Genomic DNA, 144,179 nt, shown 5'->3' with positions numbered 1-144,179 from the left:
TGTGTTGGACACACCAACCACTTGGATCGCTTCGTCCGAGAGAGGAAGATTCTTTATATCAGCTGACCTGACAGTTGATCTCGTAGCCCCAGTATCAACTAGGAAAGTGATGCTTTCACCATTCATTTTCCCGTCTACAAAAGGTCCTGCCTGGTCTATTTCCAGAGTAGCGCCAAGTACGCACTCCTCCTCCTCTCTTCGGCACCGTCAGAAGTCTCCCTCAGAGTCACTTCCCTCATTTTTCAGCCAGTACTGAGATACAGCGCTTGCGCGTTTTGGTTTGATTACCTGCTCTTCATAGTAGAACCCCGATTCTTGGCTGTACTTCTGGGATCCTTTTCTCTGTGGCAAGGGTGGTTTTGGCACCTGATTCTTCTGCTTATCAGCCTTCTGCTGTTGCCGATGCTGACCACACCCCTCGCTCTGCACCTGCGAATTCAATGATGAATTATCATCGTTAGTGGACGGTGGATTCTTACACTCGGATTTCCAGTGCCCCAATTTTCCACAGTTGTGACACGGGAATTTCTTTTTGGCCTCTACTATGTTCCCTTTCCCTTTTCCTGGACCATACTTGGGTTTATTTCCTGGGTTATTTGCCTGTTCAACCAGCTGAGCTTCCTGTCTTTCTGCAACTTTCACCTGTGCCCACATTGCCTTTTCTTTCAGCTTTCTCTGTTTTGCCTCAATCTCATCACTGAAGTATTTTGCATGTCTCAAAATCTCATCAATCTTCTCACTCTGCCAGTCCACGGTATGCTGCCGTATCATTTCACTGATTTCAGGCCGCAAACCATACACAAATTGACTCAGATCCTTGTCACCCAGGTGTTCATCTCCACTGAACTGCTTAAAAGCTAGTATCAGTCTTTCATAGTAAGCATGGACTGATTCTTTCAATTCCTGAGGTGTTCGATCTATTTTAACCCAGTCTGTCTCCTTGGGGGGTACTTTATTTTTTAAGAAGGCCATAACCTGTTCATACTTTTTCATTACCTCCGGTTCTGGAGCTCCTGTCTTCTGATCTCTCGGGTATTCCTTAGAGGGCCAGTCTATGACTATTTTACATTCTGCCCACAGGTCTGCTGGTACAATTATATCAAACAGACTATTCAGGTCAATCCACAGTACTTTTGACAGCTTTACAAATCTGTCGACTTGTCTGTACCACTCCACTGGCTTTTCCCTTAATCGAGGGAAATCATTCATAAATGATAAAATATCCTGTCTGGTCCATGGGACATGTACGTACCCTCCTCCTGGAATCTCTCTCATGGGGTAAGCTGTCACTGCCTTCTCTTTTTCTGTCAGGGGAAACGCTGAGTAAGTTCTATCCACTCCATCCTCTCGCTTTCGATACCATCTGTCTTTCCATCTTTCTACATCTCCCCATTTCCTTAACAAGGTAATCATTTCCTTAATCTGTCCTGTTCGGCCTGCATTGTTCAGATTCTCAATATCTTTGTCTGAAAAATCCACTCGGTATGTTTTCTGTAAAGCTTTCACCTTATCCATGTCAATTCCCACTTCACTGGCTATTCCTTTCAACCTGTCGTGTATGTTCTTTGCTCTCCATGTGATCCTTTTACATAAAAAAAGAATCTCCCCTTCCTGGTAATTTTTCAGTGTATCTGTAGGTATGGTTCCTACTATCAATTCTTCCATCTCCATACGTAGCCTAGCTACATCCATTCCCTGTGACTCTTTCTCCTTTTTCTGTAATGTTTTCAGCCAGTCATTCAAATCTTCAGCAGTTATCACAGATTTTTCCACACCCCCTGGTTCTGCCACCCTCTGCGGTTCCAGCATTGATCCTCTGTTCCCTTCCATACATCCAGAATTCAAACTTGAGTTAGTCTGCACACTCATTTCCCCTCCACATACAGTATGGTGCCGATCACGATCCGGTAAAAAATTACCCCGTGCGACTCGTATCCGGTCTTTTTACTGTACAAATCGTACAAGTGCCGTACGAACTGGCAATCACGATTCGCATGGGAAAAAGTCCATACGAACCGCATTGGGAATCATTCCCCACACGTCCTCGGGTCGGAAAATGTGTCCGACACGTCCTCGGACGATTTACCGTACAAACGTGAAAAGTCAAGTCCGACCGAGGAATCACGATCCATCCCGTGCGTCCGAGGTCACAACCGTATGGAAAAAACACCGTCCGCACCGAACTCCTATAGCAACCATGGAGACATGTGCCCGCATACGCGCCCAACACTCCCCCCAGCCCCCGTACGTCCGACACGTACCCCCGTGTATGTACACCCCCACCCGTCTAGGTACACCCCAGTACGTTCGAGTCCCACCCCCACCCCTGTACGTGTCATACCACCGTCCATGTACACCCCAGTACGTTCGAGTCCTACCCCCACCCCTGTACGTGTCCTACCCCCGTGTACCCCCACCCCAGTACGTTCCAGTCGTACCCCCACCCCTGTACGTGTCGTCCCACCGTGTACCCCCACCCCAGTACGTTTGAGTCCTACCCCCACCCCTGTATGTGTCGTACCACCGTGTACCCACACCCCAGTACGTTCCAGTCGTACCCCCACCCCTGTACGTGTCCTACCCCCATGTACCCCCACCCCAGTACGTTCGAGTCCTACCCCCACCCCTGTACGTGTCATACCACCGTCCATGTACACCCCAGTACGTTCGAGTCCTACCCCCACCCCTGTACGTGTCCTACCCCCGTGTACCCCCACCCCAGTACGTTCCAGTCGTACCCCCACCCCTGTACGTGTCGTCCCACCGTGTACCCCCACCCCAGTACGTTCGAGTCCTACCCCCACCCCTGTATGTGTCGTACCACCGTGTACCCACACCCCAGTACGTTCCAGTCGTACCCCCACCCCTGTACGTGTCGTCCCACCGTGTACCCCCACCCCAGTACGTTCGAGTCCTACCCCCACCCCTGTACGTGTCGTCCCACCGTGTACCCCCACCCCAGTACGTTCGAGTCCTACCCCCACCCCTGTACGTGTCGTACTACCATGTACCCACATCCCAGTACGTTCCAGTCGTACCCCCACCCCTGTACGTGTCCTACCCCCGTGTACCCCCACCCCAGTACGTTCGAGTCCTACCCCCACCCCTGTACGTGTCATGCCACCGTCCATGTACACCCCAGTACGTTCGAGTCCTACCCCCACCCCTGTACGTGTCCTACCCCTGTGTACCCCCACCCCAGTACGTTCCAGTCGTACCCCCACCCCTGTACGTGTCGTCCCACCGTGTACCCCCACCCCAGTACGTTCCAGTCGTACCCCCACCCCTGTACGTGTCGTACCACCGTGTAACCCCACCCCAGTACGTTCCAGTCGTACCCCCACCCCTGTACGTGTCGTCCCACCGTGTACCCCCACCCCAGTACGTTCGAGTCCTACCCCCACCCCTGTACGTGTCGTACCACCGTGTACCCACACCCCAGTACGTTCCAGTCGTACCCCCACCCCTGTACGTGTCCTACCCCCGTGTACCCCCACCCCAGTATGTTCGAGTCCTACCCCCACCCCTGTACGTGTCATACCACCGTCCATGTACACCCCAGTACGTTCGAGTCCTACCCCCACCCCTGTACGTGTCCTACCCCCGTGTACCCCCACCCCAGTACGTTCCAGTCGTACCCCCACCCCTGTACGTGTCGTCCCACCGTGTACCCCCACCCCAGTATGTTCGAGTCCTACCCCCACCCCTGTACGTGTCGTCCCACCGTGTACCCCCACCCCAGTACGTTCGAGTCCTACCCCCACCCCTGAACGTGTCGTCCCACCGTGTACCCCCACCCCAGTACGTTCGAGTCCTACCCCCACCCCTGTACGTGTCGTACCACCGTGTACCCACACCCCAGTACGTTCCAGTCGTACCCCCACCCCTGTACGTGTCCTATCCCCGTGTACCCCCACCCCAGTACGTTCGAGTCCTACCCCCACCCCTGTACGTGTCATACCACCGTCCATGTACACCCCAGTACGTTCGAGTCCTACCCCCACCCCTGTACGTGTCCTACCCCCGTGTACCCCCACCCCAGTACGTTCCAGTCGTACCCCCACCCCTGTACGTGTCGTCCCACCGTGTACCCCCACCCCAGTACGTTCGAGTCCTACCCCCACCCCTGTACGTGTCGTACCACCGTGTACCCACACCCCAGTACGTTCCAGTCGTACCCCCACCCCTGTACGTGTCCTACCCCCATGTACCCCCACCCCAGTACGTTCGAGTCCTACCCCCACCCCTGTACGTGTCATACCACCGTCCATGTACACCCCAGTACGTTCGAGTCCTACCCCCACCCCTGTACGTGTCCTACCCCCGTGTACCCCCACCCCAGTACGTTCCAGTCGTACCCCCACCCCTGTACGTGTCGTCCCACCGTGTACCCCCACCCCAGTACGTTCGAGTCCTACCCCCACCCCTGTATGTGTCGTACCACCGTGTACCCACACCCCAGTACGTTCCAGTCGTACCCCCACCCCTGTACGTGTCGTCCCACCGTGTACCCCCACCCCAGTACGTTCGAGTCCTACCCCCACCCCTGTACGTGTCGTCCCACCGTGTACCCCCACCCCAGTACGTTCGAGTCCTACCCCCACCCCTGTACGTGTCGTACTACCATGTACCCACACCCCAGTACGTTCCAGTCGTACCCCCACCCCTGTACGTGTCCTACCCCCGTGTACCCCCACCCCAGTACGTTCGAGTCCTGCCCCCACCCCTGTACGTGTCATACCACCGTCCATGTACACCCCAGTACGTTCGAGTCCTACCCCCACCCCTGTACGTGTCCTACCCCTGTGTACCCCCACCCCAGTACGTTCCAGTCGTACCCCCACCCCTGTACGTGTCGTCCCACTGTGTACCCCCACCCCAGTACGTTCCAGTCGTACCCCCACCCCTGTACGTGTCGTACCACCGTGTACCCCCACCCCAGTACGTTCCAGTCGTACCCCCACCCCTGTACGTGTCGTCCCACCGTGTACCCCCACCCCAGTACGTTCGAGTCCTACCCCCACCCCTGTACGTGTCGTACCACCGTGTACCCACACCCCAGTACGTTCCAGTCGTACCCCCACCCCTGTACGTGTCCTACCCCCGTGTACCGCCACCCCAGTACGTTCGAGTCCTACCCCCACCCCTGTACGTGTCATACCACCGTCCATGTACACCCCAGTACGTTCGAGTCCTACCCCCACCCCTGTACGTGTCCTACCCCCGTGTACCCCCACCCCAGTACGTTCCAGTCGTACCCCCACCCCTGTACGTGTCGTCCCACCGTGTACCCCCACCCCAGTACGTTCGAGTCCTACCCCCACCCCTGTACGTGTCGTCCCACCGTGTACCCCCACCCCAGTACGTTCGAGTCCTACCCCCACCCCTGAACGTGTCGTCCCACCGTGTACCCCCACCCCAGTATGTTCGAGTCCTACCCCCACCCCTGTACGTGTCGTACCACCGTGTACCCACACCCCAGTACGTTCCAGTTGTACCCCCACCCCTGTACGTGTCCTACCCCCATGTACCCCCACCCCAGTACGTTCGAGTCCTACCCCCACCCCTGTACGTGTCATACCACCGTCCATGTACACCCCAGTACGTTCGAGTCCTACCCCCACCCCTGTACGTGTCCTACACCCGTGTACCCCCACCCCAGTACGTTCCAGTCGTACCCCCACCCCTGTACGTGTCGTCCCACCGTGTACCCCCACCCCAGTACGTTCCAGTCGTACCCCCACCCCTGTACGTTTCGTACCACCGTGTACCCCCACCCCAGTACGTTACAGTCGTACCCCCACCCCTGTACGTGTCGTCCCACCGTGTACCCCCACCCCAGTACGTTCGAGTCCTACCCCCACCCCTGTACGTGTTGTACCACCGTGTACCCACACCCCAGTACGTTCCAGTCGTACCCCCACCCCTGTACGTGTCCTACCCCCGTGTACCCCCACCCCAGTACGTTCGAGTCCTACCCCCACCCCTGTACGTGTCATACAACCGTCCATGTACACCCCAGTACGTTCGAGTCCTACCCCCACCCCTGTACGTGTCCTACCCCCGTGTACCCCCACCCCAGTACGTTCCAGTCGTACCCCCACCCCTGTACGTGTCATCCCACCGTGTACCCCCACCCCAGTACGTTCGAGTCCTACCCCCACCCCTGTACGTGTCGTACCACCGTGTACCCACACCCCAGTACGTTCCAGTCGTACCCCCACCCCTGTACGTGTCCTACCCCCTTGTACCCCCACCCCAGTACGTTCGAGTCCTACCCCCACCCCTGTACGTGTCATACCACCGTCCATGTACACCCCAGTACGTTTTTACGTCCTACCCCCACCCCTGTACGTGTCCTACCCCCGTGTACCCCCACCCCAGTACGTTCCAGTCGTACCCCCACCCCTGTACGTGTCGGCCCACCGTGTACCCCCACCCCAGTACGTTCGAGTCCTACCCCCACCCCTGTACGTGTCGAACCACCGTGTATGTACATCCCAGTACGTTCGAGTCCTACCCCCAACACAACCTCCTAACTACGGAGCGCACCCCAGGCCCCAACATCACAACCGCATGTACGAGTCGTACCAAGCCACACACAAGGACAGCACCGTACAACCAAATGGCCCATGTACACACCGTACACACGCTCAAAACGCACGGACACAACCAGGACAAAACAAAACAACACAACAATACACCATTCGAATGGCACAAAGCCACTAAACATGGCCAAAAAACACTAAAACAACACCTTCACTGACCTGCAACTGCCAAAAACAAACAGAGGCCCAATACACCACCACTCCTTATAACCAACCCACCCACAATTCAAACACAGCCACACCCACCAATGGATCAATAAAAAGGGCCCACACACACAAACCATGAGCCTTTGCAACAGACCCACTGCTGCCAGACCCCACAGACAACCCACAGCACCAGACCTCAACCTTTACTACACCTTACACTTGCACACCTTCACACAACCACCTTCACAAACACACCCTCATCACATTCACACACACACGCACCTGCACAACCACACCCACACACCCACAACCATCCACACACCACCCCCACCATCCACACCCCCCCCCACCATCCACACCCCTCATCATGCCCACTACCAAGAATCCAAAGTTCAGTAACCGAGAGTTGGAGGTTCTTGTTGATCAAATCCTCAGAGTCGAGCCACAGATCTTTGGAACATTGGTCAGAAACACCAGCCAGGCAGCAAAAACAGCCATGTGGCAGACCATCGTCGATGCTGTGAATGCTGTTGCGGACACCAGACGGACCAGGCAGGAATGCCAGAACAGGTGGTACGATCTGCGGAGGAGGGTACGATGCAAAGAGGCAGGATGAACACGACCAGGCCAACGCCACCGGAGGAGGGCCCTCCCGCAGACCCGTACACTACCATCCCTGGGAGGAGAGGGTGATGGCCATACTGCCGGTGGAGGCAGTCGAAGGATTAGAAGGACTCCGAGACCCGGGTGAGTACACAAACAATGCACCTCACATGGGGGGAACGGCATCCACAACCAACATCACTAACAGGCACGCAACCACCACAAGCCATCGCATGACTCAACCACACTCCATGAGCACGCACATGCCACTGCTGCCACCATGCCCCATGCACCCAGCTGGACAATGTCAAGTCACAGGCCACAGAAGACAACAACACATGACACGGTAACCCGGATGGCGGGAGGCTGGGCCCAAAAAAGCACATAGTGCAACTCAGAAGCAGACAACAATTCACTCTACCCATATGGCCTAGGTCACAGCCAGACAAACAGTGTGTCCCAACACAGGAATGACTTGCCAGCAAATGGCGGACGCCTTGCATCAACACATGGGGGTGAAGGCACTGTTTTGCACATGACAGCAGCTAATGAACAGCCAACATTGTGAAAGAGTGGCAGCACACACCACCACAGCAGCAGCGCACAGACACACATCACACCCAATGGGTGCCTGGAGATCAGAAACAAACTCACATCAACAAGCCAAGGGCCATTTAAAGATCTGCTAACAGTGTGTGCCCAGGAAGCTGGGCCGAGGTGACAGAGGGTGACACACGGAGGGAGGGAGAGGGGGACACAGAGGGAGGGAGAGGGGGACAGAGAGGGAGGTAGAGGGGGACAGAGATGGAGGGAGAGGGGGACAGAGAGGGAGGGAGAGGGGGACAGAGAGGGAGGGAGAGGGGGACAGAGAGGGAGGGAGACGGACAGAGGGAGGAGGCTGACACACGGAGGGAGGGAGAGGGGGACACAGAGGGAGGGAGAGGGGGACAGAGAGGGAGGTAGAGGGGGACAGAGATGGAGGGAGAGGGGGACAGAGAGGGAGGGAGAGGGGGACAGAGAGGGAGGGAGAGGGGGACAGAGAGGGAGGGAGACGGACAGAGGGAGGAGGCTGACACACGGAGGGAGGGAGAGGGGGACACAGAGGGAGGGAGAAGGCGACAGAGAGGGAGGGAGAGGGGGACAGAGATGGAGGGAGAGGGGGACAGAGAGGGAGGGAGACGGACAGAGGGAGGAGGCTGACACACGGAGGGAGGGAGAGGGGGACACAGAGGGAGGGAGAAGGCGACAGAGAGGGAGGGAGAGGGGGACAGAGATGGAGGGAGAGGGGGACAGAGAGGGAGGGAGACGGACAGAGGGAGGAGGCTGACACACGGAGGGAGAGAGAGGGGGACACAGAGGGAGCGAGACACAGGGAGAGCTAATCAGCCGTGTTGCGTGTGTGAATGTCTGCTCGTCAGCAGGTAGACTGCGTGCATGTAGACAAGGGTGGCCAGTGCCAGAACCCCCCCTCTTCACCATGGCAAAACACAGGGCCATGTCACAACCTGTACACGAGCACAAGGACAGCTACCTGGATCATATAAGTGTGTGGATCCACTCCATGTGCGCATGTACAGTGCTACACGGAAGGCGCCAATGCATGGCTCGCCACACCTGCCCACTCCACTGCTGACTGCAGTCACACTTGACGCAGCAAGTAAGACTGTGCCACACATAGTTAAAGGGGCCAAAGTGGTGGCCAAGGGACACACCCATGCACAAGTGCACTGTGAGTGGAATGCAAGACAGATCCTAATCCCAAGAGGAAATGTGCCAACTTTGAAATGGATGAAACATGGATGTTGCATGGACCAAAATTAACATTGTCTCTCTCACACACAGGTCAACGTCGTGGTGCACCCCCCAACACTGGGGGGGAACACTCACAGGACCCGGATCTGCAGGAGCCCGATCCCACCGGCAGCGACCACTCTCACCACTCTGCGGACGACCCCGACCGACCTGGCCCCTCTGGTGTCCAACCACCTGCAGCACCTGCGTCAGGTACAACTGTGCCAACCACCACCCCCACTCCTGGCACATCCCAGGAGACACCCAGGATCCCTGCCCCAACACCACAATGCAGCCAGGCTCGCCAGGAGGGACAACGCCAATGCCACCCCTCAGGGGTCCCGGAGACCCCATGTGCCCACAAGTGCAGGCCAGGCGCAAGTGGGCAGGGGTGGTGGGAGTGGAGGACGGCGGAGGCGCGAGCCTGACCAGTTGGCTGGGGATCCGGTATTTTCCCATGTCCGTAACATCCTGGACTCATACCGGCAGGACACCACGGGCATGGCCCAGGTTGTGTCCGTCCTCGAGGGGATCAAGGCCCAGCAGGCCCAGCAACATGCAGAGCTAATTGCCTGTCTACTGGTACACCAACGGAGGATGGAGGAAAGACAGGCTGAGCAAGTGACGGCATTCCAGGGGATTCACGCTACACTCCGTCGGATGGCCGACACCATGGCCGACCCTCCCTGTGCCAGAAGGCGGAGAACATCACCACCCACAGGGAGGGATCAGGAGGAGGAGGAGGAAACATCCGACGGAGCATCCCAGACGTCGTCACGGCCTGCTGGTGAGGTTCCCCGCAGGAGGCCGGGTCGTCCACGGAAAGGACCGTGAGGGTGGCTGCTACATCACCATCTCCCAGGACACCTGGCCTGGCACCTGGCCCACTGGAGCAACAGCATCACAGCATCAAGAGACATTCTCTGCCACATGGCCCTGCTGGTCACTGGCTGACCAATGTTGACAAAGACTGTGGCATGGACTCTGAGGATTTCCAATGGCAAGGACACCAACTCCCCTACTGAACTTTGGATTCCCTAATCCCGGAAAGCCCCTCACTTTGTCCCCCCCCCCCAATAATAAATCACACTATGAAGAGTAGATGCCTGCTGGTAGCATTATTACCTAACATGTGTCTTGTAAAGTCTAAACATGCCTGAGTCATCTTTTCTCTTCAACCATCCACACCCTGGGGCCTGAGTCTGGCACAGGACACATGGGTCACAGTTTATTAGGCAAGACAGACATGGAGCACCATACACACCCGTGATGGGCACAACCAGCTGAGGGGGTGGCCGAACAACCGTGCTGACACACACATTGAGTACACCAACAGTCATGCGCAGAGGTCAGGGATCCAGTCCAGTGTCCTGGGTGGCACCCAGGTATGTGTAGACAGGTGGCAGAACCATGTCCTGCAAGCTTGAGTCCGGTGGATGCAGAGAATGGGGGCCTGGCCAACGTTGGATGCATGGGGATGGCACATGTCACAATACCCACGCAGTCATGGACATCATGCCCAATACACAGTCTCAGCCCACACACACAGCTTGCATCTTGCGACTCAACACATTGACACATAGCCACAATCAGGGAATACCATGCCAGACATGCAGGATGCACCGTGCCAACACACCAGCATTGACTGAGAAGAGGCACCTTGGAGGCATAGGGACACCTTTATTAGTCATGTATTTGGGTTTGCAGAGGCAACTCGAAGTACAGATGAACACATCATGTGGAGTGACATGTGGGTCCAACACTGGCACCCCCCTTCTGCAGCACAAATGCGTGATAGCCATGGTACTGGCACACAAGCGTCGGCTAACAGCTAAATACCCACAGCTGCACACGGAGAGCCTGCCATACACCATAGATCCGCTGATGTGGAAGTCCCACACCATGTCAAGCCAATGCTAACCGTATGTGTCCGAGGGCAGTGTCACACACATTGATGCCATCATCACAATCCACTATCCCATCACTGATGACTGTCAACCAGGCAGACCATCTATTCAGGTGTACACAGCTGCATGTCGTGTCCCATGGGGATGCGACATGGCTGCAGAGGAACCAAACCCCGACAGGGGCAGTGTGCACACATCGTGAACAACTGCCACACCCAATACACCCCAGATGCATCCCTTACCCCATGGAGACTTCCAAACGTGTCCGTGCCTGTAACGCTGAGTCAGCCCACGATGTCATGTCCATGAGGAATAGCAGTGCCACAACAATGCAACCAGCAAACGGCATGCGCAGGTACCTGGGGAAGAGAGACACACAAGAAGTCAGCCACAAAAAGCACAGCCACTTGCATGTGCATTTACTCGACACATGTATGGATGACAACATGCTAGGTCACAATTATGACTGGGAAATACTACCATCACTGCCACCATCACTCCAGTGACACACCCACACACACCTCTGACTCACGTGCCATACATGCAGGTGGAGACACACATCACAACGCATGCCACACAGGGACCAATGCGTGCACACTCAGACACTGGTACTCACCACTAAGCAAAGAAGTCGCGTATGAGCCGAGTCCGGATGTCCTCTTGCGGCTCCACATCCTCCACATCACTAGCCCCATTGCCAAGCCCTTCGTCCTCCACGGGTGGATGGTCCTCGTCATGTTGATTCAGGATGAGTGGCACAGCTCTTTCAACTGCCATGTTGTGCAGCATGCAGCAGACCATGAACATCTTGCAGACCTTCGCCGGGGCATAAGGGAGTGCACCGCCGGTCTTGTGGAGGCACCGGAATCGGCTCTTCAGCATGCCAAACGTCCTCTCTATCACTCGCCTTGTCTGGCCATGGGCGGTGTTATAGCGGAGCTGGGCCGGCGTGATGGGGTTGCGGAGAGGTGTCAGCAGCCAAGGCATGTTGGGATAGCCAGCGTCCCCTACATGGGAAGCACATGGACATCGTTAGAACTGGTGAAGCGGTCGTACTGGTCGGCTATACAGAATACAGGACAGACAGACTGTACCCACCAACAACACATGCCCGTTCGTTGCGCAGCTGCATCATCATATCAGGCATCCCGCTACGCCTCATGATGTAGGCATCGTGTGCTGATCCTGGGAAATGAGCACAGACATGTGAAATCACCATATTGGACAGACACACCACAAGGGCATTGATGGAGTGGTAGTGCTTCCAATTGCGGTATGCCACCTCCCGTGCGTGTGGTGGTACCAAAGCTACATGTGTCCCATCTATGGACCCAATGACATGGGGCATCCCTCCCAGGGCATAGAATCCACGCTTGACCTCAGTCATCTGTTCAGGGGTTGGGAACTTGATGAAGTCATCCAGGTGAATCAACATGGCCTCCAAGAAATCATGCAGCACACCGCTGAACATGCTCTGGGACATGCCACCAACATGAGCTATGGTATTTTGGAAGGTACCCGTGGCAAGAAAATGTAGGGCAGCCATTACCTTCAGCTGGGGTGTCAGTGCCGTAGGATACCTGTGCTGCGGTTGCAGGTGTGGTGCCAGTCTCGCCGTCAGCTCCAGGATCAACGGTTGGGTGAAGCGGTAGAGCATGGCAGCCAAGTCTGGAATTCTTCGGGCAAGAGGCGGCGCTCTGCAGTAATTTGGAAGTGACAAGGAAGAGTGAGTGCACTACGACAACAACTCATGTCTACTGAGCACATGTAAATCTGGCAATACACACATGCTACATAGGGAGTCAGGTATGTGCTACATGCCCAGGACACGTATGGATGCAAGGTGACACTCCTTCCAAGACCCAGCTACACACGGAGATTGAGAACCTCCCCATGCCACGCCATGGGAATAGCTGTGTCCCAGTGCAAGTGAACAGCCCGACGCAAGACAGGAGTGACATACACCCACACATCAGCAGAAGTGGGATGCCGATTGCAGAGACTGGTAGCGGAACACCGGAGCCACAGGTCACATGACATTACACTAGGCCTACCCACACACCTTGCCATGAAGGTGCACATGTCATGACTCACCACACATTCCTTGTGAGGATGCTGACATGGCCTTGTCACGCTACTCCATGTCCCATGCATACATGTGCACCTCACATCCGATAACACATGTGGCATGGTGTGCGGAACAGTGTGCAATGACAATCTACACACAGACACATGTTGGTTGCTGCAACGGCTGCAGCTTTTGAGGGTGCTACAACATCAACCTGATGAAAATCCCGGACACATAAATGACATAGTCACATTGTGCACTGTGGGTAGTGACAAGTCATGTGTCATGACCCCTGTACCGGGCATCATGGGACACTTCTGTGTGTTGGTGTCCGTGCCATGCCAGTGACGCTCACCCCAAGTGCGCAGTACGACATGCACACATGTCAAAGGAGTCAAGGGCATGCCTGGCACACATTGCACCGTCACACAGTACACCTATACACATCTCATCATACATCTGGTGCCTTCTCCACTCAGGAGACATGTTCCACATCACAGCCTGTCACACCTGTGCCCCACACATGTAGTAATGCACAGACGAAGCCTTGATGTCCATTCCTGGACAAGTATGTCCATCCATGGACAAGTATGTCCATCCATGGACAAGTATGTCCATCCATGGACAAGTATGTCCGCCCTATTCCTACCTGTGTGTCGCCTATCACCACTGTGATGTGTAAAAACCGCCGTACTGCTGCTAAGAGGGCCTGTGTATGTTCCCAAATCACTGTGGGAGTGCTGCCGTATGTGTACCCATCGTGATGGCGAGCGTACAGGCATTTGTACGGTCCGTACCACTACGGGTACGCATACGCGTGCAGACCCATAGTGATAGTGAGCGTAGATGCGTGTGTACGGTCCGTACCACTACGGGTACGCATACGCGTGCAGACCCATAGTGATAGTGAGCGTAGATGCGTGTGTACGGTCCGTACCACTACGGGTACACATACGCGTGCAGACCCATAGTGATAGTGAGCGTAGATGCGTGTGTACGGTCCGTACCACTACGAGTACGCATACGCGTGCAGACCCATAGTGATAGTGTGCGTAGATGCTCAGCTCTCCTGGCCACATCTCCCCCAAGGACTCCTTCATGGCCGCTCTGTCCCTGAGCCCCACAGTTACACCACCACGCAAGCGGTCAAGGAGGTCCCCGGTCAGGGTGGTTGAGTCTCCCCCCCTGTCTCCACCCTCCCTCTGACCCCCCCCCCCCCTCCTTGGGGCCTGAGGTCCCTTCGGGTGCAGGGGACTCCCTGGAGGACCTTGCAAAGGTGTGTAGTGCCATCCTGGCCTCCGCCTTTGGCACTGACCCACCTCCTGTGGTGGAGTCCTCCATCCCTGCACCCACAACGCCGCCCTTTGCCCTGATGTCCCTGCGGTGCCTGTTGCTTCCCCCCCCCCCTGATGCCCTCACCAGTGTGGAAGACGATGCCATTTGACTGTGCAGGCAAGGTAGGGGACACGCATCCCACTGTGTCCCCCATCCAGCTGAGAATCATTGACTGCCCTATGGGCTTTGTGAATATTGAACTGCCTGCGATCCACGGACATTGTGCTCATGCTGAATAAAGCTTAATTTTGTTTTCATTATCACACTACTGCTATGCTGGTATTGGTGTTGGTGGGGCTGCTACATGGTTTTGGGTGGTGTTTAAGGGTTTGGGTGTGTGGGATATGTAGTAGTGTTCTGCTCATTGGGGGGACCCTGGGATCTGTGTGCCATCACAAGGTGTTGGCTAACTTCCTTTGGTCATGTAAGCAGTTACTGCATGGTGCAATTGTCCCAGGGTGTATTCCTTCCTCTGTGTACCTAGATTTCTTCCCTGCAGGGTGTTCCCAATGTTTAGCGCAGAGCAGTGTCTACATGAGCTGTGTGTGTGACGGAGCCCTTCTACTTTGGCCATGCATGCATGGCCATGTCTCCACCTGCAACAATCGTGGCATCCTTGGTGATCACTGTACTTGTGTGTGGAGTCTGTTGACATGAGTTCATGGGGACATGTTCCCTTGTAGGCAGTATGGATGTGGGTAATTCCGGCCTCACACACATGTGTTACACTCCTCCTGTCTCTGGGCACTGCTGGGAGGACTCCACACCCACCCCTCCTGTGTCTGGGCACTGCTGGGAGGACTCTGCACCCACCCCTCCTACCTCTGGGCACTGCTGGGTGGACTCTGCACACACACCTCCTGTCTCTGGGCACTGCTGGGAGTGATAGGCACACACCCTCCTGCCTCTGGGCACTGCTGGGTGGACTCTGCACACACACCTCCTGTCTCTGGGCACTGCTGGGAGTGATAGGCACACACCCCTCCTGTCTCTGGGCACTGCTGGGAGGACTCTGCACACACCCCTCCTGTCTCTGGGCACTGCTGGGAGGACTCTGCACCCACCCCTCCTGTCTCTGGGCACTGCTGGGAGGACTCTGCACCCACCCCTCCTGTCTCTGGGCACTGCTGGGAGGACTCTGCACCCACCCCTCCTGTGTCTGGGCACTGCTGGGAGGACTCCACACCCACCACTCCTGTCTCAGGGCACTGCTGGGAGTGATAGCCACCCACCCCTCCTGTCTCAGGGCACTGCTGGGAGTGATAGGCACCCAGCCCTCCTGTCTCAGGGCACTGCTGGGAGGACTCTGCACCCACCCCTCCTGTCTCAGGGCACTGCTGGGAGGACTCTGCACCCACCCCTCCTGTCTCAGGGCACTGCTGGGAGGACTCTGCACCCACCCCTCCTGTCTCAGGGCACTGCTGGGAGGACTCTGCACCCACCCCTCCTGTCTCTGGGCACTGCTGGGAGGACTCTGCACACACCCCTCCTGTGTCTGGGCACTGCTGGGAGGACTCTGCACACACACCTCCTGTCTCTGGGCACTGCTGGGAGTGATAGGCACACACCCCTCCTGTCTCTGGGCACTGCTGGGAGTGATAGGCACACACCCCTCCTGCCTCTGGGCACTGCTGGGTGGACTCTGCACACACACCTCCTGTCTCTGGGCACTGCTGGGAGTGATAGGCACACACCCCTCCTGTCTCTGGGCACTGCTGGGAGGACTCTGCACACACCCCTCCTATTTCTGGATATGTACGCTTGGAACATACACGGTGGGGGTGCGCTCCATGCATTCGAGGTGAGGGTACGAGTCTAGTTACACTGGTGTGGTGGGGGTACGGTCCGTGAGTCCGCGGGTGGGGGTACGGGTCGTACTTACACTGTTGGGGTGGGGGGTACGCTCCTTGCATACGCGGGTGAGGGTTCGAGTCGTACTTACACTGTTGGCATGGGGGTACTCTCCATGCATACGCGGGTGGGGGTACGGGTCGTACTTACACTGATGGGGTGGGGGGTACGCTCCTTGCATACGCGGGTGAGGGTTCGAGTCGTACTTACACTGTTGGCATGGGGGGTACGGTCCGTGAGTCCGCGGGTGGGGGTACGGGTCGTACTTACACTGTTGGGGTGTGGGGTACGCTCCTTGCATACGCGGGTGAGGGTTCGAGTCGTACTTACACTGTTGGCATGTGGGGTACGCTCCATGCATACGCGGGTGGGGGTACGGGTCGTACTTACACTGATGGGGTGGGGGGTACGCTCCTTGCATACGCGGGTGAGGGTTCGAGTCGTACTTACACTGTTGGCATGGGGGGTACGGTCCGTGAGTCCGCGGGTGGGGGTACGGGTCGTACTTACACTGTTGGGGTGGGGGGTACGCTCCTTGCATACGCGGGTGAGGGTTCGAGTCGTACTTACACTGTTGGCATGGGGGGTACGCTCCATGCATACGCGGGTGGTGGTACGGGTCGTACTTACACTGATGGGGTGGGGGGTACGCTCCTTGCATACACGGGTGAGGGTTCGAGTCGTACTTACACTGTTGGCATGGGGGGTACGGTCCGTGAGTCCGCGGGTGGGGGTACGGGTCGTACTTACACTGTTGGGGTGGGGGGTACGCTCCTTGCATACGCGGGTGAGGGTTTGAGTCGTACTTACACTGTTGGCATGGGGGGTACGCTCCATGCATACGCGGGTGGGGGTACGGGTCGTACTTACACTGATGGGGTGGGGGGTACGCTCCTTGCATACACGGGTGAAGGTTCGAGTCGTACTTACACTGTTGGCATGGGGGGTACGCTCCATGCATACGCGGGTGGGGGTATGGTTCGTACTTACACTGTTGGGGTGGGGGTACGCTCCATGCATACGGGGTGGGGGTAGGGTCCGTACATATCCGTCCCCACGCTATGTGATGCTTGTGCGGGCCGTACCCAGGCCTTTGCCACGTGGGTATGATCCGTCCCGCCTTTGTTGGGGTGACGTGTGTGTGGGCGTGGTACGACTCGTACCCACGCTCTTCAGGCGTGGGTACAGGACGTACCTGTCTGGTTGTGTTGCCGGTTCGCGTGGTGACGGACTTCCGTTGTGGCGGTCGCTGGCTTATCAGGACACGCCCCCACCCCCTCGTGGTGACCAGGGCATGGGAGTCAGGTATGTCTAGGCCACGTGTGGTGTGTGACTTATGTGGTTGTTTTGTGGCCTGCCCTGGTCGTGCCACCCCCACCCCACCCCACTTTCCCCCCTCCCTTAGTTATTCTGACCTTCTGCGGCGTCTGCGTCATAACCTGTAGAGGAGGTGGACTGCTATGAGGGCAGGGATGACTCGTAGGTTCGGGTCCATGTCTGTCCGTCGCGTACTGGTACTCCTTGATCGCGTTGTCCTGTCGCGTACGGGTCCTCCTTGATCGCGTCGTCCTGTCGCGTACGGGTCCTCCTTGGTCGCGTGGTCCTGTGTGTCCGTCGCGTACTGGTCCTCCTTGTTCGCGTCGTCGTCTGTCCGTCGCGTACTGGTGGTCCTTGTTCGCGTCGTCCTGATTTCCCGGCAGTTTTTGGCTGCCACAAAATATTCACCGTGCGGGGTGACGTCAGTGCGAATCGTGATTCCTGGGTCGTGAATGGCTGGCTGCGAGCGTCCCGACGTCAGGTCGGCGCTTTTCCGGATCGCATTGGTAGGTTTTTTTTGGTCGGTCGGGCTTTTTTTACGATTCGTACGGTACTGGTGTACCCGTGCGAATCGTAATTCCTTGTTTGTAAAAATTGACGACCGGGTACGCGTCGGACGGAGATTATGCTCCGTCCGACGGTTCGTACCCGGTTTTTACCGGATCGTGATCGGCACCTATGTCTCCACTGATTTTCTCCTGTTCTCCACTGTGTTTCTCCCGCTCTCATTTCTGCCTGTTCCGGAGGTACAATCAACCTATTGCCCACATATGGCGCCGTCAAACCATTTTCACCCGTCCTCTGCTTATCAAAAATCGGCATAACCGGGCCTATTGTCACAGGCACTGTAACAGCCTCAAGATTCTTAGTCAGCTCCCTGATTTTCTCTGTTAGTTCAGATGTAGTTCTTGCTAGTTCTCTGGTCTTTTCATTTTCAAGTTCATTCTCTCTCTCTATCTCTCTTTCTTTCTCTCTCTCTCTCTAACTCTCTTTCTCTCTCTCTCTCTTTCTCTTTCTCTCTCTCTCTCTCTCTCTCTCTTTTCCTATCTCTCTCTCTCTCTCTCTCTTTCTCTCTTTCTCTCTCTATCTCTCTTTCTCTTTCTCTCTCTTTCTATGTCTGCCAGAGAACAACCGCTTTTCAGCTCAGGGGCTGTAGCCTCCATCTTTATAATCCGCAGGGTGTTTCTCATTGGGCTAACTGCTGTTCCTACCTCTGGTTCTCTTCTATACGGGGGTGGTCTTTTGTAGAGCATGTCCTCTAAGATATCATCATCAGACTCATTTGCCCCATACCTTCTGGTCTCTACATTATGTGCTTTCTCTGTACATTTTCTCCCTCCTGATTCCTCTGCTGTTCTTACAGGATATAATCCCTCGGTCATACTGGCATCTCGCCACCTTCTCATTCTGTCATGATGGGTTTCGCGATCATATTTTCTACCGAACATATATCGGTAGTTACCTCCACTCCTCTGCTTTTCTCGCTCATGTACTTCATCTTCCCATTCCACCAATGCCTCGAATTGCGTCGGCCTAGGCCGAGGCTCTAGATTCATCATTTTTTCTCATAAATTTCTTAACACGGCCAAATTAAATGAACCATGTTCCGGGAAAGCCAAAACCCCATCCTCTCTAGTATACTTCGCCCAGTTGTCTAACCAAATACAGGTATGATACCCATATTTTGCAACCATAAAGGATGCGGGGGTTCTGGTCGGAAGAAGTAACTCTCCTTCCCTAGTTATGATATCCTTATCCTTGTCGAACCAGGTCTTAACCTTACTTAACAAGGATTTCTTTTTCTTTTCCTCAGCATGGTAATACATTTTCTTATTTTCCCCAAGCTGTTTACTCTTCCTACAACTGTACAATCTTTTGTCCAATTGCAGCGCGACTCACACCAACGCACCAATCCTGGAGCGTCTACGTCACTGACTCAGTCCGCGAATCCTAGCGTGACTCACACCAACACACCAATCCTGGAGTGTCTACGTCACCCTGTATGTCTCCCAATCCTAGCGCGGCGTACACTAGCACACCAATCTCTGCGCTTCCTCCGTTCTAACCCACTGTCCAATCACAGCGCGGTCTTCCTGACGTCAGCAGCCGCTGCAGTCGCTTATGCTCCTGTCTCTTCCTCTTCCGTCTACCCCTCCTTTAAGAGACTACTTGATAGACTTTGTTTCAACTTCTACGAGTCTGTTAGTTACAACATACAAACATCTCCATTGTCTGCTTCGCTAGCTACAGAACAGCAAAAGACCTTTCCCACGAGAATTCTGCCTTTCCCGAGAACAGCGCTTACGTCTGCCCTACTACAGAATCGTTACTTCCGTTGATAAAGTAGCACATCCCTCTACTGTACCCTTCTAACATGCATCAATTAACCGTTTCCCTCCGGAATGCTCCTAAGAGTGTCACAATTAACCAGAATGCCTTCTCATTCACGCACTTACACACCAGAAAATGTAGTACATTCACACAGAATCCTGTCTTTCACGAGAACAGTGAACAGTCTGTCCTACCACAGAATTATATTATACGTTAACAAAGCAGCGCTTACCTCTGCCCTGTCCTTCTAACAAGCTCCGCGAATACCTATTACTTCTCCAGCGGTAAGCTTTAACGGCAAACCTTACGGATCCCTGGGACTTAAGACCAGAGTTTCACAGATAACCTTTGCTATCATATACACTTCTCTCACACAGAAAATGTTTCTAATGGCAACACACGGCGATGCTACCTTGTCGAACCCAGACAATGCGACGCGCAACTTCAATTGTCACACGTTTTCCCCTGTCTGCATACAGGGCCAACAATCCCGCCTTTTCCGAGAGCAACACTCCCTCTGCTCTACTACGGAACTGTCACCGACTTCCTACATCCCAGAAGCCGTTCACAATACATAGAACTCAACACGACTTCAACATATAGTGTTAGTACAAATATCAATCAATAATAAACAAGCCTATATACATCCATTTCCGCTAGATCAAGACAATAGCTAACCATCAATCTGCTACCAAGAAACTGGTGCAGATCAGAGCTTCCGAATCCCCTCTACTTCCACGGACGGAATGATTTCACAGTCACACACGCATACACACATCATACGCTGGTGGGGCCCATTACACCAACATTCACTCTAAACCACACTATCCGTGCCCTGTAAAGGAGAAAACACCTTCCACATATGCTCTGTCTAATCTGCCTATACTTTGAGGTCAATGCGACCAGCTAGTTGCTGAAGATCTAGAGAAATACATTTCCAAGAATACACAATAAAATCAAATAAACATGACCAGAAATAACCACCCGAGACAGGAATTCAAACAGATAGTTCATTTATCTAATATTTCAAGAAAAGCCAATTAAATGCAAATTCAATTTTCTCATATTTACCTATTATGTCTAAATGTCAGATCCTAAGTCAGAACCGGTCCTCTGGAGAAACATTAGAGTCTTCTGTTGTCATGTAGAGTCATCGTCCTCTCCGTCAGCATAGGGACCTCGCATCATCAGCTCGGGAAGAAGTGGCGCTAGACCTCTCTAGTCTATTTACTTTTATACTAAAATTCTACATTCAAAAGTTACAAAAAGATTATTAAAACATCCGTTGAACAGGAAAAGCTGTCATCTTGTAACATTCAGGAATTTTCCCATTATTGATAATTCTAAGTTTCTGAATAAAAAGTCAAATGTCCATAATTTTGTTACTTCTACGGTAGTTCTTTTCGGATTAAAAATGTATCATTTTATGAGACCACCGAAAGTTCATGTAGTCAGATTATTCAGTTGCTACAATTTTCTCATCCAGGGGTGTTTGGCTGCCAGCCTGGATTTGTCGTCATGTTCATGGCTTTTCGGTTCAACCAGAAGTCAGGGTCGCAGTCCGTGCAAAGCCTTTTTCATTATTGCATCTACTCGGCTGCAGGCTGCAGATGGTGGCCATCTTTCAGTAGGCCACAATTGTCAACTTAAGAGCAAAGAAACACAAAACATAATTACTGCATAGAAATGATTAAACAGTGTTATTCCCCTGCTAATACCCTTATGTGTGTGTATTTATCTAGCCATTTGCGACATCAGAAGCCATTAATGCATATTAATTAGAAGCGCAAAACACCATAACATCACATAAGCAACATCGTTTTCTGTCAGTTTGCTCACCAACTTAGTTCACTTGTTATTTAGCCATGCAATAGCATTCCCACGTGTAATTCTCTTGTTAATAAGATTGATTAGTTATCATTCGACAAACTTTTAATCATTAATAATTAATCAGTAATACTTTTAGTTATAACATGCGAAAATGAAACAGATATTCGGTTTTAGAGTAAAAACCCTGCTCCATCATTATCACTATGACTGAAAAGAAGTTTGAGCACTTTCTTTTCTGTAAGACAAAATCCAGCCTTCCAGCTACCCTCTCCTGAGTGACCAGTGTCTGCCAGGCTGAGTCTTAATGAGGTGGGAAGTAGCCGCAATCAAGAGAAAGGATTTCCCATGGGTGGGGAACTGCAGCTGATGGAGCAGACGGCAGGAAGGGGGGTAGTGTAGCCAAACTGGTATTCAAAATGACAATGACAGTTTGGGATAGCACAGACACCCCCCACATCCTGCTCACACAGCCACACATGAGCCCCAGTAATTAGATTAGTGAGGGGGCTGGAAGGGGAGTGTTAGAGAAAACTAGCCAGGCCAGTGGGTTGGGGTAGCCAGACCCTAACCTCCAGGGGTAGAATTCTTCATTTTGGATTTTGAGCTACAGTGCCTTCTGAATCAAGATTTTGCCAAACTCTGGAGGAAGTGGTCAAACTTCTGGGTGTCACCCTGTACACCATTGTTCAGGATGCCCCCTGCTTGTCACCCAAAGACTGTGGATAAGTATGGGAGAGCTGCAAAGCACTTCAGTTCCCTGCTTGAAATTACAAGGAGAAGAAGGACTGCCCTGCTGGAACTCTGGCCTGCCCCAAGAGGACTGCATTCATAAGAACAGCACCTGCGGCACACTTTGGGAACTACAGCCTTAAGGACTTTTGCCTTGCTCCACAAAGTGAAGGAATGGACTCCCTGAAATCAACAGGATAAAATAGCTCCACTTTCATCATCTCCACCAAGAAGAAACCAGCTGGCCACCTTCAGTTTGACTTTTAAGGATTTGGTCAGGTGCATTGTGAGAAATGTAGTCCTAACATCCCAAATAGCAAATCAGAGACCCTTGGATGTGTATTGTGGACACATTGGTATGCCAAAAGGACCTTCTGGAGCCATTTCCAGTAGTTTGGAGATGTTTTTGAATTGTTTTATAAAAAGTTCCATAAGGTGACTGACCCGTTGACGAAAGCCAAGCTGCTGACCTCGAGCCACAACCCGGCCTGAAATCCAGGTTTGCCGCGCTGTTGCTCTTGAGCTCATCTTCGTCAATGAGACTTCCAGGAAGTGACCGAAGGCTCCCACAGAACCAAGCTGATGACGAAGATGCAAATCCAGATTTAAAAAGTGCCTCAGCTGACGATGTGAGAAAAAGCTCTGGAAAAGTTTCTATGTCTGAAGGTAACATTTTGACAAAGGTCTCCTGCTTAGGCGCCGATCACGATCCTGTAAAAACCGGGTACGAACCGTCGGACGGAGCATATTCTCCGTCCGACGCGTACCCGGTCATCAAAATATACCAACATGGAATTACGATTCGCACGGAAACACCATTTCCGTACGAATCGTACGAAACCCCGACCGAACAAAATAAACATACAAATGCGATCGGGGAAAGCGCCGACCTGACGTCGGGACGCACGCAGCCTGCCATTCACGAACCAGGAATTACGATTCGCACCGACGTCATCCCGCACGGTGAATATTTTCCGGCAGCCAAAAACTGCCAGGAAATCAGGACGACGCGAACAAGGAGTACCAGTACGCGACGGACAGACAGGACGACGCGAACAAGGAGTACCCGTACGTGACGGACAGACATGGACCCGAACCTACGTGTCATCCCGGCCCTCATAGCAGTCCACCTCCTCTACAGGTTACGACGCAGAAGCCGTAGAAGGTCAGAACAAGAAAGAGAGGGGGGAAAGGGGGGGGGGCAGGACCAGGGGCCGGCCACAAAACCCCCACCATAGTCACACAGCACACATGCCCTGGACATACCTGACCCTCAGGCCCTGGTCACTACGAGGGGGTGGGGGCGTGGCCAGCTAAGCCAGCGACCGCCACAACGGAAGTTCTTGACGACGCGAACCTGCAACACAACCAGACAGGTACGTCCCGTACCCACGCCTTAAGAGCGTGGGTACGAGTCGTACCACGCCCACACCTATGTCACCCCAACAATGGCGGGACGGCTCGTACCCATGTGGCAAATGCCTGGGTACGGGCCGCACAAGCATCACATAGCGTGGGGACGGATATGTACGGACCGTACCCCCACCCCGTATGCATGGAGCGTACCCCCAACCCCAACAGTGTAAGTACGACACGTACCCCCACCCGCGTATGCAAGGAGCGTACCCCCCATGCCAACAGCGTAAGTACGACACGTACCCCCACCCGCGAATGCAAGGAGCGTACCCCCCATGCCAACAGTGTAAGTACGACACGTACCCCCACCCGCGAATGCAAGGAGCGTACCCCCATGCCAACAGTGTAAGTACGACACGTACCCCCACCCGTGAATGCATGGAGCGTACCCCCCATGCCAACAGTGTAAGTACGACACGTACCCCCACCCGCGTATGCAAGGAGCGTACCCCCCACCCCAACAGTGTAAGTACGACCCGTACCCCCACCCGCGTACGTATGGAGCGTACCCCCACCCCAACAGTGTAAGTACGACCCGTACCCTCACCTCGAATGCATGGAGCATACCCCCCAACAGTGTAAGTACGACCCGTACCCTCACCCGCGGACGTATGGAGCGTACCCCCACCCCAACAGTGTAAGAACGACCCGTACCCTCACCCGCGTACGTATGGAGCGTACCCCCCACCCCAACAGTGTAAGTACGACACGTACCCCCACCCGCGTATGCAAGGAGCGTACCCCCCATGCCAACATTGTACGTACGACACGTACCCCCACCCGCGAATGCAAGGAGCGTACCCCCCATGCCAACAGTGTAAGTACGACACGTCCCCCCACCCGCGTATGCATTGAGCGTACCCCCCACCCCAACAGTGTAAGTACGATCCGTACCCTCACCCGTGTACGTATGGAGCGTACCCCCACCCCAACAGTGTAAGTATGACCCGTACCCTCACCCGCGTACGTATGGAGCGTACCCCCCACCCCAACAGTGTAAGTACGACACGTACCCTCACCTCGAATGCATGGAGCGTACCCCCCACCCCAACAGTGTAAGCACAACACGTACCCTTACCTCGAATGCATGGAGCGTACCCCCCACCCCAACAGTGTAAGCACGACACGTACCCTCACCCGTGTATGCATGGAGAGTACCCCCCATGCCAACAGTGTAAGTATGACACGTACCCCCACCCGCGTACGTATGGAGCGTACCCCCATGCCAACAGTGTAAGTACGACACGTACCCCCACCCGCGTACGTATGGAGCGTACCCCCATGCCAACAGTGTAAGTACGACACGTACCCCCACCCGCATATGCATGGAGCGTACCCCCATGCCAACAGAGCAAGTACGACACGTACCCCCACCCGCATACGTATGGAGCGTACCCCCCACCCCAACAGTGTAAGTACGACACGTACCCTCACCTCGAATGCATGGAGCGTACCCCCCACCCCAACAGTGCAAGCATGACACGTACCCTCACCCGCGTATGCATGGAGCGTACCCCCATGCCAACAGTGTAAGTACGACACGTACCCCCACCCGCGTACGTATGGAGCGTACCCCCCACCCCAACAGTGTAAGTACGACACATACCCTCACCTCGAATGCATGGAGCGTACCCCCCCAACAGTGTAAGTACGACACGTACCCCCACCTCGAATGCATGGAGCGTACACACATCCGTGTATGTTATGAGCGTACATATTGTGAAATAGGAGAGGTGGGTGCAGAGTCCTCCCAGCAGTGCCCAGAGACAGGAGGGGTGGGTGCAGAGTCCTCCCAGCAGTGCCCAGACACAGGAGGGGTGGGTGCCTAACACTCCCAGCAGTGCCCAGAGACCGGAGGGGTGGGTGCAGAGTCCTCCCAGCAGTGCCCAGACACAGGAGGGGTGGGTGCAGAGTCCTCCCAGCAGTGCCCAGTCACAGGAGGGGTGGGTGCCTAACACTCCCAGCAGTGCTCAGAGACAGGAGGGGTGGGTGCCTATCACTCCCAGCAGTGCCCGGACACAGGAGGGGTGTGAGCAGAGTCCTCCCAGCAGTGCCCAGACATGAGAGGGGTGGGTGCCTATCACTCCCAGCAGTGCCCAGACACAGGAGGGGTGTGTGCAGAGTCCTCCCAGCAGTGCCCAGACACAGGAGGGGTGGGTGCCTAACACTCCCAGCAGTGCCCAGAGACAGGAGGGGTGGGTGCCTATTACTCCCATCAGTGCCGAGACACAGGAGGGGTGGGTGCAGAGTCCTCCCAGCAGTGCCCAGACATGAGAGGGGTGGGTGCAGAGTCCTCCCAGCAGTGCCCAGAGACTGGAGGGGTGGGTGCCTATCACTCCCAGCAGTGCCCAGACACAGGAGGGGTGAGCGCAGAGTCCTCCCAGCAGTGCCCAGACACAGGAGGGGTGGGTGCCTAACACTCCCAGCAGTGCCCAGAGACAGGAGGGGTGGGTGCCTATCACTCCCAGCAGTGCCCAGACACAGGAGGGGTGTGTGCAGAGTCCTCCCAGCAGTGCCCAGAGACAGGAGGGGTGGGTGCAGAGTCCTCCCAGCAGTGCCCAGAGACAGGAGGGGTGGGTGCAGAGTCCTCCCAGCAGTGCCCAGACATGAGAGGGGTGGGTGCAGAGTCCTCCCAGCAGTGCCCAGAGACAGGAGGGGTGGGTGCCTATCACTCCCAGCAGTGCCCAGAGACAGGAGGGGTGGGTGCAGAGTCCTCCCAGCAGTGCCCAGAGACAGGAGGGGTGGGTGCAGAGTCCTCCCAGCAGTGCCCAGAGACAGGAGGGGTGGGTGCAGAGTCCTCCCAGCAGTGCCCAGACATGAGAGGGGTGGGTGCAGAGTCCTCCCAGCAGTGCCCAGAGACAGGAGGGGTGGGTGCAGAGTCCTCCCAGCAGTGCCCAGAGACAGGAGGGGTGGGTGCCTATCACTCCCAGCAGTGCCCAGAGACAGGAGGGGTGGGTGCCTATCACTCCCAGCAGTGCCCAGACACAGGAGGGGTGGGTGCCTAACACTCCCAGCTGTGCCCAGACACAGGAGGGGTGTGTGCAGAGTCCTCCCAGCAGTGCCCAGACACAGGAGGGGTGGGTGCAGAGTCCTCCCAGCTGTGCCCAGACATGAGAGGGGTGGGTGCAGAGTCCTCCCAGCAGTGCCCAGAGACAGGAGAGGTGGATGCCTAACATTCCCAGCAGTGCCCATGGAACGCAAAGGGTGGAGAAGCCACAGATACCATGCCCACAAATGTCAGTCAGGTGCACAAAGACCCTGCAGTACATGTACCACATGTGTGCGAGGCTGGGAGTATACGCATGCATAGGGCCAAAAAGAAAACATATCCACATGAAGTCATGTCAATAGTCCACATACACAAGTACAATGACTACCAAGGATGCCACGAATGATGCAGGTGGAGAATGGCTCAGCATGCATGTGCAAAGTTGAAGGACTCCGTCACACACCCAGCTAATGTACACACAGCTCTGCGCTAAAGTCAGGGGACACCCTGCAGGGAAGAAGTCAGGGTACACAGAGGAAGGAATACACCTTGGGACAATTGCAACATGCAGCAACTGCTTACATGAATGGAGAAAGCTAGCTAACACCGTGTGATGGCACACAGATCCCAGGGTCCCCCCTATGAGCAGCACACTACTACATTTCCCACACACCCAACACATGAACACCACCCACAACCATGTAGCAGCCCCACCAACAGCAATGCCAGCAAAGCAGGAGTGTTCCAAGGGCAAAAAATAAATAGCTTTATTCAGCATGATCCAAAAACTGGTATGTAGTAAGTTCAATATTTACAAAGCCCATAGGGCAGTCCAGGAGTCACAGCTGGATGGGGGACACAGTGGGATGCGTGTCCCCTAGCTTGCCTGCACAGTTACAAGCCGTTGTCTTCCACAGGGGTGAGGGCATCATGTGGGGGGGAAGGAACAGGCACCGCAGGGACAGGAGGGCGAAGGGTAGGCGACGTGGGTGCAGGGATGGAGGACTCCACCACAGGGGGTGGGGCAGGGCCAAAGGTGGATTCTAGGAGCGCGCTGCACACCTCGGCAAGGTCCTCCAGGGACTCCCCTGCACCCGAAGGAACCACAGGCCCCAAGGAGGGGGGGGGGGTCAGAGGGATCGGTCGCAGCGCCACTGCGGGAGGGTGTGGACAGGGGGGGGGACTCAAGCACCCTGACCGTGGACTTCCTTGACCGCTTGCGGGATGGTGTCACTGTGGGGCTCAGGGACAGAGCGGCCATGAAGGAGTCTTTTGGGGGAGATGTGGCCAGGATAGCTGAGGGGAGGGGATTTGGAGGGAGTGGATTGGGTGGAATGCGGACTCCCACTCTGGCTGCGTGTCACACGTTTGCCCCCCGACCCAGTGGGTGTGCCTACTTCACCCTGTGTGTGCGTGTCAGGAGGTGTGCGGCGGACCTTCCCTGCTGGTGTGGTGCCTGTGTCTGTTGTGGTGGGTGCATGCTTACGTCTGGGTGTATGTGGGACAGGCATGGGAGTGGGAAGTGTGGAAGAGGCAGGGGCAGGGGTAGGGGGTGGGACGTAGCGCTGCAGGAGACCCACTGCTGCAGTCAGTGTGGAGTCTATGGACCTCAGCAAGTTGCGTTGGTCAGCCTGCGATGAATGAATGCCCTCCAAGTATGCCTCCATGTTGTTGAGGACCTGGCTGTGGGCATGGAGGACATTAAGGATCGCAGTCTGACCAATCTGCAACTGCCGCTGGATGTCCACAGACTCAGCATTGGCGGCAGCAGTGGAGACAGGGGCAGGGGGTGCGGTGCCTGGCAGGAAGGAGACATGTGGTGACCGGGCACTTTGGGAAGGGACACGAGCACGTGGGAGGTGGCTGATGCCAATGGAGGGGGCGGTGCGAGATGTAGGGCTGCTGTCAGATGGTGGTGCAGCCACCGCCCACTCGGAGAGATCATCCTCGGACCCGTCAGCTTCATACTCTGTTGTGCCAGTCGACAGGTCCCCGGGTTCACTCTCCTCCGCCTCAGTCCCACTCGAAGTGCCAGGCACGATGTCACCGCTGGCACTGGTGCTCGGTCCCTCCGCGCCGTCTGTGTCCATGTCTTCCTCCGTGTCCCCCGACGATGCTGTGGGCAGGGTGAAGAGACAGAAATTAATCATACACCTGTATACATATGTCACATGAGTCAAATCTACTTAGGTTATAGTGCATAGCCTGAAACAAAGGAAGAGTTACAACTACAAAACAAGGTACATATGTAGGCCCTGCAAGACACAATTGTGTGACCCACCATGCCATGGAAAAACTATGGAGAGCATGACACAATAGCAAATGAGATGACATGGAATTTTGACTGAGGAGCAAGGCCCTGGGGACAATCCAGCACTGCATCTGCACCACACAGCGTGGCAGGCAATAGGGATGAGCAGGGACCACATCCAGGAACTAGAGGCACATGCAGCATCGGTAATACTGATAACATGCCCACCCTGACTGGCACACAGCACCTTGAGTGTATGTCCAGACAAACATCACACACTGGCCAGTCCTAGCAAGAAGATTACAGGTCTTGACATGTAGGCCATGCCCGCACCACCCACCCCCTACATGAGACAAATCTGTGGAGACACAGGAAGCACTTACATCTCTTAGTCTGGGTGAAATACACATGGGATGCAATAATTCAATATTGCACACAAAATACCCAAGGTGCGCCTGTCCAAATAATCATGTACAAATGGGCATCATCAGATGATAGCAACAAGACACACAGGCAATGGCCACCGTGAGTATGTACTTGGAAAATCAGGTCAGGCTGGACAGTGGACACTTGTAATACATCTCACGTCAATATACATGGTGCCAGGGGACAATGGCACAGAGCACAACCTATGCTGTAGACACAGAGATTGTCGACATTCTCGGATTACACACATGATACCTAGGAAAAGATGCCCCTGGGGACAGTAGTGGCCACACAACTCCATGCTCCTGAATGGGAATGACTGCAACACACGCTAACATCCCTGCACTATGCGTAACGCACACTCATGCACATCATGTCACAGGCCACCACATGGGACATGCCTGCTGGAAGGCCTCGCACTCAAGAGATTAACTCCCATGTCTGGAATCAGCATTATTGCCAACTGACATGGAACCCACAAGTCCAGAACTGGACAGGGCACAGGCAAGGTCACAAAACCTGTTACACACCACCCCCACACATGATGCTGCAGGCATTGCACACTTGGAGAAGGTGTCAGGCTACATAACCTTGTGATGGAGTGACTACACACAGACCAGGGAACACATTGCAAGGAGGGGAAGGGAGGCAGGAGAGCACTGCAATACTGTGGGTAACAGGATCTGCACAGCACCATAAACCCTGGAAGTGTATCCATGGAACAGTGCACTTACAAATGCTGGTGAAACACAACAAACACACACATGTACCTACCCCCTTCCGGCTGCTGCATCTCCTGTAGGCGCCTGTCCAAGTATGGAAAGACCACCGCCAGCACACGTTTCTGGATGTGGGAGAGACGGCGGCGCCCGCGGTTCTTATGGCTCTCAGGTGAGTCCCCCAGCAGGACCCGTGCGATCCTCCGCGTCCAGCACCGGATATCCTGCCAGCGTTTCCTCACCTGGGACAGGCGCCGCTTCCGACCATCCGCACTCCTCACGGCGCTGACGGCGTCCAGCCATATCTGCTCCTTGGCAGAGGCGTCTACCTGTGAGGATGAACAAGTGACACTACATCAATACACCTGGCACATGTCACAGGGACACAGATTAGAACACATTTGCTGTTTACAACAAGGCATAGTATGCATCCAACGCATTGCACCTTTGTCATAGGGACATGATCCTCTGGGGGAAGGCCAAAAGCAGTACGTGCCATTGAAAGGACACAGGTGGAATGAGGGCAACTACACAATCAATGATCCAGGCTCACACTGTGCATCACACCCACCCCTCCTGTCGCTGGGCACTGCTGGGAGTGATAGGCACCCACCCCTCCTGTCTCAGGGCACTGCTGGGAGTGATAGGCACCCACCACTCCTGTGACTGGGCACTGCTGGGAGGACTCTGCACCCACCCCTCCTGTCTCTGGGCACTGCTGGGAGTGATAGGCACCCACCCCTCCTGTCTCAGGGCACTGCTGGGAGGACTCTGCACCCACCCCTCCTGTGTCTGGGCACTGCTGGGAGTGATAGGCACCCACCCCTCCTGTGTCTCGGCACTGCTGGGAGTGATAGGCACCCACCCCTCCTGTCTCAGGGCACTGCTGGGAGGACTCTGCACCCACCCCTCCTGTGTATGGGCACTGCTGGGAGTGATAGGCACCCACCCCTCCTGTGTCTGGGCACTGCTGGGAGTGATAGGCACCCACCACTCCTGTGACTGGGCACTGCTGGGAGGACTCTGCACCCACCCCTCCTGTCTCTGGGCATTGCTGGGAGTGATAGGCACCCACCCCTCCTGTCTCAGGGCACTGCTGGGAGGACTCTGCACCCACCCCTCCTGTGTCTGGGCACTGCTGGGAGTGATAGGCACCCACCCCTCCTGTGTCTGGGCACTGCTGGGAGTGATCGGAACCCACCCCTCCTGTCTCAGGGCACTGCTGCGAGGACTCTGCACCCACCCCTCCTGTCTCTGGGCACTGCTGGGAGTGATAGGCACCCACCCCTCCTGTCTCAGGGCACTGCTGGAAGGACTCTGCACCCACCCCTCCTGTCTCTGGGCACTGCTGGGAGTGATAGGCACCCTTCCCTCCTGTCTCAGGGCACTGCTGGGAGTGATAGGCACCCACCCCTCCTGTCTCAGGGCACTGCTGGGAGTGATAGGCACCCACCCCTCCTGTCTCAGGGCACTGCTGGGAGTGATAGGCACCCACCCCTCCTGTCTCTGGGCACTGCTGGGAGACATCAGGCATTCCCCCCCTGGGACCCCCCCTACAGTACATAGCATGTGTGTCACACCTGGACACAATGGCAGAAGTCACAGTCACAAAAAAGGGACACAGTCTGTGCCAGTGGACACTGCACTCACCTGATAACCTGGTCGCCCATACAGCATGGGGTACCGTGGGAGGATCACATCCACCAAAGCCATGTTCTCCTCCAGGGTGAATGGCTGTGACCTCTCCACAGCCCTTGATATGGTTCCAGGGAATCAGTAGCAGCAGCTGGGTCGTGGAATACAGAGATGTGCAGGCAAGTGCTCCCTCATGGGACCTGGCTGCCTTATATCTGCCTTGCTGGCCCATCTCATGCACAGGAGTACAGAGTGATTGGTCACTCACATTTGCATCCTATGTTTCCTCCAATCCCTTCAAACCTAGCAGTCTGTGGGTTCTCAATATGTTTTTTCTCCTGCATGATGTCAGCCCCACAAACACATTGCAACAAAGTAGATTCATTCCAACTGAATTCTGCTGTGCACCTTCCTGAACAAATTCAAAATTTGAACTTGGTCTCCATGACAACCAGCATGCATGTAGGCCTTAATACTTGTCCCTCATGTGTCCCCTATGTAATTTGGAGCTTCACACACAGGTACGGTGCGTTCCGGGGCCCTAGGGCACCCCAAATGCATAGCAACGGCCCGTACACGTGTGCCTACGTTCACTATCACTATGGGTGTCCTCGCGTATGCGTACTCGTAGTGGTACGGGCCGTACAAACGCCTGTACGCTCCCTATCACTATGGGTGTCCTCGCGTATGCGTACTCATAGTGGTACGGGCCGTACACACGCCTGTACGCTCCCTATCACTATGGGTGTCCTCGCGTATGCGTACTCGTAGTGGTACGGGCCGTACACGCGCCTGTACGCTCCCTATCACTATGGGTGTTCTCGCGTCTGCGTACACGTAGTGATAGGGAGCGTACAGGCGCATGTACGGCCCGTACCACTACGTGTACGCATACGCGAGGACACCCATAGTGATAGGCAGCGTAGAGGCGCGTGTACGGCCCGTACCACTACGTGTACGCATACGCGAGGACACCCATAGTGATAGGGAGCGTACAGGCGCGTGTACGGCCCGTACCACTACGTGTACGCATACGCGAGGACACCCATAGTGATAGGGAGCGTACAGGCGTGTGTACGGCCCATACCACTACGTGTACGCATACGCGAGGACACCCATAGTGATAGGGAGCGTACAATAATAATAATAATAATAATATGAAATTTATAATGCGCTCAGCTTACCCAGGGGCATCCCGGCGCAAAAGACCTGAAGGAGAGACACAGCTAATCACTGCTATGGAAACAGGTGGGTCTTAAGAAGTTTCCTAAATGGAAGGATCTTGGGCTCTGAGCGAATCTTGAGGGGCAGAGAGTTCTAAAGAGAGGCCACTTGCACAGAGAAGCGCCTGCCCCCAGAACGAGCTCTTCTTACTCTTGCTAACTGCAGAAGGTGTTTTTGGTCCGAGCGCAGCAGACGTGGGGGTTTGTAAGGACGGGCCATATTAGCAAGGATGGGGGGGCCTTTGCCATGTAAAATTTTATGGGCTGTACATAGCGCTTTAAATTTCACCCGCTCCTTCACGGGGAGCCAGTGAAGCGCTTTGAGGGCCGGGGCAGCAGACTGCCTTCTGGGAACATCCATAAGGACTCTCGCAGCTGCGTTTTGCACCTGTTGGAGGGTTTTGAAGGTCGCTTCAGGAGCACCGAGAAACAGCGCATTCCCATAATCGAGCCTCGATAGAATCAGGCCACGTATCAACAGCTTCCTTGCTGAATCAGGAAGCAGAGGTAGCACCTTTCGGGCTGATCTCAGTAAACCAAAGCAAACCCCTGCGGTCTTCCTGGCATGAGTCCTGAAGGACAGGTCTTCTTCCAACCATACTCCCAAGGACTTGATCTCCTTCTTGGGGGATGGTGGGTCACCAAGAGACCGGCGCGTGTACGGCCCTACCACTATGGGTGTTCTTGCGTATGCGTACTCGTAGTGGTACGGACCGTACACATGCCTGTACGCTCACCATCACGATGGGTACACATACGGCAGCACTCCCATAGTGATATGGGAACGTACACAGGCCCTCTTAGCAGCAGTACGGCGGTTTTCACACATCACAGTGGTGACAGGCAGCACACAGGAAGGAATAGGGCGGACATACTTGTCCATGGATGGACATCAAGGCATTGTCTGTGCATTACTACATGTGTGGGGCACAGGTGTGACAGGCTGTGATGTGGAACATTACTCCTGAGTGGAGAAGGCACCAGATGTATGATGAGATGTGTACAGATGTAATGTGTGACGGTGCAATGTGTGCCAGGCATGCCCTTGACTCCTTGGACATGTGTTCATGTCGTACTGCACACTTGGGATGAGCGACACTGGCATGGCACGGACACCAACACACAGAAGTGTCCCCTGATGCCCGGTACAGGGGTTACCACACCTGACTTGTCACTACCCACGGTGCACGATGTGACTATGTCATGTATGTGTGGGGGCTTCCCATTAGGTTGATGTTGGAGCACCCTCAAAAGCTGCAGCTGTTGCAGCAACCAACATGTGTCTGTGTGTAGATTGACATTGCACACTGTTCCGCACACCATGCCACATGTGGTATCGGATGTGAGGTGCGTATGTATGCATGGGACACGGAGTAGCGTAACAAGGACATGTCTGCATCCTCTCAATGAATGTGTGGTGAGTCATGACATGTGCACCTTCATGGCAAGGTGTGTGGGCTGTCCTAGTGTAATGTCATGTGACCTGTGGCTCTAGTGTTCCGCTACCAGTCTCTGCAATCGGCATCCTACTTCTGCTGATGTGTGGGTGTATGTCACTCCTGTCTTGCGTTTGGCTGTTCACTTGCACTGGGACACAGCTAATCCCATGGCATGGCATGTGGAGGTTCTCAATCTCCGTGTGTAGCTGGGTCTTGGTAGGAGTGTCACCTGGCAGCCATACGTGTCCAGGGCATGTGGCACATACCTGACTCCGTATAAAGCATATGGGTATAGACAGATTAACATGTGCTCAGTACAAATTATTTGTTGTTGTGGTGCACTCACTCTTCCTTGTCACTTCCAAATTACTGCAGAGCGCCGCCTCTTCCCCGAGCAATTCCGGACTTGGCTGCCATGCGGGAGAATGATCGTATCCGGTGCTACCGCTTCCCACAACGGTTGATTCTGGAGTTGACGGCGAGACTGGCACCACACCTGCAACCGCTGCACAGGTATCCTACGGCACTGACACCCAAGCTGAAGGTAATGGCAGCCCTACATTTTCTAGCCACGGGTACCTTTCAAAATACCATAGCTCATGTTGGTGGCATGTCCCAGAGCATGTTCTGCCGTGTGCTGCATGATTTCTTAGAGGCCATGTTGATTCACCTGGAAGACTTCATCAAGTTCCCAACCCCTGAAATGTTGACTGGGGTCAAGCGTGGATTCTATGCCCTGGGAGGGATACCCCATGTCATTGGGTCCATAGATGGGACACCACCACACGCACAGGAGGTAGCGTACCGCAATCGGAAGCACTATGTCAGGAATCACGGGAGGTTTCCTCCCTCAATTTCCACTGTGGCTACTATTTTTGCTTTACAAACCCATTCAAGTACAAACGACCTCTTTAGCTGGAGCAATTGCTGGCATCGCAGAAATTCCAACATGGCTGCCAATAATCCAATACTGCAACAGCATACCGCTGTTTAGCAGTCTAGTGTTTTTTGTATCAACTGCCTGAGGAATGTTCTTCAACATTCCTCAGTGCACTTCACTGAGGAAATCACGAGAGGAACACCTGTTTACAAGCGTCGTGGAAGATAGTTAGGGTAGAAGCGTTAACTCGGGGTTAGTAAGCGCCGGTCTACATACACTTCAGGAAACAGGTCAGCCTAAACTCATTATTGTTTAATAATACTTGTCTGAGAGAAAAAATGTCGACTTCATTAAAAAAAAACTAAATAGCTGTTAGTGAATTCAAAACTACTAATAATAGAAGAGGTTTATAGGTAATGAACCATATTGGCAAGCACTATAATATCTGATCCGACTTGTGAATTCAAGTGCGAGCGTTTTATCTGTTCAGACGCTGCACTTGACTGAGAAATTCCCTTGAAGCACTGTTAGACTCGGGGGTCTCTGGTTGGCGCAAGGTTGCCCTTGTGTCAAGCAGGAACCCTCTCCTCTACGTCAGGGCGCAGGATAACCCCTCGTGAATGACCCTTGCTCACCCTCTAGGTGCGTGGCGTGAGCAGCCAAGGCGATTCCTCAGGCGTTGTTGGTTAAGCACTTACAATCACACACACAGTAAATACATCAATACCCCCAGAAACGGACACCAGCCTTGGATATGTAGAAAAATACGCTTCTTTATGTAAAAATAGGTATATATATCTCAGCAGACTTATCACAAGACCAATAACGTTTTCGCTATGCCACCAGGTTGTAAAGCAGGCAAATGTTCGTTGTTCGTAGCTTCAAATGGAGACCTTGTAGTCTCTTGCAAATGTTACTTGGGGTTCCAGTACTCACAGAGATCGGCTCCTGCGAACGGGGAAATAAGGCGTTGCGGGCCCCGAGCCCGATACTGGAACTTCTTTCGTGATGTGGAGAGTCGGCACAGGTCGGTGCGGCTCTCAGCTTGGGAAGTGTTCTTGGGTCCTTAATCAGCAGGTGTGGGCAAGTAGGCAGGCGCGGCCAGCGACCCTTTAGCACGGCGGTGCCGGAGGGTCTCCACAGCGGGGGCGGCGCGGCCTGAGATGTCCGGGGAGAGCGAAGCGGGGTCGCAGGGCACGGTCAGTGCAGCTGGATGACCCGGCGTAGATCACAGTCGTCGGACGGTTTCCGGCGGGAGGGGTGATAGCGCGGTCAGCGCGCTCCAGTAGCAGGCGGTGACAGGGATGCAGGCGACCTGGCCCGGGGACAGAGAGCGGCTCTGGACGGAGCGGGGCTCTCACGGGTTTGAGGCAGGCAAGCTTCTGAGTGTCACGGCCCTAGGAGGGGCGATGAGGGGCGCAGTCTCTTTCCAGCGGGATGCACGCACGGCTCGAATTGGAGGACGAGCAAAAGCACAGAGAACCCACTGGTCCTGGGGTTCAGTTCAGGGGGCAAGCTCAGATCAAGCCCTTGGAGAATGTTCAAGCACAAAGTAGCAAAGTCTTTTCAGTAGTCTCTTCCTCTCCTTTCTCAGCAAGGCAAGCAGCAGGCCAGCTCCTCCAGCGTCTTCTTCTCCTTCTAGTCGGGCAGAGGTTCTTTGTGGTAAACAGGATTCTGATTTCTTAGGAGCCAGGCTCCTACTTTTATACCATGATTCTTTTGTTCTTTTAGCGCCAGGGGGCCTGGGCCTGGCTCAGTCCAGTTCTGGAGCACTTTGTTATGGTGACTCTGCTCTTTCCTTTCAGCAGCAGGGCAGAGACATCAGCCGCTCCACAGGGGGCGGCGCCGGCTTTGTGGTGGCAGAGCACAGGTCTATTCAAGAGTCAAGGTGTACTCCTCCCACCCATCCAGGTGTCACCTCTCTACCCACCACCTGGCAGCCAACCTGTCTCTGGGGATTCCCCAACCCTGCTCCTCACTTTTGCCAGGCAGAACACATACACACAGCAGAGGCGGACTGAATGGCCAGGTCAGTAAATACTAACTTTCTAAAAGTAGTATTTACAAACCCAGGATATTAAAATAAACTTGACTACAAGAAGTATTTTATTATTCTGAGTTCAGGCATACTAAACTTGACATTCTACCATGCTCTCTGACTCCACTGGGGTCACAGCGTTGGCGTGATCCCAGCAGCCCATTCTGGCCTATGGAGAGCAGGTAGCCTTCAATGGTGAAAAACGAAAAGGGCTGTAATTCACTACTAAGACATGCCACACACATCAGGGCATGTCCTACCTTATGCCTACAATGCACCCTGCCCTTGGGCCTACCAGAGGGGTGGCTAATATGTAGGTAAGGGAAGGTTTAGGGACTGGCAAGTGGGGGCACTTGCGCAGTCAGCGCGACAGTCCCAGACTGCACGCAGGGTCTGCGGTGGCAGACCCTAGACACATTTTACAAAGCCGCTTTCCGTGGGTGGCGCAACCAGCGCTGCAAGCCCACCAGCAACATTGGCATTCACAAGCCCTGGCACCCCTGGTGCACTTTACTGGGGACTGACAGTGAGTCCAATAAACCAATCAGGAACATCAATTACAGGTACACTTTACCTAGGGAGCACTTGCACTGCGGCACGGATTAGCCGTGGCGCAGTGCCCTGAGCGGACAACACCAGCAAAACAATCGAGGCACACCATCAAAAGTGGAAGGGAAACTCACGCCAAGGTGCCAGGTCTAACACGTGTCCCCTCCAGCTGAAATGTGGGGAGAACTACCCTTGCCCAGGGGGTTCCTCGTCACTAAGGCGGAAATACCTGGACAGACCGTCAGCGTTGGCGTGATCTGTACCAGGACGGTGTTCCACCGTAAAGTCCATACCCTGTAGGGAGATGGACCACCTCAACAGCTTCGGGTTCTCACCCCTCATTTGCATCAACCATCTGAGGGGCCTGTGGTCCGTCTGAACCCGGAAGTGAGACCCAAACAAGTAGGGTCTTATCTTCTTCAGCGCCCAGACCACAGCAAATGCTTCTCGCTCAATTGCACTCCACCTACTTTCCCGTGGAAGTAACCTCCTACTGATGAAGGCTACGGGTTGGTCCCAGCCCTCCTCAGTCATCTGTGAGAGTACAGCCCCTACACCATGCTCTGAAGCGTCTGTCTGCACTAGGAATTCCTTGGAGAAGTCAGGGGCCAAGAGCACGGGCGCCGTGCACATGGCAGTCTTCAGGGTGTCGAAAGCTTTCTGACAGGTGTCAGTCCAGATCACGTTCCTGGGCTGCTTCTTGGAAGTCAGCTCTGTCAAGGGGGCAACAATCGTTCCATAGCCCTTGACAAACCTCCTGTAGTACCCAGTGAGCCCCAGGAAGGCCCTCACTGCGGTCTGCGTCTTGGGGGGTTCCCAAGCCAGGATGGTCTCAATTTTGGGTTGCAAGGGTGCCACCTTGCCACTCCCCACTTGGTGTCCCAAGTACACCACGGAACCCTGCCCGATCTGGCACTTGCTTGCCTTGATCGTGAGGCCTGCTCGGCGCAGAGCCATCAACACTTCCCAGAGGTGGCGCAGGTGTTCGGGCCAGGTGGCACTGAACACTGCGATGTCATCCAGGTAGGCGGCACTGAACGCATCCAGCCCAACCAGTACCTTGTTGACCAACCTCTGAAAGGTGGCAGGGGCATTCTTCATCCCAAATGGCATGACTCGGAACTGGAAGTGCCCATCTGGTGTAGAGAATGCTGACCTCTCTTTGGCCCCTTCGGTCAAGGCGATCTGCCAGTACCCAGACGTTAAATCAAACGTGCTGAGGAACCGGGCAGCCCCCAGCCGATCAATGAGCTCATCAGCTCTGGGGATGGGGTGCGCGTCAGTCTTCGTTACTGAATTGAGTCCTCTGTAGTCCACACAGAACCGGAGTTCAGGTGTGGCTCCCGGCGCAGCAGCCTTTGGGACCAAGACCACGGGGCTGGACCAAGGACTGCTGGAGGACTCAACCACCCCTAGCGCAAGCATCTTGGAGACCTCCTCCTTGATGCAAGCTCTGACCCTGTCAGTTACCCTGTAAGCCTTGTGCTTCACAGGTGAGCTGTCTCCTGTGTCCACATCATGGACGCACCAATCTGTGACACCAGGAACCAGGGAGAACCTATCGGGAAACTGCCCCAGCAAGTGGCGGCAATCTTCCTGTTGTTCGGGCGTCAGGGTGGGTGAGAGGTTAACTCCATCCACTGACCCATCTTTCTCAGAGGCTACTAAGAGGTCAGGAAGAGGCTCGGTCTCCTCTTCCATTCCATCATCAGTGGCCAGCAGCATGCCCACTTCGGTCCTCTCTAAGTGGGGCTTAAGGCGGTTAACATGTAGGACCCTCAAAGGGTTCCTGGGAGACTGCATGTCCACCAAGTAGGTGATAGGACTTTTGCGCTCCACAACCTCAAATGGACCTGTCCACTTATCCTGAAGTGCACAAGGCTCCACTGGGGCCAAGACCCACACCTTTTGTCCAGGTTGAAGCTCTACCAGAGTGGCATTCCGGTCGTACCACCGCTTCATCTCCTCCTGGCTGGCTTCCAGATTTGCCTCAGCAAGTTGCCTGAAACGCCGAGTCTGGTTTCGGAAGGCCAGCATGTAACTGTATACATTCTGGGGAGGTTTCCTGGGAGATTGCTCCCATCCTTCCTTTACCAAACTCAGAGGTCCTCTTACCGGGTGACCATACAGAAGCTCAAAGGGGCTGAACCCTAGAGACTTCTGTGGCACCTCTCGGTAAGCGAAGAGCAGGCATGGCAAGAGGACGTCCCACTTACGCCTCATTGGACCGTCCAGGCCCGTGATCATGCCTTTGAGGGTTCGGTTGAATCTCTCAACCAACCCATTTCCTTGGGGGTGGTAAGGAGTGGTGAACTTGTAAGTTACCCCACACTCCTTCCACAGGGATTTCATATATGTGGATATGAAATTGGTCCCCCTGTCGCTCACCACCTCTAGAGGGAATCCCACTCGGGAGAAAATTCCCATCAGTGCTCGTCCCACCACGGGGGCCGTCACTGTCCTCAGAGGGATGGCTTCAGGGTACCGGGTGGCATGGTCCACCAAGACCAGGATGAACCTGTTGCCCAGGGCTGTCTTGGGGTCCAGAGGCCCCACAATGTCAATACCCACTCGCTGGAATGGCGTACCGACCACGGGGAAGGGCTGCAGAGGAGCCTTGTGCTTCCCTCCGCTCTTACCACTTGCCTGGCAAGTCTGACAGGTTCTGCAGTAGGAATCTGAATTCTTGTGCATTTGGGGCCAGTAAAAGTAGGTGACAAGCCTGTCATAGGTCTTGTCCATCCCCAAATGTCCTGCTAAAGGCACATCATGAGCCAGCCCCAGTAGGAAGGTTCTGAACTTCTGGGGTACCACCAGCACACGGGCTGACCCAGGTTCAGCAGCCTTAGGCTCGGAATACAGGAGGTCACTCTCCCAGTACACGTAGTGTGTCTTGGCCTGAACACCATTGGCCTGGTGTGCAGCCGGTTGCCGCATACCCACGAGAGAAGGGCATTCTTTCTGCTCCCTGCAGAATTCCTCCCTGGAGGGACCTCCTTCTTGCTGCCAATGGGTCAGCTCAGGCAAGTCTCCCAGTTCGGCAATCTGTTCCCCGGTAGGCTCCAGAGCATCCCCCTCAGGATCTGCTTCCTCCTGGGCCGTGGGAACTTCGGGGGCCGGTTTCCCGCGCCTCCTGCGCCTTCTCCATAAGGCCGGTTCCTGGACCTCTCCCTCAGGCTCCAGGACCCTCTCAACACCCCTACTGGCTGCCATGGACCGGGTGGTCACGCACGCCCAGTCGGGTAGACCCACCATCCTCAGATGCGTGGTCTTCTCCACCTTTTCCCAAGGGGAGCTCTCCAGGTCGTTCCCTAGCAGACAGTCTACAGGCATGTCAGTTCTCACAGCGACTTGTAGAGTACCAGAGACCTCCCCCCACTCAAAGGGAACTTGAGCCATTGGACAACGGCTCTCTATGTTGTCAGCATTGACAACCCTACAGTAGGCACTGGGTACAATCTGCTCTTGAGACACCAGGTGTTGCCTCACCGAGGTCACGCTGGCTCCTGTATCTCTAAGAGCCTCAACCTTCTTTCCATTGATGGTCACTACTTGCCCATATTTCTTAGTGTTAGAGGGCAGGTAGGTTACAGGGACCATCTCACTGTCTCCTAGCGAGACTAGGGTCATCTGCCCGGGACCCCCACCCTCCTGGACTGCTACCTCCTCCCCAAAATTAACATTAGCTACTTGCCGGGGTGGAGCACCAGTGGGTGCGGTCTTACCAAACAGGCGACACTTAGGATCAGAGGCAATGTGACCCGGGTCACCACACCTATAACAATTGAAGGGCCCCTTTGGAACAGGTCTACCTGTCGGGGCCCCGTTCTGCTGCGGGGGTGGGGGAGGCTGAGAACCCTTCTGCTGGTTCCCTTGGGAATTACTTTGGGGGCCTTTTTGGAACCCCTTCTGTTTACCCTTGTCCCCCCCACTCTTCTGCTGGGGACCCTGCCCACCTTTGGCGGAGTCTCCCACTGGACCCTTGTGGACCCTGGTGCTGAGCCAGCGGTCCGCCTCCTCAGCAAGCTTCCTCGGGTTGGACAGCTTGCTATCAATCAGGTGCTGGCGTAGCTCAGGAAAACATTGACTGGACAAGTGCTCCCATGCAATTAAATCAAGCAGCCCTTGATAATCATTCACTTTGCTACCCTTCACCCAACCATCCAGTGCTCTGCAGAAAAAGGTTACATACTCCACATACGTACTCTCAGGGATCTTCTTAGTCTCCCTGAACCTCTGTCTATATAGCTCAGGAGTTAACCCATACCTGGTCATTAAAGCTTCCTTCATATGGGGGTATGAGGTCTGGACTTCTAAGGGCAAATCTAACAGTGTGTCCCGCCCTTCAGCAAGGAACCTTCCCCACAACCCCGCTCCCCAGTCTTTCTCAGGGACCCGGTGTGAAGACATGGCCACCTCGTAGGCTCTAAACCACTGCCCTATGTCATCCTTTCTAAAATACTCCTTCACTACATCTTTGGGGATGTACACCTTGGACTCTACCTGCACCGGTGGAGTGCTGCCACCAGAAGGAGCGGTGTCCAAACTTTTCGCCTTCAGCTCCAACTCCTTCAATCTTATATCATGATCCATTTGGCGTTGTTGTGCCTCCAGGGCCAACTTCTGCTTTTCCATTTCCATTTGTCCTGCCAACTTTGCCATCTCCATTGCATGCGCCCTGTCTGCTGCCCTGTCTGCCAGCTCCTCTGGCGACCGGACTCTGCTGGGCTCCTCAAGGTTGTCGGGTGGAACGATGTCCCCCGCATTCCGTGGGTCTCGTGACTCCTTCCAGGCTCTCAACGCCTTGGTGTACTGGTTCTTCCTCTTGAATCCAGCATGGGGAACTCGTAATTTTACACTGTAGCCTTTCAATTGCTCCATCGTGTAGCCTTCCAGTCTCTCCCAATCCACCTCATCTATTCCAGAAATCACAGAGAGCGCTCTTCCAGCAGAGAGTGAGCCAGGCATGGTTGCAGTAATGGCAGATATTTCAACAAAGTTCAAAAATGAAAACCTGTGGCTGCGTTACTTGGTCTGCTCTCACTATCTGGTGATTAATAATTCACTGTATGCAAATTACAAGTGCAAATCCGAAATCCCACCGCTGGCACCAATGTTAGACTCGGGGGTCTCTGGTTGGCGCAAGGTTGCCCTTGTGTCAAGCAGGAACCCTCTCCTCTACGTCAGGGCGCAGGATAACCCCTCGTGAATGACCCTTGCTCACCCTCTAGGTGGGTGGCGTGAGCAGCCAAGGCGATTCCTCAGGCGTTGTTGGTTAAGCACTTACAATCACACACACAGTAAATACATCAATCCCCCCAGAAACGGACACCAGCCTTGGATATGTAGAAAAATACGCTTCTTTATGTAAAAATAGGTATATATATCTCAGCAGACTTATCACAAGACCAATAACGTTTTCGCTATGCCACCAGGTTGTAAAGCAGGCAAATGTTCGTTGTTCGTAGCTTCAAATGGAGACCTTGTAGTCTCTTGCAAATGTTACTTGGGGTTCCAGTACTCACAGAGATCGGCTCCTGCGAACGGGGAAATAAGGCGTTGCGGGCCCCGAGCCCGATACTGGAACTTCTTTCGTGATGTGGAGAGTCGGCACAGGTCGGTGCGGCTCTCAGCTTGGGAAGTGTTCTTGGGTCCTCAATCAGCAGGTGTGGGCAAGTAGGCAGGCGCGGCCAGCGACCCTTTAGCACGGCGGTGCCGGAGGGTCTCCACAGCGGGGGCGGCGCGGCCTGAGATGTCCGGGGAGAGCGAAGCGGGGTCGCAGGGCACGGTCAGTGCAGCTGGATGACCCGGCGTAGATCACAGTCGTCGGACGGTTTCCGGCGGGAGGGGTGATAGCGCGGTCAGCGCGCTCCAGTAGCAGGCGGTGACAGGGATGCAGGCGACCTGGCCCGGGGACAGAGAGCGGCTCTGGACAGAGCGGGGCTCTCATGGGTTTGAGGCAGGCAAGCTTCTGAGTGTCACGGCCCTAGGAGGGGCGATGAGGGGCGCAGTCTCTTTCCAGCGGGATGCACACACGGCTCGAATTGGAGGACGAGCAAAAGCACAGAGAACCCACTGGTCCTGGGGTTCAGTTCAGGGGGCAAGCTCAGATCAAGCCCTTGGAGAATGTTCAAGCACAAAGTAGCAAAGTCTTTTCAGTAGTCTCTTCCTCTCCTTTCTCAGCAAGGCAAGCAGCAGGCCAGCTCCGCCAGCGTCTTCTTCTCCTTCTAGTCGGGCAGAGGTTATTTGTGGTAAACAGGATTCTGATTTCTTAGGAGCCAGGCTCCTACTTTTATACCATGATTCTTTTGTTCTTTTAGCGCCAGGGGGCCTGGGCCTGGCTCAGTCCAGTTCTGGAGCACTTTGTTATGCTGACTCTGCTCTTTCCTTTCAGCAGCAGGGCAGAGACATCAGCCGCTCCACAGGGGGCGGCGCCGGCTTTGTGGTGGCAGAGCACAGGTCTATTCAAGAGTCAAGGTGTACTCCTCCCACCCATCCAGGTGTCACCTCTCTACCCACCACCTGGCAGCCAACCTGTCTCTGGGGATTCCCCAACCCTGCTCCTCACTGTTGCCAGGCAGAACACATACACACAGCAGAGGCGGACTGAATGGCCAGGTCAGTAAATACTAACTTTCTAAAAGTAGTATTTACAAACCCAGGATATTAAAATAAACTTGACTACAAGAAGTATTTTATTATTCTGAGTTCAGGCATACTAAACTTGACATTCTACCATGCTCTCTGAGTCCACTGGGGTCACAGCGTTGGCGTGATCCCAGCAGCCCATTGTGGCCTATGGAGAGCAGGTAGCCTTCAATAGTGAAAAACGAAAAGGGCTGTAATTCACTACTAAGACATGCCACACACATCAGGGCATGTCCTACCTTATGCCTACAATGCACCCTGCCCTTGGGCCTACCAGAGGGGTGGCTAATATGTAGGTAAGGGAAGGTTTAGGGTGTCGTACTTTAATATTCGGGACCGCGTAGGGGACAGGGCCCTACCCCTGTCTATCTTGGTATTAGCAAACCGCAAATGGTAAATGCGGCATGTACAAGTGCTTTATATATCGTTCTAGCTATGAATGCACTGTGTACACGTTATTCTGCTTCACTACGCGGGTTCCATTTTGGAAGCAGTGGCCATCTTGTCATTGCCCTCACATAGGCTATAATGGAGTAAATACGGGCCTCACAGTACATGGGCTTCTCCTTTGACTTCTCTGTGACCTGGGCAGCTGGCTCTGCTGCCCCAGGTCAAACCGGTCTCACGAGCTTCCCTTCCTCCGTCCACCTGTGATTAGCATCAGGGCTTGACCCGTCATAAAACCCTTTCATTCTACACAATCCTCCGGCTAATCTCTTTCACACCTGCTTGTTCCTGCTTTATGACTTGTTTCCCAAAACAGGAGATGCTCGTGTTTATTGGGGGGTCTATTGACATCAAATGTGGGATCTGAACCTTACTGTGTAAATCATTGTGGGCTGGCCGAACTGGAATGTGGGATGGTCATCATGACTCTGCTTTTTCGTTTGTAATGTATACTTGTAATGGCCATATCGTAAACCAAGGAATGTGTGCCTGAAGCATGATATTTTGTATTTAAGGAGAAGCCCGTTCCTATGATTTTCAGCAGTCTCCTGAGAACATACACGCTGTTGTACTTCTAGGATACCTGTAATTGGTCTGCAGCCAATAAATGAATCTTTGACTTCACCCAGAAGACTCTGTGTTTCTGTAGGTCTGGAACAGGGTGAACCCAGAAGTCATAGGGTGTGTGCCCCTGCACCGCTGGGACTAAAATACCCAGTACTTCAGTTTGGCGCCCAACTCGGGACGATTTCAGCGGTACCAGTCCAAGCCAGAGGTTCGTGAGGAGCTTCGTGTGGAAATTCCGGAGGAAGGCCGCCACTTCATCGACCCCTGCATGTCGACGTGGTCCAAAAGTCTTTTCTGCGAGGTTCTCCGCGTCCCGACGGCTACGAAGGACTGCTGCCCTGATTAATCGACCTGTTTTGGACCCTTGACGAGTTTTGAGAGAGCGAAACAATCGAGAGAGTCTTCTGGTGACGCCATCGATCAGCAATATTCAGTTAAGTATAAGTGGAGCGTCTCCCATTTGTTTTTGGTATCCTTCGGGATCGTTTGATTTGGTAATTTGGTACTTTGGAGTTTGCAAACGCCAAAGCCAGAGGACTCGTGTATTCACGAGAATATCGTCATCGATAATCCTTTGACGTTTGGATCTAGACTAGTGAGCAAAGATGCCTGGTTCTGGACTATTTGGTAGCTTATTCTGTTTGGGTTGTGGAAAGGATTTCCAGCTAGAGGAATCATGTCCGGTTCCTCCGGTTGGAACTCCAACTTATGAGCTCTTTGTAAAACATGGCGTAGGCCCCATTGCATATAACGAAGTGTGGATCCACTACACCAGGAAAGACGGTGTTTTAAAATGGCCCCAAAATGGTAGTTTCGATACCGATATTTTAGATAATCTGGAAATTAAATTGTTTAAGAAGAAAGCCCGGCCGGCGATGTTTGACTCTTTCCGCTTATGGCGAAAGGAAGCCAAACAAAAGGAAATTAAGTTAGCGAAAAAGAATAAGAGAGAGAAAGGTATGACAGTAATGCAAGCAGCGGTACAATTTAAAGACAATGAAGAGGAGCAGATGAGTGAGCAATTGCATAGGCAGCGCAAGTTAGGGATTGACAAATGTTACCCAGCTTTACCACATTCTAAGCAGAATGAGTTAGAAGAAAAGGAGAAAGATCCCCTGATGTCACATTTGTTGAGTTCGCCACCCCCGTATGCTCAGAATGCCACGGCGCCTCCCCAGCTTGTAAATATGCCACCTCCAGTGAATATACTGCAAGCCTTGCCGCTACCGCCAGTTGCTTTGCAGCCGGCTCTTATCCATGTAGCGCAGCCCTCTCAAGGACCGCCAGTTGTGCTTCCAACTGCCCCCGCACTTCCTGCGACTTTGCCTAATACAGCAGCTGCCTCCGCTGACACTCTTCCTTCCACCACTCCAGTACCTGTCTCTACATCCTCTTTTCTTCCCTCTTTTTTTCCCCCTGTTCTCGCCTCAGCTTCTCCTTCAGCGCGACAGCGCTTAGCTAATGTGGTTACTACATTAATGTCGCCCCTCTTTGAGTCATCTGGTGCGACTCCTGGTTTACAGCGTAAGCAGTTGCGCAGCCAATTGCCTAACCCTGACGAGAAAAAGGTAATAGATAACATGGCGCGTAGATGGATTGTTTTCCCTTCACTGTATGATGTGGAATCAGTTGTCAACGTTTTCCATCAGTGGGATGCCCCAAAACAGAGATATGTGTTCGAGAAAATGTGCGAAATTCTCTGTGAAGAATTGGAGGATAGTGGTAAAAATCCGAACCCGCAGGAGTTGTGTAGAGTGAGGTTCGATTTTGGAACTGGTATAATTGTGGATCGCGGAGTAGATAAAGCAGTTGCGGTTGTATTGTCCTTTAGGAATGATGATTGCCAACAGTCATTGTTTGAACAAGATGTCCTTGTGGGGAAAAAGGTAAAAGCGCGACAATACCCTATGAGAGAAGTTCCCCCGGTATGGAAGGAAGCGGTTGCAGCTGCCGGTGGTAACCCCGCTGTGGCAGCGCATTTCCAGCGTGTTTGGGTAAATGTTCCATGGAAGCGCTCAGAGGTGTTAGCGCTTAAGCAGTCCTTACCTGATCCCCGTAAGAACCCAGCAGGTTATTATAAAGAGTTGTCGCAGACGGCAGGGTCATGCGTTATGAATCTGGCCGACATAGACATGTTGTTTGGTAATGTTGTTCCACAGCCTCTATGGGGGTCAATTCGTAATGTAGATCACGATGCAGAACTAGGGGATACATGGGCTAACATCGTTGCTGCTGATGCTAGACAAACTGGTGGTGCGAAACCAGAACCTTTAGTAGCTGAACTGCCTGGTAGAATCATTACGTATATGAAGACAATAATGCCTGCGATGCACGTAAATTGGGACAAGATATCTGCATGCAAGCAGAAGAAAGATGAGACAGTGTCAGACTTCTTTACTAGGTTTGAAGAAACGTTTATTGATCACAGTGGGCAGGATATGAGTACTGAGGGTGGCCAACGGTTATTTGTGGATAAGTTTGTGCAGAATTTACTTCCTGACCTGTGTAAAAAGTTAAAAGATTCAGAAAGTTCTTGGGCTGTTTCTTCTTCAGCGCAAATACTGGCTACTGCACAGTATTATGAAAATAGAGATAAAGACGAGAAAGATAGAACAGAAAAGAAAACGAAGGAACTAAAGACAAAGGTCCTTTTACAGCAGGCCTATCCGCCACGTGGAGGTCAGAATAATTATAGGCAACCCCAAGGTGTCTATCACCAACCCCAACAGTTTCAGAACAATCAGCAAATGAACGGGTATTATCAACCACGTGTTCCTGTAGGTCCCAACCAATGTTCATACTGCAAAGAGGAAGGTCATTATAAATATAGTTGCCCTAAATTAATGCAGCGGAACGGTAATGCGTATGGCGCAAGAGGTAGGGGTGGTCAGCAAGTTCCTAGAGGCAGAGGGCGTGGAAATGCTCCCCAGAATGCGCGTCCTCTGCCGCCTCAAAATACCATCAATAGCTTTGATCAGCAAGCTAACGCGATTAGTAATACGGCCCAGTATTATAATAATGATTATTATGCAGAGGACGGTGATGCAGAAAGTAATGATTACTAGGACAGCCATAGACAGAGAGAGGGAGTTGTTTCAGTGCCAGTGGATCAGAGCGGACCATATGTTGAGGTAACTACAGCAAATGTAACGGAGCCTTTTCTGCTAGACACTGGTGCTGCAAAGAGTTCAATCATGCATTCAAAACTCCCTGGCGCACCTTTGTCTGGCGATATAAATGTTTCAGTAGGTTTTTCTGGCGCCCCAGTTAGGAACCCGATTTCTAGTCCCATGTCACTTTCTGTTGGACCTTGCGAACAGAAAGCACCCCTGATTCTGACAACAGGTTGTGGTGAGAATTTGCTGGGATTAGATTTGTTGAAAAGATTGCACGCTACACTGTATTGTTCTCCTTCAGGAGTACAACTTACATTAGGCAAGAAAGTGATTTCTCCAATGTACTTGTCTAAAAACACAATGCCACCTGAATTGTCATCCCTTCCGGATGCCCTTTGGGCTACTGGTCCCAATGATGTGGGCCTCTTGGAGATACCGCCATATGTGGTGACTTTAAAGGCTAATGTCAGACTGCCACGTATTCCCCAGTACAAGATCTCTAATGAAGGGCAGAAAGCATTGTTAGACATTGTCAGCGACTTGATTAATAAGGGTGTGATTGAAGAGACAAGAGGCAACGTTTGCAATAGTCCGATTTTACCTGTCTTAAAACGAACGGATCCTTCACAGCCACCTGTTTACAGATTTGTAATCGATCTCAGAGAGGTTAATAAGATTGTTGTGCCACAGTTTCCGGTTGTCCCTGATATAACTGCCTTGTTAACGATGATTCCAGCCTCTGCTGCATGGTTTTCAGTGATTGATTTAAAGAATGCTTTCTTTAGCATCCCAATTGCAGAAGAGAGCAGAGATATTTTTGGTTTTAGTCTGGGAGGCCGAAGCTTCCGCTTCAAACGCGCTCCCCAGGGCTACTGTGAAAGTCCATCAATATATAGTCAAGCTTTGAAAGCGCAGCTTGATGCACTTGTTTTACCTAGTGGCGCTATCCTGATTCAGTACGTGGACGATTTACTGATTGCCGCGGATACTGAGAAGATTTGTAAAGAAGCCACATTGTCACTGTTGCGCCATTTATCTGCTTTCCATCACAAAGTGTCTCTCTCTAAGCTGCAATATTGTCGACAAGAAGTGACCTACTTAGGTCATCTCTTATCGAAGGAGGGAAGGAAACTGACCCCAGAAAGAATTCAAGCCATTGCACAGTTGAGTGTGCCAAAAACACAGAGAGAAGTGCGTGCTTTCTTGGGCATCACTTCATACTGTAGGCATTGGATCCCTAGTTTTTCTTTGTTGGCAAAACCTTTGTTAGCCTTAACATGCAAAGACACACCGAATCCTATCCCATGGTCTGAAGAGTGCCAGAGAAGTTTTGTGGAATTGCGTAATGCATTATGTTCAGCACCTGTGTTGGGCACTCCTGACTACAGCAAACCTTTTACATTGTATGTTCACGAGAAAGATGGATGTGCGTTGTCAGTGTTAACACAGCCTTTTGGCGACAGACCGCGCCCATGCGCATATTTTTCATCAACCTTGGACCCTGTAGCGAGGGCATTGCCAAGCTGTCTGAGAGCGACAGCTGCTGCAGCAATGTCTATCCGACAATCTGCTGGTTTGGTAATGGACAATACATTGATTGTTATGGTTCCACACGCAGTAGACACATTATTAAATAGGACCAAGACACAACACTTGACTAGTGCGCGATTATCAGGTTATGAGCTTACACTGTTAGCAAATCACATACACATAAAGAGATGCAATACGCTGAATCCAGCCACATTGTTGCCAATTCCAGCAGACTCAGATGAGATTGAGCAACATGATTGTCTGTTCAGAACAGAAGAAGAGACGAAAGGGAGAGTAGATCTAAAAGATACTCCCCTGACTGAGTGTGATGGCACTTTATGGGTGGATGGTTCATGTTTCAAACTCCCTAATGGTGACACGACTGCTGCATATGCTATCACGACTTTACACACGGTCGTGGAAACTGCACGAGTGCCACATAATTCGGCCCAAGCAGCAGAATTAATCGCCCTCACGAGAGCATGCGTGTTATCTGAAGGAATGAGAGTAAATATATACACAGATAGCCAGTACGCCTTTGGCGTGGCTCATAATTTTGTGCGACTGTGGAAAGAGCGTGGGTTCCTGACATCGCATGGAGCTAAAATTCAGAATGGCAAGCTGGTGAATGATCTCCTTGAGTCACTGACCCTACCGTTGCAAGTTGTGATCATGAAATGCAGTGCGCACAGGAAAGTCACAGATGATGTTGGACGTGGGAATGCGTTTGCTGATGAGACCGCGAAAGAAACAGCACAGAATGTGAAGACTAGAATGTATGTTGCAGGCCCCGCAAGATGGGTTAATGATGTGGGAATGTGTGAGAACACAATAGAGAGTGTGAAGTCGCTTCAAGCTGAAGCCACAGAGGAAGAGTTAAGCAAGTGGAGAGAAAGTATGGGTAAGTTGGATGAGAATGGTTGTTGGATTGATCTGACAGAACATAGGCGATGGTTATTGCCTGATGCATATGTGCTTCCAGTGGTTACAATGGCACATGGAATGGCACATATCAGTACGAAAGGTATATGCAAGTTGTTGGCTCCAGTATGGCAGAATGCTGGGATTCCCAAGTGTGCAGAGAATGTGGTCAAGAATTGCATAGTATGTTTGAAGTACAACCCTGGTAGGGGAACCCCAACTCCAGCTGGTCACTTTGCACCCCCATCATGTCCATTTGAAGTTTTGCAGCTGGACTTTATTCACATGGAAAGATGCAACAACCTGAAATATGTACTGGTGGTTGTTTGTGCTTTCTCAAAATGGATAGAGGCTTATCCTCTGAAAGATAACACTGCCCTATCCACAGCCAAAGCCCTTGTGAAGGAATTTTTCCCTAGGTTTGGGATGCCAAAAATGGTGTGGTGTGATAATGGAAGTGATTTCGTGGGTAAAGTGATGAAGAACGTATGTGAAGGGCTAGGGATAAAGCAGAAGTTCCACGCTGCAAATCACCCCCAATCAGCTGGATTAGTAGAACGCTACAATAGAGCCTTAAAGCTCAAGCTGGCCAAAATCCAGGCGAGCACCGGTCTTAAATGGCCTGACGCTCTGCCTTTAGCACTCCTGTCCACCAGAATGACCGTACACTCACGAGTGGGACTTAGTCCTTACGAGGTTGTTTTTGGCCGTCCGGCCAACGTATGGGGTGTACCGAGGCCTACGAAGTTCAGTGAGATAGAGCATCCAGTACTGCTCGATTACCTGTATGATTTGACTGTTAAACTGCGTGTTTTGCACCAACAGGTACATGATACTCTCCCTCAAGCCTCTGAAACTCCTGGACACCCTATCAACCCTGGTACGTGGGTGCTAGTCCGAAATTTCCAGCGAAAGAGCAACGACGAGCCTCGCTGGATCGGCCCTCATCTTGTTCTTCTTTCGACAAGATCAGCAGTGCGAGTGAAAGGGAAGAAGCACTGGATCCATGGTACCCACTGCAAAGTAGTCCCCTTGCCTCTGCCATATGACCAGTGGGTCAAGGAGGGTATCGCCGACTCTGAGACGGACACTGTACCTCGTTTTGTACCATTCAGTGACGCACGCATAAAAGACACAGTTTCAGACCAAGAGAGTGACAATATTCTGCAGGAAGCTGTGCCACCATCAAATCGACTGGACACCACTGAGCCTGAACTTTTGTTTCAAGACCAAACAGCACCTGGCCGTCTCCGCTATAATTTGAGACCTAGGCCCATGGACAAATAAAGATTTCCTCACTATTTCCTTTTTAACATTTTTGCTCTCCCATCTGAAGGACTTTCTTGATTTTTGTTTTTTGAACCACCATCCGGGTTCTGCCGCAGGGTCGCGGTGCCAAGACTTTGGGGTACAGGCCGAAGACGCTAGGTCGACGGTTCTGGTTGGTCTAGGGCATTTCCCTGGACTGACAGGCGTACTCCTTAGCAGAAGACACTCATCCACCGCGAGCGGCCCGAGTAGAGGATGGAGTTTTTTAAGATGGAGAGACCCATTGAGGAAATGAACTTTAAAGCAAGGATATGTAAAATTATGAAAAGTAAATGTTTTGTCCTTTTGTGCCTTTTTACACTGTGTAGCATAATAATGTTTATTGTAGGATTTGTGTTTTTCTCCGCTCAAAAGCCCATTGCACCCACTCAACAGCCTATATCTCCTTCTACCGCCTCCTCTCACTCTTTTCACCCTTTGCCTGAGCACAAGCAGACCAGACGATCGGAGTTTGTAAATAACTCGTTTATCCAACTCTTGCACCAGCACCAACTGGTAATGAATACGACCAATTGCTGGGTGTGTGGGTTAATGCCACATACCATTAACAAGGGTATTCCCTACCTGGTGCTGCCGTATAGTTACAATGGATCGTCATGGGCATTCCAGACCATGTTTCTCTATGCTCTAGATAAATATTCCCCTCGCCAACCGCGTTCCATCAGACCTATCACCAATAATAAGGCTTTGATAAAAGGAGTTGCCGATATGAGTAGGGATATCGATGCATACTCATCCATTCCCAAAGAAGAGTTGAGACCTTATGTAGGATGGAACGCGACGGGGTATAGTATTAGTCTGGGTGAAAGACAGCGAAAAATCTCATCTCCAATCTGGGTCGTACCCCACATGGGTCGGTTCTGCTTACAGGGTAATGGTCAGAATCCTAGAGCTCAACTGGGAAGGAGTGACTGTACTGAAACGTACACCTTCCCGTCGCAGTTTTCCCCTGCGTTTTTGGCTGCCAAGGGCACATATTTCATCTGTAATGACCGAGCATATACATGGCTGCCCCCTGATTTCTCGGGCACATGTTATATTGCGAACTTGCTACCGCCGACATTTACTGCTGCCTCTGACTATCACAAGACCAGAGTTGTGAGAGGTGTGATTAGTAAGGAGGATACTGCCGGTCAGGAAGCGGGAGACTTCTTCTTGGGTTTCCTGCCGTTTTGGGGACCTATGGTCAATAGTAGGAACCTGAGACAGCTGACTCGTGTGGTGGAACCAATGTCAATGTAACGGCTGGTGCCCTTGGTAATCTGACGGCTGAGCTCCAAGCGGATCGCCTTATGACTTTGCAGAACCGCATGGTTCTAGACGTTATTCTTGCAGACCGCGGTGGGGTATGCAAGGTCATCCAATCCAGTTGCTGCATTTTCATACCAGATAATGCTCCAACAGTGTATCAAACTCCATAAAATATCTGAATCCATACACGTGGATAAGGGAGACTGGTCACTGGTGGGGTGGTTCTGGGAATTGATATCCGCCTGGGGTTGGAAAGGTCTAATGGTCATTGGAATGATCTTAGCCATTCTTTTCCTGTTCTGTCTGTGCATACAGTGTGCTCCTGCGGTATGTGGCCTCTGTGCTACCTTATGTGTAAGGAAACCTGTATCGAGGGACGAGCTAAGTAATAGGATGATGCTACAGCAACATCTCCATGAGTTTGTGAATATTGACCTAGACTCGGATTAAGATGAGTATAGTGATTGCCTATGTAAGGGCAAAAGGAGGGTCTGTCGTACTTTAATATTCGGGACCGCGTAGGGGACAGGGCCCTACCCCTGTCTATCTTGGTATTAGCAAACCGCAAATGGTAAATGCGGCATGTACAAGTGCTTTATATATCGTTCTAGCTATGAATGCACTGTGTACACGTTATTCTGCTTCACTACTCGGGTTCCATTTTGGAAGCAGTGGCCATCTTGTCATTGCCCTCACATAGGCTATAATGGAGTAAATACGGGCCTCACAGTACATGGGCTTCTCCTTTGACTTCTCTGTGACCTGGGCAGCTGGCTCTGCTGCCCCAGGTCAAACCGGTCTCACGAGCTTCCCTTCCTCCGTCCACCTGTGATTAGCATCAGGGCTTGACCCGTCATAAAACCCTTTCATTCTACACAATCCTCCGGCTAATCTCTTTCACACCTGCTTGTTCCTGCTTTATGACTTGTTTCCCAAAACAGGAGATGCTCGTGTTTATTGGGGGGTCTATTGACATCAAATGTGGGATCTGAACCTTACTGTGTAAATCATTGTGGGCTGGCCGAACTGGAATGTGGGATGGTCATCATGACTCTGCTTTTTCGTTTGTAATGTATACTTGTAATGGCCATATCGTAAACCAAGGAATGTGAAGCATGATATTTTGTATTTAAGGAGAAGCCCGTTCCTATGATTTTCAGCAGTCTCCTGAGAACATACACGCTGTTGTACTTCTAGGATACCTGTAATTGGTCTGCAGCCAATAAATGAATCTTTGACTTCACCCAGAAGACTCTGTGTTTCTGTAGGTCTGGAACAGGGTGAACCCAGAAGTCATAGGGTGTGTGCCCCTGCACCGCTGGGACTAAAATACCCAGTACTTCAAGGGACTGGCAAGTGGGGGCACTTGCGCAGTCAGCGCGACAGTCCCAGACTGCACGCAGGGTCTGCGGTGGCAGACCCTAGACACATTTTACAAAGCCGCTTTCCGTGGGTGGCGCAACCAGCGCTGCAAGCCCACCAGCAACATTGGCATTCACAAGCCCTGGCACCCCTGGTGCACTTTACTGGGGACTGACAGTGAGTCCAATAAACCAATCAGGAACATCAATTACAGGTACACTTTACCTAGGGAGCACTTGCACTGCGGCACGGATTAGCCGTGGCGCAGTGCCCTGAGCGGACAACACCAGCAAAACAATCGAGGCACACCATCAAAAGTGGAAGGGAAACTCACGCCAAGGTGCCAGGTCTAACAAGCACACAACGTAAATCCCTGGCAATTAGACTGCAGGTTAAAGCTCTTGTCAAGAGTGTTTAAGAGCGCGAAACCGGCATCCCTTGAAACCGCCAGTCGGAGGCTTCCGCTGACGTATTCTTAAACCGAGCCTGCCAAGAATTCAATTAGCTCGATGCTGGCTTTCCTCATGCAGCGTGACACAGTCAATTAGACATTCACGCTAACGGAGGAAATACGGTCACGAGCAAGTTAAAAGAAGAGGAAAACAAACACGAGGCTAATCTCGTCAGCACTCCGTTTTCGATTCTTGGAGAAAGAATCATTATTTCAACGCGGAATTTGTAAAATAAGCGCGTGCAATTAAATACATATTTTCGAGTAGCAGGAAGATCAAAGGATTAGCGCTACATGTATTTGTAGGATTCTGTAATCGGGGTGACAGGTTAAAAGCCCCCAGTTAAGGAAAATAACTATAAAAGACAGCTGGCATCGCGGAGAAGCCTTCTCCCAGATTCAATAATAACAGACAGCCAAGAATCAATCATCCAGAGACAATAATACCAGGCTTCACCAGTTTCTAACCTCGTGAGTGGAGAAAGAGAAAGAGAAAGACATATAGCATCACAATCATACTTACGTTTAGAAACATACTCACCCTAATTTTCTCACTCCCTCTTTAGTGCAGAATCAAGCAGGGAGACAGCCTGTAAAAGAAACAGAGTGAAGACTTCACTTGGTGTAGTACATTGCACAAGAGAAGTAAGAAGAGTAGCAAGCTCCAAAAGCCTTCCTGGTAAGATAAGTTATCTATAGACTAAAATACAGTAAGTTGAACAGAAGTACAGATTATAAATTGCATAAAAAATGTTTTAGCCAGAAGACCAGGAAGAAGACCGATAGAAGACGTAGCAGACTTGGCAGAGTTTTTTGGAGCTGTCTCTTCTCGTCCCATTCCCCTTTTCCCCCCTTTGGAACTTACCTGCAAGGAGTCCTAATACCCGGCGGGAAGTTCCGAGAGGGGCATAGGGGCTTAGCATCATTCTGCTCCCGTGCATCCTTATGCAAGTTAGTTGCAGCTCTGACACACTACCACTCATCAATGCCCTTGTGGTGTGTCTGTCCAACATAATGATTTCACATGTCTGTGCTCGTTTTCCAGGATCAGCACACGATGCCTACATCATGAGGCGTAGCAGGGTGCCTGAAATGATGACGCAGCTGCGCAACGAACGAGCATGTGTTGTTGGTGGGTACAGTCTGTCTGTCCTGTATTTTGCATAGCCTACCGGCACGACCGCTTCACCAGTTCTAACGATGTCCATGTGCTTCCCATGTAGGGGACGCTGGCTATCCCAACATGCCATGGCTGATCACACCTCTCCGCAATCCCATCACGCCGGCCCAGCTCCGCTACAACACCGCCCATGGCCGGACAAGGCGAGTGATAGAGAGGACGTTTGGCCTGCTGAAGAGCCGATTCAGGTGCCTACACAAGACCGGCGGCGCGCTCCCATATGCCCCTGCGAAGGTCTGCAAAATATTCATGGTCTGCTGCATGCTGCACAACATGGCAGTTGAGAAAGCTGTGCCACTCATCCTGGATCAAGATAACCAGGACCATCCACCCGTGGAGGACGAAGGGCTTGGCAATGGGGCTAGTGATGTGGAGGATGTGGAGCCGCAAGAGGACATCCGGACTCGGCTCATACGCAACTTCTTTGCTTAGTGGTGAGTACCAGTGTCTGAGTGTGCACACATTGCTCCACGTGTGGCATGTGTTGTGATGTGTGTCTCCACCTGCATGTATGGCACGTGAGTCAGAGGTGTGTGTGGGTGTGCCACTGGAGTGATGGTGGCAGTGATGGTTGTATTTCCCCAGTCATAATTGTAACCTAGCATGTTGTCATCCATACATGTGTCGAGTACATGCACATGCAAGTGGCTGTGCTTTTTGTGGCTGACTTCTTGTGTGTCTCTCATCCCCAGGTACTTGCGCATGCCGTCTGCTGGTTGCATTGTTGTGGCACTGCTATTCCTCATGGACACGTCATCGTGTGCTGACTCAGCGTTACACGCACGGACAAGTTTGGAAGTCTCCTTAGGGTAAGGGATGCATCAGGGGTGTATTGGGTGTGGCAGTTGTTCACGATGTATGCACACTGCCCCTGTCGATGTTTGGTTCCTCTGCAGCCATGTAGCATCACCATGGGACACGACATGCAGCTGTGTACACCTGAATAGATGGTCTGACTGGTTGACAGTCATCAGTGATGGGATAGTGGATTGTGATGATGGCATCAATGTGTGTAACACTGCCCTCGGACACATACAGTTTGCATTGGCTTGACATGGTGTGGGACTTCTACATCAGCGGATCAATGGTGTATGGCAGTCTGTCCGTGAGCAGCTGTGGGTGTTTAGCTGTTAGCCGACAATTGTGTGCCAGTTCCATGGCTATCACGCATTTGTGCTGCAGAAGGGGGGTGCCAGTGTTGGACCCACATGTTACTCCACATGAAGTGTTCATGTGTACTTCAAGTTGCCTCTGTAATCCCTAAAACATGACTAATAAAGGTGTCCCTATGCCTCCAAGGTGCCTCTTCTCAGTCAATGCTGGTGTGTTGCCACGGTGCATCCAGCATGTCTGGCATGGTTTTCCCTGATAGTGGCTATGTGTCTATGTGTCGAGTAGCAAGATGCAAGCTGTGTGTGTGGGCTGAGACTGTGTATTGTGCATGATGTCCATGACTGTGTGGGTATTGTGACATGTGCCATCCCCATGCATCCAACGTTGGCCAGGCCCCCATTCTCTGCATCCACCGGACTCAAGCTTGCAGGACATGGTTCTGCCACCTGTCTACACATACCTGGGTGCCCCCCAGGACACTGGACTGGATCCCTGACCTCTGCGCATGACTGTTGCTATACTCAATGTGTCTGTCAGCACGGTTGTGCAGCCACCCCCTCAGCTGGTTGGGCACATCACGGGTGTGTGTGGTGCTCCATGTCTGTCTTGCCTAATACACTGTGACCAGTGTGTCCTGTGCCAGACTCAGGCCCCAGGGTGTGGATGGTTGAAGTCAAAAGAGAAGTCAGGCATGTTTAGACTTTACAAGACACATGTAAGTTAATAATGCAACCAGCAGGCATCTTCTCTTCATGTGGGGGGGTGGGGGGGTATGACATGAGGGGCTTTCCGGGAGTTTGGAATCCAAAGTTCAGTAGGGGAGTTGGTGTCCTTGCCATTGGGAATCCTCAGAGTCCATGCCACAGTCTTTGTCAACATTGGTCAGACAGTGACCAGCAAGGCCATGTGGCAGAGAATGTCTCTTGATGCTGTGATGCTGTTGCTCCAGTGGGCCAGGTGCCAGGCCAGGTGTCCTGGGAGATGGTGATGTAGTGCCGACCCTCACGGTCTTTTCCGTGGACGACCCGCCCTCCTGCGGGGACCCTCAGAAGCAGGCCGTGACGACGTCTGGGATGCTCCATCGGATGTTTCCTCCTCCTCCTCCTGATCCCTCCCTGTGGGTGGTGATGTTCTACGCCTTCTGGCACAGGGAGGGTTGGCCATGTTGTCGGCCATCCGACGGAGTGTATCGTGAATTCCCGTGTACGCCGTCACGAGCTCAGCCTGTCCGTCCTCCATCCTCCGTTGGTGTTGCAGTAGACAGGCATGTAGCTCCGCATGTTGCTGGGCCTGCTGGGTCTTGATCCCCTCGAGGACGGACACAACCTGGGCCAGGCCCGTGGTGTCCTGCCGGTATGTGTCCAGGATGTTTCAGACATGGGAATATACCGGGTCCCCAGCCAACTGGTCAGGCTGGCGCCTCCGCCGTCCTCCACTCCCACCACCCCTGCCCACTTGCACCTGGCCTGCCCTTGTGGGCACATCGGGTCTCCGGGACCCCTGAGGAGTGGCATTGGCGTTGTCGCCTGCCTCCTCCTGGGTGCCCGGGAAACCGTGTCCCTCCTGGCCAGCCTGGCTGCTTTGTGGTGGTGGGGCAGGGATCCTGGGTGTCTCCTGGGATGTTGCAGGAGTGGGGGTGGTGGTTGGCCCCGTTGTACCTGACGCAGGTGCTGCAGGTCGTTGGACACCAGAGGGGCCAGGTTGGTCGGGGTCGTCCACAGAGTGGTGAGAGTCGTCGCTGCCGGTGGGATCGGCCTCCCGCAGAGCCGGGTCCTGTGAGTCTTCCCCCCAGTGTTGGGGGTGAAGCACGAGGTTGACCTGTGTGTGAGAGAGACAATGTTAATTTTGGTCCATGCAACATCCATGTTTCATCAGTTTCAAAGTTGGTACTTTTCCTCTTGGAATTAGGATCTGTCTTACATTCCACTCACAGTGCACTTGTGCATGGGTTTGTCCCTTGGGCACCACTTTGGCGCCTTTAACTATGTGTGGCACAGTCTTACTTGCTGCGTCAAGTGTGACTGCAGTCAGCAGTGGAGTGGGCAGGTGTGGCGAGCCATGCATTGGCGCCTTCCGTGTAGCACTGTACATGTGCACATGGAGTGGATCCACACACTTATATAATGCAGGTAGCTGTCGTTGTGCTCGTGCACAGGTTGTGACATGGCCCTGTGTTTTGCCATGGAGAAGAGAGGGGGTTCTGGCACTGGCCACCCTTGGCTACATGCACGCAGTCCACCTGCTGATGAGAAGACATTCCCACACACCACATGGCTGATTTGCTCTCCCTGTGTCTCCCTCCCTCTCTGTCCCCCTCTCCCTCCCTCTCTGTCCCCCTGTCCCTCCCTCTGTGTGTCAGCCTCCTCCCTCTGTCCGTCTCCCCGTGTCTCCCTCCCTCTGTGTCCCCCTGTCCCTCCCTCTGTGTGTCAGCCTCCTCCCTCTGTTCGTCTCCCCGTGTCTCCCTCCCTCTCTGTCCCCCTCTCCCTCCCTCTGTGTGTCAGCCTCCTCCCTCTGTCCGTCTCCCTGTGTCTCCCTCCCTCTGTGTCCCTCTGTCCCTCCCTCTGTGTGTCAGCCTCCTCCCTCTGTCCGTCTCCCCGTGTCTCCCTCTCTCTCTGTCCCCCTGTCCCTCCCTCTGTGTGTCAGCCTCCTCCCTCTGTCTGTCTCCCCGTGTCTCCCTCCCTCTCTGTCCCCCTCTCCCTCCCTCTCTGTCCCCCTTTCCCTCCCTCTGTGTGTCAGCATCCTCCATCTGTCCGTCTCCCCGTGTCTCCCTCCCTCTCTGTCCCCCTGTCCCTCCCTCTGTGTGTCAGCCTCCTCCCTCTGTCCGTCTCCCCGTGTCTCCCTCCCTCTCTGTCCCCCTCTCCCTCCCTCTGTGTGTCAGCCTCCTCCCTCTGTCCGTCTCCCTGTGTCTCCCTCCCTCTGTGTCCCCCTGTCCCTCCCTCTGTGTGTCAGCCTCCTCCCTCTGTCCGTCTCCCCGTGTCTCCCTCCCTCTCTGTCCCCCTGTCCCTCCCTCTGTGTGTCAGTCTCCTCCCTCTGTCCGTCTCCCCGTGTCTCCCTCCCTCTCTGTCCCCCTGTCCCTCCCTCGTACACGGGTGGGGGTACGACTCGAACGTACAGGGGTGTACATACAGGGGGGTACGACACGTACAGGGGTGTACATACACGGGGTAGGACACGTACACGGGTGGGGGTACGACTCGAACGTACAGGGGTGTACATACAGGGGGGTACGACACGTACAGGGGTGTACATACACGGGGGTACGACACGTATACGGGTGGGGGTAGGACTCGAACGTACAGGGGTGTACATACACAGTGGTACGACATGTACACGGCTGGGGGTAGGACTCGAACATACAGGGGTGTACATACACGGGGGTACGACACGTACACGGGTGGGGGTAGGACTCGAACGTACAGGGGTGTACATACACGGTGGTACGACACGTACACGGCTGGGGGTACGACTCGAACATACAGGGGTGTACATACACGGGGGTAGGACACGTACACGGGTGGGGGTACGACTCGAACGTACAGGGGTGTACATACACGGGGGTACGACACGTACACGGGTGTACATACACGGGGGTAGGACACGTACACAGGTGGGGGTACGACTCGAACGTACAGGGGAGTACATACACGGTGGTACGACACGTACACGGCTGGGGGTACGACTCGAACGTACAGGGGTGTACATACACGGGGGTAGGACACGTACACGGGTGGGGGTACGACTCGAACGTACAGGGGTGTACATACACGGGGGTACGACACGTACACGGGTGTACATACACAGGGGTAGGACACGTACACGGGTGGGGGTACGACTCGAACGTACAGGGGTGTACATACAGGGGGGTACGACACGTACAGGGGTGTACATACACGGGGGTAGGACACGTACACGGGTGGGGGTACGACTCGAACGTACAGGGGTGTACATACACGGTGGTATGACACGTACACAGCTGGGGGTACGACTCTAACGTACAGGGGTGTACATACACTGGGGTACGACACGTACAGGGGTGTACATACACGGGGGTACGACACGTACAGGGGTGTACATACACGGGGGTAGGACACGTACACGGGTGGGGGTACGACTCGAACTTACAGGGGTGTACATACACGGGGGTACGACACGTACGCGGGTGTACATACACGGGGGTAGGACACGTACACGGGTGGGGATACGACTCGAACGTACAGGGGTGTACATACAGGGGGGTACGACACGTACAGGGGTGTACATACACGGGGGTAGGACACGTACACGGGTGGGGGTACGACTCGAACGTACAGGGGTGTACATACAGGGGGGTATGACACGTACAGGGGTGTACATACACGGGGGTACGACACGTACACGGGTGGGGGTAGGACTCGAACGTACAGGGGTGTACATACACGGTGGTACGACACGTACACGGCTGGGGGTAGGACTCGAACGTACAGGGGTGTACATACACGGAGGTACGACACATACGGGGGTGTACATACACGGGGGTACGACACGTACAGGGGTGTACATACACGGGGGTACGACACGTACACGGGTGGGGGTAGGACTCAAACGTACAGGGGTGTACACACACGGTGGTACGACACGTACACGGCTGGGGGTACGACTCTAACGTACAGGGGTGTACATACACGGGGGTACGACACGTACAGGGGTGTACATACACGGGGGTACGACACATACAGGGATGTACATACACAGGGGTAGGACACGTACACGGGTGGGGGTACGACTCGAACGTACAGGGGTGTACATACACGGGGGTACGACACGTACACGGGTGTACATACACGGGGGTAGGACACGTACACGGGTGGGGGTACGACTCGAACGTACAGGGGTGTACATACACGGGGGTATGACACGTACACGGCTGGGGGTACGACTCGAACGTACAGGGGTGTACATACATGGGGGTACGACACGTACAGGGGTGTACATACACGGGTGGGGGTGTACATACACGGGGGGTACGTCTCGGACATACGGGGGCTGGGGGGAGTGTTGGGCGCATATGCGGGCACATGTCTCCATGGTTGCTATGGGAGTTCGGTGCGGACGGTGTTTTTTCCATACGGTTGTGACATCGGACGCACGGGATGGATCGTGATTCCTCGGTCGGACTTGACTTTTCACATTTGTACGGTAAATCATCCGAGGACGTGTCAGACACATTTTCCGACCCGAGGACGTGTGGGGAATAATTCCCAAGGCGGTTTGTGTGGACTTTTTACCATGCGAATCGTAATTGGCAGTTTGTACGGCACTTGTACGATTCGTACGGTAAAAAGACCAGATACGAGTCGTACGGGGAATTTTTTTACCGGATCGTAATTGGCACCATAGTGTTTATGCTTTAAAAACTCATACATCAGTTTCCTACATTGGAATTTTGTTGTTTTTGTGTCTATTTGTTAACAAAAATATAAGCTACGTTTATAAACTGGTGTTGGATTTCTATTGTATATTGTGACGTACTTATTTCATGTATTGGTGTTTTTAAATGCTTTTCACACCTGTCTCCTCAGTTAAGCGTGCCTGCTTGCAGCCAGCTACCAAGCGCTAAGCAAGGGAATAATTTATTGAGACTTTTAACTGACACTTTTATTGTGTATTTGGTCTTATTACTAGTGATAGGTCCCTATTTATCCCTACTAATAAACCACTTTTTAACAATCCAATATTCCCATAAACATTATAGTTCAATGTTTTGCAGAAGAATGCCCCTCATACAGCTCTCATATCTGAAGCAAGGCTTCATTGCTTGAACAAGTTGTATCTTGTTATGCTATGTCACGTCATGTTATTTTGATATATCATACTGTCCTATGTCATATGTTATGTTATATGGTATTTTGTCTTATGTTATACACATCACGTTATTGCCAGGCTGTTCATGGGTTATAAAGCATTCTTTCGAGAAACTTCCTGTAAGAAATTGGGTAGTTGGTTGCCTGTGGTGTGAGCCCTGGTCAAGCAGCAAGCAAAATCCTTGTCAAGGTGAAGTATAAGTCAACCATAAATTAACCTGTACTCAGCCCTCTGCTAGTTTGGCAAGGAGCAATGTGTAAAGTATTTGTGCAACACTTCAAACAATAAATAAGTGTAAAACACCACACAAAATGGATTCCACACCAAGTTAGAAAAACTGAGCATTCTGTAATAAATAAAACAAGACAAAAATGACGAAAAATCATTCAGTCGGACAGGAGATGTGCAATTTTAATGATTTGCTGGAAATTAGCACCGAAAAGCACAACGTCAAAATTCCAGGCTGACGGCAACGGAACACAAGCCAACTAAAGGAACCCAGCTAGGCCTACTGAACAAGGTACCTTGAATTCTGATTTGCAGAGCATTATGGGGATCCACCCCAAAGATTTAGTGCAACCTAAGCGATGCATTATCTTCGAGGATACCATTGACGAGGGCTTGCAATGCGAATTCCGGCATTGGGGATGTCTTGTGCAGTCAGGGCAATGTGTCTGTTCTGAGGATCTGTGAGGCTGCAACGTGGAGCCTGGCATCATCATGGACGAGGGATGTGAGAGCCTGCGCCAAGAATGTGTCAGGCAGCAGCAGTTCCGAAGAGGCTGCTGAAGCAATGCAGGTCTTTGCGAGGGTTCCAATCCACACAGCAGTGGCGATGTATCAGTTATACTCTGGATTGCACTGTGCAATAGAGGATATGCATTAGTTGTGCTTGGTCCACAAGGCTGGCAAAGCACCGTAGGCCCACTTCCGAAGGTCCAGGACTGGGTTGGCACTACTTGGCAGGGTAGACTCACAGATGGCAGAGTCCAGATGCAGGTGCAGGGTTGTTGGAAGTCTGTTATGTCTCTGAGGCTTCAGATCAGAAGTGCAGCCAAGTAGCCCTTAATGGCACTCTGGGGTTCTTGGTTCAAGAGGTGCAGGTCCAGCCCTTCTCATCCAGGCAAGATGCCAGCAGACAGCAGACCAACATATCATGGCAGCAGTTTCTTCAAGTCAGCAGTCCAGCAGTGTGGCAGTCCGTTCAGCAGCACAGCAGTCCTTCTTCCTGGTGGAGTATCCACCGGTCCATAAGTGTAATGAAGATTTTGTGTATCAAGGTCAATATTTATACCCAGTTTTGTGATTGAAGAGGTAAGAAGCTTCTAGCAACATGCCTTTGAAGTGCACGGGTGTCCTCCCTTCCTTACCCTGGCTCCGTACTAACTACAGGGTGTATTCTGCCCTTTGTGAGGAGGCAGGGTACAGCCTATTCAAGTGTAAGTATGGTTGGGCCCAGCTCCTCCCTCCCATCCTGCCAGTGATGGCTCATCCAGCCACACTTAAGCTTCCTATTGTGTGTGGCTATCTAGGGGGAATGCACAAAACCCAGCTGCCAACTACACCCAGTCATGTGGCCCAGAGACAGGTTGCATTTACCAAATGGCTAAGGAAAGAGAATCTAACTTCACCATACATTAGGATTTTTCATGGCGATACAAATGATAAACCGGTTACATGTTCCCATTTGGAAAATACAGCTTAATAAAGAAAATAATTTAAACTCAAATGTTAACCCATGGGGGAGGTATGCCTTGCTCCACTATGACTTGTAAAACCTAAAAGTACATGTCCTACTTTTTAAATACTATGGGCCCGATTCACAGAACTAACTTAAGACAAAATCCTAAACTTACTACCATTTTGGTATTCACAGAAGGCACTTACTCATTTTGGTATTCACAGAAGGCACTTACTCATTTCGGTATTCGCAGAAGTTAGGAGTCCTAACTTTAGGACTCCTAAATGCCTTCTGTGAATACCGAAAGTCTTAAAATTAGGATTTTTCTCAGTTTAGTAGTAGTATAGTTAGGACTCCTAACTTTAGGACTCCTAAATGCCTTCTGTGAATACCGAAAGTCTTAAAATTAGGATTTTTCTCAATTTAGTAGTCCTAAATTTAGACTTAGGACTACTAAATTGAGAAAAATCCTAATTTTAAGACTTTTGGTATTCACAGAAGGCATTTAGGAGTCCTAAAGTTAGGAGTCCTAACAATACTACTACTAAACTGAGAAAAATCCTAATTTTAAGACTTTCGGTATTCACAGAAGGCATTTAGGAGTCCTAAAGTTAGGACTCCTAACTTCTGTGAATACCGAAATGAGTAAGTGCCTTCTGTGAATACCAAAATGAGTAAGTGCCTTCTGTGAATACCAAAATGGTAGTAAGTTTAGGATTTTGTCTTAAGTTAGTTCTGTGAATCGGGCCCATTACACTTTAGCCTCTGGGCTGTCCAGAGCTTATACTAGGAGGGTGACTTATATATACTACAAAGGAAGCTTTGGTCATTCAAAAGGTTTATTTTGACAGCTCAAAATGGCTAAAACTGCACACACAGGCTGCAATGGAAGGCCTGAGACATGTTTTAGGTGCAAATTAAGTAGGTGGCACAATCAGTGCTGCAGGTCCACTAGTAGAATTTAAAGGCCCTTGGCACAGGTTGGGCTACCTCATTAGGGACTTACAGGTAAATTAAATATGCCAATTAGTTATAAGCCGAGATTACCTTGTTTTACGGAGCGAGCACAAGCATGTTAGCATCAGTTTGCAGTGGTGAAGTGTGCAGAGCACTAAAACCAGAAAAAACAATGTTAGCAAGCAGGTGGCCAGAAGGCAAAATGTTAGAGGAAAAACACATCAAGAATGCCAGGCCTGACACATCCTTTGAACATTTTGCTTTTGGCACACAATAACTTCCTTGTCCTGCAGGAGTTTCATTGCAAGGCAATTCTACAGACAAAGGTGCCGATTACGATCCGGTAAAAAAATTCCCCGTACGACTCGTATCCGGTCTTTTTACCGTACGAATCGTACAAGTGCCGTACAAACTGCCAATTACGATTCCCATGGGAAAAAGACCATACGAATCGCATTGGGAATAATTCCCCACACGTCCTCGGGTCGGAAAATGTGTCCGACACGTCCCCGGACGATTTACCGTACAAATGTGAAAAGTGAAGTCCGACCGCGGAATCACGATCCATCCCGTGCGTCCGATGTTACAACCGTATGGAAAAAACACCGTCCGCACCGAACTCCCATAGCAACCATGGAGACATGTGCCCGCATACGCGCCGACCCCCCCCCAGCCCCCGTACGTTCGAGTCGTACCCCCCCGTGTATGTACACCCCCACCCGTGTATGTACACCCATGTACGTACGAGTTGTACCCCCACCCGTGTATGTACACCCGTGTACGTGTCGTACCCCCGTGTATGTAAACCCACGTTCGAGTCGTACCCCCACCCGTGTATGTACACCCGTGTACGTGTTGTACCCCCTGTGTATGTACACCCGTGTACATTCGAGTCGTGCCCCCACCCGTGTATGTCCACCCGTGTACGTGTCGTACCCCCGTGTATGTACACCCATGTACGTTTGAGTCGTACCCCCGTATATGTACACCCGTGTACGTTCGAGTCGTACCCCCACCCGTGTATTTACACCCATGTACGTTCGAGTCGTACCCCCACCCGTGTATGTACACCCGTGTACGTGTCGTACCCCCATGTATGTACACCAGTGTACGTTCGAGTCGTACCCCCACCCGTGTATGTACACCCGTGTACGTGTCGTACCCCTGTGTATGTACACCTGTGTACGTACGAGTCGAACCCCCGTGTATGTACACCCTCACCCGTGTATGTACACCCCTGTACGTACGAGTCGAACCCCCATGTATGTACACCCCCACCCGTGTATGTACACCCGTGTATGTACAAGTCGAACCCCCGTGTATGTACACCCCCACCCGTGTATGTACACCCGTGTACGTTCGAGTCGTACCCCCACCCGTGTATGTACACCCATGTGCATGTCGTACCCCCCGTGTATGTACACCCGTGTACCTTCGAGTCATACCCCCACCCGTGTATGTACGACCCGTACCGTCACCCGCATACGTATGAAGCGTACCCCCCACCCCAACCGTGTATGTACGACCCGTACCCTCACCCGCGTATGTATGGAGCGTACCCCCACCCCAACCGTGTATGTACGACCCGTACCCTCACCCGCGTATGTATGGAGCGTACCCCCACCCCAACCGTGTATGTACGACCCGTACCCTCACCCGCGTATCTATGGAGCGTACCCCCACCCCAACCGTGTATGTACGGACTGTACCCCCACCCCAACCTTGTATGTACGACGCGTACCCCCACCCGCGAATGCATGGAGCTTACCCCCACCCCAACATTCTAAGTACGGAGCGCACCCCAGGCCCCAACATCACCACCTTCACACAACATCGCGCATGTACGAGTCGTACCAAGCCAGACACAAGGACAGCACTGTACAACAAAATGGCCCATGTACACACCGTACACACGCTAAAAACGCACGTACACAACCAGGACAAAGCAAAACAACACAAGAATACACCATTCGAATGGCACAAAGCCACAAAACATGTCCAACAACCACAAAAACAACACATTCACTGACCTGCAACTGCCAAAATCCAAAACAGAGGCCCAAAACACAACCAGTCCTTATAACACACCCACCCAAAGTTCAAACACAGCCACACCCACCAATGGACCAATAAAAAGGGCCCACACACACAAACCATGAGCCTTTGCAACAGACTCACTGCTGCCAGACCCCACAGACAACCTACAGCACCATACTAGAACCTTTACTACACCTTACACTTGCACACCTTCACACACACACCTTCACAAACACCCCCTCATCACATTCACACACACACCTGCACAACCACACCCACACATCCAAAACCATCTACACCCCCCCTACCATCCACACCCACACCCCTCACCATGCCCACTAACAAGAATCCAAAGTTCACTAGCCGAGAGTTGGAGGTCCTTGTCGATGAAATCCTCAGAGTTGAGCCACACCTCTTTGGAACATTGGTCAGACAGACCAGCATTTCAGAAAAAACAGCCATGTGGCAGACGATCGTTGATGCTGTGAATGCTGTTGCGGACACCAGAAGGACCAGGCATGAATGCCAAGCCAGGTGGTACGATCTGCGGAGGAGGGTCCAAGCCAAAATGACCGACGACCACAACCAGGCCAACGTCACTGGAGGAGGGCCGCCCCGCAGAACCGTACAATACCATCCCTGGGAGGAGAGGGTGCTGGCCATACTGCCGGTGGTGGCAGTGGACGGATTAGAAGGACTCCGAGACCCGGGTGAGTACACAAACAACTCACCTCACATGGGGGGAACGTCATCCACAACCAAACTCACAAACAGGCACGCAACCACCCCAAGCTATCGCATGACTCAACCACACTCCATGAACACGCACATGCCACTGGCGCCACCATGCCCTATGCACCCAGCTGGACAATGTCAAGTCACAGGCCACAGAAAACACCAACACATGACACGGTAAGTCGGATGGCGGGAGGGTGGGCCACAAAAATCACATAGTGCAAATCAGAAGCAGACAACAATGCCCCCTGCCCATATGGCCTAGGTCACAGCCAGACAAACAGTGTGTCCCCACACAGGAATGACTTGCCAGCAAATGGCGGACGCCTTGCATCAACACATGGGGGTGACGGCACGTTCTTGCACATGACAGCAGCTAATGAACAGCCAACACTGTGAAAGAGTGTCAGCACACACCACCACAGCAGCAGTGCAGACACAGACACTACACCCAATGGGTGCCTGGAGATCAGAAACAAACTCACATCAACAATCCAAGGGCCATTCAAAGATCTGCTAACAGTGTGTGCCCAGGAAGCTGGGCTGAGGTGACAGAGGGTGACACACAGAGGGAGGGAGAGGGGGACACAGAGGGAGGGAGACACAGGGAGACGGACAGAGGGAGGAGGCTGACACACAGAGGGACGGAGAGGGGGACAGAGAGGGAGGGAGACACAGGGAGACGGACAGAGGGAGGAGGCTGACACACAGAGGGAGGGAGAGGGGGACAGAGAGGGAGGGAGACACAGGGAGACGGACAGAGGGAGGAGGCTGACACACAGAGGGAGGCAGAGGGGGACAGAGAGGGAGGGAGACACAGGGAGACGGACAGAGGGAGGAGGCTGACACACAGAGGGTGGGAGAGGGGGACAGAGAGGGAGGGAGACACAGGGAGACGGACAGAGGGAGGAGGCTGACACACAGAGGGAGGGAGAGGGGGACAGAGAGGGAGCGAGAAAGGGGCACACAGGGAGAGCAAATCAGCCTTGTGGTGTGTGGGAATGTCTGCTCGTCAGCAGGTGGACTGCGTGCATGTACACAAGGGTGGCCAGTGCCAGAACCCCCCCTCTTCTCCATGGCAAATCACAGGGCCATGTCACAACCTGTGCACGAGCACAACGACAGCTACCTGCATCATATAAGTGTGTGGAACAACTCCATGTGCCCACGTACAGTGCTACACGGAAGGCGCCAATGCATGGCTCGCCACACCTGCCCACTCCACTGCTGACTGCAGTCACAATTGATGCAGCAAGTAAGACTGTGCCACACATAGGTAAAGTCGCAAAAGCTGTGCCCAAGGGACATACCCATGCACAAGTGCACTGTGAGTGGAATGCAAGACATATCCAAATTCCCAGATGAAATGTGCCAACTTTGAAACAAATGAAACATGGATGTTGCATGGACAAAATTAACATTGTCTCTCTCACACACAGGTCAACGTCGTGGATCACCCCCCAACACTGGGGGGGAAGACTCACAGGACCCGGCTCGGCGGGATGACGGAGCCACCGGCAGCAACGACTCTCACCACGCTGTGGACGAACCCGACCCCGACCAACCTGGCCCCTCTGGTGTCCAACGACCTGCAGCACCTGCGTCAGGTACAACTGGGCCAACCACCACCCCCACTCCTGCCACATCCCAGGAGACACCCAGGATCCCTGCCCCACCACCACAATGCAGCCAGGCTGGCCAGGAGGGACACGGTGTCCCGGGCACCCAGGAGGAGGCAGGTGACAACGCCAATGCCACCCCTCAGGGGTCCCGGAGACCCGATGTGCCCACAAGGGCAGGCCAGGTGCAAGTGGGCAGGGGTGGTGGGAGTGGAGGACGGCGGAGGCGCGAGCCTGACCGGTTGGCTGGGGAACCGGTATATTCCCATGTCTGAAACATCCTGGACACATACCGGCAGGACACCACGGGCATGGCCCAGGTTGTGTCCACCCTCAACGAGATGAAGGGGACCCTCGATGAGATCAAGACCCAGCAGGCCCAGCAACATGCGGAGCAACATGCCTGTCTACTGCGACACCAACGGCGGATGGAGGACAGACAGGCTGAGCTCGTGACGGTGTTCACGGGAATTCACAGTACACTCCGTCGGATGGCCGACAACATGGGCAACCCTCCCTGTGCCATCAGGCGTAGAACATCACCACCCACAGGGAGGGATCAGCAGGAGGAGGAGGAGACATCCGATGGAGCATCCCAAACATCGTCACGGCCTGCTTCTGAGGGTCCCCGCAGGAGGGCGGGTCGTCCACAGAAAAGACCGTGAGGGTCGGCGCAACGGCACCATCTCCCAGGACACCTGGCCTGGCACCTGGCCCACTGGAGCAACAGCAGCAGAGCAGCAAAAGACATTCTCTGCCACATGGACTTGCTGGTCACTGTCTGACCAATGTTGACAAAGACTGTGGCATGGACTCTGAGGATTTCAAATGGCAAGGACACCAGCTCCCCTAGTGAACTTTGGATTCCACACACCCGGAAAGCCCCTCATGTCAAACCCACCCCCCCCTACCCCAACCAAAATAAAAAGTCACACCATAAAGAGAAGATGCCTACTGATTGCATTATTACCTTACATGTGTCTTGTAAAGTCTAACCATGCCTGAGTTCTCATTTGACTTCAACCATCCACACCCTGGGGCCTGAGTCTGGCACCGGACACACATGGGTCACATTGTATTAGGCAAGACAGACATGGAGCACCATACACACCCGTGATGGGCCCAACCAGCTGAGGGGGTGGCCGCACAACCGTGCCGACAGACATATTGAGTACAGTGACAGCCATGCGCAGAGGTCAGGGATCATGTGGAGTGTCCTGGGGGGCACCCAGGTATGTGTGGACAGGTGGCAGAACCATGTCCTGCAAGCTTGAGTCAGGTGGATGCAGAGAATGGTGGCCTGGCCAACGTTGGAAGCTTGGGGATGGCACATGTCACAATACCCACACAGTCATGGACATCATGCACAATACACAGTCTAATCCCACACAAACAGCTTGCATCTTGCTACTCTACACATAGACACATAGCCACTATCACGGAAAACCATGCCAGACATGCCGGATGCACCGTGGCAACACACCAGCATTGACTGAGAAGAGGCACCTTGGAGGCATAGGGACACCTTTATTAGTCATGTATTCGGGATTGCAGAGGCAATTCGGAGTACACATGAACGGGTCATGTGGAGTAACATGTGGGTCCAACACTGGCACCCCCCTTCTGCTGCACAAATGCGTGATAGCCATGGAACTGGCACACAAGTGTCGGCTAACAGCTAAACACCCCCTGCTGCTCACGGAGAGACTGCCATACACCATTGATCCGCTGAAGTGGAAGTCCCACACCATGTCAAGCCAATGCAAACCGTATGTGTCCGAGGGCAGTGTAACACACATTGATGCCATCATCACATTCCACAATCCCATCACTGATGACTGTCAACAAGTCTGACCAGCTATTCAGGTGTACCCAGCTGCATGTCATGTGTACCATGGTGATGCGACATGTCTGCAGAGGAACCAAACATCGACAGGGGCAGTGTGCATACATCGTAAACAACTGCCACACCCAATACACCCCTGATGCATCCCTTACCCTAAGGAGACTTCCAAACTTGTCCGTGCGTGTAACGCTGAGTCAGCACACGATGACGTGTCCTTGAGGAATAGCAGTGCCACAACAATGCAACCAGCAGACAGCATGCGCAAGTACCTGGGGATGAGAGACACACAAGAAGTCAGCCACAAAAAACACAGCCACTTGCATGTGCATGTACTCGACACATGTAAGGATGACAACATGCCAGGTCACAATTATGACTGGGAAAATACACATCACTGGCACCATCACTCCAGTGACACATCCACACACACCTCTGACTCACGTGGCATACATGCAGATGGACACACACATCGCAACACATGCCACATGGGGACCAATGCGTGCACACACAGACACTGGTACTCACCACTAAGCAAATAAGTCGCGTATGAGCCGAGTCCGGATGTCCTCTTGCGGAACCACATCCTCCACATCACTAGCCCCATTGCCAAGACCTTCGTCCTCCACCGGTGGATGGTCCTGATCATCTTTGTTAGACCTGGCACCTTGGCGTGAGTTTCCCTTCCACTTTTTGATGGTGTGCCTCGATTGTTTTGCTGGTGTTGTCCGCTCAGGGCACTGCGCCACGGCTAATCCGTGCCGCAGTGCAAGTGCTCCCTAGGTAAAGTGTACCTGTAATTGATGTTCATGATTGGTTTATTGGATTCACTGTCAGTCCCCAGTAAAGTTCACCAGGGGTGCCAGGGCTTGTGAATGCCAATGCTGCTGGTGGGCTTGCAGTGCTGGTTGCGCCACCCACGGAAAGCGGCCTTGTAAAATGTGTCTAGGGTCTGCCACCGCAGACCCTGTGCGCGGTCTGGGACCGTCGCGCTGACTGCGCAAGTGCCCCCACTTGCCAGTCCCTAAACCTTCCCTTACCTACATATTAGCCACCCCTCTGGTAGGCCCAAGGGCAGGGTGCATTGTAGGCCTACGGTAGGACATGCCCTGATGTGTGTGGCATGTCTTAGTAGTGAATTACAGCCATTTTCGTTTTTCACTATTGAAGGCTACCTGCTCTCCATAGGCCAGAATGGGCTGCTGGAGTCACTACACGCTGTGACCCCAGTGGACTCAGAGAGCATGGCGCTAAAGAACAAAAGAATCACTGTATAAAAGTAGGAGCCTGGCTCCTAAGAAATCAGAATCCTGTTTTACCACAAAGAACCTCTGCCCGACTAGAAGGAGAAGAAGACGCTGGAGGAGCTGGCCTGCTGCTTGCCTTGCTGAGAAAGAAGAGGAAGAGACTACTGAAAAGACTTTGCCACTTTGTGCTTTAAACATTCTCCAAGGGCTTGATCTGAGCTTGCCCCCTGAACTGAACCCCAGGACCAGTGGGTTCTCTGTGCTTTTGCTCGTCCTCCGATTCGAGCCGTGTGTGCATCCCGCTGGAAAGAGACGGCGCCCCTCATCGCCCCTCCTAGGGCCGTGACACTCATGAGCTTGCCTGCCTCAACCCCGTGAGAGCCTCGCTCCGTCCGGAGCCGCTCTCTGTCCCCGGGCTAGGTTGCCCGCACCCCTGTCACCGCCTGTCACTGGAGCGCGCTGACCGCGCTATCACCCCTCCGGCCGGAAACCGTCCGACGACTGTGATCTACGCCGGGTCATCCAGCTGCACTGACCGTGCCCTGTGACCCCGCTTCGCTATCCCTGGACATCTCAGGCCGCGCCGCCCCCGTTGTGGAGACCCCCCTGCACCGCCGCGCTGAGGGTCGCTGGCCGCGCCTGCCTACCTGCCCACACCCGCTGATCGAGGACCCAAGACCACTTCCCAAGCTGAGAGTCGCACCGACCTGTGCTGGCTCTCCACGTCACGAAAGAAGCTCCAGTACCGGGCTCGGGGCCCGCAATGCCTTATTTCCCCGTTCGCAGGAGCCGATCTCTGTGAGTACTGGAATCACAAGTAACATTTGCGAGAGACTACAAAGTATCCATTTGAAGCTACGAACAAAGAACATTTGTCTGCTTTACAACCTGGTGGCATAGCGAAAACGTTATTGGTCTTGTGATAAGTCTGCTGAGATATATATACCTATTTTTACATAAAGAAGCGTATTTTTCTACATATCCAAGTCTGGTGTCCGTTTCTGGGGGGATTGATGTATTTACTGTGTGTGTGATTGTAAGTGCTTAACCAACAACGCCTGAGGAATCGCCTTGGCTGCTCACGCCACGCACCTAGAGGGTGAGCAAGGGTCATTCACAAGGGGTTATCCTGCGCCCTGACGTAGAGGAGAGGGTTCCTGCTTGACACAAAGGGCAACCTTGCGCCAACCAGAGACCCCCAAGTCTAACAATCTTGATCCAGGATGAGTGGCACAGCTTTCTCAACTGCCATGTTGTGCAGCATGCAGCAGACCATGAAGATTTTGCAGACCTTTGCCGGGGCATATGGGAGGGTGCCGCCGGTCTTGTGGAGGCATCGGAATCGGCTTTTCAGGAGGCCAAATGTCCTCTCTATCACTCTCCTTGTCCGGCCATGGGCGGTGTTGTAGCGGAGCTGGGCCGGCGTGATGGGGTTGCGGAGAGGTGTGATCAGCCATGGCATGTTGGGATAGCCAGCGTCCCCTACATGGAAAGCATATGGACATAAGTAGGACAGGAGAAGCGGTCGTGCTGGAAGTCTACGCAAAATACAGGACAGACAGAGTGTACCCACAACACATGCTCGTTCGTTGCGCAGCTGCGTCATCATTTCAGGCACCCTGCTACGCCTCATGATGTAGGCATCGTGTGCTGATCCTGGAAAACGAGCACAGACATGTGAAATCACCATGTTGGACAAACACACCACAAGGTCAGTGATGGAGTGGTAGTGCTTGCGATTCCTGTACGCTACCTCCTGTGCCTGTGGTGGTACCAAAGCCACGTATCCCATCTATGGACCCAATGACATGGGGCATCCCTCCCAGGGCATAGAATCCACGCTTGACCCCAGTCAACATTTCAGGGGTTGGGAAATGGATGAACTCATCAAGGTGAAGCAACATGGCCTCTAAGAAATCATGCAGCACACGGCAGAACATGCTCTGGGATATGCCACCAACATGAACTATGGTATTTTGAAAGGTACCCGTGGCAAGAAAATGTAGGGCTGCCATTACCTTCAGCTTGGGTGTCAGTGCCGTAGGATACCTGTGCAGCGGTTGCAGGTGTGGTGCCAGCCTCGCCGTCAACTCCAGAATCAACGGTTGGGGGAAGCGGTAGCACCGGATACAGTCATTCTCCTGCATGTCAGTCAAGTCCGGAATTGCTCGGGGAAGAGGCGGCGCTCTGCAGTAATTTGGAAGTGACAAGGAAGAGTGAGTGCACTACAACAACAATTTTTTGGTGCTGAGCACATGTTAATCTGTCAATACACATATGCGACATACGGAGTCAGGTATGTGCCACATGCCCTGGACACGTATGGCTGGCAGGTGACACTCCTACCAAGACCCAGCTACACACGGAGATTGCGAACCTCCACATGCCATGCCATGGGATTAGCTGTGTCCCAGTGTAAGTGAACAGCCAGACGCAACACAGGAGTGACATACATCCACACATCAGCAGAAGTAGGATGTCGATTGCAGAGACTGGTAGCGGAACACTAGAGCCACAGGTCACATGACATTACACTAGGACAGCCCACACTCCTTGCCATGAAGGTGTACATGTGATGACTCACCACACATTCATAGAGAGGATGCAGACATGTCCTTGTTACGCTACTCCGTGTCCCATGCATACATACGCACCTCACATCCGATACCACATGTGGCCTGGTGTGCGGAACAGTGTGCCATGTCCATCTACACAGAGACACATGTTGGTTGCTGCAACAGCTGGTGCTTTTGAGGGAGCTCCAACATCAACCTAATGGGAACCCCCCACACATACATGACATAGTCACATCGTGCACCGTGGGTAGTGACATGTCTGGTGTGGTAACCCCTGTACCGGGCATCAGGGGACACTTGCGTGTGTTGTTGACCGTGCCATGCCAGTGACGCTCATCCCAAGTGTGCAGTACGACATGCACACATGTCAAAGGAGTTAAGGGCATGCCTGGCACACATTGCACCGTCACACATAACATCTGTACACATCTCATCAAACAACTGGTGCCTTCTCCACTCAGGAGTAATGTGCCACATCACAGCCTTTAACACCTGTGCCCCACACATGTAGTACTGGCCAGACAATGCCTTGATGTCCATCCATGGACAAGTATGTCAGCCCTATTCCTTCCTGTGTGCTGCCTGTCACCACTGTGATGTGTGAAAGGCACTGTACTTTCGCTAAGAGGGCCTGTGTACGTTCCCTATCACTATGGGAGTGCTGCTGTATGTGTACCCATAGTGATAGTGAGCGTACAGGCGTGTGTACGGTCCGTCTCACTATGGGTGTTCTCGCGTATGCGTACTCATAGTGATAGTGAGCGTACAGGCGTGTGTACGGTCTGTACCACTATGAGTACGCATACGCGAGAACACCCATAGTGATAGTGAGCGTACAGGCGTGTGTACGGTCCGTCTCACTATGGGTGTTCTCGCGTATGCGTACTCATAGTGATAGTGAGCGTACAGGCGTGTGTACGGTCCGTACCACTATGAGTACGCATACGCGAGAACACCCATAGTGATAGTGAGCGTACAGGCGTGTGTACGGTCCGTCTCACTATGGGTGTTCTCGCGTATGCGTACTCATAGTGGTACGGACTGTACACACGCCTGTACGCTCACTATCACTATGGGTGTTCTCGCGTATGCGTACTCATAGTGGTACGGACCGTACACACGCCTGTACGCTCACTATCACTATGAGTACGCATACGCGAGAACACCCATAGTGAGACGGACCGTACACACACCTGTACGGGCCGTTGATATGCATTTGGGGTGCCCTAGGGCCCCGGGACGCACCGTACCTGTGTGTGAAGCTCCAAATTACATAGGGGACACATGAGGGACAAGTATAAAGGCCTACATGCATGCTGGTTGTCATGGAGACCCAGTTAAAGTTTGAATTTGTTTAACCAGGTGCACAGCAGTAGTCAGTTTGAATGAATCTACTTTGTTGCAATAATGCTTCTGGAGTTGACATCATGCTGAAGAAAAAAACACAATAAGAACCCACTGACTGTGCTAGGTTTGAAGGGATTGGAGGAAACATAGGATGCAAATGTGAGTGACCAATCACTCTGTACTCCTGTGCATGAAACAGGCAAGCAAGGCAGATATAAGACAGCCAGGTCCCATGAGGGAGCACTTGCCTGCACATCTTTGTATTCGACGACCCAGCTGCTGCTACTGATTCCCTGGAACCATGTCAAGGTCTGTGGAGAGGTCACAGCCTTTCACCCTGGAGGAGAACCTGGCTTTGCTGGATGTGATCCTCCCACAGTACCCCCTGCTGTATGGGCGACCAGGGTATCAGGTGAGTGCAGAGTCCACTAGCACAGACTGTGTCCCTTTTTTGTGAGTGTGACTTCTGCCATTGTGTCCAGGTGTGACACACATGCTATGTACTGTAGGGGGGGTCCCAGGGGGGGGGGAATGCCTGATGTCTCCCAGCCAGAGCATGCTGTGGTGCATGTCTGCTGTCCTCACTAGCATTGTGTTTACTGTGACAATCACTGCATGGTGCATGCCACATTCTGCCTGTCTTGTCCTCCTGGGAATGTAGCCTCTACAGTCCTCATGTGATTATGTGGTCAGCCCAGTGTGACAGGTGACTGTACCCACAGATGTGTGTTAGCTCTGTGTACCTGTGCTGAGAGTGTCCACATGATGTGTTCGTACCCTGGACATCGGTGTGTGTGTAGGTCCCCTGTCATGTGGGTGCATATGTGGAATGTAGCACCCGGGCTGCATGAGGGATGGATATACCCTGCCCATGTGATGTGAGCAGGGAGCAGTGCTGTGTGTCTGACGTGCAGAGCCAGCCCCACACCTGTGAGCCCCCCCGTCTAGTGGCACATGTGCAGAGTGAGGTTTGTCGCTGCATTTGGCAATGGTAGGTGAATGTCCTGTGCCTGTGTGTGTCTGTGTACTCTGCTGCGGTAGTGTCAGTGGCCTGTGGCATGTGACTGCTTAGAGGTGCTGCACATTATCCTGGTGTAGCTTGCGATGCACAGTGTGAGCCTGGATCATTGATTGTGTAGTTGCCCTCATTCCACCTGTGTACTTTCAATGGCACGTACTGCTTTTGCCCATCCCCAGAGGATCATGTCCCTATGACAAAGGTGCAATGCGTTGGATGCATACTATGCCTTGTTGTAAACAGCAAATTTGTTCTAATATGTCTCTCTGTGACATGTGCCTGGTGTATTGATGTAGTGTCACTTGTTCATCCTCACAGGTAGGCGCCTCTGCCAAGAAGCAGATATGGCTGACCGCCGTCAGTGCCGTGAGGAGTGCGGATGGTCGCAAGCGGTGCCTGGCCCAGGTGAGGAAACGCTGGCAGGATATCCGGTGCTGGACGCGGAGGATCGCACGGGTCCTGCTGGGGGACTCACCTGAGACCCATAAGAACCGCGGGCGCCGCCGTCTGACCCACATCCACAAACGTGTGCTGGCGGTGGTATTTCCAGACTTGGAGAGGCGCTTACAGGAGAAGCAGCAGCAGGAAGGGGATAGGTACATGTGTGTTTGTTGTGTGTCACCAGCACTTGTAAGTGCACAGTTGCATGGATACACTGCCAGGGTTTAAAGGTGCTGTGCAGATCCAGTTACCCACAGTATAGCTGTGCTCTCCTGCCTCCCTTCCCCTCCTTGCAATGTGTTCCCTGGTCTGTGTGTAGTCACTCCTTCACAAGGTAATGTAGGCTGGCGCTTTCTCCACGTGAACTATGCCTGTAGCATCATGTGTGGGGGTGGTGTGTAACAGGTTTGGGGACCTTGCCTGTGCCCTGTCCAGTTCAGTACATGTGGGTTCCATGTCAGTTGGCACTGATGCTGAGTACAGACATGGGAGTTAGTCTCTCAAGTGTCATGCCTTACAGCGCGCATGTCCTATGTTGTGGCCTGTGACATGATGTGCATGAGTGTGCGATACGCATGGTGCAGGGATGGTGGCGTGTTTTGCAGTCATTCCCATTCAGGACCATGGAGTTGTGTGGCCACTACTGTCCCCTGGGGCATATTTTCATAGGTGTCATGCGTGTCATCACAAAACGTGGACACTCTCAGTGTCTACAGCATAGTTCGTGCTCTGTGCCATTGTCCCCTGGCGCCATGTATATTGACGTGAAATGTAGTACAAGTGTCCACTGTACAGCCTGACCTGATTTTCCTTGTTCATAAGCACAGTGGCCAGTGCCTGTGTGTCTTGTTACAATCATCTGATGATGGCCATTTGTACATGATTATTTGGACAGGCGCACCTTGGGTATTTGGCGTCCAATCTTGCATTTATGCAGCCCCTGTGTATTTCATCCAGACTAAGAGATGTAAGTGCCACCTGTGTCTCAACAAATTGTCTCATGTAGGGGGTGGTTGGTGCGGGCCAAGCCTACATGTCAAAACCAGAATTCTCCTGGCTAGGTCTGGCCAGTGTGTGATGTTTGTCTGGACATACACTCAAGGTGCAGTGAGCCAGTCCTGGTGGGCATGTTTTTAGTATTACCTATGCAGCTTGTGCCTCAAGTTCATGGATATGGTCCCTCCTCATCCCTATTTTCGGCAACGCTGTGTGGTGCAGATGCAGTGCTGGATTGTCCCCAGGGCCTGGCTCCTATGTCAAACTCCATTTCATGTAATTTCCATTGTGTCATGCTCCATGGATTTTCATTGGCATGGTGGGTCAACCAACTGTGTGTTGCATGCCCTGCATCTGTACCTTGTTTTGTAGGTGTTACTGATCTTTCTTTGCAGGCTATTCACTGTAACCTATGTAGATTGGACTCATGTGACATATGTATACAGGTGTGTGATTAATTGCTGTCTCTTCACCTTGCCCACAGCATCGTTGGGGGACACGGAGGGAGACATGAGCACAGACGGAGCGGAGGGACCGAGCACCAGTGCCAGCGTTGACATCGTGGCTGGCACATTGAGTGGTACTGAGGCGGAGGAGAGTGAGGCCGAGGACCTGTCCACTGGCACGACAGAATATGAAGCTGACGGGTCCGAGGAGGATCTCTCCGAGTGGGCAGAGGCTGCACCAGCAGCTGACAGCGGCACAACATCGCACCCCGCCCCCTCCATTGCCATCAGCCGCCTCCACTTGCTCGTGTCCCTTCCCAGCGTGCCCGGGCACCACATGTCTCCTTCCTGCCAGGCACCGCACCCCCTGCCCCTGTCTCCACTGCTGCCGCCAATGCTGAGTCTGTGGACATCCAGCGGCAGTTGCAGGTTGGTCAGGCTGCGATCCTTAATGTCCTCCATGGCCACAGCCAAGTGCTGCACAACATGGAGGCATACTTGGAGGGCATTTTTTCATCGCAGGCTGACCAACGCCAGTTGCTGAGGTGCATAGACTCGACACTGACTGCATGTTGGAGGGAGGCCCACCGGGTAGTCGGGGAGACTATTCCGGCACCTTCCTACCGCAAAGTTATAGCCGAGCGCCGCTGAGAAGCCCCCTCGGGGAGGTCCTTCTCCTATGATCGTACTAGGCCCAGTAACACCACCACACAGGACTCAATAGCAGTTGCAAGATTAGATTCTTTATCGGCAGTAATACGGGCAATATTTACAGAGGGATCGAGGGATCCTATCAGAGTCTCAATGTTCGTTCAGAGGATCGGGTAGCGGGACAGTCTTAGTACCAGCCAGGTACGGGAGGGCTCTGTGCCAGACCTTGGATGCTGGTCTCAGAGCGGCTCGGACGTGGAGAGCCGCGACGGCGTCTGCAGGGCTCGGATGGTAGTTCCGCTTAGGTCGAGCCGCGACACGGTCAGCAGGGCTCTGGTGGTAGGTCCGCTTCGGTCGAGCCGCGACGAGGTCAGCTGGGCTCAGGTGGTAAGGTTCAACAAGGTCGGGCCGCGACAGCGTCAGCAGGGCCCCAAAGGTTCGTGAAGGTCTTTAAGCATGGTGGAGCCGCGACGTCGTCAGCAGGGCTCAAGTGGTGGGTCAGGGTGAGTCTTCTTCCGTAGGGTCAGCCGCGATCCGATCAGCAGGGCTCTTGACTCCAGGATACAACTACTGCCCTGTTGTCGGGTCGCCCCAGATATAGGACGGGAGCCCTTTGATGTCCGGACCCTTGCGCCCGGAGGGGGCGGAGTGGCCGGGTAGGGAGCGGCCAGACGCCCAGCAGGAGAGGCGCCAAGCCCCAGAGAGCTGTGGGGCGGTCACACCCAGGTATGGAGAGACGGTTGGGGGTCCCATCGATACTGCCCTCTGCCGGGAGTGGGAAGGGCTCACGTGGTATCCCCCGGGCCAGGGGTTGGCGTCTCGATGTCGGGCCTTGCTGGGACCGAGGCCGGGTAGAGCCCGGTCATACAGATGGTCACGTGGAGTGACGTGCAATCCAAGATGGAGGAGTCCCGATGTGCATGGGACCTCGTGCGGCTTAGCGCGGGGAAACAGGACCACGCCACGAGGCCGGCTCCCACACGCGTCCCCCCCAGCTGAAGGCAGGGAGAGTCACCCATCTTCTTGGGGGTTCTCCTCGCCAAGGCGGAAGAATCGGGATAGGCCGTCAGCATTGGCGTGGTCGTTGCCGGGCCGGTGTTCTACAGGGAAGTCCATCCCTTGCAGTGAGATGGACCAGCGCAACAGCTTGGGGTTCTCGCCCCGCATTTGCATGAGCCACCGCAAGGGCCGGTGGTCAGTCTGGACCCTGAAGTGGGTACCGAAAAGGTAGGGCCGGAGCTTTTTGAGAGCCCATACCACAGCGAAGGCCTCCCGCTCGATGGTGCTCCACCTCTGTTCTCGCGGCAGCAGTCGGCGGCTGATAAAGGCCACCGGTCGGTCGAGGCCCTTGGCGTCCAGCTGGGAGAGGACTGCCCCGACCCCGTACTCCGATGCATCGGTCTAGACTACAAATTCCTTGCTGTAGTCGGGGGCCTGTAGCACAGGGGCAGCGCACATGGCCGCCTTGAGAGCATCAAACGCGGTCTGGCAGCGGGGCGTCCAGTGCACCGTCTTGGGCCGCTTCTTTGAAGTGAGTTCCGTAAGGGGGCCCACAATGCGGCCATAATCCTTTATGAAGCGTCGGTAGTAACCTGTGAGGCCTAAGAAGGCCCGGACAGCGGTTTGGGTGGCGGGAGGCTCCCACGCCTGGATGGCATCGACTTTTAACTGGAGGGGGGCCACCTGGCCACTCCCCACCTGGTGGCCCAGATAGGTCACAGAGCCTTGACCGATCTGGCATTTACTGGCTTTAATGGTGAGCCCGGCTCTTTGGAGAGCGGCCAGGACTTCCCCTAGGTGCCCTAGGTGCGCGGCCCAGTGGTCGCTGAAGATAGCAATGTCATCGAGGTAGGCCGCGCTGAAGGCTTCGAGACCGGCCAGGACCTTGTTTACCAGCCTCTGAAAGGTCGCTGGGGCGTTCTTCATGCCGAAGGGCATCGCCCGGAAGTGGTAGTGGCCATCGGGGGTAGAGAAAGCTGATCGTTCTTGTGCGCCGGGAGTGAGCTTGATCTGCCAGTACCCAGCGGTGAGATCAAAGGTGCTTAGGTAGCGGGCGGCCCCTAAACGATCAATCAGCTCATCGGCTCGTGGCAAAGGGTGGGCATCGGTCTTGGTAACTGCGTTCAGGCCCCGGTAGTCGACACAAAATCTGAGTTCGGGGGCCGTGCCGGGGGCGGCGGCCTTTGGTACCAAGACTACCGGGCTGGCCCACGGGCTGTCGGAAGGCTCGATGACTCCAAAGGCGAGCATCTTGGCGACCTCGGTCTTTATGCAGGCTCGGACTCGGTCAGGCACACTATAAGCGCGGTGTCGTACAGGGGGGCTATCCCCCATGTCCACGTCGTGGACGCACCAGGGGGTCACCCCAGGTGTGAGAGAGAAGAGGGCAGCGAAGGGTTGCAGCAGCTTCTGGCAGTCATGGCGCTGTTCTGGTGTCAGGGTGGCGGAGAGGCGGAAGCCCTCCAAGGAGCCGTCTTGGCTCGAGGACCCCAGGAGGTCTGGTAGGGGCTCGGAGTCACTTTCACCCCCCATCGTCAGTAGCCAGCAGTAAGCTTAGTTCAGTTCGGGCAAAGTGGGGCTTGAGCCAGTTGGCGTGCAGGACCCGGAGGGGGTTCCTCGGAGACTCCATGTCGACCAGGTACATGACGGGGCTCCTCCTCTCAACTACCTTGAAGGGCCAGGTCCACTTGTCCTGCAGGGCGCAGGGGTCCACGGGTGACATGACCCAGACCTGCTGGCCCGGCTCAAACACGACGGCTGAGGCATTCTCGTCATACCAGCGTTTCATGTCTTCTTGGCTGGCTTCAAGGTTGGCTTCTGCCAGGGCCCGGAACTTCCGAGTCTGGTTCCGCAGGGTCAGGAGGTACCGGTAGACATCGGGCGGGGCACTTTGGACGTTCTCCTCCCAACCCTCCTTGACCAGGCTGAGGGGCCCTCGGATGGGGTGCCCATACAACAGTTCGAAGGGGCTGAAGCCCAGGGACTTCTGTGGTACCTCCCGGTAGGCGAACAGGAGGCAGGGCAACAGGACATCCCATCTCCTCCTGAGGGGCTCTTCCAGGCCCTTGATCATCCCCTTCAGGGTTCGGTTGAACCGCTCGACCAGTCCGTTCTCCTGGGGGTGGTAAGGGGTAGTGAATTTATAGGTGACCCCACATTGTTGCCAGAGGGATCTCATGTACTTCGAGATAAAGTTCGTCCCCCTGTCGCTCACTACTTCTCGGGGGAACCGCACCCTGGAGAAGATGCCCATCAGGGCCCGGCCCACCACTGGAGCTGTCACAGTTCAGAGGGGGACAGCTTCTGGGTATCGGGTGGCGTGGTCGACCAGTACCAGGATGAAGCGGTGGCCCAGGGCGGTTCGGGGGTCGAGGGGCCCCACGATGTCGATCCCCACTCGTTCGAACGGGGTGTGGACGTCTGGAAATGGTTGTAGGGGGGCTTTCACTCGTCCCCCAGTCTTCCCGCTAGCTTGGCAGGTCGGGCAGGACCGGCAGTGCTGGTCCACGTCTCGTCTCATTCGGGGCCAATAGAAATGGGTCACGAGGCGGCTGTAAGTCTTGTCCCGCCCTAGATGTCCGGCGAGGGGCACGTCATGTGCCAGGTTCAAGAGGAACTCTCGAAATCGGAAGGGGGACCACCAGCACCCGGCCGGCCCCTAGTTCGGCGACTTTCTGCTCGCTATACAATAAGTCATTGTCCCAATAGACCCAGTGGGTTCCCGTGGGGTCCCCCGCAGCCTGCGCGGCCGCCTGCTGTTGGGCCCCCTCGAGGGACGGGCAGCCCTTCTGCTCTTGCTGGAATTGTTCGCGGGTGGGGCCCCCGTCGTGGCGCCACTGGGCCAGCTCGGGGATCTCGCTGAGGGGAGCGGCTTCGTTGGAAGAAAGTTCGGACAGCCCGGCCTCCTCGTCAGGTTCCTCCGGGCCGGAGGAGGTGGATTGTTCGGGGCCCACCGGCTTTTCGGGGGCCGGGGCCGCGGCTGGCTGGGTGGTCATGGTTCGAGTGGTGGCGCAGGCCCACTCGGGTAGTCCTAGGATCCCCAGATGCTCTCGGCGCTCCACCTGGGCCCAGGGGGAGCTCTCTAGGTCGTTCCCCAGGAGGCAGTCCACCGGGGCGTCGTCGCGGACAGTTACTTTTAGGGTGCCGGACACTCCTCCCCACTCGAAGGGGATTCGGGCCATCCGGCACATGCTCTCGGTGTTGTCTGCGGTCCGGACAGGGCAGAGGACATGTGGCAGGATCTGTTCGGGGGTCACCAGATGGCAGCAGACAGCGGTCACACTGGCCCCAGTGTCCCGGAGGGCCTCGGCCCGTCGCCCGTTGATGGTGACCCACTGTTGGTACTTCTGGGTGTTGCTTGGGATGGTGGCTCGGGGCACCATTTCTCGGGAGCCTAGGCATACAAGCGACATGGCTGCTGGTTCCCACTCGGGGGACCCGTCGTCGTGGTTTTCCTCCTCGTCCTCTCTCTCCCCCAGGGCTGCGGCGGCTATTTGTCGGGGAGGTGGCCCCGTGGTCCCGTTCCATCGGTTCACGGGGCAAGCCGGGTCGCTTGCATAATGGCCGGTCTGCTGACATCCGAAGCAGGTCACTGTCAGTCGTGGTCCAGACCGGGCGATAGGGGTCCCTCTTCGGCCCTGGGTCGGGGAAGCGGGGTTGGTTGCTTACCCTCGTGGCGGACTTCTGGGCGGCCCGGCTGGGAATTCTCGACTGCGGTGGGACCCCCCTCCTCCGCCTCGCTGGCGGGGAGGTCCCGTGGTACTCCGGGTGTAGTCCCCCACAGGGTTCCGGGGACCCGGGTGTTGACCCATCGGTCCGCTTCGGCGGCGAGCTTCCGGGGCTCGGTCAGTTTACTGTCCAGGAGGTGTTGCCTTAGTTCCACAAAGCAGTTGTTGGCGAGGTGCTCCCAGACAATGAGGTCGAACAGTTCATTATATGAGGTGACCTTGCTCCCTTTTATCCATCCTTCCAACGCTCGGCTGAAGAAGTCCACGTATTCGACCCAGGTGGTACCGGGGATCTTCTTGCAGTCCCGGAAGCGTTGCCAGTACATCTCGGCCGATAGTCCGTAGCGTGTGAGTAGGGCTTCCTTTATGTGGTCGTACGAGGTCATCACGGCGTCGGGGAGTTGCAGCAGGGTATCCCGCCCCTCGCTGAGGAACCTCCCCCATAGGCCGGCGCCCCAATCCTTCCGGGGTACCCGATGGGAGGTCATGGCTACCTCGTACGCTCGGAACCATTGCTGGATGTCGTCATTTTTATAGTACTCCTTGACGACATCCTTGGGGATGTGAACCTTTGGCTCGGTCAGGGGCAGAGGGTCCCGGGCTCCGGGGTTGCTGGTCTCCCCAGTTTTAGCTTTTAGTTCAAGTTCTTTAAGGCTCCTCTCGTGCTCGAGGGTTAGCCGTCTCTCCTCTAGCTCCCGATGCCTTTTCTTCTCCTCGATTTCCTCTTGCAGCCGTAGTTGCTCCAGGGCTATCTTTTTCTCCGCCAGTAGGAGCTCACCGTCCAGCCGGAGTCGGGCAAGGTCCATTTCGTGTGTCCGTGCCCTTTCCCGTTCTCGTATCTCTTCGTGGGAAAGGCTGGTGTCCGGGACGGTTCGCTCCCCGTTTGTCGGGGTCGTGGTCGGCAGGTTTCCGTCCCGGGCCGAGGTCCCTTCGGCTCGGGGTGAAGGGGTCTCGAGTTCTGCCCAGGCTTTCAGGGCTCTCTGCATATCTTCCTTGGTGCCCAATCCTGTGGTTGGGATCCCTTTGTCCTTGCAGAACTGTTTGAGTTCTTTGTGGGTGTATTCCTCCAGTTTCTCCACCTGGAAGGTTGCGGCCACGGTTGCTTCTTGGCCATCCATGGTTTTCTTTTCCCGTCTGGTCCGGCAGTGGTTGCGTTACTTGCTTGTACGATTGCGTCTGGCTCGGATCCCGCCGCTGGCCACCAAATGTTGGAGGGAGGCCCACCGGGTAGTCGTGGAGACTATTCCGGCACCTTCCTACCGCAAAGTTATAGCCGAGCGCCGCTGAGAAGCCCCCTCGGGGAGGTCCTTCTCCTATGATCGTACTAGGCCCAGTAACACCACCACACAGGACTCAATAGCAGTTGCAAGATTAGATTCTTTATCGGCAGTAATACGGGCAATATTTACAGAGGGATCGAGGGATCCTATCAGAGTCTCAATGTTCGTTCAGAGGATAGGGTAGCGGGACAGTCTTAGTACCAGCCAGGTACGGGAGGGCTCTGTGCCAGACCTTGGATGCTGGTCTCAGAGCGGCTCGGACGTGGAGAGCCGCGACGGCGTCTGCAGGGCTCGGATGGTAGTTCCGCTTAGGTCGAGCCGCGACACGGTCAGCAGGGCTCTGGTGGTAGGTCCACTTCGGTCGAGCCGCGACGAGGTCAGCTGGGCTCAGGTGGTAAGGTTCAACAAGGTCGGGCCGCGACAGCGTCAGCAGGGCCCCAAAGGTTCGTGAAGGTCTTTAAGCACGGTGGAGCCGCGACGTCGTCAGCAGGGCTCAAGTGGTGGTTCAGGGTGAGTCTTCTTCCGTAGGGTCAGCCGCGATCCGATCAGCAGGGCTCTTGACTCCAGGATACAACTACTGCCCTGTTGTCAGGTCGCCCCAGATATAGGATGGGAGCCCTTTGATGTCCGGACCCTTGAGCCCGGAGGGGGCGGAGAGGCCGGGTAGGGAGCGGCCAGACGCCCAGCAGGAGAGGTGCCAGGCCCCAGAGAGCTGTGGGGCGGTCACACCCAGGTGTGGAGAGACGGTTGGGGGTCCCATCGATACTGCCCTCCGCCGGGAGTGGGAAGGGCTCACGTGGTATCCCCCGGGCCAGGGGTTGGCGTCTCGATGTCGGGCCTCGCCTGGACCGAGGCCGGGTAGAGCCGGGTCATACAGATGGTCACGTGGAGTGACGTGCAATCCAAGATGGAGGAGTCCCAATGTGCATGGGACCTCGTGCGGCTTAGCGCGGGGAAACAGGACCACGCCACGAGGCCGGCTCCCACACTGCAGCAGTGGGTCTCCTGCAGCGCTACGTCCCACCCCCTACCCCTGCCCCATCCACACTTCCCACTCCCTTGCCTGTCCCACGTACACCCAGACGTCAGCATGCACCCACCACAACAGACACAGGCACCACACCAGCAGGGAAGGTCATACGCACACCTCCTGGCACGCACACACAGGGTGAAGTAGGCACACCCACTGGGTCGGGGGGCAAACGTAAGTCATGCAGCCAGAGTGGGAGTCCGCATTCCACCCAATCCACTCCCTCCAAATCCCCTCCCCTCAGCTCTCCTGGCCACATATCCGGCAAGGACTCCTTCATGGCCACTCTGTCCCTGAGCCCCACTGTGTCACCACCCCGCAAGCGGTCAAGGGAGTCCCCGGTCAGGGTGGTTGAGTCCCCCCCCTGTCCACACCCTCCCCCAGTGGCGCTGCTACCCATCCCTCCGCCCCCCCCTCCTTGGGGCCTGTGGTTCCTTCGGGTGCAGGGGAGACGCTGGAGGACCTTGCTAAGGTGTGCAGCGACATCCTGGCCTCCGCCTTTGGCCCTGCCACACCGCCTGTGGTGGAGTCCTCCATCCCTGCACCCACGACGCCTACCCTTCGCCCTCATGTCCCTGCGGTGCCTGGTCCTTCCCCCCCACATGATGCCCTCCCCGCTGTGGAAGACGAAGGAGTCTGACTGTGTAGGCAAGCTAGGGGACACGCGTCCCACTGTGTCCCCCATCCAGCTGTGACTCATGGAATGCCCTATGGGCTTTGTAAATATTGAACTTGATCCACACACACATTATTTGGAAATGCTGAACAAAGCCTTTTATTTTTCCTTAGAACACTACTGCTTGTGTGGTGTTGCTGTTGGTGGGGCTGCTACATGATTTTGGGTGGTGATCATGTGTTGAGTGTGTGGGAAATGTAGTAGTGTGCTGGTCATAGGGGGGACCCTGGTATCTGTGTGCCATCACAAGGTGTTAGCTAGGTTTCTCTGTTCATGTAAGCAGTTACTGCATGGTGAAATTGTCCCAAGGTGTATTCCTTCCTCTGTGTACCCTGACATCTTCCCTGCAGGGTGTTCCCAATATTTAGCGCTGAGCTGTGTGTACATTAGCTGAGTGTGTGACGGACCCCTTCAACTTTGGCCATGCATGCAGAGCAATGTCTCCACCTGCATCATTTGTGGCATCCTTGGTGATCACTGTACTTGTGTATGTAGTCTGTTGACATGACTTCATGTGGACATGTTCCCTTTTAGGCTGTATGCATGTGTGTACTCCCAGGCTCGCACACATGTGTTACATGTACTGCAGGGTCTTTGTGCACCTGACTGACAATTGTGGCAATTTGACCTGTGGGTACTCCACCCTTATTTTCTTCCATGGGCAATGCTGGGGGCCTCTGCACCCACCCCTCCTGTCTCTGGGCACTGCTGGGAGGACTCTGCACCCACCCCTCCTGTCTCTGGGCACTGCTGTGAGTGATAGGCACCCACCCCTCCTGTCTCTGGGCACTGCTGGGAGGACTATGCACCCACCCCTCCTATGTCTGGGCACTGCTGGGAGGACTCTGCACCCACCCCTCCTGTCTCTGGGCACTGCTGGGAGGACTATGCACCCACCCCTCCTATGTCTGGGCACTGCTGGGAGGACTCTGCACACACCCCTCCTGTGTCTGGGCACTGCTGGGAGGACTCTGCATACACCCCTCCTGTCTCTGGGCACTGCTGTGAGTGATAGGCACCCACCCCTCCTGTCTCTGGGCACTGCTGGGAGGACTATGCACCCACCCCTCCTATGTCTGGGCACTGCTGGGAGGACTCTGCACCCACCCCTCCTGTCTCTGGGCACTGCTGGGAGGACTCTGCACACACCCCTCCTATCTCTGGGCACTGCTGGGAGGACTCTGCACACACCCCTCCTGTGTCTGGGCACTGCTGGGAGGACTCTGCATACACCCCTCCTGTCTCTGGGCACTGCTGTGAGTGATAGGCACCCACCCCTCCTGTCTCTGGGCACTGCTGGGAGGACTATGCACCCACCCCTCCTATGTCTGGGCACTGCTGGGAGGACTCTGCACCCACCCCTCCTGTCTCTGGGCACTGCTGGGAGGACTCTGCACACACCCCTCCTATCTCTGGGCACTGCTGGGAGGACTCTGCACACACCCCTCCTGTCTCTGGGCACTGCTGGGAGTGATAGGCACCCACCCCTCCTGTCTCTGGGCACTGCTGGGAGGACTATGCACCCACCCCTCCTATGTCTGGGCACTGCTGGGAGGATTCTGCACCCACTCCTCCTGTCTCTGGGCACTGCTGGGAGGACTCTGCACACACCCCTCCTGTCTCTGGGCACTACTGGGAGGACTCTGCACACACCCCTCCTGTCTCTGGGCACTGCTGGGAGTGATAGGCACCCACCCCTCCTGTCTCTGGGCACTGCTGGGAGGACTATGCACCCACCCCTCCTATGTCTGGGCACTGCTGGGAGGACTCTGCACCCACCCCTCCTGTGTCTGGGCACTGCTGGAAGGACTCTGCACACACCCCTCCTGTCTCTGGGCACTGCTGGGAGGACTCTGCACACACCCCTCCTGTCTCTGGGCACTGCTGGGAGTGATAGGCACCCACCCCTCCTGTGTCTGGGCACTGCTGGGAGGACTCTGCACACACCCCTCCTGTCTCTGGGCATTGATGGGAGGACTCTGCACCCACCCCTCCTATTTCACGATATGTACGCTTAGAACATACACGGGTGTGGGTTCGCTCCATGCATACGAGGTGGGGGTACGTGTCGTACATACACGGTTGGGGTGGGGGTATGCTCCATACGTCTGCGGGTGAGGGTACGGGTCGTACTTACACTGTTGGGGTGGGGGTACGCTCCATACGTCCGCGGGTGAGGGTACGGGTCGTAGTTACACTGTTGGGGTGGGGGTACGCTCCATACGTCTGTGGGTGAGGGTACGGGTCGTACTTACACTGTTGGGGTGGGGGTACGCTCCATACGTCCGCGGGTGAGGGTACGGGTCGTACCTACACTGTTGGGGTGGGGGTACGCTCCATACGTCCGCGGGTGAGGGTACGGGTCGTACCTACACTGTTGGGGTGGGGGTACGCTCCATATGTCCGCGGGTGAGGGTACGGGTCGTACTTACACTGTTGGGGTGGGGGTACGCTCCATACGTCCGTGGGTGAGGGTACAGGTCGTACATACACTGTTGGGGTGGGGGGTACGCTCCATACGTACGCGGGTGAGGGTACGGGTCGTACTTACACTCTTGGGGTGGGGGTACGCTCCATACGTACGCGGGTGAGGGTACGTGTCGTACTTACACTGTTGGGGTGGGGGGTACGCTCCATACGTACGCGGGTGAGGGTACAGGTCGTACTTACACTGTTGGGGTGGGGGTACGCTCCATGCATAAGCGGGTGGGGGTACGTGTCGTACATACACGGTTGGGGTGGGGGTACGCTCCATACGTCCGTGGGTGAGGGTACGGGTTGTACTTACACTGTTGGGGTTGGGGTACGCTCCATACGTCCGCGGGTGGGGGTACGGGTCGTACATACACTGTTGCGGTTGGGGGTACGCTCCATGCATACGGGGGTGGGGGTACGGTCCGTACATATGCGTCCCCACGCTATGTGATGCTTGTGCGGGCCGTACCCAGGCCTTTGCCACGTGGGTGCAGCCGTCCCGCCATTGTTGGGATGACATAGGTGTGGGCGGGGTACGACTCGTACCCATGCTCTTAAGGCGTGGGTACGGGACGTACCTATATTGTTGTGTTGCCGGTTCGCGTCGTCAAGCACTTCCGTTGTGGCGGTCGCTGGCTTTGCTGGACACGCCCCCACCCCACGTAGTGACCAGGGCCTGGGGGTCAGGTATGTCCAGGGCATGTGTGCTGTGTGACTTTGGTGGGGGTTTTGTGGCCTGCCCCTGGTCCTGCCCGCCCCCTTTACCCCTCCCTTTGTTGTTCTGACCTTCTGCGGCTTCTGCGTCCGAACCTGTAGAGGAGGTCGACTGCTATGAGGGCCGGGATGACACGTAGGTTCGGGTCCATGTCTGTCCGTCGCGTACAGGTACTCCTTGTTCGCGTCGTCCTGATTTCCCGGCAGTTTTTGGCAGCTGGAAAATATTCACCGTGCGGGATGACGTCGGTGCGAATCGTGATTCCTGGTTTGTGAATGGCAGGCTGCGTGCGTCCCGTCGGTCGAGGTTTTGTACGATTCATACGGAAATGGTGTTTCCGTGCGAATCGTAATTCCATGTTTGTATATTTTCACGACGGGGTACGCGTCGGACGGAGAATATGCTCCGTCCGACGGTTCGTACCCGGTTTTTACCGGATCGTGATCGGCACCAAAATGCTCCAAAAAAGTAAAGGTGTCTTTATCAACACATGCACAAGAGTGAACACCGAGGAAAACGTGTGCAATTTATTTGTGTTGCTAAGTTGCGTAAAACAATTAGAAAACATTACGGCCCACATGCAACAAAGAAAAAAACTGACGCAAATGAGTAGATTTTCAGAATCTGCCCCTTTGCGACTGGTATTTTTGCATTTGGGATGCATCATCCCAAATGCAAAAATCGCAATTTAAGGAACAGCAAAATTGTGATTTCTTTAGTTACGATTGCACTTAAGGAATCACAATTTGCAATTTCTTAAATGAAATGTAATAAAGTAAAAAAAATTGCGATTTTGCTATTGAGAATCGCAATTTACCATCAAATGAAAGGGGATGGTAAATTGCGAGTTCTTTGAAAAATGCACCAAAGTGCATTTTTCAAAGTCCCATGTCACAAACACACATGCCCATGGGGCATGTGTGTGCACAACATGGGTGCACATATCAATTTCAGGGGTGCACCAGGGTGTCCTAATGGGTACTCGCAAATTGCGCATGCAATTCCCATTCATTCCTATGGACCTGCAGACCCATAGGATTGAATGGAAAGCCATTCCTTAATTGCGACTCTCAATATGAGAGTCGCAATTAAGGAATTCCTAGGAATCACTATTTTTGTAGTGATTCCTACATGCATAGGCTTTTGCGATTCCTTATTAGCGAATCCTTATTTTTTCCAGGTGCTCGAGTGCCCGAATATTCCTCCTTTTTTTTACAAATGGCCCAGGGTTTCTAGACCCTGACTTCCACGTGCACTAACACTAGAATATCGTTCCTTTCTTTTACAAATGGCCCAGGGTTCCCAGGCCCCGCCTCCCAGGTGCTCAAGCACTGGAATATCACTCCTTTCTTTTACAAATGGCCCAGGGTTCCCTGGCCCCGAATCCCTGGTGCTCAAGCACTGAAATATCACTCCATTCTTTTACAAATGGACCAGGGTTCCCAGACCTTGCCAATCTACTTCTTTCTTTTACAAATGGCTCAGGGTTCCCAAGTCAGACTCCCAGATGCACAAACACTGGAACCAGTTATACCAGACTGAACATCCAGCTGCTATAATGATGCCGGGTCTGGTGGCTCAGTGGACTATTTTGTCCACTGCAGGGGCCTGTGTTCAACCTCATGGTCATAGGTTTAAATCCCAGTGGGTCTACTCAGCCTTTCATTCTTCCGAGGTCAATTAAAAGATTACCATTGTGTTGGGTAACAATAAACATCTGTTATTCAGCACCAAGATGCCTAAGGGTGAACGTGCCCGGTAAAAATACCTATGTTATGTTATGTGTAAATTTGGGAGCCCAGCCCTGGGCCTCACCCTAAATCTGACACACTCCTACCAACTGCATTGGGGAACACAGAGCCCTCACCATGCCAGGCTTATGACACATGATAAATGAGCGTATAATTATCCCTGAAATTGGGGCCAGCTTGTGGAAAATGACCCAGTAATTCTGGGTCTGCACGGTATTCTGAATTAGAGGACATTAATGTGGACTATCTCAACAAGGCCACAAAGGACAAACCTCTAAAGCACTTTCATGTTCCATATAAATAACACAAAACACTCCCACTGATCATCTGTCTCTTCTACAAAGAAATCATGTGATAACGATCCACGCTGCATGACACCAAAATTACAAATGTGCCTTTTTTAATTATATATTTTTTTGTATATAAAATATAATTAATTCACCCGCTTCATTGTAAATATACATGTTGTACATTATTCCATTGTTCTTCTTCCATGATACTCTAAATCACGAATCGGATGCATACACATCAATTATCCCTCAAACTCCCTACCAGAACTCCAAAATTGTCTCAGAAGCCCATTAACCACCCAATCAGGAAAAGATGTAATGTGCGTCTATTCCACTTTACAGGGTAGTGGCCTGTGCACTCTACAAAGAAAGGGTCGACTCAGTGATTAGGGGAAGATTGCAATGCAGTGCCTGGCGGGATATGTGGATGTCAGCCTCTCGCAGTGACTTGTTTTACCTGTAATGGTGCAGGCTGGCACTTGGGTAGGGTTTTTATGTGAGGATCAATTGGTTTACTTAGTCTTGGTCAAGTGTTTAATACATTAATTTCACTCAGCACATGTCTGAAATAAAGTTTGTGATTGTGTTTCTGTTTGGTAAAATATAAACTCTCATGATTGTGGGGTGAATATACCCCAAAAGGAAATAGATGTATAGTGTGTTGGAGAAACATATCTATGGCTAATGACGCATACCAAGAAGGATGTTTGCTTTTCTCTGGTTGATTGGACTTCTCTTCACCAAAACTAGGGGGAGGAAAGAGAAAGTCCATTCAGGTGAGAGGCCTCCCTCCTTTGAGTGGGATGGGCAGGGGGTTGCTGTTGGCCATGTAAATCTAACCTGCATGGCAATAATGGCTGTTAATCAGACAAAATGGCCACTAGACAATAGGTGATCCCTGGTTTGGCCAAGCATGCCCTTGTAAGAGAGGTGTGACTGTGTGCACCGGTGGCCAAACTGGATGTATGTTTGAAATATTTGGGAAACACTGAACATAACTCCAGCTTCAGTACAGGGGCTCCCCACATACACTTTCTTGAGTTGGGATTGTATCCAATCACATTTTACTGGTCCTGCGTTTACCCCTCAAGGGTCTCTACAGGGTTGAGGGGGTCACATCCCACTGGAAATGTGGACCATTGCTCTATGACACACAGAGGGTGGGGGCTGGGGTCATGAGACAGCACAGCAGAATGGGGGGTCGCGATGTGGGTTCAGGAGGTGAACAGGACCTGCATCTCGATGGCAGGACAACCAGTGGGATCAAAGTCAGAGTTGGATCATCACCTATTTGATGATGCTGGCCTTATAACATGTGCTCAATACACGTATTTACCACACACTACACACAACATCTGTTTTACATGCAAATATCTGATCATATTCACACAGGTGGACTTATTGGTTCTACCAACGCGTTTCCCCCTGTATCGGTGCCTTGTCCCTGCCATGTTTGACCTGCCTTGGCATTGTGTGCATTATTGGCGACCCATAGATCAGGCACTTATACTTTGTGAAAGAATTGAATCTTTGTAATGTAATAATAAAAAACAAAAACGAATAAACTGCATGTTTGGGCTTCAGAGACACAATCTGACTGTTCTTTGTCATTAATAAGCGACGCCCTCAAGGGCTCACATGGAAAAGTTACTGGTTAGTTTTAATAAAAATATAAGACATCTGTGACAGGACTTTGGGAAAAGGCCAATTAGCCGCCGCTAATTGATGTAAAACATCCAGTATTTAGCAGGCTTCAGAGAGTGTTAAATCCTCAGGATAGCTGAACTGTCCGCGCGCTGAGCACCGTCTCGCGCCTGGGGGTCGTCGTAGGAGCATCTCTCCTGCATCCCGCCCATCAGCATCCGCGGCGCTGAGCACCGTCTCGCGCCTGGGGGTCGTCGTAGGAGCATCTCTCCTGCATCCCGCCCACCAGCATCCGCGGCGCTGAGCACCGTCTCGCGCCTGTGGGTCGTAGTCGGAGCATCTCTCCTGCATCCCGCCCACCAGCATCCGCGCGCTGAGCACCGTCTCGCGCCGGTGGGTCGTCGTAGGAGCATCTCTCCTGCATCCCACCCACCAGCATCCGCCAGACACGTAATAAAGCCCATAGACGCGTTTGCATCAATGAATCGTATTTTATTTAAGTAGCTCACACCACAGACCTAACAGCATCTAGGCGCTGACACTTTTGTGAGCACAAGAAAAGAGAGTCAATCACACATGTTCTCTGCTTCGTTAAATAACAGTGGTAACTCCCCGGCCGGACACACATTGACAGGATGCCCCGCAGCTCTGGTCCACAGCAGGGATGATGGGAGTCGCTGCTGGAGTCAATGTGTCTGTGATTCAGTCGAGGGAAGTTCTTCGATGTGACCTTCAAGATATCAAATAATGGAAGAATGCAGAATAACTTCGGTGTTAAGCACCTCGATGATATAAACTTAGCCAGGACTCAATCAATCAATCACTCAGTCAGGGTTTGTAAAGCGCTGTTACTCACCTGTGAGGGTCTCAAGGCGCTGTGGGGGTGGGAGGGCGCAGCGGATCAGTGTTCATCCGAAGAGCCAGTTCTTGAATTGTGTCAGGACTGAACTTTGGGCCTTAGTTAGAGCTGGACGGACAGGATACTGTGTCACAAGTGTGTCCGCTGTAACACAAGTACTTTATTGTCGATGACACTTGCAATTCAGCCGACAGCACAACCACCGCATTGGTAATGGAGTCCCTGTCCATCAAACTCTGAATGAGACCCTTCGCCTGGTAAGTAGCCGGGGAGATTGGGGGGCCCTTGGTACCAGGATGGGAGATGATGATGCAGAAGGACTGCACTGCTGTCCAAGTGGCTCTACAATTATTATAAGAAATGCAGGGACTCTTTGAGGGGCTGTGGGGCAGAGACGCAGAAAAAATGACAAAAGTAAAACAAAATCAGAAAACTAGAAAATAAAATATGTCGCTGTAATTAAAGCCAGCCAGTGTCCTGCTTACAGAAATTCCTCAGGTCACTGGTAGTAGTAAAAGGGTATAAATCACAGAATATACAACCAGATGTGACGATTCTCTGAGTAGAAAACAGAATGCCCAATTGTTGTCAGAGGCCTCAGCAGTCATAACAGCTGGACTCAGCTACTGAAGGGTGGAGAGGAACCAAGGTTCTTCAAGGCACCCTGGGCTCAGAGGCTGTAGCTGGGTGAAGGTCAAGACCTGAACCCACAGAGTACAAGAGGGAAGGAAGGAAAGAGCATGCAGGACTGACAGAGTACAAGAGGAAAGGAAGGAAGAAACATGCATGACTGACAGAGTACAAGAGGGAAGGAGGGAGCATGCAGGACTGACAGAGTACAAGAGGAAAGGAAGGAAGAAACATGCATGACTGACAGAGTACAAGAGGGAAGGAGGGAGCATGCAGGACTGACAGAGTACAAGAGGGAGGAGCATGCAGGACTGACAGGGTACAAGAGGGAAGGAAGGAAGGAGCATGCAGGACTGACAGAGTACAAGAGGGAAGGAAGGAAGGAGCATGCAAGACTGACAGAGTACAAGAGGGAAGGAAGGAGCATGCAGGACTGACAGAGTACAAGAGGGAAGGAAGGAGCATGCAGGACTGACAGAGTACAAGCGGAAGGAAGGAAGGAGCATGCAGGACTGACAGAGTACAAGCGGAAGGAAGGAAGGAGCATGCAGGACTGACAGAGTACAAGAGGGAAGGAAGGAAGGAGCATGCAGGGCTGACAGAGTACAAGAGGGAAGGAAGGAGCATGCAGGACTGACAGAGTACAAGAGGGAAGGAAGGAGCATGCAGGGCTGACAGAGTACAAGAGGGAAGGAAGGAGCATGCAGGACTGACAGAGTACAAGCGGAAGGAAGGAAGGAGCATGCAGGACTGACAGAGTACAAGCGGAAGGAAGGAAGGAGCATGCAAGACTGACAGAGTACAAGAGGGAAGGAAGGAGCATGCAGGACTGACAGAGCACAAGAGGGAAGGAAGGAAAGAGCATGCAGGACTGACAGAGAACAAGAGGGAAGGAAGGAAGAAGCATGCAGGACTGACAGAGTACAAGAGGGAATGAAGGAAGGAGCATGCAGGACTGACAGAGTACAAGAGGGAAGGAAGGAAGGAGCATGCAGGACTGACAGAGTACAAGAGGGAGGAGCATGCAGGACTGACAGAGTACAAGAGGGAAGGAAGGAAGGAGCATGCAGGACTGACAGAGTACAAGAGGGAGGAGCATGCAGGACTGACAGAGTACAAGAGGGAAGGAAGGAAGGAGCATGCAGGACTGACAGAGTACAAGAGGGAAGGGAGGAAGGAGCATGCAGGACTGACAGAGTACAAGAGGGAAGGAAGGGAGGAGCATGCTTGACTGACAGAGTACAAGAGGGAAGGAAGGAAGGAGCATGCAGGACTGACAGAGTACAAGAGGGAAGGGAGGAAGGAGCATGCAGGACTGACAGAGTACAAGAGGGAAGGAAGGAAGGAGCATGCAAGACTGACAGAGTACAAGAGGGAAAGAAGGAAGGAGCATGCACGACTGACAGAGTACAAGAGGCAAGGAAGGAAGGAGCATGCAAGACAGACAGAGTACAAGAGAGAAGGAAGGAAGGAGCATGCAGGACTGACAGAGTACAAGAGGGAGGAGCATGCAGGACTGACAGAGTACAAGAGGGAAGGAAGGAAGGAGCATGCAGGACTGACCGAGTACAAGAGGGAAGGAAGGAAGGAGCATGCAGGACTGACCGAGTACAAGAGGGAAGGAAGGAAGGAGCATGCAGGACTGACAGAGTACAAGAGGGAATGAAGGAAGGAGCCTGCAGGACTGACAGAGTACAAGAGGGAAGGAAGGAAGGAGCATGCAGGACTGACAGAGTACAAGAGGGAAGGAAGGAAGGAGCATGCAAGACTGACAGAGTACAAGAGGGAAAGAAGGAAGGAGCATGCAGGACTGACAGAGTACAAGAGGGAAGGAAGGAGCATGCACGACTGACAGAGTACAAGAGGCAAGGAAGGAAGGAAGATGCAGGACTGACAGAGTACAAGAGGGAAGGAAGGAAGGAAGATGCAGGATTGACAGGGTACAAGTGGGAAGGAAGGAAGGAGCATGCAGGACTGAGAGAGTACAAGAGGGAAGGAAGGAAGGAGCATGCAGGACTGACAGAGTACAAGAGGGAGGAGAATGCAGGACTGTCAGAGTACAAGAGGGAATGAAGGAATGAGCATGCAGGACTGTCAGAGTACAAGTGGGAAGGAAGGAAGGAGCATGCAAGACTGACAGAGTACAAGAGGGAAAGAAGGAAGGAGCATGCAGGACTGACAGAGTACAAGAGGGAAGGAAGGAGCATGCACGACTGACAGAGTACAAGAGGCAAGGAAGGAAGGAGCATGCAAGACAGACAGAGTACAAGAGGGAAGGAAGGAAGGAGCATGCAGGACTGACAGAGTACAAGAGGGAGGAGCATGCAGGACTGACAGAGTACAAGAGGGAAGGAAGGAAGGAGCATGCAGGACTGACCGAGTACAAGATGGAATGAAGGAAGGAGCATGCAGGACTGACAGAGTACAAGAGGGAGGAGCATGCAGGACTGACCGAGTACAAGAGGGAAGGAAGGAAGGAGCATGCAGGACTGACAGAGTACAAGAGGGAAGGAAGGAAGGAACATGCAGGGCTGACAGAGTACAAGAGGGAAGGAAGGAGCCTGCAGGACTGACAGAGTACAAGAGGGAAGGAAGGAAGGAGCATGCAGGACTGACAGAGTACAAGAGGGAAGGAAGGAGCATGCAGGACTGACAGAGTACAAGAAGGAAGGAAGGAGCATGCAGGACTGACAGAGTACAAGAGGGAAGGAAGGAGCATGCAGGACTGACAGAGTACAAGAGGGAAGGAAGGAACTAGCATGCAGGACTGACAGAGTACAAGAGGGAAGGAAGGAGCATGCAGGACTGACAGAGTACAAGAGGGAAGGAAGGAGCATGCAGGACTGACAGAGTACAAGAGGGAAGGAAGGAAGGAGCATGCAGAACTGGCAGCAGGTGTGAGGCACAAGCACACGCCTCAGTGTTTGTTCCCTTTTGGGTAACCCGAACATGCCTCCACATTTATATTCCACTATGTATGTAAGTGATTGCAGGTGAATATTTATGTCATGTTGATAGTCATATGTTTCATTAACTGCATATTAAAAGGATGCAGTTTTAATGTATGCCATTTCAGGATAACAAAGAATCAGTGTTATCATCATGGGCATTAGTTTATCTCTGAAAGCGTGTCCCCTCATTCTAGCTCCCTGCTTGGAGTGAGTGGTGTTTCCACCTGTTATCGCCACACACTCTCTAACCATCCACTCTAGTGCCATCTAGACAGTCAACAAAAACAAACTCAGTCAAACAGTGGTGGCTTCAAATTTGAATGTCTTTTTTTGTTTGATTTGAGCCCAACAAGGCGCACAAACATTACTTATACTTTCACATAGCAACCAGATAAACTTATTCCCACATAATTGATCTAACATACCCATTCCTCAGTTTCAAAAAGTGGTCTATAGCTTCCCTTAGTATAAATTGGCCTAATACATACATTATAAATACAAATAAATAGGTAGTCAAATAATTTATAATTACAACAAGAACATGAAAACATCAGAGGCCCCATCATGCCAGTGTAATTAGATAAGAGCCAAGAAAAATGCTTTTAAAATACTGCAGGATTTACATCACAGCTACTATTATTGATCACCACTAGTAGTGGCGCTAGCCATTAATATAATTGAAAATCAACTTCTTTGGTCAACCTATTGTTTACCATCTCTAAACATTTGCTCATGCTGTAGCATAGTTTTATATTACTGCATTCCAGTATTGAGGTCTTGAGAGTGTAGAATCTGACGCTACCTAAAAACAGGTGATAACACTTTATTTCGCTTTTAAAACCGCTGCAAAAAATTGAAATATGACAAAGAACTAAAACGCACTGTGCGCCACATGGACAGATTCTCTGTTTGGAGATCAAACTACTCTATTTCCAAATAAGCTTGGATAAAGTTTGAAAAAGATGTTTGAGTTTTTAATACGTTTCCATAACTTCTAAAAAAAGTAGTGCGTAATAGAGAAGGGTCTGAATCTCAAGCAGCCCATCATCCCCACTCTCAGAATTATTGACCTGAGAGTTATGTGCAAAGTGGCTTTTTCAAACCATTTCCATGAAGACAAGAGTCTGCCCTCCGGCTGTGTTGTGCTGGCCCTTCCCCAGGATGGAGACAAAGGCCTGGGCAGGAAAGAGGTCACTCCTCCTCCCTCCAAGGATGGCTAGTGTTTGCAGTAATCAAGGCAGTGAGCCTCAAAGGCTTCATCGCCCTTGATATGTAATTTACTTGTCCCACACTCAAGGACAAAGCCCTTTCCATGTCTAAACCTGAAGTAGTATGCAGTCAGGTGGGAAAATTAGCCAGACAGGAGGTATATACCCCATAAAAAGCTATCCACACCTTTAGGGTAGGCTAGTAGGTCTGTGCAGCCAAGGAAGGGTTCTGCCATTTTGGAAGACCCTGCAATTGAGTATTCTTGGTAGAAAGGTGATGTACTTACATAGGAAGTTGTCATTTCAAAGGGCAGATTAGGCACAGGGACTAGTAGCCCATTGCCCCTCACACCCTTAACATCCTCTAAACTAAGATTTAAGGGGCACCCCTGACTTTAGAGCCTCAGTTCTGACTTTCCATCAGAGCTGAGAAGAGGCACAAAGAAGAAGACACAGCAGGACTTTTGTCTCCGCCACAGTGCAAAGATAGGTCACGCATATGTCCTAAGGAGACCATATACTGGAACTGATCGTGCATGGCTTAAACTCATTGCTTTCTGCAAGAGGGACTCCAGCACAACACCAAAAAGCGAAGCAGACACCTCTAGACTGGTGGGATCAGTCCTTTGCAACCTGCAGAAGAATCATCCTGCTGCATCACAAGAAGTACAGCCTGTCAGACCCTTCAAGAGTGTGCCCAAAAAAAAATGATGATGCGGGAGTCCTAGTGAGGCTCACAACACGTTTCAAGCCGCTAATCCACTCTGGTCGACCTCCAGCCTTCGAAGTACTTTTGGAGTACTTTTGCCTCAGCCAACCCTTTTACTGAGATCTCCTGCTCCAGAGCATGTCATACTGGCAGGGACCAATTTCGGCAACTACCTCACTGCTGTGGCCTTGCATCCTCAAGGTGGCCTCAACAAGTGTGTGGTAAAGCATGTTTGGCCCAACCATTCTGTGATTTATGGCTTAAAGGCTACCTCTGCACATGGAGCTATCGGGCTAAGTAGAAAAGATCTAGCGGTTAAACCCTGGTCCCCACAGGCATCCACTTTCCTAGGGTAGAGTGTTAGTCCATCTACAAGTGTAGTATTGCTAATTGCTGTATTTTGACAGCTACCGTGGCTCCCGTTCAGCTAAATAACCTCTGCACCCGGTCTCCCTGGGCAAGGTAATAAAGTAACAATTGTTGAGTCTTGGTCTAGGGACCCGCAGCAACTTAACCACAACAGGGTTTGTTTGAACTCGCCCTACAAGTAGCCTATTGCTAAGTGTGTTTTTCCCCATTGACTTTAATGGGGAACCTTTAACAGCTTTCATTGCATTTATTATTTAATACTTTGACAATCTATAACTACGGTTATACACTATCAAGTTCTTTTCAGTGTCTATATTGATATAAAAACACACAATTTTTATAAATTGCTGTTGGTTTTCTTTCGAGTGGTGTCATTTACCTATTGCCAATGTTGGTACATTAAATGCTTTGCACATGTTCCTCAAAGTAAGCCTTGGTGCTCTTTGCCACACGACAAGGATTGTGCTAAGGATTGCTGTGAGTGAATCTAAGCGCCACTTTTGTGTATTGTGTTAGCATTACAGGATTGGGCCCTCCAGCCATATCACCTATTACTTCCACCTTGCAACAGTTTTTACAACACAGTCTTCCTAGATGCTCATTGATAAGAAGCCGTCAGTGTGAAACCGTATGCTTTTTTATTTGGCAGGCATGGATCTGGATGGAGGGAGGTCACTCAACCTACCATTTTGCTCCAAATGTAGCCCTGAATTAAATTAAACCTGATGTGTCTCTTCCAGGGTTTTATGCTGTACCGGCTTCTTGTTCATTTTTAAACAGACATGGAGAAGGCCAGGGAAGAACACTTGATTGTGTTTGGCACATGGGATCAGTACCGGTGTGCGTTCACCTGGATTGGGGCCACCTTTACAAAACACATACTAATAAGAAAGCCAGTTACACGTCTACAACTATAGGACCTTTCAAAGTCCAAATTAACTTGTTGAGGAAGAGAGGAAATAGCTGTATGTATCTATTAAGTTGGTAATGCAGCCTGCTCAGACCGATTTATAGGTGTAACTGGATGATTGACAGTTAGAGAACTGCCTCAGCCAACAAGCATAGGTGGAATCCAAAACCGCCCTCTTGACTGGCGAAAAAGCATTCAAGACTGAGAAAAGAATATTGTGGTCATGAGGCAGGTGCTTGAGGATTTTCTGCACATTTATAAGGACACTGGTTGTAACAGTTTACCGAGTACCACTCATTGCTTCATCCAGTTTGTTAGGAAAGTAGACAGTGTTGGAGTTGCAGAATTGTAGACATTACATGCATGAAAAGAATGAAGTACTTGGGTAACACAGTGTCATATCTCACCTCAATAGCTTCTTAATCGAAGCCTGCAAACTTGTGACATCAGTATCTTAGAATTGAAATTTTCACATGATATTTCTTTAAACGTTTTAGGTGAGTTCTTAAGTGCAGGGAAAAACAAACCACTTAAAATATTTTGCACTATTTTTTCTTTTTGCTTACCTGAGAAAAAACCATAGAATGTTTCTTCCACCTTGCGCTGCCTTGTGTTACCCTGCATCGGGTTAGTGTTACATGGGAAAAGTATGGTCGTTTCAGTGCATCCAATGCAAGAAATATTGGGACCCCCTCTAAGCAAAATACTTTTCCAAAAGGTCAGGGAGAAGAGGGGAAAAAATAAACAACTTAACAAATAATGCTCCCTCTAGACCTAAATTCTAATTTCCTGTATTTAATCAAAAAATTAATAGAACATCTAAGTCAACATGGGCTAACCAACAAATAACACCAATTCACCACTTCAATTTATTTCTTTTACTCCTGTTTATTTTTTTTTTATATTATCCTTTTTTTATATATAAATACAATATATTTTTTTCACATATAAATCAATCTTCATTTATGACATCATCATTATATTTTACACATTATTTATGTCAATTCCTTAATTCACAATTAATTATTCCAAAACAAAACAGAACCCAGGGAGAGAAACACTGAACATTCATACTATTCATTCATGCATCCACATACCATACACATCCTATAGATAAATCTAAACAGTTGTCCCAATTAGCACATTTTAGTTGTAAAGTAGTCTTTATGACCCCCAAAAAGGAGGCTACTACAATAATTGTAGGGTTTGAAAAGAGACTTGGTCAACGCGTTTCGGTGGCAAAAGAAAACGTAGAAACCACCTTCATCAGGACCCGCTACTTCTCATATAGCAGGTTCTCACAACCTGGGATTTCTATTTAAAGGAATAATATTGACCTGCAATAATTGCTGTTGTTGCTATAAGAAGTAATCACAGTTTCTTCTTATGTGACGATACCCCGTAGAGAGCACCTCAAAGTCCTTCTAGATGCAAGACAATGACCACGATACATCCGGTATTTATTCAGAGGTATACCATATATCATTAAGTAGTATATTTTATAAAGGTCACAAGGATATTCCTATTTCATCCGTATCCAAGTCTGGAAAGGGCCCCAAATCAGATACACAATTTTAAGATTCTTCATGGTGTCCTATCTTTTTAAGCATATCGGTCCTTTAATGGCACGTTGGCGTCCTCGGTTCGTCTTCCCGTCAGTAAGTCATCCACCCATGGATTTTGATGTAAACCCAAATCCAGTTGGTAAACCTGGGATTGTGTCAAAATGGTGCGCCTATCCAACCTTAGTATAATGAGGATGAATAACTTTATTTCTCCTCGTTGCTTCTTCTTTGCATGTGGGCTCCATTCTGCAGCACACATTGAAAGAGGAATACGCCTCTAAGGATTGTTTATGCACAGGAAGGTATGCCTTCCGGTACAAAAACAATTCGGCACACAATGCAGGAAGCCATGCACCATGGTGCAGGGGAGCCTGCATTGGTGACAGGCAGTCACAAGTGTGTCAGCTTAAGAAGAGAGCTGAACTGTTGCATATTTTTGTAAATATGGTGAAATTTAGCTCTCTCCCCTTCACACAATGCTGTTCAGCAACTTGCCTTGCTGCCTTGCGTTGCATGACAGATTAGTCAATCTGGGCCTAAATATAGTGTGAGCTATACGCAATGCATGGGAGAGTCAAGCAACTGCTGTTGAGGTATCCATATAGAGCATGGGTACTCACAAACTTTCTCTCGGGGGCCAAATTTACAGTGTGGTTTGTGGCCGAGGGCTGCACCGGTGGGGGTGGGGTTAGAGGGGGAGGGGCGGGGCGGGGCTAAATAAAAAAAAAACTTGTGACCATGAGGTTGAACACAGGTCCCTGCAGCAGACGCCTTCGTCCACTGAGCCACCAGACCCGGCATACACACATCTCTCTCTCTCTCCCCCTCCCCCTCCCTCCCCTATCCCTCCCCCTTCCTCCCCCTCCCCATCCCCCCTCCCTCTCTCTCCCCCTCCCTCCCCCTCACTCTCTCTCTCTCTCTCCCCCTGTCTCTCTCCCCCTGTCTCTCTCCCCCGTCTCTCTCCCGCTCCCTCCCTCAGTCTCCCTCCCTCCCTCCCTCTCCCTCCCTCTATCTCCCTCCCTCCGTCTCTCTGTCTCCCTCCCTCTCCCTCTGTCTCTCCCCCTCTGTCTCTCTCCCTCTGTCTCCCTCCCTCCATCTCCCTCTGTCTCCCTCCGTCTCCCGCCCTCCCTCCCTCCCTCTCCCTCCCTCCGTCTCTCTGTCTCCCTCCCTCTGTCTCTCTCCCTCTGTCTCTCTCCCTCTGTCTCCCTCCCTCTATCTCCCTCCCTGTCTCCCTCCCTGTCACCCTCCCTCCCTGTCACCCTCCGTCTCCCTCCCTGTCTCCCTCCGTCTCCCTTCCTCTTTCTCCGTCTCCCTCCCTCCCTCTATCCCCCACTGTCTCCCTCCCTCCCTCCGTCTACCTCCCCCCTCCATCTCCCTCCCTCCCTCTGTCTCCCTCCTTCTCCCTCCCTCCGTCTCCCTCCCTCCCTCAGTCTCCCTCCCTCCCTCCCCCTCTTTCCGTCTCCCTCCGTCTCTCTCCCTCCCTCTCCCTCTGTCTCTCTCCATCTCCCTCCCTCCCTCCCTCCCTCTGTCTCCCTCTGTCTCCCTCCCTGTCTCCCTCCCTCCGTCTCCGTCTCCCTTCCTCTATCTCTCCCTGTCTCTCTCCCTCTGTCTCTCTCCCTCTGTCTCCCTCTGTCTCCCTCCCTGTCACCCTCTGTCTCCCTCCCTCTGTCTCCCTCTTTACCTCCCTCTCTCTGTCTCCCTTCCTCTCACACTGTCTCCCTCCCTCTGTCTCTCCCAGACTGTGCCTCTTTGTCTCCCTCCCTCCGTCACCCTCTGTCATCTCACCCCGTGTGTGTGTGTCAGCCCTCAGCCCAGGCTGAGACAGCTTCCCAGCGCGCACACACAGCCGCACTGAGACAGCTTCCCAGCACACGCACACAGCCATACCAGAGTACTTCACAGGTCTTTAAAAGACCATTTACATGTTAATAAAGCTTTCTTGTATTTCACCTCTTAGGCCACTGCATCTCCACTTTGACAATCACTGGAATCCCCCGGCCCCCACAGAGCAGAGTCTCAGAGTCCGGGCTGCTGCACCCGGCAGTGTTTGCTAACACTATTTAATTTTTTTTTTTAAACACAGGTAGGATGTCTGAAAGGTCCGCGGGCTGCCAAGGAAGGCATGCCGGGCCGCTGGCAGCCCGCGGGCCGTACTATGAGTAACCGTGATATAGAGTATGTTACTTGCTATTTTAAGAAGAAGACATACCAGCATGGGGTATTTAGATTCTGGGTGTACACTTTGAGTTGAGTAGTAGTTTAACTATTGATAGAGTCAGATTGTACATTTGAGGAAGGACTCCGCAACATGGACCTTCCCAACATACCACCTCTAATCAGTCACCAGTTCTTGGTTGACTCCATGCAGTTGACATTTGATCCCTGTTTGGTGGTTGGCTCACTTCTGCTCCCAAAATGTCATTTGTGCCCGTTCATCTTATTTCTTTTCTTACGTATCAATGATTCCTGACTCAAATTTGGAACTGATAAGTTAATTAATCTATGACTATTTTAAAATCATATCACATCATTCTGACAATAGTATTAAAGACACACAAATAATACCAGGCAGGTGACCGAATACAAATAGTCTACACATTGCCACACAAACACTGATTAATTTTCTTGAAGCATTATTTTTTAGTAACTTTTTTGACCACTTGTACGAAATGACCCACAGCCACCCATTGAATCATACATGATCTAGTCCTTGGCACAGTTACCAAGGTTATAAAGACACTCATGTCTTTTTGTAGGTAATTAGCATTAAACTGCAACACACTAAGGGGGAGACTATGTTATAAGGATTTCTAGAAAGAACCATAACATTAGGAATGAGTTCCCCATGACTACAAGGCTTATGAAAGTTGAAGAGAAGGTGTGTGTTGTACGTAAGCACATTCAAAGAACTGGAGAACAACATATGTTGCAATAACTTCAGGAAGGCATAGAAGGAGACGTTTCTCATTAGAAGAGCTCTTTGCTACCCAAAGTGTTAGCCAATATAAGGTTGTTTCATATTGGAGAAACACAACGTATATGATCAAGGCCCTTGAAACTTACAAAGTATAATGCAACAAAGCCAGGATGCAAAACTACTGTTTTTGGGAATGTTCTAAGTGCTCAAAATGGTGTAGGTTACAAAATGGATGGGAGCTGTTTTGATAGACAGCACTGAAATATGGCTCCTTTCTTTTAAAAATGGCCCAGACAGACCATAAGCCCCTCTTATGGCTAAAACAAATGAAGGGTGAAAACCCCAAACTGCTTAGGTGGTCCATTTCCCTACAGGGGATGGACTTTACAGTGGAGAAAAGAGACCTGGGAGTAACCATGTCAATGCAGATGGACTCTCTAGGTATTTCCACTTAGAACATGAAGACTCAACTGGTCAAGGTTAGTTTCATGTCCCTGTGTTGGGGGGGGGGGTTGAGTAGGAGAGTAGGAACTGCTTCACATGGGTACCCCCACTTTTTGCTGGTGTTTCACTGTTTTTCGACCTTAGTCTGGCAGCGGTCCTGCTAATTAGGACCCCAGCCTAGCTGCTTCCTCTCTAAAATGGTTTCCATGTACATTAGGTACATTTCTAATTGGATTCTGGAGTGCCTTATAAGCCCCTAGTATATGGTATACTATGTACCTAGGGCAAAGGTACAATAGAGGCCTACCAGGGGCTGAAGAATGTATTATGCCACCCCTGAGAAGCACTCCAAAATGACACCACAGGTCTGCTACTGCAGCCTGGGTAAGGTGGTGCTTGCACCCCTTACAGTGGTATAGGCTACCTATATCACTACCATTGCACACACATATAAAACCTATAAGTCGCCCCTATGGCAGGCCTTAACAATCCTGAAGGCAGAGTGCTTGGTTTTTATGTGAGAGGGTGCCCCTGCATGAGCAGAGCCCCTCTGCAGCGTTTGGAGTACCTCCTCTGATGCTGTTTGTGGTGCAGCCTGACCATATACTCTTAAGTGCATTATAACCCCGCAGTAAATGCTAACTTTGGGATGGCTGCACGGAAACATGTTGTGTTTGGTGTCAAACGCTTTGGAATACTACCCCTGCCGCCAGTTCTGGAGGCGGGGTTAGCATTCCACCCCGTCTAGAGGGAGAGACATGTTCATACTGGTCTAACCCGGTAGGACTTTCTACAGCCCTGGCATCACAAAATGGATGCCTCTGCCACAGACACAGGTCTGGCCTTCTGCTGGTGACCGAAATTCCAGCAGGGGAGGCCTGGACAAGAGGTTTCCTTTCCCAGACAGGCAGATGTGTATTGGGGCTGGGCGGGAGCACTCTCTGGTGCTTTGAAGTCCTGCAATGGGGGCACACTTGGTGTCCCTGTGCATAGTCCAGTTCAAACCGGTTGCAGGGGCTACCTGCCCCTGCTCTGGCACAAAACTGTATAAAGGAAATGGGTGTAACCACCCCTCTTTCCAAACCCTCCCATAGGTGGTTCCCTAGAGTATGTCCAACCCCCAAACTTTGTATAAGTATGGGAACAAAGTCCTTGCTACTTTAGATTGCCCTGGACGAAACTCTGCAACATATATCCTGGACCTTCAACATTCTATTTCAACTAGAAGACTGAAGAAATCTCCCTTGGGGTCAAGGAGTGATTTTCCTGCTTGGCAGGCTCCAAAGAAGCAACTGACCAGTCTGCATCGCTGAAGCTCCCGCCGGATGCCGAAGTCTTTGCATCACCAGAGGTAGATTTACAGACTTCTCCGAGGTTTCCCTGAGCCCACAGCAAAGCTGAGGCCCATGGCTATCATGGGTGACGTGGAACCTTGACCCCTGGACACTGTGAACTTTTGCACCACCATCATATTCCTGGTCTTCCTCGAAGTTGTGCTTTGGGCTCCGAGTAGCCCCAGCCTCGAGCATCTCCGGCACTGAGGATTTCTGGCCTCCACTCCATGAGTGACTCGTGGGCCAGTTTCCAGTGCGACCGTTCGAGGCTCCTTCACGATCGCTAGCCTGTTGGCTAGTAGGTCCCGACAAAGGCAACTCCTCTTCTGATTGGGATTTCCTGGTTGCTCCAGACAGGCCCTGACTTACCTTTGCTGGGTGATTCCCCGAGACCTTGCTGGTCTGCACAGCCGTCCTTTCTCTGATTCCAAGTGACTTGCTGTTGCCAAGGCTTGTTGGGTCCAATCTGGTCGCCGACATGGCAGCACTTGACAGACTTCGTGGGACAGCCCGAATCCAGCTCCTGGTCCTCATTTGCACCTCCTGGAACTCATGGCTGAACAGTCAAGACACCCGTCAACTCACCTGAAGCACCCGACCTCTGTGGGCATTGGTCCATCCTGCCCTTGGTCACTGGTAAGTGACCCAGACTCTGTCCCCTCTGCTTTCAGGTTCCTTCCATCCTAGATCCAGGCTTGGATTGCTTCGGACACTTCTCTTCTTCATGGCAGCAGCACTTCTTTGCCAGCTTCCTTTGAAATCAACAACGCGACCCGACACCAAAAGACACCTATGCACCCGGCTTCCCTGGGTGACGTAACACGAGTACTCTGGTGCTCCCGTGGGTGCTAGCCCTAGAACTTCCTAAGTCCAAAAGGGTTTGGTCCTGACTCAGTTCTAATTGTCCCTAATCTTTAGGTTCCAACTGTGACATTGCCCATAGAAGCTAACGGGAACCCGCGGCTGTGTTCACACACTGCACACGGCCCCTGTGGGTTCCCTGTGTCACTACCTTGGGTGGTTTCTTGGGGTCCCAGCGATTCTACAGGCTCTAGGCCTTGTGTCTAGTTCAGTCGTGGTTCTTATCCACTTTATTGGTATATGGTTTGGTATGCCCCTATGTCCCAAACGTGTATTTGTGCTATTACTGTTGATTGCTAACTTGTAACTTAAGTACTTCGAACTCCAGTCTCATAAAGAGACTAGAGGGGTGTGTTTTATCTTAAATACATATATTTTAATTATATACCTGGTGTGATTGTCCTTTCATTTGGTAATTCATTAGATTATAGACTGGTAAAACAATCTGCTTTACTTTCCTTCAAGACTTAGCCTGAAGGCTGCTCTCCATGGCTGCACTAGGATAGCTTTCAATAAAGGTTGTCTTCAACGTATCACCATAAGGGGTTGTTTGGACTGATACAGAGTGCCCACTATAACTAGTGGACAGCATATATCAGGCCAACTTCTAACATTGGGTGCAGTGTGTGGGATTCCAGCTTACAATTGTTTTACCAGATAATCTCAATTGAAATGATCAACTGAAAACCACTAAAGGTACCTTAGGTACATACAATATCAAGTTTAGTATACAATAAGTTCTACTGAACTTAGAGTTGTGTGTTAAGGGATAGAACACCCTTTCTACAACTCAAGTGAGTTTAGTAGGACACACTGGTGTAGGTAGTGCAATACACCACACCACATTAGTAATGTCTAATCAGCCGGGAACCAGTGGGTCCCTGCCAGAAGCCAGTGAGCTTCTACCCTATAGATATGAGGAACTCTCCTTTGCACAGCTTAGGGCCTTAAGTTCCATTAGGAACCTCAAGACAGGCAAAAGCCCAACCACCCAGCATCTCCTAAAGATACTCAGGCTGGATGATCTCTCAGGGCCTAGTGGGCCTGAAGGGGTAGGCAGAGTGGGTGGGGCAGCAGCTGAGGGTGGGCCTAGGGGTGGAAACTCCCCTGACCCCACCTCTACTGCTGACCAGACTGATGACAATGATCAGGATCTGGTGAACCCAGCTGCCCTGGATGAGGATGAGGAGGATGACAACAATGCTCCCCTCTTAGTTCCTCCAGGAAGAGTTGAAAGTAGGGTTAGAAGGGATAGATCTCTCTCAAGGGGATCTGTCCAGACTACCTCATCTGTAGGGACCTCTGTTTCTTCTCACAGAGGGAGGGAAACCTCCCAGGAGAGGAGAGAGAGACTGCTGAAGTATGAGCAAGATAAGTTCAACCTCAGAAAGCAGCAGATGGCCCTAGATAGGGAAGCCCTAGAGCTCTACAGAGCTAGTAAAAAGGAGGGACTAGAGTCCCTTGGTGGCAGCAATTTCCCTAGAGATAGGGAGAGGTCTTATGACCATAGAAACCTAAGTAAGATTGTCCCTCCCTACCAGAGTGGGGATGACATCCACAAATGGATAACTGCCTTGGACAGGGCCTGTAAAGTACAGAAGGTCCCTCAAGGTCAGTGGGCAGCCATCTTATGGCTCTCCTTTGCAGACAAAGGTAGAGGTAAACTCCTCACTGTAAGAGAAGAGGATGCCGATGATTACCAGGTCTTGAAAAGTGCACTGATAGATGGGTTTGGCCTAACCACTGAACAATACAGGTTTAAGTTCAGGGATACCCAAAAAGCAAAAAAATAAAGATTGGGTGGACTTTGTTGACTGTGCTGCTAAGGCTCTGGAAGGTTGGTTATTGGGCACTAAAGTGTGTGATTTCATAGGATTGTACAATCTGATAACGAGGGAGCAGATTATTAATAACTTTCAAAATCAGATGTTGCACCAGTACCTGGTAGACTCTGATCTGACATCTCCCCAATAATTGGGAAAGAAAGCAGACACATGGGTCAGAACCAGGGTGAGGCAGAAGGTACAGAACCAAGGTGGTGACCCAAAGAAGCAAGATGCTAAGAACTATGACAAGGGTGGGGAAAAGGGTAAAGACCAGAAGTCTTCTCAAGGGCCCCAAAAATCTTCTTCAAATGGGGATTCACAGTCTAACAAGGAAAAAGGCCAAAAGAAACCTTGGTGCAAAATCTGTAAACAGAAAACTCAGTGGACCAGTGACTGCGCCAAGTCCAAAGAATCTACTCCAGCCACCGTTGCCCCTAAGGCAACTGTTCCCTCTAGTACAGCTACAATAGGTGGTGGAAATGTCCAGAATAAGGGTGTAGTAGGGTTGACCCTGGGTTCTGAGATGGACTCTGGCATAGTCAAAGTTCCAACTCAGGCTGTGCTTGTCTGTGATGGGGGCATGGATATGTCCCCCTTTGTGAGTCCCAGTAATCTGGGCAAATACAGACAACAACCTTTAATGAATCGAGTAGAGGCTTGGGCATTCAGGGACACAGGAGCAAGTGTCACAATGGTGACAAAAGATCTTGTGGATCCTGGGCAGATTATACTTGGTGAAATGTACCAAGTGACCAATGCTAGCAATGCCAGAACAGACCATTCTTTGGCGGTTGTTAACTTCTCCTGGGGAGGGGTAACTGGCCTTAAGAAGGTTGTGGTAAGTGCAGACCTACCAGTACAGTGCTTGTTTGGCAATGATCTAGAGACTTCAGCGTGGGCTGAAGTGGAGCTCAGGACACATGCAGAAATTTAAGGGATCCCTGCTCATGTCTTTGCTGTGACTAGGTCACAGGCCAAAATGTCTAAAGCTGGACAGGCCCTGGAATCTGGAAAAATGGACCATGTGCCTCACAAGAGAAGGAGCAGTAGGGTTAAGGCAGAGCCTTCCCACCTGACTCAGAATGCTGAGCAGTCTCCTCAGGGAGATGATCTTGAGCCTGAAGAAGGAACTGTCCCAGAGGAGCTTGAACCTGACCAGGTTGAGTTCTTGGGGACAGGGGGCCATTCCAGGTGTGATCTGAGCCAGGAGCAGAAAACCTGCCCCTCTCTTGAACCCCTCAGAAAGCAAGCTGCTGATGAGGCTGCTGGGAATGCTAGTGGCACCCATAAAGTTTATTGGGATGATGGACCCCTTTACTCAGAAAGTAGAGACCCCAAGCCTGGTGCATCCAGGAGGTTGGTTATACCTCTGAAGTTTAGGGGCTTCCTATTTACACTAGCCAGTGATAGTCCTCTAGCAGGACACCTGGGCCAGAACAAGACTTGGGACAGAATTGTCCCTCACTTCACTGGCCCCACATATCTGAAGACGCTAAGGAGTTTTGTCGCTCCTGTGTGACCTGCCAAGCCAGTGGCAAGGCAGGTGGAACCACAAAGGCCCCCCTGATTATACTACCTGTGGTGGGGTTCCCTTTGAGAGGGTTGGGATTGACATTGTTGGTCCCATGGATCCTCAAACAGCATCTGGGCACAGATTTATACTGGTGGTGGTGGATCATGCCACCAGGTACCCAGAAGCAATTCCCCTAAGGACCACTACAGCACCTGTGGTGGCAAGAGCGCTCTTGGGTGTATTCTCAAGAGTAGGCTTTCCTAAGGAGGTAGAATCTGACAGGGGGCAAACTTCATGTCTAGTTACCTGACTGCTATGTGGAAGGAGTCTGGAGTGAACTACAAGTTCACCACACCCTATCACCCACAATGCAATGGTTTAGTTGAAAGCTTCAACAAAACCTTAAAGGGCATGATTAAAGGACTCCCAGAAAAGCTTAGGCGAAGATGGGACATACTCTTGCCCTGCCTTTAATTTGCATACAGGGAAGTGCCTCAAAAGGGGGTTGGTTACAGCCCTTTTAAATTTGTGTTTGGTCACCCTGTCAGTGGTCCATTGTGTCTGGTTAAGGAAGGATGGGAGTTACCTCTCAAGCCCCCCAATCAGGACATAGTGGGCTATGTACTTGGTCTCCGCTCCAGAATGGCCGAGTATATGAAAAAGGCAACCAAAAACCTTGAAGCTAGCCACGAATTACAAAAAGCCTGGCATGACCAAAAGGCTGTACTGACTGTCTACCAGCCAGGACAGAAAGTGTGGGTGTTGGAGCCTTTGGCCCCAGCAGCCCTCCAGGACAAATGGAGTGGCCCCAATACAATTGTTGAACAGAAAGGGGAGGTTACCTACTTGGTAGACCTTGGAACCCCAAGGAGTCCCCACAGGGTACTTCATGTCAACAGACTTAAACCATATGTTGACAGGGCAGACTAGGCTTGCTCATGGCTACTGTTGAAGGATAAGAGGAAGAGAGTGACCCACTCCCTGACCTGCTTTCTCAGAACCCTAATGATGGGTCAGTTGATGGTGCAGCCTTGGCAGGCAGCCTCACTGCCCAGCAACAAACTGATTGCAGAAAACTTTTCAGCCAGTTCAGACATATGTTTTCACTGACTCCAAGTCAGACCACCTGGTGCACTCATGAAGTGGACACTGGGGACAGTCTGCCTATTGAAATAAGATTTATAGGCAATCTGACTATGTCAGGGACTGTATAAGGAAAGAAGTCCAAAAGATGTTGGATGTGGGAGTGATTGAACCCTCAGTTAGCCTTTGGGCTAGTCCAGTAGTCCTGGTACCTAAACCTCACACCACAGATGGCAAGAGAGAAAATTAGGTGTTGTGTAGACTACAGAGGTCCCAATGCAGTCACTAGGACTGATGCCCATCCCATCCCCAGGGCAGATGAGCTAATAGATACTCTGGCCTCAGCCAAGTTTCTAAGCACATTTGACCTGACAGCTGGCTACTGGCAGATCAGACTAGCTGATGATGCAAAGCCAAAGACAGCATTTTCTACCCCTAGTGGGCACTATCAGTTTGTGGTAATGCCCTTTGGTTTGAATAATGCACCTGCCACTTTCCAAAGGTTGGTGAATCAAGTCCTTACAGGCCTGGAAGACTATAGTGCAACATATCTAGATGATATTGTATAGGTGTTTATCTCCACCTGGGAGGATCACCTGGTCCACCTGAGGAATGTTTTGGAGGCCCTGCAAAAGGCAGGCCTCAGTATCAAGGCCACCAAGTGCCAGATAGGGCAGAGTCAGGTTGTGTACCTGGGCCACCTTGTAAGTGGAGGCCAAGTTCAACCGCTACAGAGCAAAATCCAAACCATCATTGAATGGGTTGCTCCAACCACCCAGACTCAGGTGAGAACCTTCTTAGGCCTGACTGGGTACTATAGGAGATTTGTCAAGGGTTATGGATCAATAGTGACACCCCTGAATGACTTAACTTCTAGGAAAATGCCCAAAAAGGTTCACTGGACAGCTAGCTGTCAAAAGGCATTTGATGACCTGAAGCAGGCCATGTGCACTGCTCCCATTCTGCAGAGTACTGGCTACTCCAAGAAAGTCATTGTCCAAACAGATGCATCTGAATTGGGGGTAGGGGCTGTACTATCACAATTGAATGATGAAGGTCAGGATCAGCCAGTAGCTTTCATAAGCAGAAGGCTAACCCCTAGAGAGAAACATTGATCAGCCATTGAGAGGGAGGCCTTTGCTATGGTTTGGGCCCAGAAGAAGTTGAGGCCATACTTGTTTGGTACTCTCTTCCTGGTTCAGACAGACCATAAGCCCCCCTTATGGCTAAAACAAAGGGTGAAAACCCCAAACTGCTTGGGTGGTCCATTTGTTTCCCTACAGGGGATGGACTTTGCAGTGGAACATAGACCTGGGAGTAACCATGCCAATGCAGATGGACTCTCTGGGTATTTCCACTTAGAACATGAAGACTCAACTGGTCTAGGTTAGTTTAATGTCCCTGCGTTTGGGGTGGCTTGTGTAAGAGAGTAGGATCTGCTTCACATGGGTACCCCACTTTTTGCCGGTGCTTCACTGTTTTTCGACCTTAGTCTGGCTGTGGCCCTGCTAATCAGGACCCCAGCCTAGCTGCTTCCTCTCTAAAACGGTTTCCATGTGCATTAGGTATATTTCTAATTGGATTCTGGAGTGCCTTATAAGCCCCTAGTATATGGTATACTATGTACCTAGGGCATAGGTACCTCAGAGACCTACCAGGGACTGAAGCATGTATTATATCACCCCTGGGAAGCACTCCAAAATGACAATACAGGTCTGCTCCTGCATCCTGGGTAAGGTGGTGCTTGCATCCCTTACAGTGGTATAGGCTACCTATATCACTACCATTGCACACACATATAAAATCTATAAGTCACTCCTATGGCAGGCCTTAACAATCCTGAAGGCAGAGTGCTTGGTTTTTATGTGAGAGGGTGCCCCTGCATGAGCAGAGCCCCTCTGCAGCAGTCGGAGTACCTCCTCTGATGCTGTTTGTGGGGCAGCCTGACCATATACTCTTAAGTGCATTATAACCTTACGGTAAATGCTAACTTTGGGATGGCTGCATGGAAATATGTCATGTTTGGTGTCAAACGCTTTGGAATTATATCCCCCACCGGGAAAGTGGGGGTAGCATTCCACCCTTCTAGAGTGAGAGACATGTTCACACTGGTCTAACCCGGTAGGACTTTCTACAGCCCTGGCATCACAAAATGGATGCCTCAGCCAGAGACATGGGTCTGGCCTCCTGCTGCTGACCAAAACTCCGGCAGGGGAGGCCTGGACAATAGGATTCCTTTCCCCGACAGGCAGATGTGTATTGGGGCTGGGCGGGAGCACTCCCTGGTGCTTTGAAGTCCTGCAATGGGGGCACACTTGGTGCCCCTGTGCATAGTCCAGATCAAACTGGTTGCAGGGGCTACCTGCCCCTGCTCTGGCGTGAAACTGGACAAAGGAAATGGGTGTTACCACCCCTCTTTCCAAACCCTCCCATAGGTGGGTCCCTAGAGTATTTCCAACCCCCAAACTTTGTATAAGTATGGGAACCCAGTCCTTGCGACTTTAGATTACCCTGGACAAAACTCTGCAATATATATCCTGGACCTTCAACTTTCAATTTCGCCTAGAAGATGGAAGAAATCTCCCTTGGAGTCAAGGAGTGACTCCCCTGCTTGGCAGGCACCAAAGAAGCAACTGACTGGTCTGCATCGCTGAAGCTCCCGCCGGACGCTGAAGTCTTTGCATCACCAAAGGTAGATTTCCAGACTTTGCCGAGGCTACCCTGAGTTCACAGCAAAGCTGAGGCCTGTGGCTATCGTGGGTGACGTGGAACCGTGACCCCTGGACACCGTGAACTTTTGCAGCACCTTCATCTTCCTTGTCTCCCTTGAAGTTGTTCTTTGGGCTCTGAGTAGCCCCAGCCTTGAGCATCTCCTGCACTGAATATTTCTGGGCTCCACTCTACGAGTGACCCGTGGGCCAGTTTTCAGTGCAACCACTTGAGGCTTCTTCACGATCGCTAGCCCGTTGGCTAGTAGGTCCCCAGGAAGGCGACTCCTCTTCTGATTGGGCTTTTCTAGTTTCTCCAGATGTGCCCCGACTTACCCTCACTGGGTGAGTCCCCCAGACCTTGCTGGTCTGCACCGCCATCCTTTCTCTGATTCCAAGTGACTTGCCGTTGCCAAGGCTTGTTGGGTCCAATCTGGTTTCCGTCACCGCAGCACTTGAAGGACTTTGTTGGACAGCTCGAATCCAGCTCCTGGTTGTCATTGGCGCCTCCTGGACCTCGTGGCTGAAGAGTCAAGACACCCATCAACTCACCTGAAGCACCCGACATCTGTGGGCATTGGTCTATCGTGCCCTTGGTCACTGGTAAGTGACCCGGACACTGTCCCCTCTGATTTCACGTTCCTTCCATCCTAGATCCAGGCTTGGATCGCTTTGGACACTTCTCCTCTTCACGGCAGCAGCACTTCTTCGCCAGCTTCTATTGAAATCGACGACGCGACCCGACACCAAAAGACACCTATGCACCTGGCTTCCCTGGGTGAGGTAACACGAGTACTCCGGTGCTCCCGTGAGTGCTAGCCCTAGAACTTCCTAAGTCCCAAAGGGTTTGGTCCTGACTCATTTCTAAGTGTCCCTAACCTTTAATTTTCCAACTGCCACATTGTCCATAGTAGCTAACGGGAACCCGCGGCTGTGTTCACACACTGCACACGCCACCCGTGGGTCCCCTGTGTCACTACCTTGGGTGGTTCCTTGGGGTCCCAGTGATTCTACAGGCTCTAGGCCTTGTGTCTATTTCAGTCGTGGTTCTCATACCACTTTACTGGTATATGGTTTGGTACGCCCCTATGGCCCAAATGTGTATTTGTGCTATTACTGTTGATTGCTAACTTAGCCTTCAGGCTAGGCTTAGCCTTCAGGCTGCTCTCCATAGCTACCACTAGGATAGTTTCAATAAAGGTTGTCTTTAACCTATCACCATAAGGGGTTATTTGGACTGATACAGGGTGCCCACTAAAACTAGTGGACAACATATATCAGGCCATCTTCTCACAACTTGGTTACCAAAATTGAGTTTATCGTCGATCAAGACTCGCAAGTTTTTTACTTTTCTAGTGGGGGTCGGGAGAGAACTGAAGGAATCTGGCCACCAGCTTGGGGCCCAAAACTTGGGGTCATTACCAAACATGATAACCTCCGTTTTGCTGGAGTTAAGTTTTAGACAATTTTGTGACATCCATTTGCCCACCGCTTCCATACAATCATGAAACTGTTTTTCCGTCCTCATCTCCTGCCCTGGTAGAAGCGACACCACAGTTTGAGTGTCGTCCACGTACTAAGTCAGACCAAACCCAAAGGATTCGATAAGAGGGGTAAAGGAGGACACATGGACATTAAAAAGTGTAGGGCTAAGGGACGATCCCTGAGGGACTCCACAAGGTAGTGAGAAAGGCTTGGAACAGAATTCACTGAGTGACACTGTTTGCACTCTGTCCGAAACGAAGGACTTCAGGAGTTCCCATGCTTTACCCTGGATTCCATACTCCCACAACCGGTCCATCAACAAATCAGGATGGTCCGTATTGAAGGCTGCGGACAAGTGCAGCATAATCATGGCAGCTTTACCTCCCCGATCAAGTACAGCCCTAATCTCTTCTGTGGATTTCAAGAGAGATGACTCCGTGCTGTGCCCCTCTCTGAACCCATATTGCATGGGATCCAGCACATGCACTTCTCGTAAATAAGCACTTAATTGTGCATTCATTTTTTTCTCTACCAGTTTAGCTGGCAGAGGGAGACGCGCCTTGGGCCAAAAACTGTTAGGATCCTTAGGGTCCAAACTGGGCTTTTTTAACAGCGGTAGTATTGATGCTGTTTTCCAGGCTTTAGGGAAATATCCTTTTGTAAACATTGCATTGATCAAGGTAGTAAGCATTAGTACAATAGGTTCCGGGGCCAGTTTTAAAACCGCAACCGGACACGGATCATAAGGGGAACCTGATTTAGCCGACATCAGAGGCCTATGTGTATCCATAATGGATAGAGGTGCAAACTCCTCCAGGGCAGAGTGGGGATTAGAAACTGGTTTATATTCCTCCATTACGTCCAGTGTCCCATCAATTGTTGGACCTTTGAACGTGGAGTAAATGGCTTCCACTTTTTCAAAGAAAAATCTGGCTTTTTCATCATCACATAGACCCTAACTCGTAGGAATACTAGGTACGCTGGGGTACTCCAAGCTAGTTACTGTTTTAAAGAGTTCTTTAGCCGAGTTTATAGCTGAGTTAATTTGGTTAGTAAAGAACTCTTGCTTAGTTTTATGAAGTAGCTGTTTATACATCATCAGGCTTTGTGTGTACACGTCTTTTTCAGCACCCTTATACTCTTTCCTCCAATTCCTCTCTAAGTGCTTACAGATCAGTTTTTGGTCTGTAAGTTCCTGCGAATACCATGGAGCAGAGTGTCGAGCTCTATTCAAAAATAGGACTTATTGAGGAGCTAACTTGTTTCCGGCTACCTCCAGCCAGTTATAGAGTAGTCGCCTCCTCTATATCTGTGGGCATTTGGTATGACGTAGAACTCAACAATTCTTCTAACTCCTTAGCCTCTATTTTGTTCTATGATCTAAAATGCCTCTGTTTATTGGATGGCTTATCCACGGTATGATTGTTAAATGTGGCTAGCTTGAAAAGAACTACCTTATGATCTGACCACACTATGGGCAGCAGGCCTGCAAAAGAAGGATGCAGGTTATTGGAGAAAATACCATCCAACGTGTGCCCTGCCGTGTGAGTAGGCCCAACGACTTGCTGCTTTAGATCTACACTATTCGTTAGCTCTAACAGAGTCGCAGTATCAGGGTCTGCGTGTACCTCCAAATGGAAATTAAAGTCGCCCAATATGGTATAAGAGCTGGCACAGAGACCCTTTTCCATCAAATGTCCCAATGAAATTACAAATGGGCTCCTGAGACCTGGCGGCCTATAAAGGAGGATGCCCTTAAAGGTACGATGATGGGAGTAGTAGATGGTAAAATCCAATGCCTCACAGTCTACATTTGACGCTGTACCAAAGGTCATATTTATTGTAGTATGATAAATGACCACCAGACCACCCCCCTTCCTATTTGGGCTGTTTAAAGTATGACAGGAGTAACCTGGGGGCGTGGTTTTGACTAAGGCTGGACAAGAAGCCTTTTCTGTCCATGTTTCCATGATAAATGCCACTTTTATTTCCTCTTCCTCAATTAGTCTAGCACACTCAACACTGTGCTTCACCAAAGATCTAGCATTCAGCAATATACACTTTAACCCAAGTTGTTGTGAAAGGCCTTTACTGTTCTTACCGGGTTTATCTCGAGGTTCAATTGAAAGATACTATAGTTCCAGTAGCATAGTGTTAAAATTGGGGCACGTCACTTAGCTAGATGGAGGCCTAGTACTGGGACTAATGCATTGAGTCAGCAGTATTACCTGTACCATAAAGACTATGTAATAAATTACTGGAGTATTGTAATATGTTAGGCTTAACTGCTCCGAAATTGGGAGAGGTGCTGGAGCAGAGCGCGGGCCGAGCACGGACGGGCATAGGCGGGCTTGCCTTTGGCGTGCCGGCGGCGCGCCGGCTGCGCATTTGTGAGTACCTCTCTAAATATACTGTCAGGGGAGAAAACACTAGCCTGCTAACCGTACTTCCCCCAAAATGGCGGTCCCGCTGTGCCTGGTGCGGACCCCTTGTCTTGGCAAGAAGATGCCTACAGTTTGTACAAATGTGCAAATATTGTCACAATTTTCAGAGTTTTATTCAGCACCAAGATGGCCATTGGTGAACGTGCATGTTAAAAATACATGTGTTATGTTATGTGTTAATTTGGAAGCCCATCCCTGGGCCTCATCCTAAATCTGACACACTCCTACCTACGGCATGGGGGAACACAGAGCACTCCCCATGTCAGTCTCATGATACATGGTAAATGAGCGTAGAATTATCTCTGAAATTGGGACCAGCCTGTGGAAAATGACCCAGTAATTCTGGGTCTGCACGTTATTCTAAATTAGAGGGCTATAACAGTTGTGGTAGGCCCTTGCACAGAATACAGTCCTTTTCCTGTGGGTGGGCCTATAACTCAGGAGTAAGGTCTGTGCCAACCATTACAGCCCTTGCCAGCACGCCATAATTCTATTTTATTCCTGCTTTATGAGTGATGTAAAGTGGACATTTTTGAGAGGCATGTTAACAATGACAGTTGAGTAAGCCATGAATCCCCTTGGCTCAGATCTGAGAAGCTCTGCGACTATCTTGTCTGACCTTCCTGCAGTGATGTATCACATCTAAATTTATCAATAAGAAGAAGCAAGTGCCATGATCAGCCAGCCTGACACCAACCTGAAATTATTTTGCAACCATTGGTGATGAATGGAATCTTTTGTGAAGTGCCTGAAAGCAGTCAGACAGCATGGTCACTAGACAACATGGTTTGGCCAAGCATTTCCATGAGAGAGAGGTGGCCAAACTGGATGTATGTAAGAAAAAGAGGCTCCCCACATACACTTTCTTGAGTGGCTATTCTATCCAATCACCTTTTGCTGCTCCTGGCTTTACCCCTCAAGGGTCTCAGCAGATTTGAGGGGTCACACCCCGATGGAAAAGTGGACCATTGCTTTATGACACACAGAGGGTGGTGGCTGGGGTTATGAGAAAGCAGAGCAGAATGGGGGGGTAGAATTGCGAGTTCACAAGATGAACAGGACCTGCATCTCAATGGGCAGGAGAACCAGTGGATCAAAGTCAGAGTTGAATCATCTGTTTGATATAACCATGTAATTGTAATTGCATTTATATAGCCCTTACTACCCCTAACGAGGCGTCAAAGTGCCTTTTTGGCGAGTACCACGCTACTCCGGAACCCATAAACGATTAGTTTTGAATTAGTAAAGTAAAAAATATGAAAGTAATTTGAGTGGTGGATACGTTAGTCAGTTATTTGGAATCAGAAGGATAGCGGAGGGATAGAAGAGGGAAAGTGTTTACATTTATATAGAGCTTGTTACCCCTGATGGGGTGTTGAAGAGCTTTTTTGGTGAATAGCACACTGCTCCGTAACCCATAAGGGATTAGTGTTGAATTAGTATGGTGAAATATGAAAGTAATTTGAGTGGTGGAAATTAGTCAGTTATTTGGATGGAGAGGATAGCGGAGGGATAGAAGAGGGAAAAAAGGTTTGCATTTATATAGTGCTTGCTACCTCTAATGGGGTTTTGATTTGAAGGTTTTTTCGGCGAGTAGCACGCTACTAGTCTGGAACCCATAAAGGATTAATGGTGAATTAGTATGGTGAAATATGAAAGTAATTTGAGTGGTGGATATGTTAGTCAGTTATTTGGATGGAGAGGATAGTGGAGGGATAAAAGAGGGAAAAAAGGTATGCATTTATATATCGCTTGCTACCCCGATGAGGTGTTGAAGTGCTTTTTCGGTGAGTAGCAAGCTACTCTTGAACCCATAAAGGATTACTAATGAATTACCAGAAAATCTCTATTTGAATTACTAACTGAAAACCACTAAAGGTACTCAAGGTACATATAAAAGTCAAGCTTAGTATCAATAAGTTCTTCTGAACTTAGAGCTGTTTGTGAAGGGATAGCACACCCTTGCTACAGCTCAAGCTAGGATCAGTAGGCCACAAACTAGTGTAGGTAGTACAACACTAGAATGTCCTCAAAGGGTGGAGCCAGTGGGTCCACTCAGCCTCAGTATAAGGACATGACCTTCTTTGACTTGAAGGCCATGTGTGTTGCAAGACACCTGAAGCTAGGACAGAGTCCTTCCACACTAGGCCTGATAGATCCGCTTGCAACAGATGATCTGAGGTTGGCTCTAGGAGCTAACAGATCTGAATCAGGGAGTGGGTCAATTACAGTGTCTGGGTCAGATGATGAAAATCAGGATGACCAGGACTCTGTGGTTGGTGGGCCAGATCCAGAAGGATCTAAACAGGACAGAGGAATTCTCCCTAAGAGAACTGACAGAATAGAAGAGAGGGTTAGGTCCCCTTCAAGGGAATCTGACCACTCATATCACTCTGGAAGAGAATCTATCCATCAGAGGAGCTCATACTTTAATAGAAGAGAGACCTCCACTGAAAGAATGTACAAACTGCTGCAGTATGAGGAAGCAAGGTTTGCCCGTAAGGCCAAGCAGTTGGCATTAGATAAAGAAGCCTTTGAGCTCCAGAGAGCTTCTAGAAAAGAGGGGTTAGAACCCCCGGGTGGCAGCAACAGTGTTCTTAGAGGCAGAGATTACATTTCAGACCATAGGAACCTGTCCAAGGTTGTTCCTCCCTCCCAGAGTGGGGATGATATCCACACGTGGATAACTGATATGGAGAGGGCCGGTAAAGTACAACAGGTCCCCCAGAAACAGTGGGCAGCAATCTTGTGGCTCTCCTTTTCAGGTAAAGGCAGAGACAAGCTCCTCACTGTTAGAGAAGAGGATGCTGATGATTATGATGTCCTGAAGAATGCATTATTAGATGGGTTTGGCTTAACCACTGAGCAATACAGGTTGAAGTTCAGAGACACCCAGAAAGCACAGACTCAGGACTGGACAGACTTTGTTGATTGTGCAACCAAGGCTCTGGAGGGTTGGCTGGTTGGTAGTAGAGTTACTGATTTTAAGGGATTGTATAATCTTATGATGAGAGAACAGATCCTTAATAATTGCCAAAACCAGTTGTTGTATCAATACCTGGTGGACTCCGATCTGACCTCTCCCCAAGAATTGGGAAAGAAGGCAGACAAATGGGTCAGAAGTGAACCAGGGTGAGGCAGAAAACCCAGAACCAAGGGGGTGACACTAAGATCCTAAAGGCTGTGAGAAAGGTGGGGATAAGTAAAAAGACCAGAAGTCTTCACAAGGGCCCCAAAAATCTGCATCTGGTGGGGATTCACAGTCTACAAAGGGAAAAGGCCAAAAGAAGCCCTGGTGCAAATTCTGTAAACAGAAAGGACACTGGACTTCTGACTGTAACAAGTCCAAAGACCAAAGCACCACCACTCCTGCCCCTAAGGCAACGGTCCCCCCTAGTACAGCTACTGGTGGAGGTGGTAATCAGAATAAGGGTGTAGTAGGGTTGACCCTGGGTTCTGAAGTGGACTCTGGCCTAGTCAGAGTAACCACTCAGGCATTGCTTGTTTGTGAGGAAGACATTGATATGTCCTTCCTAGTGAGCCCCAGTAATCTGGGCAAATACAGACAGCAGCCTGTAATAAATGGCAAATAGGCTTTGGCATTCAGGGACACAGGTGCTAGTGTCACCATGGTGGCAGAGAATCTGGTGGACCCTGAGCAGATCATCCTGGGTGAAATGTACCAGGTTACCAATGCAAGCAATGTCAGGACCAACCATAGTCTGGCAGTTGTGAATTTCTCCTGGGGAGGGGTAACTGGCGTCAAGAAGGTAGTAGTCAGTGCAGACCTCCCTGTCTAAAGTCTATTGGGCAATGGTCTAGAGACTTCAGACTCGTCTGAAGTGAAGTTATGGACTCATGCTGAGATGTTGGGCATACCTGCAGAGGTATTTGCTGTCACCAGGTCACAAGCCAAAATGCATAAAGCTGAACCAGCTCTGGATCCTGAAACTATGGACCAGATGCTAACCAAGAGGATGAGCAGTAGGGTTAAGGTAGTGCCTTCCCCTCTGTCTCAGATCTCAGATTCTCCTCCTGAGGGAGGAGAAGCAGATCCTGAAGAAGGAACTGCTCCAGAGGGACTTGAGCCTAATCAGGTTGAGTTCTTGGGGGCAGGGGGACCTTCCAGGGTAGATTTGAGTAAGGAGCAACAGTGCTGCCCCTCTCTTGAACCCCTCAGACAGCAGGCTGCTGCTGAGGCTGCTGGGAGTGCTAGTGGGTCCCATAAAGATTAGTGGGATGAGGGACTCCTATATTCTGAGGCTAGAGATCCTACCCCTGGAACCACCAGGAGGTTGGTAATACCTCAGAAGTTTAGGGGGTTCCTCTTGACCCTAGCACACAACATCCCTTTAGCAGGTCACTTGGGCCAAAACAAGACCTGGGACAGGCTTTTTCCACATTTTCATTGGCCACACATGTCAGAGGACACCAAGGAGTTTTGTCGCTCCTATGTCACTTGCCAAGCCAGTGGCAAGTCAAGTGGCACAACAAAGGCCCCCCTGATACCACTACCTACCTGTGGTGGGGGTTCCCTTTGAAAGGGTAGGGATTGACATTGTTGGTCACCTTGATCCTCCAACAGCATCTGGGCACAGGTTTATCCTGGTGGTAGTGGATCATGCCACCAGGTACCCAGAAGCAATTCCCCTCAGGACCACCACAGCCCCTGTGGTGCCAAGAGCCCTCATTGGAGTTTTCTCCAGGGTGGGTTTCCCTAAGGAGGTTATATCTGACAGAGGTACAAACTTCATGTCAGGGTATCTAAAAGCAATGTGGAAGGAGTGGGGTGTCAACTACAAATGCACTACTCCCTATCACCCACAATGCAATGGGTTAGTTGAAAGGTTCAACAAAACCCTAAAGGGAATGATTAAAGGCCTCCCAGAAAAGCTTAGGCGAAAATGGGACCTTTTACTTCCCTGCCTTCTGTTTGCATACAGAGAGGTTCCACAGAAGGGGGTTGGCTACAGCCCTTTTGAACTTCTGTTTGGGCATACTGTAAGGGGTCCATTATGTTTGGTGAAGGAGGGCTGGGAGTTACCTCTCAAACCTCCCAAACAGGATGTGATGGACTATGTACTTGGTCTCCGCTCCAGGATGGTCGAATACATGAAGAAGGCAACTAAAAACCATGGAGGCAAGCCAAGAACTACAAAAAGCTTGGCATGACCAAAAGGCTGCACTGACTGTCTATCAGCCAGGACAGAAAGTGTGGCCCCAGCAGCTCTCCAAGACAAGTGGAGTGGCCCCCATACAGTTGTTGAGCAAAAGGGAGAAGTAACCAACTTGGTGAATCTTGGAATTCCCAGGAGCCCCCTTAGGGTGCTCCATGTCAACAGATTAAAACCATATGTTGACAGGGCTGACATGGGCTTGCTCGTGGCAACTGCTGAGGAACAGGAGGAGGAGAGTGAGCTTCTCCCTGACCGGCTTTCACAGAAACCTGATGATGGGTCAGTTGAAGGTGTTGCTTTGGCAAGCAGCCTCACTGATCATCAGCAAACTGAATGCAGATAAGTTCTGCACCAGTTTAGACATATGTTTAGCCTGACCCCTAGCCAGACTTCCTGGTGCACCCATGAGGTGGACACTGGAGACAGTCTGCCTGTCAAGAGTAAAATCTACAGGCAACCTGACCATGTCAGGGACTGTATCAGGACTGAAGTCCAGCAAATGTTGGAACTAGGTGTAATTGAGCCTTCAGATAGCCCTTGGGCTAGTCCAGTAGTCCTTGTACCTAAACCTCATACCCAGGGTGGTAAGAAAGAAATTAGGTTTTGTGTTGACTACAGAGGCCTCAATGCAGACACCAGGATGGATGCCTATCCAATTCCCAGGACAGATGAGCTCTGTGATGCTTTGTCCTCAGCCAAATATCTGAGTACATTTGACCTAACAGCTGGCTACTGGCAAATCAAGTTAGGTGATGATGCCAAGGCCAAAACAGCATTTTCAACCCCTGGTGGGCACTACCACTTTGTGGTGATTCCCTTTGGTTTGGAAAATGCACCTGCAACTTTTCAGAGGTTGATGAACAAAGTTCTGACAGGAATAGAAACGTATTGCTCAGCTTATCTAGATGATATTGCTGTCTTTAGTTCCACCTGGCAGGATCACCTGGTCCACCTCAGAAATGTCTTGGAGGCCCTGCAAAAAGCAGGCCTCACTATCAAGGCCATTAAGTGCCAGATAGGACAGAGTCAGGTTGTGTACCTGGGCCACCTTGTAGGTGGAGGCCAGGTTCAACCATTGCAGAGCAAAATCCAGAACATAATGGAATGGGTAGCTCCAACCACCCAGACACAGGTGAGAGCCTTTTTAGGCCTGACGGGGTACTATAGGAGGTTTGTTAAGGGATAAGGATCTATAGTGACCCCCTTAAATGATCTTACCTCAAAGAAAATCCCAAAAAAGGTTCAGTGGACAGCTAGCTGTCAGAAGGCATTTGAAGAACTAAAGCAGGCCATGTGCACTGCCCCCATCTTACAGAGTCCAGACTACTCCAGGAAGTTCATTGTCCAAACAGATACTTCAGAGCTGGGTGTGGGAGCTGTACTGTCTCAACAGAATGATGAAGGTCAAGACAAGCCAGTTGCTTTCATAAGCAGAAGGCTGACCCCTAGAGAGAAACGTTGGTCAGCTATAGAGAGGGAGGCCTTTGCTGTGGTGTGGGGCCCGAAGAAGCTGAGGCCATACTTGTTTGGCACTCACTTCATAGTTCAGACTGACCACAAGCCCCTCCTATGGCTCAAACAGATGAAAGGTGAAAATCCTAAACTGCTAAAGTGGTCCATTTCCCTACAGGTGATGGACTATACAGTGGAACATAGACCTGGGACCCAACATGCCAATGCAGATGAACTCTCAAGGTATTTCCACTTAGAACACAAAGACTCAACTGGTCAAGGTTAGTTTAGTGTCCCTGCGTTTGGGGGGGGGGGGTTGTGTAGGAGAGTAGGATCTGCACTTATGTTGCCCCCACTTTTTTTCTGATGTTAACACTGGTTTCTGGCTATAGTCTGGCTGGGTCCCTGCTAATCAGGGCCCCAGTCTCTCTGTTCTCTCTAAACAACTTGGAGTGCATACTCGATGCACTAGTGATTGTATACTGTGGTACCTTATGAGCACCTAGTATATGGTACCTTAGGTACCAAGGGCATAGATACTTCACAGGCCTACCAGGGGCTGAAGCAAGTATTATGCCACCCCTGGGAAGCATACTAAATCTGACACCACAGGCCTACTACTGCAGCCTGGGTGAGGTAGTGTTAGCACTCCTCACTGAGGTATAGGTTCCCTATATCTCACCATTCACACACATATAAACCTATCAGTCACCCCTAAGTCAGGCCCTATCAATCCTGAGGGCAGGGTGCTTGGTTTACAATGTGAGGGGGTGCCTCTGCATGAGCAGGACCCCTCTGCAGCTGGCAGAGTCTATTCTCTGTGGCTGTTTGTGGATGCGGTTAAACCATATACTCTTAAGTGCATTATAACCTATTGGTAAATGCTAACTTTGGAATGACTGCATCAAAACATGTCGTGTTTGGTGTCAAACAACTTGGAATCATACCCCCACACCAGTAACTGGTGTGGGAGTATGATCCCACCCTTCTAGAAGGGACAACATGTACCCACTGTGGAAACACTGTAGAAATCTGAAAGAGCCCTGGTATCACAAAACGGATGCCACCAGCACAGACACATGGCTGCCCTCCTGCTGCTGACTGAAACTCGCAGTGGAGGAGGCCCAACAATAGGCATCCTGTCACAGGGAGGTGTCATCACCTTCCAGACAGGATTTAGTGTATTGGGGATGGGTGGGTGCACTCCTAGAGAGCTTTGAAGTCCTGCACTGGGGGAGCAGTAGGCTCCTCTGTGCATATGCCAGCTCAAACCAGTTCAGGGGCTACCTTTCCCTGCTCTGGTGTGAAACTGGACAAAGGGAAGTGGTTGTAACCACCCCCTACCGTGACTCTCCCAGAGGAGTGGTCATAGAGCTAGTCCCTTCCCTACCTTTAGTATAAGATAGGGAACCCTTGCCATTGCAAATCAGATATCACTGGATGAGGCTCTACAAGAAGAATCCTGGCCCTTCGACGTTCCACTATCTTTGGAAGACAGAAGAATCTCCCTTGGAGTCAAGGAGTGACTCCCCTGCTTGGCAGGCACCAAAAACTTTAATCAATGGTCACAAACCTTCCCGCTCCCGCTAGAGTCCGAAGTCCCTGCAGCCCCAGAAGTGGACTTTCTGACTTCTCGACAGCCATTGTGAGTCTCCAGCAGAGCTGAGGCAAGTGGACCTCACGAGTGACAAGGAACAGCAATACCTAGGTCCTGTGCACTATTGTCGAGTGCGACCCCTTCACGACATTCTACGAACTTGTGCTTTGGATCACGTGTGGCCCAAGAATCCAGCAGGTTTTTCACCAACAATCAGAGGCCTACCCCATCCCGAGTGACCGCGGGCTTCTGTAAAGAATTTCCTCATGAGGCGTCTTTGCGATCCCTTGCCCGTTGGCTTGTGGGTCCCCCAACGACTTTTTCTTTAAACCAAAGAGCTCCCCTGGTTGCTCCAGGCCTGCCCTCCCTCACCCTTGCTGGGTGAGTCCCTCAGATCTTGCTGGTCTGCACCGCTGACTTTCTTTACATTCCATGAGACTTGCTTTTGCCAAGGCTTGTTGGCTTCAATCCAGTTGCCGACACCTCAGTAAGCTGCAGACGTTGTGGGTCAGTCCGAACCCAGCTGCTGGTCATCATCGATGTCTCCTGGACCTCGTGGCTGAAGAGTCAAAACACCAGAGATCACCTGAAATCACCCGACTTCCTTGGTCAGCCATCTTCCTGGCCCCAGGTCACTGGCAAGTGACTGTGAACACTGTCCCTTCTGCTTTCAGGTCATCTTCATCTTGAATCCAGCCTTGGATTGCACTGGACACTTCTACAGACTTCTCAAGCAGCAAATCTTCTTCGGCTTCCATAGAAAACGAGAACGCGAACCGACACCAAAAGACACCTATGCACCAAGCTTCCCTGGGTGAGGTAACTTGTGCACTTCGGTGCTCCTGTGTGTGTTGGCCCTCGAATTACTTACCTTGTAAGTGGCTTGCTTGTAGACTTCCTCGAAGTACCCTAAAAGTTAAAAAATCCAACCACGACTTGCTCCATTGAAATCAATAGGGAATCCGCGGCTGTGTTCTCACACTGCACGCGTCTCCCGTGGGTCCTTTACTTACCTGCTTCTGCTGGATTAGTGAGGCCCCAGTGATTCTACAGGCCCCAGGCCTTGTCCCCTTGTAAGTCGACATTCCTAACCCATATTTTTAGTATATGGTCTGGTACACCCCTAGGGCCCCAGACATATTTGTACTTAACTTATTGTGAAACGTTGATAATTGCATATGTTCTTGACTTCAAATCTCATAAAGAGATTAGTAGAGTGTGTCTAGTAATAAATACATATATATTTGATATCTATACCTGTGTGATGTCCTTTCATTTGGTAATTCAAGAGATTATAAGGTAAAACAAGCTGCTTTACATTCCTCTGAGACTTAGCCTGAAGGCTGCTCTCCACAGCTACCACTAGGATAGCTTTCTTTAAAAGGTTGTCCTAAACCTATCTACCATAAGAGTCGAATTGGACTTGTGCAAGGTGGCCACTATAAGTAGTGACTAGCATATGCCAGGCCAACTTCTCACATACGTGCAATCGTAAACCTGGAAATGTGTCAGAATGCTACGCCTCCCCAGGGTTTTTTTCCTCTTTCAATGCATGCTGCATTCTGCAGCACGCATTGGAAGAGAAAATCACCTCAAGTGATTGTTTTTCTGCAGGAAGGTGCCACTTCCTGCACAGATAAACAATCTCCCCACGACTCAGGCATCCTTGCACTATGGTGCAATAGTGCCTGCGCCGGTGCATGGAGCAGTTTGTGCACCAGCGCAGGGAGAGGTACAGAGAGGCAACATGCTGCTGTAAATATGCTGCATTCCCGTGCTTTGAAACTAACGCATTGTGGTGCAACAAATTAACTTGCGGCACTGCGCTGCATTAGTTTCTCATAAAGGAGCCCCTAAATATTTGTCAGCAATTTGCCACCATCAAGTGCTTATGCAATTAATCCTGTCAATGGCAGAACAGAACACCAGTAATGAAGGGAATATCAATAGAATACAACACATTTTAGTTCAATTGTGGTTGCATTTATATAATATATGTAATATGTGGATTAATTCCTTGTCTTTGTTTTTCAGCATTTAAAATGATGCTGGTGACCACTGGATCTCTAAAGATCAACTCCACCATCCAGCAGGTCTCTGAGTTCAACCTGTTGGGGTTTCCAGGATTCGATCGTTGGCAGCACTGGCTCTCCGTTCCTCTGGCCCTTCTTCTCCTCTTAGCAGTAATCGGCAATGTAACAATCATAACAACAATATGCAGGGAGCAGGGACTTCATGAGCCAATGTGCTACTTCCTCTGCAAGCTCTCTGTAGTAGACCTCACTTTCAGCCTGGTCACCGCCCCTAAGATTCTAGCCATCCTGTGGTTTGATGCACGCTCCATTAGCCGGGCAGGATGCTTCACCCAAATGTTCTTGGTTCACCTGCTCTTCGGCTTCGAGTCCGATATACTTGTTGCCATGGCTTTTGACCGCTACATTGCAATTTGTAGTCCTCTGAGGTACAGCTCAATTCTCAATAACAAACTTGTGGTTAAATTAATGGTACTCATCATCGGGAGGTCTATAGTATTGGCCATGCCAGTGCCGTTGCTGGCTGCCCGGTTAAACTATTGCTCTGATTATATGGTTAAATACCCATATTGTAACAATCTGGCTGTAACAAAACTAGCCTGTGATGATATAAGCTTGAATAGCATATACCAAATGGCCATGGCTAATTCAATGCTAGGGACAGACCTGATATTGATCTTCTTGTCCTACTGCCTGATCCTGCGTGCTGTGTTGAAGCTCAATGCAAAAGGAGCCATTATTAAGGCTTTAGGAACATGCAGCTCCCACCTTATAATTGTTTTAATTTTATATTCTGTTATAATCGTGCTGGCTATTACACACAGCTCAAAAAATGAAATGATGGCCTATGTGTCAGTAGTGCTGAATGTATTCCTTCTCAATGTCCCACCAGCCTTCAATCCCATTGTATATGGGGTAAGAAACAAAGACATCAACTGTGGTATCAGGAAGCAATTCAGCAGAATATGTGGTGCATAAATACCATCATTCTTTAAAAAATATTTTATCAAGGACATTAACTCCCACATTTGGGTAATTGTAAGTATATACAGGCAAGCATAGACTTAATATTCTCAACTCCGCATCTCGAAATTACAGATGTCATCAATGTATGTAAATGTGGAGCTAAATAGTCAATCAACATAAAATAGTGTAACTGGAATACTTCTTCACATACTGAAAAATGCTTGTCTGATTTGGCCCTTTTGTGAATTAAATCCTTTCTAAATGTGGTTCTGAGTACATAGGCTAATATTACTCAAGTAAGTATTTACATGCTCAAAATGGTGTGGGAACATGCACCAATAATATGTCATTTACATTTAGCACTGGGGTAATTTGTTTCCCTTTGCTGATAGATCAAAACTTCTGATAAATTGCCAATTTATGGGTTTTATTAGGAGTACAACTACCCCAACCAATGTATTAAAAAGTAAATGTAGATTTACCTTGATGGGTCAAATACCATGTATGTAGGTAAGATTGGAACATTGTGAGTAGCTTTCAGTAGTAATTCAATGTCCATGTCCTAATGGTATAGCAGGTTAATGTGGGAGGAATCAGGATACATGCTTCTACTAACAAGTGATGATATAATGATAAAAAAGATTCAATTTCCAGTTAATTCATTGGCCCATACTAAGAGGGAACATATTCGAGGAACACATTTCTGGATGTCTTTTAATAAGCAGTTTCCTTACCCAACCGAGCATCATCTTCTAATTGATTGACAGAGCCTTGCAATGCTTAGTTCTCTGACAACTGTTTCCTCCATCGTTTCTTTATCGATAAACATGGCAAACTCTCCACAACAAACACACACCATACAAAAGAATGTTAGGATAGCTAATAGCACAAGGAGTACCACTCTTCCTGATTGCAAACTTGTAGATATTGTGATGCTATCTCTCCCACATGTTGGCTGCTGTGTCACAAATGAGATGGCTTGAAGTCTAAATTTGCTTCTCAGCTACAGGTATCCTTTCTAAACCACAAAACCATTGTGAATACCACTCTTACAAAGGTGTGTAGACTAGAGCCTGAGTCACATAGACCATAGTTGGATCAACTACTGGGACCAAGTCCGTTAATTTTGTTGATGGTGTGAGCTGGCTGGAAAGAGTAGACTCCTTTCAATATGTGGGGCAAATGTACTAAAAGGTCACAGAATGCAGCCAGGTAATCAAAGTTGGTGCACTGGATTGTGTGAAAGGAATAGAGCAGAACAGTGCCATGGGCCTGTTGCTCTCTCCCCCTCCCTACAATGGTGCACCCTATGTTGGCTTGACAGAAGCACATACCCTTGCACCATAGCACATGCATTTGTTTGCATGATGTCTAACATAGGTTTTGTACTTGAAGTGTACCCTTTCAGTACAAAATACTCAGCTTAGACATACTTTAAAACGTTTAAAGTTTTTCATATGTCCTGTACAGTGCACTGCATGTGGAACGTTGGAAAGGTTTGGAGAACAGAAAACCTTTTTCCAACTCTATAATTGCTTAGAGAAGGCTTAATTTGTTGGTGCAAAGAAAGCCGTGTCTTCCATTTTAGTATGTATGACTTGCAACTAAAGCCATTGGTGATTGCATGGGAACACCCATATATTACTCACTAGACGTCCCATTCATGCAAAGTAGCACAAAGTAGAGAACATACTTTTTAGCTTTACTTTAGGGCTACTTTCCTTTGAAAATCCTGATTAACCCTAGATATTAAATAGTTTAGCAAACCTTTGCATTACATTGTGACACATTTTGTGACTTCAAACTTGGGCAAAACTTGATAAATCAGGGTCTTAGTATTTCCGAATGAATCTCATAGTCTTTCATGGTACATGATGCTCAGAAGCTGGGATTATCACCATATAGAGGGCCAAGTTAGAATCTGACACTATACCACTCTGGATGAGGACGAGTGGAAACAGTGCATAACAACAGACTGGTGCCTCACAGGAATTTGGAGCCTGGTGAGCCCACACACGCTCTGACCCATGCTCATAGTGACTAGGTTTTATTTATATAATACTATGGTCAAGGAGGGCACATACGTTTCAGAGTAGGATTTTATTTTCCCTTTATGTGATTTTTTTGTAGAAGAAATTCCATTTTACATCAGTGTTAGACCTGGCATCCTTAGTGTGGTTTCCCCAGACTTTTTGCTTCTGCCTCCTGTATTTTGTTTTCTTGCTGTGTGCTGGACTTCTCTTTTGCAGGCTTAGTTACTCTGGGCACTTTTCAACTGCTTATCAGTGCCAAAGTTCAAGTGCCCCCTGTGTATATTGTGATTATGATTGGTTATCCATGATTTGCATATTTTATTTACTGGTCAGTCCCTGGTAACATCACTGAGTGTGCCAGGGCCTGTAAATCACATGCTTATAGTGGGCTTGCACCACTGATTGTGCCACCCACATGAGTAGCCCTGTAAATGTGTCTCAGGCCTGCCACTTAAATGTCTGTCTGTGCAGTGTAAACTTCCAAGTTGACTTGGCAAGTGAACCTACTTACCAGGCCCTAACATTCCCTTTTCTTACATGTAAGGTATCCCTCAGGCAGGCCCCAGGTAGCCCTGTGGACAGGGTGCAGTGCATGTGAAAGGTTGGACATGTACTGGTGTGTTATTTGTCCTGATAGTTGAATAATGTGTATTTTATTTTTTCACTATTAAATAGATTAATATGGGAGCTGCACTGTAACATTATCGGGGTAAGATTGAGATTTGGAGTTTAGGCTCTCTGAACCCAGAATTTAATAACACATCTTTAGGTAAAGGTGGTTTTTAAACTGTGGGTTTAAGGATGTCACATTTAGAAAGTGGTCTGTTTGTTGTTTAACCATCCTGTTGGCCTCTGCCTGTTTGTCTATTCACCGTCTGCTTTTAGAGTGACAGAAGCTGGGGATGTGCATTCACTTTAGACAGTCACAAGGGGAGTTGAGGTGTGTCCTGCCTTTCCTGGGTGACTCAAAGCCAGGATGAAATTACCTTTCTGCATTTAGAGTGGAGGGAGGGGTTTTTACTAGCTCCTGTATAGGCTGTGTCTGCTCTTCACAATACTATTTACACCTCCTGTAGTGAAGCTGGACCAGGGAGGACAGAACTGGTTTTACTAAGCTCAGAGATTCTTCGAAAAAAGACCACCAAGAGAAAATGGGGTATTAATATTAGAGCTTATCTCTGCCAAGGAGAAGAGCTTTGAGGAGGAACCTGGCCCTTTCTTGTGTGTTGCTTTGCTGGGTTGGCCTGCAGTTGCTAATTCTGCCAAGTAGAGGACAAAGACTGGACTTTGCTGTGATCCTGCTTTAGAAGACTCTCCAAGGGATTGTGTGTGCTTGCCTCCTGTTCTGAAGTCTCAGTGACACAAAGACTTCCCCACCAGAACTTAATTGCTGGTAGTTCTGACCTGCCAGGAGGTGCCTAATTCTGGGCCTCTTGAGATTGTTCTTACTACAGGAAGCTACCAAGAACTAAACATCTGGAGGAAATCGATGCTTTGCTCTCCTTGAAGCTACATTTTCTGGTGCAGCACTGCCGTGCGTGAGAAATTCCTAATGATCAGCCCTGTGCGGCCATAAAATGGACGCAGCACATGCCAGCATATCAAGAAACCACTGCACGCCAAGTCCTGTGCACCAATCATTAACACTGAAGATAACCGCACCGACTTCAATGCAGGCCTTGCTGGGAGGAAAATAAAATCAACACAACACAGGTCAGCGACTGGAGAAATCAACTCAGCACCTGGTTCGCTGTCGCTGCCTCTCCTCCAGCACATCTGGATTTTCCACGCATCGCACCTGGGCGAAGAATCTACAACAATGCTGAGGTAGCAGTAAGAAACCACTTCACCTCTCCACAGAGAAATATACCCATGTATCTCTTACTGTTCAGTAAGAAGCCAAAGCATCACCTCCCCTGGAGCAAGGAACTGACCCATCACCTTCCCTGTGCCTAAGGAACTGACAGGTACTTTGTGCTAAAAGTGCGGCTTACTCCAAAATCCAGCTCCTCCTGCCAGCTGGTGGACCCACAGCACACCCAATCAGTTCAGCTGCATCCTCCTCAAAACGCTCTCCCTCAACAAACACACAAAACTCAACATCGCCTTTCTTGTGGAAACCTGGACGAGCCCCAGCTCGGCCCCGATGGCAACCAGATCACCTGCAAGGACTGCACCGACCGACCATTAGGAGGCATTGTCATCGTCCACAAGAACTCACTCCGCCTTACCACCCACTTGGACAACCCAATGACAACCATGGAACAAACCCACTTCCAGGTCCAGACCATCCCCAAAACCACCCTCCGCAGCACCATCGTCTACAGACCACCTGGCCCCCACCCACCCTTCACCGACACCATCATCAACTACATAGCACCCCAGATTCTCGCATCTACCATTTACATTCTATTTGGCGACCTCAACTTCCACCTGGACAACCGCATGCCGAGAACACTGCATCCCTTCTGAAGAACCTCACCAACATCAAACTCAAGACGCTAGTCACCTCTCTGACTCACGCCATGGGACACACAGTAGACCCTGTAATCTCGGCCAATGAAAACATCACCTACAGCCAGACCTCCAAACTCCTCTAGACTGACCACACCTGCGTTCGTTTTGCCTTCATCAAATCCACCGTACACCACCTCACCCACCATACACCCAACGTAACTGAAACAATGTCACCAAAGAACATCTCAGCACCACCCTCAGCGCAATCACACTGCCGACATCCACATATGCCAACACCGCAGCGCACGATCCTCCACTGATGGATCTCCAACTGCTCTGACGTGCTGGCGCCCCTCAAGAAAGCATCCGGCAAGCAACACTTCTAGAAAACCAGTTGGTTCACTGCCGTCCTCCATGAGTCCAGACACACCTGTAGACGGCTCGAGCTGAGATGGAGAAACAACATAACCCCACTGGCCCACCCAAACTTCAAAGCCGCCATTACCGCACACCAACCATCCTCAAAACAACAAAGAAAACAGCCCTCCAAGACAGAATCAATGCCAACGCACACAACAGCAAAGGACTCTTCACCATCGTCAAGGAATTCACCAAACCCAACAGCGAGACCACAGAAGTCTCACCCTCCCAAGACCTCTGCAACAAACTCGCACGTACTTCCACTACAAGATCAAGCAGATCTATGAGAGGTTCAAAACCCAAGACCCGCTCATCACTCCCGCCACAACCAAACGCGACGATGACGTACCCCCAACAGATCCTGCTCAACTGGACCCTGCTCACCACAAATGACCTTCTCAAGACCATGTAGAGCATTCACTCAGTAGCACCCTTCTGCCCCTGCCCACACCACATCTTCCACAGAGCCGCCACCTCCATCACCCCCATATTACGCCACACCATCAACTACCCCATTGAGACCACCACCTTCCCCGACCACTGGAAACACGCTGAGATCAACTCCCTGCTGAGGAAACTGTCCACTGAAGAGACAGAACTCAAGGATTTCAGATCCATCTCCCTTCTCCTCTTCACATCCAAGGCCATCGAGAAGGCCATCAATGCCCAATTCTCCAAATTCATCAAAGCCAACCACGTCCTAGACTCCACTCAATCCGGCTTCCGAAGCAACCACCGCACCAAGACCGCCACCCTCACTGCCACCGATGACATTCGCTCCCTCCTCGACTGGGGAGTAACAGCAGACCTCATCCTTTTGCACCTCTCAGCTGCCTTCAACACCAGCACCCACTGCAACCTAAGCACGAGACTCCACAAGGCTGGCATCTGCAACAGTGCTCGGGACTGGAACCGTTCCTTCCTTACCGGTAGAACACAGCAAGTCAGACTACCACCATCCCTCTCAGAACCCACAGAGATCGGCTGTGGTGTCCCACAGGGCTCCGCCCTGAGCCCCACTCCCTTCAACATCTACCTTTCCCTGCTCCCAGCCATAGTCAGAAACCACAGACTCAACATTGTCTCCTACGCCAACGTCACCCAGCTGATCCTCTCCCTCACCAACAAGGTCGCTACAAATTCCGGGATGAAGGTTGTCGCATCCTAGATGAAAGACTGCTGCCTCAAGGTCAACTTGGACAAGACCAAAGTCCTCAACCAGGAGCCCAATACCTCCATTTGTGAAGACTCCTGGTGGCCCGCCATGTTAGGAATCCCCCCAAACCCATGGACCATGCACAACACCTCAGCTTCATACTAGACTACTAGCTACAATGAACCACCAGATCAGCAGCATCTCCTCATCATGCTTCTACACTCTTCACCTAATTCGAAAGACCTTCAGATGGATTCCTACTTAGGTCAGAAAGATGGTCACCCACACACTCATGAGCAGCATAATCAACAACGGCAAAACACTCTACGCAGGTGTCACCCAGAAACTCCTCAGGAAACTACAGAATGTTCAGACCACCATAGCCAGACTGGCCCTTGAACATCCCCGACAAACCCACATCTTCAAACACCTGTGAGAACTCTACTAACTCCAAGCCAACAAAAGATTCACATTCAAGATCCTCACATATGCCTCCAAAGCCCTCCACGACGCCGGACCAGCATACCTGAACAACTGCCTCTCATTCCACATACCCACCAGACACCTCCACTCCACTGAACAAGCCCTTGCCACCATTCCTTAGGTCTCCAAGATCAGGACCGGAGGAAGATACTCTCCTACTGCGCTGCCAAAACCTGGAACCTCAGCCTATCCTGTCGCTGACCCAATTCAGGAAGGATCCCAAGACCTGGCTCTTGGACTGAACCTCAGCACCCATCAGGACCTGCAGCCCCAGTGCCTTGAGACCCTCACGGATGAGTAGTCCCGTTTAATAAACACTGATTGATTGATTGATTGAGCCATACTTTCATATAGACAGAACACTGTTTACCTTCTAAAAGTCATATGTTGATATCTGTATGATGGATTTTGGTCATTTTGGTATTGTTTGGGTAAGATAAAAATACTTTATTTTTTTAAACTGGTGTGGTGTCCAATTGTAGTGTTTTCACTGTGTTACTGTGGGTTATATACAAAAGCTTTCCACATTGCCTCTGTAGTTAAGCCTGACTGCTCTATGCCAAGCTACCAAAGGGTGAGCACAGACAAATGTAGCTGTGTACTTTATTCATCATGATTAGAAGGAAGGGTCCCTACTTGGATAGGGTGTATATTACTGCCAACTAGAGACCCCCATTTCTAACAATCAGTATTTAAAAGGGAAGAAATATGGTTCACTTGCAAATACTTCACATAATGTTAGTGGGAAATCATAGAGACATGTTGTCAGTAAAGAGGCTGGCCCATGCAGCGCAGAGGTTTAATTTTAATGATTGGTCAATGAGCCCTACAATTTTGTTTCATTTTACACACTATGGGCCAAGTCTTGGAAAATAAAGTAACATCTCAGAATTTTACCATTTTGGGCGATTTAAATTTTCATTTAGACAACCCCCTCGATAACGACTCCAAAGGCCTTCTTGATCTAATGACAAGCATAGGACTCAGGCAAATTGTGACCGGTCCAACCCACTCAGCGGGTCACCTCCTAGACGCCATATTCACAGACTGCCCAGTTCTGAAATATAATAATACCTTACAACTTCACTGGACTGATCATCATGCTGTGATGTTTACTCTTATTCCTCCTTTCCCTACGGTTTTCAAGCAAGTCCCAGTAAACAGCGAATCAAGCGATCAATGAAATAGGTTAGATGGTAACTATTTTTCCACCCAGCTGAATAAAAACAAGCCATGTTTTACAAAAAACCCAGAGGTAGCCTCATCACAATACCATCACTGGATAGCAGTAGCAGCTAGCACTACTGTCCCTCTCAGAACAGGGAAAACCAGCAGGACAGCACCAGCTGAACCTTGGTTCTCTTCAGAACTAAAGATCTCAAGAAGACTGTGTCACAGTCATGAAAGACGCTGGCGCAAACACTATGATCCTAAACAAACGGGATTATACAAGTCAAGCCAGGCACAGCATAAAGAGTTGATTAAAAAAACTAAAAGCAGCTTTTTTTCTGAAAACATTAAAGGAGCAAAAAATAACTCGAAGGAGCTTTTCGCAACAGTGCTGAAACACAGTCAAGTACAAGAGACCAATGACTGCACAATAGACCAAACGTTCTGTGACATACTGGCCTCCTCGTTCCACGATAAAGGTTTCCACTCTATGACACCTTTGTCTTAAGACCAGTCAATCCCCAGGGTGTCCAATCTGTCACCACATGTTCAACCTCAGCCCAGTCTACTTCGGTGACCAAATTTACCCAATCCCGCTTTACTAATTTCACACCACTTTCTCATGAACAAACATCAAAGCTTCTATTAGCAACAAAATCCGGCTCCCCCCTCTATCCCCCCCTCCGCGAGTAACCAACCTATTAGTGGGGTCAGTTGCTTTGCCACTTACGAAAGTCCTCAATGTGACCATTAAAAAAACAGGGACCTTTCCCACAATGTGGAAGAAAACATCAAAGCTACCTTTGTTAAAGAAATCAAACCTGGATAGAACAGAAGCAGGAAAATATCGCCCTATTTCTCGGCTACCCTTACTGGCGAAAGTATTAGAGAAACATATGAATCAGGAACTGACGGTTTTCATCGAGAATGATCACATTTTGGATCCTACTCAATATGGCTTTAGAGCCCGACACAGCACGGAACAGGCCTTGATCACTGCAACGGAGGAAGTCAGATGGGCGATTGATAAGGGAGGATCAGCAGCCCTGGCACTGTTAGACTTATCAGCCGCCTTCGATACGGTGGACCACGGCATTCTAATTCATCAGTAGAAAACTTAGCGCTAGCATTGCTCAGATCCTCTCTGCTCAACCGAGAACAATTTGTCGAAATAGGAGGCTACAAATCTAAATATTTCAAGCTTCCTTGTGGGGTGCCACAGGGCTCATCATTGAGCCCCACCCTATTCAATTTATATGTTGCTCCTCTGGCACGTCTGATCAAATCCCATGGGTTTGAACTGGTATCTAATACAGATGACACCCTGATTATTGTATCAATATCAAGCGACAATCCTAAATTAGCACAAAACTTTAGGGAGTGTATGAGATGTGTCAGCATATGGATGGCCGAGAACTGTCTTAAGTTAAACTCAGATAAGACAGAGGTACTTCTTTTTGAGAAAGTCACTTCCTTCTGGTCCTCAGAATGGTGGCCAGCAGAGCTGGGGACCCTCCCAACACCAGTTATGACGGCAAAAAATCTTGGAGTCATTCTAGACACCACTCTTTCGTTCTATCACCATGTAAACAAACTCACTGCTTCCATCTATTACATCCTAAAAATCCTGAGGAAAATATTGCTCTTTATACCAGCAGGACTGCAGATAACAGTGGTGGCAGCCTTAGTGCTGTCTAAACTTGATTATTGTAATGGAGTACTAGTTGGAGGAAACAAATTAGTGATAACAAAACTACATGTTCTCCAGAATTCCACTGCTAGACCGCTCTTCAGTCTATCCAAATATTCATCTGCTAAACAGGCCCTCAATACATTGCACTGGCTACCGATCGAGAAGCGAATTAGGTTTAAGGAATTGTGTATCGCTTTTAAGGCCCTACAGAACTCAGGTCCCTCTCACATAATTAAACGCTTCCAATGGTATACACTAGACCGCGCACTTTGCTCGGCCTCCCTGAAGCTGGTGAGGGTACCATCCTCCCGCCTCCAAAGATGGGGTGGCAAAAGCTTCTTCAATGTCACCTCTAGATGGTGGAACAAGCTACCTCTTCATTTAAGAATCTCCACCGATCTCTTGTCCTTTAGAAACTTGGCTTTACACCCTGTAAACTGGGCTTGTACTGGTCCCTACACACGCAGATGCTCTGTGGACTTCCTTCATAAGCACCTAGACACCCCTGGGTAGTAGAGCGCTATATAAATAAATACATAAATAAATAAGTAAATGTAATCAATGTCAAGAAGAGACATTAACTTAAGAAGTAACAAATAGAATATATGTCCACATTGAGGTATACAAATCTGTAAATGAAAGAGCATGAGAGTATATGAGAGATATCTGAATTCCAAGTACAAACATATTGGGGTCCTCTCCTTGTCAGTTTTGTCAGGATGTTCCCAAAGTATTTGGTGAAAGACTACGGGAGAGTTGTGTTCAGCCACCTGTGCGACCCTTCATTAAGGTGTTGGATGAGTTATCAACTTGTGGCGATGGCATTCTAATGAGAGGTGACATTTACATTCCACCATGCGGTTTAAGACAAAAAATTGTAAAACTGGCTCATGAAGGTCATTTAGGGCAAACACTCACACAGCGTAGATTAAAAGTGGATTTCTGGTGGCCGGCCATGGATACACAGGTGGCATCGTGGGTGGAGAATTGCTCGGTGTGTAGAGACAGTGAAAAGAGACTCAAAATTGGGTCTAATTCAACGCTGAGCCACATTACTACTCCAGATTTACCATGGCATAGTGTATGTTTGGATTTCATTGGTCCGATGAACGAGTTACCGTCCAGTCAACGTTTTGCCATTGTTATAGTTGATGTTTATTCTAAGTGGCTTGCGGTGGAATTTGTTAAAGACATAACCACTGACAGCATCATACAGTTTCTTAACGCATTTTTCTCAATGAGGGTTATCCTTCAGTATTAATCACGGATAACGGTCCTCAACTAACTTCACAGAAGATGCGTTTATTTTTAACTGGGTGTGGTGTGGCTCATCACCGCATTTCCCTATATAATCCACAAGCAAATGGTGTGTGTGAGAGGGCTAACAGAGTGGTTAAAGGGATCATTCAGATGTCTTGTGCTTCAGGTGGGTTTGCTGATGAAATGGTCAAAAATATGGTGTGGGCTTATAGGACCACTGTTCATAAAGAAGATTGTAAATCTCCTTTTGAACTCATGCGGGGGAGACGTCCTGGCACCAAACTTGCACCCTCCTGGATTAAAAATTCTCTCCTTGGAAGCACTCAGCAGGATTCAAGTTTCTATACTGCCAAAACGATTTCTGTAGGTGATTTGGTTAAAGTCAAACCAGGGAGAGTGACCAGAGGCCTTTTTTAAATTTAGGGGTCCACATGTGGTTAAGAAAC

The 144,179-nt window shown here is 51.4% G+C and overlaps 1 protein-coding gene across 1 annotated transcript; it reads left to right on the top strand.

Annotated features, from left to right (window-relative positions):
• The first annotated feature begins 23,053 nt into the window (after positions 1-23,053).
• LOC146806289 (olfactory receptor 56A4-like) lies at positions 23,054-133,073 on the top strand. The gene is made up of 2 exons (XM_085623935.1): positions 23,054-23,183; positions 132,097-133,073. The coding sequence occupies exons 1-2, from the start codon at positions 23,054-23,056 to the stop codon at positions 133,071-133,073; spliced, it is 1,107 nt and encodes a 368-aa protein (XP_085480061.1).
• The last annotated feature ends 11,106 nt before the right edge of the window (positions 133,074-144,179 follow it).

Source organism: Triturus cristatus, chromosome 8, assembly GCF_964204655.1.
Source record: "Triturus cristatus chromosome 8, aTriCri1.1, whole genome shotgun sequence".
In the NCBI taxonomy this organism is placed as follows: Eukaryota; Metazoa; Chordata; class Amphibia; order Caudata; family Salamandridae; genus Triturus; species Triturus cristatus.
This window is presented reverse-complemented; position numbering and strand designations above follow the sequence as displayed.

Coding starts and splice junctions, on each gene's coding strand:
- LOC146806289 (XM_085623935.1), top strand. CDS start 23,054: ATGAGACTTCCAGGAAGTGACCGAAGGCTCCCACAGAACCAAGCTGAT. Junction 23,184..132,096: donor AAAAGTTTCTATGTCTGAAG/GTAACATTTTGA, acceptor TTTGTTTTTCAG/CATTTAAAATGATGCTGGTG.